At 39.4% G+C, this 144,179-nt stretch overlaps 1 protein-coding gene across 6 annotated transcripts; it reads left to right on the top strand.

Moving 5' to 3' along the window:
* Window positions 1-50,537: 50,537 nt before the first annotated feature.
* On the top strand, window positions 50,538-142,766 carry CNOT2 (CCR4-NOT transcription complex subunit 2). Of its 6 annotated transcripts, XM_054192617.1 has the most exons (18): window positions 50,538-50,687; window positions 51,490-51,665; window positions 84,150-84,222; window positions 103,530-103,652; window positions 105,004-105,051; window positions 115,174-115,240; window positions 118,568-118,715; window positions 119,346-119,528; window positions 122,390-122,469; window positions 123,590-123,715; window positions 126,329-126,453; window positions 128,015-128,135; window positions 128,247-128,403; window positions 132,296-132,357; window positions 132,455-132,504; window positions 133,353-133,453; window positions 134,012-134,156; window positions 141,621-142,766. In XM_054192617.1, the coding sequence occupies exons 4-18, from the start codon at window positions 103,542-103,544 to the stop codon at window positions 141,705-141,707; spliced, it is 1,611 nt and encodes a 536-aa protein (XP_054048592.1). In that variant the 5' UTR covers window positions 50,538-50,687; window positions 51,490-51,665; window positions 84,150-84,222; window positions 103,530-103,541; the 3' UTR covers window positions 141,708-142,766. The 6 variants fall into 6 exon arrangements, with proteins under 6 accessions (XP_054048592.1, XP_054048582.1, XP_054048602.1 ...); XM_054192607.1 differs by lacking the exon at window positions 51,490-51,665; XM_054192627.1 differs by lacking the exon at window positions 84,150-84,222.
* Window positions 142,767-144,179: the final 1,413 nt, after the last annotated feature.

Genomic DNA, 144,179 nt, shown 5'->3' with positions numbered 1-144,179 from the left:
CTGAAGTACAGGACTCAGATGGCCACGTTTTAGGTGGCTATAGTCAGTTTATGTGTGTCTTCCTAAAGGCACAGGGTGTAGATCAAAAGCATATGTCACTGAGTGCACGCATCCAAAGTCACCTCAAGGAACGCATGGAGGGAACCAAGCTGGTAACTCGCACCCAAATGCCAAGCATCTCCCATGGCTTTTTTTTCCCTGTCACCGTAACCGGCCACCCACCAGTTCGCCTGTGATTGTGGCAATTGTTCATGTGTGGGGCTCAAAATGAACCAGTCCCAACACAAAGCCTGCCTGCCTTGCAGCATCCCGACTCACTGCTCCCAGCAGCGCTGGCCCAGTGGACCAACTGTCCCGACCACTGCCTGCGTGAACACATCTCCTGAGGATAGTATGGTGTTAGGATAAGTGACTCCCTCAACTGAAAAATCCACTAATCCACTGCCCACTTTTTTCCTACTCCTCTTCTTTCCTGCTTCTCAACTCCTCTCTCTTTTTAATGCATATAGGAAGCTCTTTTCCCTAAAAGTCGTATGTTTTCCTTCTCACACATATCCTCCTATTTATACCACGGATGTATGTCAGCATTAGAGAACTAGAAATATGGAGCATACGGCACATAGCCCTTCATCACCACAGAGGTAACAACTTAGGGTCCCACGCTGAGCAGATCTTACGCTCACTGCTGTGCCTGTTGTATAAACTGAGAAACTTTGACTCTAAGCAATTCTGATTAGTAAAAGTCAAGGGAAATGATAAGAAACTTGCTTAAATAATTTAAATAGATTTATATATTGGGCAATATGTGTGTAATTGAAGTCAGAGGTTTTTATTTGATTAGATATAACAGGTGTGGATGTTAGAAAAAAAAAGTCATATATTCATATGTTGCCGGTTTCTAGGCTGGGTCTGTGGAAAACACTAAGAATTTCTGAGTGTCAGTGAAGTGTACAGCAGCGGTGAACGTCACGCATTAATGCTGACTAAATACTCATAAAACCTCATTAAATAGAGATAGAAACTACTGAAGTGAGTTGTACAAACAGAATGTGTGTGTGTATACATATAAATAATGTATCTGGAATGTTTTCTTCAATACTGTTTCTCATCTCAAGAAAGAACATAACTCAGAAAAGATCCAAGAAAGAAAAACAAAGTCAGAGATTTGGCGAGACTTACATTTAACAAGGAGAACACAAAACCAGGGAATGGTTATCTTCAGGAGAAAGACAATGTAGTGAGAATTTGGTTGATTATGATGGATATAACACAGATCAATTGGTTCTCTTGACTGATTTTTGTAATAAAGGAATAGAACAATATTTACATGCAAGGGCAGTAAAATTGTAAGCAATAAAAGGACTTACTTCCACAGTAAGTTTGTGGTGGTCAGTGCTGGAAGAGGTCATTTGAGCAGGCAGTGGGGCAGGTTTCTGTGCATCACACAGAAAGAACAGGTAATGTGTTCTCAGGCAGCACCATTGGGACCCTCATCCTGCCCAAAAGGGGTCCAGAAATAAGTCAAAGAGGAATGAAAAGCAGCCCTGGAATGGCCTTTGGTGTCTGTCATGCCCATGGTTTCGTAGATTGAAAAAAAAGGTGTTGATATATTCCAGGATGGGAGGGCAAAGGGAATGAAATGAAAGGTGGTGGTAATAGGACAAGATTCACTGACAGTGAACCCCTCCACCCCATGTCCACACAGCATTTAGCTCTCTGATGTCTCTGATTTGAAACGGTTGGAGTCAATAGCAATTCTAGCTATATCGTACACAGATCAGTTTAAGATTACTGAAAATACGTGAGGTGCACAATGATTAACATGTTGATGTGTTTTTATAGTCTGCATGTAATATTCCCTCCTTTCATACAATGTAAAGTCTCTGTCCTACCTGCTCACCAGCAGTTGCTGCTTCTCAGTTTACACCACCACTGGTTTAACCGAATATTTGTGACATAACTCCTCTAATTAATGACCTTAACAAAAAGTCAAAGATTTTTCACACAGTTATTTTTACAATGCTGTTTTGGGGTAGTTGTGTTGTTGTTATTGTAGCAAATTTCTTAATTATCAGGCAATGTGATAGCCTAATTTAAACTAGGCTCTACTTCTCTCTGGGAATAAGGTTCTTAATATAGAATTAGATAAAACAACACATTGTTTAGCTGTGATTTTCAGAGCCATATTATATTTTTAAGTATGCCTTCAGTGGAATGGTGCTATCCTTTTTTTTGTTCCCTGGCAGTGTTGGCTCCACTCAGTCCCTGCATCCAGTGACTGCCAGCCTGGCCCCCCTTTACCCTCATGGAGCTGAGGGCCCAATAAACCTCACATCCACCTGCGGCCCCAGGTTTGTCCTCACCTGGACACAGGTGGAGACAATCACTGCAGCTCTTTCTGGCTAAGTTTGAAGCCTTGTTTCTTCCTGTTTTAGCCTGACTCCTGCTTCTGACCTTGCTTTGCTCCAGCACCTGGTCCAGCGTGAGCTCTTCTCTACCTCTAATGTCTGACCATGCCACGTGTCCTGTGTGCTGGTGTGCTCTCTGTTCCTCTTGTCCAACTCCCAAGCATGCTTCTTGCCCATACCTCTACTCAGCGCAGCTTTTGCAGTGACTTTGGTTGTCCTGCTGTTGCGCGCTGTCCTAAGCCTCAAGCGTGAGCCCAGCCCTTGCTCTAAGGACTGGGACAACCTAGCAGAAACCAAAACATCCCCATCAGGCAGGGGATCTCAGCCCACATACGTAGGTTCCCCAGTAGCCCCTGGCAGCCCCAGACCGTGATCCCTCCAACCCTGAGCTCCCTCTCCCCTGGAGACGATGATGCAGACATTTTATGTTGCGGTGGAGTTTTGGGGTCTTCCCAGACCTTGCTCTCACCATCCCCTGGCACCTGCCTTCAACGAGGACTTCTGTGCTGTACGGGGAGGTGGTGCCTGCTCCCACTTTCATCTCCCAGACGGCCCCCGAAGATGAACACTGGATTAACTAATGGGATCCTGGGTTAGCTGCCGAGGCAAGGCAACCTCTTCAGAGAAGGGACATTTATACCCAGCCAGAATATGTGCTGCTATTTGTAGCAGTTTTAGCATGCCAACGTTATTCTGCCAGTGAGGAAAGAGGAGAAAGTACGCATTATGACAGTTATGCTGGCCCTATGGAAAGTACCAGTATTGCATTTGCTGTTCCATCTTTAACGAGATTAATTCTGTACATAAGATCTATCCATGAAAACCAAGATATTTAGCAATCCCTCTATCCTCAATTAACCCTTAGCTTCTGCCAGGCCTAGGAGCCCTTTGACAGCTGTAATGGTATTCTCTGAAGGTAAGGAAGACAAATGTGTGGGCTGAACGGCTTATTCCATAAAATCTCTTTGTCAGGAGGCAATTAGTTAGGCTATTTAGATGTCTTACTCTTAGATATCTTATTCCCATTGGGACTGGGGCAAGCCAAGTGCCTAGGTAGCTTATTATGCCAATCGTTTCAACAGGTTTGGGGAAAAGGAATAAAAAACTATGCCACTTTTTTCTTCTTCTTTTTTTTTTTTTTTTAACAAAACCACCCAAATCCACACTTGTTGATGAAAACATTTAATTTTCAAGTCAGAAAAACCAGAAAGTTTTCAGAAAGAGAAAAATATCTGCAAAAAGCATTGTCAAGCATTGGAACAGACTGCCCAGGGAAGTGGTTGAGTCACCATCCCTGGAGGTATTTAAAATACATGTAGATGTAGTGCTGAGGGACATGGTTTAGTGGTGGACTTGGCAGCGCTATGTTGATAGTTGGATTCGATGACCTTAAAGGTCCTTTCCAACCTAAGTGATCATATGATTCTAAAATGTATTTGTGCGAGAAACTAATTTTTTGTAAGGTAGCTCTAATGCCCTTTCCACCCTGCAAGTATGATCTTTTCTGTGCTAATTTCTGAAATACAAGAAATCCTAAACTGAGGAACGCATGCATGGGGATTTGACAAGGGAGAAGGGATATGCTAATGCAAAGTAAATAGATGTAGTTAAATTTATGCAGGTCTTCGCAGAGCCAAGGAAAGAAAGGAAAAAGTTCTCATATTGGAACAATGCTAGAATCAGTTTAGTAAAAAGCTGGCCCTTTGGAGCAATAAAGCTCAGAACAAACCCCAGAATTTGCAAAAGTGAAACAAACCCCAAGGAATACAGGTGTGTAACCTGATAAAGCTGATGAGCTCCCACCTAGAGGACCTTCCTTTGCCTGCTGCGAAAGCTGCCCCTGGATGTCCTCTTTGTGCACGCTGCATTTTTTCCTAACATCCTTTGTTCACATTTCTAAACACTCTCTGCTCTTTCCATTCCCCATCTCCAGTCATACCCGAGCTCTGTGCCAAGTAGGGCGGGAGACCCCGGGGACCCCCTCCATCCTCAAGGCAAGCACGCAGTGCCGGCTCCCCCCCAGCCTCCCCAGGCATCTCCCTGCTCGGGCAGCTGCCCCAGCGAGCCCCCCGCATCCCGCGCTCTGACCGCCTGCCTGGGAGTCATACTGAAGTGGAAAGGAGATTGGGAAGGACAGAGGATCGGGCTGAGGTCCAGGATACCCATTTGTGGAGCTGCTGCCACATTAACCTCCCTCAGAAGCCAGGAGTTTTTTGCTTCCTCTTGCTTTACCCAAAATAATTCATGAGGCTCTTAAAACGTATCCTGCATGTACTAAACAGGGAAGGACATACAGCACACCTGAAAGATGCTGTGAGAAAATAGGATATTTGAGGAGGTGCTAACAGTTTTATTGGGTCTTAATGGCCTGGGGGTGTGTGTGGAGTTTTAAAGGCTGCTAGGAGACAGAGGTTTCTTTTTTCCAAGTGTAACAACATGCTCCTCCCAGGGATGGCATGGAGGTGTGGAGCCCCTTGGCTGGCCCACGCACAAAAATGATGCTGAAAACCCACCAGTGGGGCAGCGCAGCAGAAGCTCGGGCAGCGATTCGGTGTGATCCCACTGTCCCGCTTGCACCGGCATGTGTGACAAGACCCATGCCCACATGGCTACCTGCTGCCTCAGTACAAGCGGAGCACCCCATGTATCCTCCTAATTGCCTACAGACTGGCTGCCTTCTGGGAATTCTTGTTTTACAAGTTTTAAAAAAAAACAAGCCCTCCACCAACCCGCTCTCAGGAGAGCCTGGCATGCTGTCAACCCTGAAATGTCCTCAGGCTTTTACTCCTGCCTGAGAGTCTGTGTGTGTGTGTGTGGGGGGGGTTGTTCTTCTGTGTTTCAAGTTTACAAGCACGCACACGCCTCGTTTTTGACATGTAAGTTAGTCACGGTTACATCAGCTGTCCTCCTCCCATGGAGATGCATAGGCACTTACAGATTCAACACCTCAGTCTGCAAAAACCAGGTATTATAATATTATACATGATATGCAGACACATGTATGCGTAAAGACACGGTGGACAATCTGTTCCTTTTCATCGTTCGGAGATAACCCGTATTTTCCTAGGGAGACACCTGACCCACGCACGACATAATCCTCAACGCATCCTTGGTCCAGCAGACCCAGCAGCTACGGATATCGTGAGGTCTGTTAATGAAAACCTTGAACAGCAACAGTGCTGTTGCCCTAGCAAATGAAAAATACTTTTTATAGCATATGCCTGCTTATGCCAGGGCCCCTGGTCAGAGGCCGATGCAGCTGTCGGTGCTTTACTCAGCAAAGCGAAGGAGTCTGTACCTTCCGCGTTATCAAACTGAACACAGGCCTTCCAGAATTAAAGATTCCAGAATTAAAGAGAATTCAAGAAGGATCACACTGTGAAGGAAACGCGGAGATTCCTGAGGGTAGGACAGATGAAGGCAAATAGTTCCAAGGACAGACAACACAAAGGGTGCTTTTTTTTCCCCTTCTGGTTATGGTAGCCCCTGTAAACTTGCTTGTTAAAAAGGTTATTTCTTCTAGTACGCAATTAATGGTCCTCTGCTTGGTGTGCTCTTGCACTGACTCGCAATTTATGAGCCATTTCAGCGTCAGACAATGAAATTTTGACATGTGACATGGGATGTATGGAGCTGCTCTCAGCTGCCTTTGGGGCTAATTTTAAGCCAATCAGTCAGGAACTTAGCTATTGCTGAGAGCTTCGAATGGGCGCATCCTTTTCCTTGGCAATCCCTTTTATGCTATGTGATCTTTTTATGGGCATTAGCTGCTTGGGCTGCACACAACTTCTGTTTATTATTTTCGGTAGCAACTGATATTTTCAAAGATGCTAAGAACCAGATCATTAGCTTTGAAGTAGCGGTATGTATGACTGACATGCAAATCAGCCCTTAACACAGTTCATCCGCCTCTCTGAGGATTTCTCCAGCATCGGGAAGCCCCCTGGGGACATGCAGCTTCTGCATCTGCCTGCTCCTAGCCCCATGGGCTGGGGGTGGCATTTTGGCGTTCACTTGAGGTGGCGGCTCAGCACCACTGGAACAGCCCCTGGGGCTGGCAACGTAATTAATGGCAACCACCAAGTTCCCTCTTTTACAGCTAAGATGTGGCCAGCACGGCTCTGCAGCAGCATGGGGAGCGGCACAGGAAGCCAAACCACGTTGCCCCTCACCATCTCTGTCCCTGGGGTCCGTTGTGCTGCCTGCAGGATCAGGAGAGGGTGCAGCCACTGTAAAATTTCAGAATTAGCCTCAAATGCTCTGACATACAAGGGAATGGGACAGCTCTACCCCATCCACAAAGCCACCTCCGTCCTCCTTCAGGAGGACTGACAATTCTATTACTGCCTTTTGAAGTGCAGTGGGCTCCTTGAGCACGGCTGGTGAACTCCACAGAGTCTGCGTGTCCTGTTACTTAGGTCTGTGATTTTCAAATTTGGATGCACTGATCATGAAGGCTTTACACAGCTGACCTGATTTTCCAAATTAGTGAGAAATAACATTAGTAGCCGCAGCAGTGGCAGCTTATGGACTTGAGAGCACTCGTTTACCCACTGAGATACAGAAATCGCTCTTCTCTCTGTGATCAGATGTATCTCTGAGCACCTGGAACCTACTTAGCACCTGCTAAATGATTTGCACTGTTTGCATCAGGCCTGAAGTTAGCACCAGCAGAGAGCTCTTGCCCAAGTGCTTCTGTCTCTTGGTGTACAAACCAGGTTTGGGGCCTGGTGTATTTATTGTGTGAACCCAGGCCATGTTCCCTTATAGTCTGAACTGTCAATAAACTTAATAAATGTAAGATTTTTCTCATTACATTTCTGAAACCAAATATTTCAGGAGGGCCCACAGTAAAACCAAGGAACTCAAAGAGAAAAAGCATGTTCTCCTGGGCTCCTGGTACAGATGAACCTTTGCTTGAAGACTGTCAGAAGTCACCCAGAGGGAAGACGCTTCATAAAGTGTGCAGATAAAGATTTTACATGGGAATACCAGCATAGAATAGATGATGGGTGAAATTTCCTCTCTGATGGTAGGGCCCCTTGTTCATAAGGGTTTTTTAAAAGATAATTAGAAGGTTGTTTTTGCTTTAACTTCAAAGGGCTTTATAAGCTGAGGGAGGGGCTCAGGAGGCCTGGAAACATTCATATACGTTCATTTCATGATCTATAATCAGACATATCTGCTCCATGTCAGAAGCTAGCAATTTTGTGAGTAAAACAAAACGAGTTTTGAACAACTCAGCTCTTTACCAGTAACTGAGTGTGATGCTTATTTCATGTCGAATCATTTAATAAAAGTTTCCGTCCTTATTTGCTTGTTGTTTGGGGGCCGTTGCTGGGGGAACTCTACAAGGAAAACGGGGTGGATGAATTAAGCTTCATTAAAAACAGACGATCCCCGTTATCTGTAGAAAATAATAAGACAGAGTTGTCTAGCTGATGCAGTAGGTGCTGTTTAAATCACTTCTATAAGCAGCAGGTCTTAGAAAAGTGCAAGTAGTGCAAGTTATTCTACATTTTAATAGTGTATCTTTGTGTGTAATTGGAAACTGGAAGGCAAAATGCACAGCAGAAACTCAAATTCTGCAGGGTGAGCAGTAATGAAACAGCCATTTTCTTCAGTGTTCAAGATATAAAAATTACCAGAACGAGATTTCTCAGTCTACCAGAAATAGTAAGAAATGAAGAAGTGGGGGAGGGAAACTATCCAACTTCGAAATAAAAGGAAACAAATGGAGAAATAGCCTCATGCTGTGGTAGAACCTGGTTTTGCATTGAGCAAAAGGCAAATTTCCTTTTAACTTTTACGTGAGCCAGACCTTACGTCTCATCAGAGCTGCATGCAGTGGGACCATTACCACGTGTCTTCTACCCACGTAGCTGTAGCTCATGCTCGGATTAATATTCTGCCTGGATGCAGCCAGGCTCGGGATTTCTCTTATCCGAGTGGGAGATAGCATGTGTAGCCTAACCCATGTCCCATCATTACACAAGAGGTCTCCAAGTCCACATGGAGGAGCAAAACAGTCTTGGATCTTCACAGAGCCTTGGACCTCAGCCACCATCTTGGCTTCATTGAGAGAGTATAGATGGTAGCCCTGGGAGTCTAGACTTCGAAATCATGTTAGATTTATGTTTAAGAGGCAGTAAACTCATAATTGTATAAAGAGCACATAGCGCTAGGAGAAGCTGAGAAAGATGCATCTCACTCTGAGAGCACCAGTCTGTATGGCAAGGGTGGTGTGTGTCAGTGAGTCACCTGTTGGTGCTGGGAGAATGAACCTACCCTCTGGATAAGGGCTGACAGAGAAATTGTAGAGTCTTCCCCCATGCGTTATTCATGAAGATGGATGCACAGAAAGTGCTGCAACACTGGAAAACAAGTGTAAGATATCACATGTGAAGAGAATAGCTGAAAAGGACTTGGGAAGAGTAAAGAAGGGGAAAACAAAGGCAAAAATTGATACAGTAAAGTTGTGGTAGTGAAGGTTTTGTAAATTTCTGAAATATCAATAGTGACCATTTTCATAATAGTTGTTCATATTTATCAAACAGATGAATAAAAGAAGTGACCAACAAGCATGCCAATAAAGATCGATAAAATAAACTATTAAGGAGTACATTTTAAAATATATTTTCCCATATATTTACTTGAATAACTACAGATATAGCAACCAAAACTAGTGACGAGATACAGAGATAATGTGATGTGATTACATTCTCTGTAAGGAGACAAATGCTGACAACTGCATTGTTATTTTCATTACATGATGGGATACCTGGGTGCTACCAAAGTGTCTTTCCTCTGGGAGGACTATCCTGGTGAAATACAATTATTTTACCTCTTTACAATCAACAGGTTTGAATTTTTACAGAGTATATTTTCCAAATCCCTGTTCCTACAAATTGATCAGAATAATGTAACTAAATAATATTGCAGAAGTCATGAATACAGAAACATTTGTGTATTTCTCACCACTTCTTAACTAACGCAAGTATTTTTTTCGTTGCTTATGACTAATTGTTGTTGTGTCAAAAGCAGTAGACAGGAAAATTGGTGTTTCTTCCAAACATATCATTACAGTCACTAAAGTAATGAGAAATACATCAGATATTTTTAGGTCATCATTTTTTGTCAGGGAAAATAGCAACCTTTTTGAATAAACTGGAAATCATTATTGCTTCCACTGGGATTCACGCTGAATGCACTAATTATGGTGAATTCATTTGGTACTGACAAAGTTACAACAAAGTAATTTCAAGGAAGCTCCATTATAAATTGCAATGGACTGGATTGTACCCGGGCCAGAAACTTGTCTTTTGGCTGTGCCAGACTCTCCATCCCCTGATGGGAGAACAGTCTGAGCTGAGGGGATGTAAATCCCATCCCCAGCAATGTCCTAGGATTGCCCTCCTGGCTCCTGTGCCCTCGGGCCCCATGGCAGGAGAAGGAAGGGCATCCTGGGGCTGGGGGAGAGGATGGGGGGCAGCTCCTGCCCTGCTGTGGGGCTTTGGGGCATCCTGGGGAGCAGCACTGCACGTACAAGAGCGCTCGGGGGCTGCCTTTTCAAAATAACTTCATGTAGATCCTCAGGAAATTGATCTGCAGTAACTAGAGATAAGTGTGTAAAATACCTCGTTAAACCACAGCAGACTGCGGTGCACAGATGTTCACTAGGCTTTCAATGAACCAAATTAAGGCTATTTAGCTTCCAGCAAGGAGAGTCTCAGTGCAGTCCGAGAAATGCAGGTGTCAAGCGTGGTGCTTGATTGCTCCTACATGTTCCTCAGCCGCAACATCAGCCGCAGGCTCTCCTGCCACAACACGTCCTGACAGTGTTCATGCTGCTACTGTTTGTGGGGCTGAGCAATGAGTCCTACCAGGGAACTGGTCTAGGTGGAAAACAAAGCCTTCCCCCTTTTCATGCAGGCTTACTTTTATCTTGGATCAAGTAACTGGTATAATTTTACCCTAAAAGCAGCTGGGGAGGCACAGCTGAGAAGGTGATGGGGAACAGGAGTGGGTGGCTGAAGTGTGATGGAAATGTAAAACTCTGTGGCACTTGGCCATCACTTGCCTGTTAGCATCTTCTCCCTCAGAGTGGCTTTGGGATGATCTGTGCCTTCAAGATGCCCAAATGCTCAGGTACTGTCCTACTATGGACACTGGACCTAATTTATGCAGTGAGAAACATCCACAGAAACAACAGCCTTGATGCCTTTTCATAAGGACGGCTCACAGAACCACCAAAAGACACTTCCCCCCCCTCTTTTTTTTTTCAAATGTGGAAATTCCTGGACAGGGAAGGGAAGGTCCCGTCCCTTCTTAACACCATCCTCCACTTTCCCTAGGTGTTAAGAGTATCATTTGCACAAACACACCTGATTTGCCAGGAATAGAGTTACCACTGCAATCATTTCCCTACTTGAGTCCTTCTCACCATTGTTTTTTGATTTGTGCTGAAGTCTGGGGTTTTTTTGTACAGGATTCTGTAAAGGCAGTTGTCCTCCTCACACCAGCCTGAGGTGACTCCTGTGTGAAAGATCCCAGGTGGGAGTAAGTAATATTGCCAGTCAAAAGCAGCTGAATGTTCCAAACTAGGAATATTTAATGAGATATAAACTTTCCAAAGAGTATTAGGAGAAACAACATTTCCTGTTACTCTCCATAAATGAAAATAATTTTTTTTTGCTTTTTACTGATTACATTTACATTTTCAACTAGTAACTACTTGCCTGATAGAGAGCAATAGCATTTTTTTTCTGAAGCAGAAAGCATTGGAAATATAAATCAATTGGGCTCATTATTTATTTAGAATAAATATCTTGGCATTCACTGAAAGCAATCTCTCAGATGTTTATTTAATTCAAATCACAGCCTTATACTTTATTGCTTTCAAAGCTTAATGGGCTGAGATAAGGTTAACAAGCATTGTTAGGCAAACAAAAAAAGAAAAGGCAATTCTGGAACAAAAAACTTCTAATATATGTTAAAAAGTCCTGGAAGATATGGAATGACTGCTGCTCTGGTAAAAAAAAAAAAAAAAAAAAAAAGAAAGAGGGTCATCTGAGCTGTAAAAAAGAGGAAAATGTCTCCAAAGTCAAATTATCTAAAAACCAACATGCCTATGTAAGTCATTCCACAGGTGCAAACCACTAGCATGAATATGTCACCCCATTCTTCAAATGTGTCATGGATCAAAACTCAGTTACTTTCCTGAAGGTAATGGGTTTCTAATTGAAATGGACATAACCAAAGTATTTATGTTTGCTTCCTTTTTTTAGACCAAAGATTTGCCTCACAGAATGGTTCCCATTGCAGGGCAGGAGAGTGATCAGAAAATGAGGATGGATTTCACTACAACAGCCAGAATTAAATTGAGCTACTGATTCAGCTTAATTTAGCAGAAAGAGAATTAATTTTTTAAATAATGAAATGTGTTGCAAATTGATTAATGCTCACTTCCCTGAATCTGTCTTTCTTTTATCTCAGTTCAGTATTTGGAAGCTCAAGCCTGGAGTTTTCTTTCTCTCCCATCAAAGTAAAAGGCCCATATTAAAGATTTCCTCCTGTGCTCACAACAACAGTTGTGTTGTGTAAAGCTGCCTCCTGTGCTGCATTAGCAACTATACCTCTGTGGCTGTTGTAGACTGGAGGAGCTTTCCCATCACTAGACCCAGCATAAAACCCCTAAATTCTTCAGCCAGCGTTGGGCCCTGGGATCCAGCAATGACTCCCCTCCGCGGGCACAGTGGGGTCAGCAGGGGATCCTGCAGAGTGCGGTGTCTGGGTACTGCAGAACGGTGCAAAGCTCTTTGAACGGCATCCTAGCCCCTTTTTTGTTTTCTTTTGTTCGTTTTTTATGCAAAACTGCCGGTGTTTTTGTGTTTCATAGGCTCAGACAGGACAGCTGTGTTCCCAGAAAAATAGGCCTATCTGCTTTAGCCAGCACTTGGATCCGTGAGGCGTTGCAAAAGGATCAGCGTCAACCTATGAAAGGCAGGTATCAGCCCAGACACCTTTCAATATGTGAATAATTTCGACTTCAACATTCCTTTTTGATGTACCAAATTCTGGCAACTAAGGGGGAAGAAACCTCTGTGCAATGCTTGGGGATGTTTCAAGACTTTCAAGAGTGAAACCTAAGGAGACTCACGCCCTTAAATGACACCGTGCCTTTTGAAGATGCCACAGGCATGCAGGGAAATAGTAATACCAGGAAAAGATACCTCCAGATCCCTTTGTGTGCTGTACAAAGCCTGCCCTACAGGGTTTTGCAGCTGCACACCACCAGGTCTTGCCGTTTGCTGAACCTGCCGTTCAGATACGGGTCTGTGCCATTCCAGTGGGGACCAGGCTTTCAGTCTTCTGTCCACAGGTACCTATGGGTTAAAAGGCAACCAAGAAATGCAAATCCATTGCCAGTAGGTTGAAATCCACCGCGCAAGGATTGGCACGTCAGCTGGAGGCCGCCAGCATGCTCTCCGCTACCTATAATCAAGCACCTTCATAGCTTCAGAAAGGTGCTGTATTAGAGAACATCTGGATGAAGCCTTGGTGCTGCTGAAGTCAACGAGAGGTTTAACAGTGATTTTCTGGGTCTTTATCCATAATACTTCTTCATTTATTTGAGGTCAGCCAAAAGGGCACGGCAGTTTTATGCTTACATGATAACACGAGGAGAATGACAAGGCTGAAAAGCTTAATGATAGTTAATTCTAAAGCACTTTTAAGGCTGAGTAAAAGAGGGTGTTTAGAGATATAAGTGGATGGATTAATTTCTCGAAAGAGGTTGAATTATTACAGGATCAGAATAAGTGTATTTTGAAATAGTTTTTCAGAAAATATCTGTTCTGGGACAAAAAGAACATTTCTATGTTGTTCTTAAGCTTTCATATTTTTTTTATTATAAATCCACTCTCAGCACTAATTTTCTTGCAATTACGTTTAGTGACGTCTTTTTTGTTCCACGAATGATAAACCCTCTCAATATTCTTCGTACTTTCACTGGACAGAAGGACACAGTTTAAAGCCTTTTTGCAGTCTGTGGCTGAAGACATATTCTTTTTGATGCCGCTTCCTCAGTGGCCGATGTCCCATTGTACAGCGAGGCTGTGAGCTACGATTTATGATCCCAGGCACTGAAATAACTGAGTTCCCTGACATTGATGAGAGACTGCAAAGATGTGTATGCGTGCATGGTCTCCTTTTATATGTACAACTTCCCTTTTAAAGAGAGGAGACATACATGTTGCCAGATCTGCTAAAACTACAGAAAGGGCAACTAGCACAGCCCGCGTCAGACTGGAAGTCCCAGGTCCTCAGTTTTTACTTAGCAACTAGAACATAACTTCCCCCCTGGCTATGGGGCTGTATTTCTCTGGATAGATGTAGCAACTTGAAATAATTACATAAAGAGTGTAAAGACTGTGTTCTTGTCAGGCTAAATGCAGCCAAGCGGAGGCTCACGCCAGTGGGGAACTCTGCGTCTGTGCCATCGGAGGACGCTGCCTTCGCTGCACTGCGCATTTCCCTAAAATACAGCTCCTGAATCGATTTAGCTGAGTGTTACATGTAAAAAGACATGTGATTTTGGCTTTGCTAGCTAGCTGCAAGAACAGTGCCACCAATCATAATAAACGAACTGTCTTGCTCAGCTTAAAGATGCCATTGTATTTTCTCTCCCTCACTGCTGAGAGCAGAGGGAAAACAGGAAGGCCTGAAGCCCGGAAAGACGCAGAGGCAGCAAGAAGAATACATCTCTCTCCTAGAGGTAAATGAGAAGTGTAAATTACACCTTTTCAGTTTATTAAGTACTAATTAAGGGTTGCAAGCCTGGCATTCTTCTGCCAGACGTGTGGTGCCAGGGAAGCAACCACCCGTGCGTTTAGAGGTTGATTGCTATCCTGTGATTACACAGAATCCAAGCGTGGCTTTTTCTTTTTTGGGTATTGCTGTCATTTGAATAATAGATCATCAGCATGCCTCGCTGCGGTGATCCATTATTCACAAGCGGTTATCGTCCAAGAAATATGTGTGACTGCTTCAGAGAGCTCATGTGATGCCCAGGCAGTGTGACTGTGTGCTGGGAGCCTGTGACCGACCTCGGGAGACAGAAGAAGGGGTCCCTGGCTGTCCCCCAGAAGCAGTGGGAATGAGGTGATTCCTGGTACATTTAGGCAGGATATTCCTGACTCCGAACAGAGCCATTACCAGTGGATAAACTATAAATCTTCATGTAGCTCCAGGTGAAAAACAAGCATTCCCTGAAGCCCTCCTCTGTGAGGAAGGTTTCTTCTCCAAAAGGTTTCTTCTGGTTTTCCTCTGCAGAGAAGCAGCGAGCTACAGCACATCTGCAACTTGGCTGCTGCCAGGTCTTTTACTACTATCAAAGAAAGGTTGGGGAGGGAGTTAAGGAAGGGACCATAAAAGGATGGCGAGGTAGCTCTGTAGATGGTTACAGGGAGCGTCCCCTAAGAAGGGAAGTACACGTGAAGGGCCTGGTTTGAAAATTCATTACTGAGGTTAACATCATGGGTCAAGATAAAGCAGAAATACCTAATGAGAGAGGAAGTATGGCCAGCAGGTCAAGGGAGGTGATTCTGCCCCTCTACTCTGCTCTGGTGAGACCCCACCTGGAGTACTGCATCCAGTCCTCAACACAAGAAGGACATGGACCTGTTGGAATGTGTCCAGAGGAGGGCCACGAAGATGATCAGAGGGCTGGAGCACCTATGCTATGAGGACAGGCTGAGAGAGTTGGGGTTGTTCAGCCTGGAGAAGAGAAGGCTCCAGGGAGACTTTATAGCGACCTTCCAGTACCTGAAGGGGGCCTACAGGAAGGATGGGGAGGGACTCTTTGTCAGGGAGTGTAGTGATAGGACACGGGGTAACGGTTTTGAACTGGAAGAGGGGAGATTTAGATTATTAGGAAGATTATTAGATTAGATATTAGGAAGAAATTCTCTACTGTGAGGGTGGTGAGACACTGGAACAGGTTGCCCAGAGAAGTTGTGGATGCCCCATCACTGGAAGTGTTCAAGGCCAGGCTGGATGGGGCTTTGAGCAGCCTGGTCTAGTGGGAGGTGTCCCTGCCCATGGCAGGGGGGTTGGAACTAGATGATTTTTAAGGTCCCTTCTAACCCAAACTATTCTGTGATTCTGTGATTCTCTGAAGGTTTGTCAGGGCATAGGGAGCAGTAGAGGTAGGGAAGGGAAATAACCGCTGAGGAGGTGCACCAGCGAGGACAAGCGCCCTGTGCTGGTGAAGAGGGAGGGAAGGGGAATGCCATTGAGGAGATCGGCAAGCAGAGCGCTCTCTGCAGCCTTGCTCTACCTGGGTATAAGACTGGGTTTGCGGAGGCCAAAGAAGAGCACACTATGGAGCCTGAGATTTGAGATTATGGGAACTCAAACAGGAGTTTCGTCTGAGAGTCCAGTTTAGCCATCTGGAGACAATTTAATCTTGCACTAAAATGTTTTCCTCCCACTCACCAGCCAGATGAAAACAATAGTAACGTAGCTGAAGACTTTTTAGTGACAGTGGAGCAAATCTGAGATCAAGGGTGGTGAATTGGGTCATGCACCATATGATCTGCAAGCTTCAGACGCAGAAGCTGACTTACGCTTGGCTGTTCTCACTGTGCCTTGCTTTGTGCAGTTGTTTTTGTTGCCCTACAAAGGCAGCTCAGTTTAAACAATATTTTACCCATACTTTGTGGGTGTTTGCAGCGAGCATCTCCCAGACAGGGAAAGAAGCATGAGGGAGGTTGCTTCTAAACTCCATACCAGTTAAACCCCAGCTATCTGAGCATCTTCAGCATAATTCCAAGTAATCCACTTGACTGAACTACAGATTAATAGAAGAAAGGCTAGGCTCACCGATTTTCTTTCAATGTTTTAAATATTTTGCTTTGTCTCCCTTGAGTTGCATGTTTAACAAATACTAAAATTATTCCTTCTTTTGTGACTTATGGGAATCATTGTACCACAGGTTGATTTTTCAGTTTGATTGCAAAACCACCCCCAAAAATGCAGGACACCCCTCTCCCCCCATTCATTTTTAAGATGGTTCAAACTATTTTCTGTTTCTAACAAAGCTGAAACCATTTGGGAAAAAGAAATTTGAGGACAGATGAAATGGGCTCTCAGTTTTATGCATGCATAGTAAAACAAGGAGAACACTTAGGCTAAAAAGCTTAGCATCAGTTAATTTAGGATCATTAGTTAGCCAAAGTATAAGGTAGCATTTAGAGATAAAAAAAAATGGAAGTTGTCAGAAAAGGTATATTCTGGGAGAATAAGACTAGGAAATGCAAAACCACAACGTGCGCTTCCCTTAACAGTTGAACTGCAAAAATACAGCTCACTGATATTGCAGACACCAAGGCAGCATCTGCGTACCTCTATATTAGCTTTATAATTAACCAAGTAATGGTGGTGGACATCATCATAAAGCTGTTCTTTGGGTTGACTAAATCTGAGCCGGTGTGTGCAAAACGGTATCATGTGGCACAAATAGGGGAGGGCATAATTTCAGAGAGATCTCTCCCCAGTTGGCATTCCTTAATATTACAGCCACTTTGCTTAATTATGCAAATGCTACTGAGGCTATTAAAGGAAAAGCTGGAATCTCTAATTGCGTGGACCTCCTTGTCTATATTCTGGACACATCCCACCGTTCAGCTGTAATGCTTTTAAGAATATTTGCTGTAGCAGTAACTTTGAGCTAATTGTATTCAGCTCACAGGAATTACTGAGTCTTGCTAATTTTGAAAGAAGCTACCCCATTTTTGGCAATCATAGTTTGAACTATGTACATAAATAATTAGTCCATAGATATGTATTTTATTCTAATCATACATTAGTTCTAGAATGTTTTCCACTAAAATGTGTGGAAACAAAACTTCAAATTTTGGCTTAAAAATAGTACAAATGGAATAAACCTGTGGACCAAATACAATTTTTTCATAAACTTTTTCATTTAAAAAATGTTTCCCATCTCAGTTTACAAAAAAGCAACCAAATAAATAATGTCAAGACAACAAATCGCCGATCCTAAATTATTATTATTAATACGCTGGCTGTACTAGCAATAAATATGTATGAAGAACCCCAAGCATTGTAAAAATTGTCTTGGCATGTCACGTCTGTGGGGCAGATGGCTTACCTGGAATACAAAATATAAGCAACATCAATTTGTCTGAATTATTTTAAAGTGTTTAGGTGGAGGGTTTGATCCAAACCCACCTTCCACTATTGCATGTGCCTGAATGTAAAATACATTTACTCACCTGAACGAAAACAGGGAGAAAGCCATGTACTTTGATCTCTCACTCCATGGGTTTTTTTTAAAGGCTTCTTTTGTAATGAGAGATGCCTGCACAGTTCATATTTTTGTCTGATTTATCAATATACCATGGGATACAGAAACAAATTACATCATCTCTAACAGATTTTTGCAACTGGACGATTATAAATTTACCATATCCAAGAGATGTACCTCTGGGATAGCATGTGAATTTCCACCGCCACTTTTGCACCCTGCATCAGGAGGAGAGAAGGAAGAGCGTGATGAGGAGAAAGCCCAAGCAAAGCTGCTGATAGCAGCAAAGGCAGATGGAGAAATTTGTGTTACGTCGCGGCGAACCAGCCCTTCAGCAAGAAAGAGGATTAATTACTGCGAACATGTACACAGTGACTAATGGCAGATAATCTGGAATGAAGATGAATTGTTTCCCTAATATGTCATGTTTGCTGTCCACAGGCTGCCTGCCCGGCTGCCACAGTCCTGTGGGAGCCTTGCCAAACAGCCTCTTAGGATCTCTTAGGAAAAACTGAGGTATTATCCCTTCATGTACCCCTTAGGTTTTCTTCCAAATATATTATCTTAAACTATGTGCATAGTGTCCAACAATGCCCCTTATGTTGACTTCCAAATTTCTTAGCTTAAACTATGTCCATAGTGTCCAACTATGGCCGTATGTCTACTATGCCCAACTTAGCACCTAGCTAAGACCAGCTAAGAGACAATCCCATACTATGAAGGTCTCAATTTCCCTGGGCAGAAAGCTTTCGAATTGGAGACACCTGGGAAAACGTAAAAGCTGGCAAATAAATAAGCAAGACATTTCTGAAGAGGTTCAGTATTCATTCTTTAAGGATCACTTTTCTTTGAGGAGACTGCGATTTGGTAAAGCTGTCATTCTGAAACCTCTGCCTCCACCTTGGCATGGTCCCTGCCCGAGCCTGCTGGGTGATGCGTGGCATCAGGGAGGCAACTTTCAGACTCAAATTCTTCACAATTAATGCTAAAAATGACTCACTGCAGAGCCTTGGTTTCCCCGCTGACTTGCATCAGCCCTGCACTTACAGGTTTCCTCTAGCTCCAGTAAAACTACTCACCATCTACATGGTGATCTTGAAGGAAAGGAGAATCAGGTCATGTGTCTGTCCTGTAAAAAAACCCACTCTCATCCTGGAGCCAGTGACATCTGCTACATCTTAAAGTGTCTTTACAGAACTAGGAGCTGGATTTTAGAAAAATGAGAAGTTGTCTTGAAGGAATGTTGGAGCCTAGAGTCTCAACCAGACAGATCACTAATGATAGCTTGCATCAAAAGTACAGCAGTGAGGAAGTGGAAGTATACATTCCATAAGCTTAAGCGCTTGGAAACTTTCCATTATTTTTTAAACAAAGTTCCTTGCAGTCTGGTTGTCTTGGGGGATTTTTGAGATTTACAGAATCGTTCAGCTCTCTGCAGGCAGTTCACCAAAATTCACCCAGGTCTTTATTAACTGATGCTTGTAAGTGACTTTTTGGTTCTGGCAGCATAATTCCCCAGGAACGTTTAGGTGCATCACAAAAATGATCAAGAAATGCATCCTTGCTGCTAATTCCATTTGAAAGATTAAGCAGTAAAGGGACAGGGACGTGTAGCCTGGATTATCCTGTTCCTTTTGGAGCTGGTTCTTGCAATTAAGGAATGGCTTGGTGGCAGATTGTTTGAATTCTCAGTTCAGGTGTTGCGTCTACATTTGCTCTTGCCACCTATTTGGTGTTAATAAGTGCTGCATTAGTTTTCACAGCACAAGATTCGAAATCCTGCTCTTGCACCAAAAATGTAAATACCAAAGAAAAATAAGAAGCAGCAGTGAAGATGGCAGGAACTTAGAGGGATCGATCCTCCTAAACACTGGTGCTATTTTATATGTCCTTGGTGAACGAGTAATTCCTTGTTTCACTGGGCTACGGAGATGTATGAAGAATTATGAAATTAATGCACGTGATATCCATCAAAATAGGAATTTTTATGAATGTCATATATTAATCCCTCTGATCTAATAGTACAGTTGCAGAATGTAATTGGCAGCTCTATCAGGAGGAGTCTACATTTGTCAAGCCATCATTACATCAAAATTGGCTTTACATGCACATCTTGTATAAGCCCGGAGGCCAGGTTCTTGCATACTTTGTTGTTGTTGTTCAAACAACAAATACAGCCTTCCTGTAGAGGTGATCGTACTGACTGTTTTTACGTGCTCCAAGAGTTAAGGTCATACAGAGCACCTAGTTCAGTTGACATAAGCATCTGGCCCTAAGCGCTACATAGTGTTCTCGGTTGCCTAGATAAGATGGAAGAGAATGAAAGCACATAGATGTAATACTGATGCAAATACCTCCTTAGCCCACATTACATGGGTGTCCTCACAAGAGCTATCAGAGAAAAATGTAAGGATAAGGAGCTTAGAACAAGAAAAGAGGCATGTAGCAGTGAAGAGATCAGTAATCTACAGTTCTTAGAATTTGATCAGGGCCACAAAAGATTATTTTAACTTTAAGCAAGGACTGGACAGATCGTTGATAAGGGCTGGTTGTAATTATGACTTCTTGCAAATTAAGACTTGTAAATTGAAGCTTCTCACTGTGCTACTTGCAGAGCTGTTTGATCTGTGTCCAAATGTGCTGCCGCTGCAGCAAGACATGGCCTTTCAATGCAGTGAGCGGTTTGACAGCTTCACTAAGTTTAAAGTCGCAACAAAAAGATACTGCTTTTTAGTGTCATTTGTTATGATCATTAGCGAATCCTATACATAAGGCTGTCTGTACTTACCCATCCTCACAGAACACTATTATAAATTTTTCCCTTGTAGTGGTAGAGATATGTTACTTCAACATGCAATTTAATTAGCGCTTTAAGTAATGTGAGGTTTTCTGCTGAATGAATTTGGATGCCTGTCTTATGGTTTAATACCATACACATGCAGTGCCAAACTCTGCTCTCAGGTTTATAACTTCAAGCTTGCTGGCACTTCCTGCATCTTGCTGAAATGAGGCATCTAATTAAGTGAAGCATGTATTCACCCTGATTTCCTTTCCAGTCAATGGAGAGATTTCAGTGGACTAATTAGCCAACTGGAAGATGCCTATATGCTTTATTGATGACAGAGCATGCCCAGACCCTGAAATAGGTGAGATGAATCTGAGCCATTGACCTAAGATGTCCTTATATGCCTTAGGATAGAACTCAGCCCTTAAAATTTTCAAATGTTCACTTGCAGAATATTCATATATTCAACAAATTAACTCACAGAATATTCAATAAAACTGTGAAAAATATAATATCTTTCTTGCGAAAAAAGAAAAAAAGCCACAACAATAGATCAAAGTTAGGGGTTTTTTTTTTCATGATGCTCCCCACGCTGGTGGTGTCGGTCACAGCCTTGTATACAGATAACTTCTTTCTTCTATTTACTTACTTCTTATAAGTCTAAATTAAAAGTTAAAATAATTTGTGGATTTTTTTCACTCGTGAGGGGAGAACACACACTATTTTATCTCAGAAAGCAACATCAGAAATCAGGTCTTGGTATGAAAACCTTGAGTCTGCTCCTTCAAGGCAAGATGTCGGCGTCGTGTCCAAGGTCACTTAATAGTGCATCTAAAAGTAATATTTTGGACTGACACCTGATAGACATAGAAAATCAAAACTAGCAGGAATTAAAGAAATTCAGTTTGTGTTGGAATCTTCCATGAAAAACAGGTACCACAGAAAGGATGCTATTGCAGGGAAACAAAATTAACGCTTAACTGATTGGTAAATAGGACTTATGCACTGCATGGACGTAGTACTCTAGTGCTCTCTGCTTCTTGTCCTCTCCTGTGATTGACAGGATGTCAGATGGACAGGATGATGGGACTGACAGAAGAGCTAGATTGCAGTCACCAGTAGAATCTTCCAGTCCCATTTTTCAAGTGTCTTCTGCCATTTCCTCTCTGAGGTGGGTTGTGTTTGGCAATCCAGAAGCGAACAGATCGATGCTGGTCTAGCATCTCTAGATAAACCAGTCTTAGGTTTTGAGTGAAGTTGATTCGTATGGCTGAGCCAGTTGCTTTATGAGTTTCCTGACTGGCAGAGTTTCATGGTACAGTCCTCAAAAGTTCCTGTCTGAGTATTGCATGCAATATTTCTTTCACTTAATGCTTATAGAATAGGCCACGTTCATAAAATTTAACAGGGTCATTTGCGGAGGTCAACTGCCTCTTTTTTCACCCCCAAAAGCAATATTATATAAGTGAAATTCTCCAAATATGAAAATCAGTGAAAACACCTCCAATAAAACAGATATCCCAAAAACCGATGGTAAATTCAAAGAGGAAAGGCAGAGTTTCGCTAAAATTAAATTTAAAGCTAATTTTAAAAAGCTGTTATATGATTTTCAAAAATACACCAAAGCAAGAAAGCCATTTCCGTGGGTATACAGAAAATGCATTCACCAAACTTTTTTTGTTTTTGAGAAGGTTCCTCACAGCATCGAGTTACTTGTGGGAAAAATCTTCCTCTGTGTTTTTAATTTCATATTGTTTTCTGTCTATATCTTTTTTTATCCGCATCCCAAATAACTTCGAAAGGTGTTTTATGAACAGATAATATATCAAAGTCTTGGGAAAAATCTTTTAAAAGTTGGAGAAAATATGTATATACAGATGAAACAGCTAATCATATTTTTTCTTTCCATGACCTTTGGGTATCCAGTTACATTGGAAATATTGCCATGTGTATCTACTGTCAGGAGAGAAAGAAGAGAATGAAAAATACAAGATATTGGAGATGGTAGAAAGAAATAAAAATTGACTGGTTTAAATATTAATTTCACCCTGGACCACTGTCATGTTTTTGTCTTTTAATCAAAAGTATTCTCTTTCCTTCTGATCATATTGATGGTACATGGGGATCTGTTCCATTTGCAAAAAAAGCCCTCCCCATCTATATTTTTGCATAGGTGCATACATCTTTTCAGGAATAATAATGGACCAATATGCTGTGTGGAAATGTATTCGTTGGTGTCAATAAGAGCTACGTTTGTAGGTGAAGGTGATACATTTTCACCTTACGAAATTTGAAAGTGAGGCTCATTCTTGCCAAACCGTGGGAGATCAGAGCATTCCCCTGGACAAGTGAATCAGAAACCCACAATGAAGTGACTTATGAATGGATAAGAAAAAAAAAGGTTCTCTTAGAAGGAAGAGGCATAAACCCAGCTGAGACGGAAGGACGGAGGAACACTTCTCCTAATATGGATGAACAGCATCTGGCAATATTTGCATTATTCTTGGAACTGCTCCTGAGCATGAGGTATCGGGTTACTTGCAGCAGCTGGAATCAACTAGTATATGATGGTATGCTAACCGGCATTTAAAAGGCCATATATGTCAGCCAGCGTTATGAAATAAGTTTTACAGCAGGAACTACTGCATTCTTTTCCTGTAGTATTAAATTTCTATTTCAATCACTAGCAGCATGGAGCTGATCAGATAATGTTTTTGTACTGGCTGGACTTTGATCCTGGGAACACCCTGCAACAACACAGTACTCCAAGAAGACAAACTGGTGTACATGAATAAGAGCATAGAAACTATTCCATTTATTAACGGTCCCAGGAAATTCTCAATGATTTTAATAAGTCACCATACATAAAGTTAAAAAATAATTCTGTACATAAGCTTTCTTTCCTTTTTTAGAAGGATACTTGTGAAGAGAAACTCACAGGAGCTGAGGGAGTTTCTTCCAATAGGAAAAATCAACATAGAGCAACCCAGAGGTTACAACTCTGAAAAGCAAAGCGTATCTTTGGTTTTGTTTTACTGTCTTGATGTAAAGAAGTAGAACTGTTTGACATGTGTGATCTTTGCATTGTCTGGGCCAGTCCAGGACAGGCTTTGTCTTATCCATTATGAAGTTTGCAATAGGATGCTGGAAAGCGTACCTCTTCCCTCAGCTTCCAGCTGCTCCTGTAGCTCTGCTCCCCGAGTCCCCTCCCTCTGCCCAGGCACCTGCCTCCCTACCACTGGGTCCACCCTTCTCCTGGGCAGGTCTCATAGTCCTTGTGCTAGGGACGTCTCCTTCACCATGAAGGGCATGGAGACTTCTGTCCCTCCTCTTTAAGGCAAATCTCAGCAAAATAGGCTTTGGGCAGACTGCCAGGACAGCATATTTTGCACTCTTCATGCAGGGTTTATTGCTGATCAAAGCTGGGTGTCGGTACCGCAACCTTCAAGAGAACAAAATGTCATTTGAAAAAGGAAGTGTGTGTGTTTAACTTGAACCAAAGGCTTCCAGAGGCAACCTCTCAGGGTTGGATACAACTCTTTCACCAGTGCTTAGTCCTTTAGGCTGGCCTGCAGAAGTCATCGAGCCTGGCATCCCTCATTCATTAATACCAGATTAATGTTGAAGCCTGGAGGAGAACAACTTCAGCCTGGTCCAGGCATGTCTGCAGGCTGGAGGTGGGTTAACCCAGCCACACGACAGAAAGTTCATGCTTCCAACCTGGCCGTGGGAACACAGGCATTACCTGATCTGGTAGAAACTAGAGGTAGCACAGAGAGACAACATGTGATCGGACCTGAACACGTTGGTGCAGAGTTAACTCATTAATTCTTTTTGAGCAAGGTTGAACTAGTGAGTGTGTTGTACAGGACACATGCTCATGCTCTGTGTGTTTTTGATGTGGCTCCAGGAACCTGACAAACACCCTTATTGCATGGTCTCCAGGCCATGCAACCTATAGGTTATGCATCCCACTTCCCAAAGGGCTGTTGGGCAGCTCAGAAAGGGAGAGAGGACAAAGTATAGGAACATCAAATTGTCTCAAAAATGGTTACGCTTCAGATCTGTTCCCACTGTCAGTTATAGAAATGTAGCAGCATTATCATTGTAGGGCAGGCTATTTTGAGACACACAGACTAACGGAGTTGGATTTCAACATTTATTTAGATTCTTAGTTTTGCCATTCCATATGTTAGCTCTTGTTTTTTCGTCAAAATGGCTCAACTAGAACTAATGTCTAGCACTTATTCTCTAGGGAGGGGTGCCAAGCTGAACTGTGAAACACACTTGTCATTTCACGCTCCTCTCCTGTTACTTGGGGTGAATTTGGTCATGCCAGTCCCACTCAAGCTTTTCCAAAACAAATTAATCAGATGGAGTTTGTGGTCCTCCGCAATTTTTAAAAGGCAGGCTGCAGAGATGTCAAACTGGTCAAAGAGAACTAGTGATCACCTGTTCAAAGACTTGTCTCTAACTTCTTTCAGCTCCCTCCTCAGTAAAATAGGGGAACTTAGGCTCCTTGGTAAAGCAATTTAAAGTCCATGGACAACAGTACCAGAGAAGGAGGTTTAGGTGTTATAAGACTTCGCTCTCAATTGAGAATTTCCTTCCTTCCCAGTGAGATTTCTGTGCCGTCCCACACTGATTGCCATCATTATTTTGTTCTTCAGTATTTTCTTGCATTCGACATGTTTTTCACTATAGTTGAGAGTAGAAAAGACCTTACAGCGACTTCTTTACAAGGACATTAATAATTTAAACTCTCTGAGAATGAGACTCCTTTCGTCACTTATCCTCAGCCCCACATACAGGACTTTCTTAGGATATGTCATTTGATCTCCCATCAGTCTCCTCTTCTGGCCTGAATCTTCCCTCTTTCATGTCCTCTTTTGGTTTTTAACACTGTGGAGATTGTCCGAAGCCAGCAGCAAGCTACGAAAATTGTTCACTGCTAGCATTTCTTCTTCAAAGAAGCCTTGCTATGGCCACTCCAGTCTCTGCTAGCAGAGAGCGCCTTTGAAGTGCCTGAGGCTCCACAGTATGGTCGCAGCAATGGTGAGCATATTAAAAAAAAAAAGAAAAAGAAAAAAAAGAGTTGTTTGTTTAAACTGTTGGTAGCAACCGCATAATTAAAGAGATGAGAAGGTCTGGAGTTAGTTTTTTAGGGGAAGGTTACCCACGCACTGGCTTCTGCTTTACTACGGGTTGGGACAACTATAGCCCTGCCACTCACCCCGTGACGGTGTTGCTATTGCTGCCCAGATGGATTTGGCTCTCGTGCCTTGACCCAGCCTTGGTACGTGCCTGCTAACCTGTAACCGTCCACTGCAGAGCAAATGTGAGGTTACCCAGACAGTGCGATACCTCCCGGAGCGACCGCAGGACGTCCGTGCTGGGAGGCTGCCCACTGACCGTAAAGTCCAACAGCCACAGGAGAAACCAAGAAGCAGTTTGACCTTTGCCCCAGCGGGGTTGCCATCATTCAACAAAGCAGGTAAAAGGTAAAAATACCCACCCTGGGTGCTCAGAAGCCATGGGATGAGCCCGGCATGGGGAGGGCAGGTGCCTGGTCATCTGGGCAAGTTCCTGGGCAAGTGTTTCAGCTTCTCAGGACCGCTGTCCTGCCAGCAGCCCTCCTGCTCTGCCCAGAGGCAGGCAAGTGCTGGCAACAAGGGACCGTGGCCAGACATGTTGTTAAAACACATGTTTTGCTTGAGGACAAGCCTTCATCTGATGGACCCAGTAGCAAAACCCCTCCAGGAGGTGAGAGATCACTGCAGCTTCTTGCCAATGACAGTCCAGGGATAAGTAATTTCCAACAAAGTAATGCAAATAGAGCAAATAAATGAGTCAATCTGCTTCATCCCATCTGTAAGCACACAAAATTACTCAGTTACTCTGCCAGGTAATCCTGCCCTGGATAGAATTAAGTTTGTTAGCCCCTTCAGTAAAGCAGCATTAGCTAAAATGAGAGCGCATTATATTCAATCTATCAAGCTAATCTGCTGTGCTAATGCGATAATCTTGGAAAGACAATTTGTGGGATATCTCTAGGAAGCTGGGTTTTACTTCTTCTTTTCTTTTTCCCTTTTTGGGAGAGTTCTAGGATAAAAATGTGAAACATCCAAGTACTGAGAAGTTACTGAAATAAAAAAAGGATTAGTACGCAACAATAAAGCTCCATCTGTAGAATGACAAAGAACTTCACGGTTGCAAAATGAGCATTTTGTTGCTGTTATTGAAATGGGTTTTTTTTATACTGCATTTCAGAATGTAGCCAGGGAAGATTAGATGAATGTGCTAATATGACAGAAAAATATGTGAGATAGTATGAGCGTAGGAGAAAAAAAGTGATGTGGATTCGACATCCTCTTCCTTGCTCCTGGAGGTTAGACTCTCCACAGCAACTGCTCTGCCCTCTCATACCCAAGAACCTTATTGATAGAGAAGGCAAAGCCCAGATTTGCAGGTGCCGGGTTTTTTAACTTCATAGGGCTTGGATTGGGCCTGGAGGGTCACAGGGCACAAAATGAACTGTAACAAAACACAAAGGTGTTTTGAGTTAAATGAAACCTGGAGGGAATTGCTTTCATGACAAAAGGAGGCACGGGGATGCAGATACCTTGCTGATCAGGCTTTGCCACAGGCAGGCAAACACTGTAATTCGCTTGGCAAACTCGAATGATCTGTTTGGTACTTCCTAATGCTTGTCTTATACTTTCTGAAATCTGCAGCTTTGGGTAGATTTTCTCTCACTTAAGCTTTTCAGGATGAGAAATATGTGATAGTCTACACTTGTTGCTTGGGATGACGGGGAGCTACCCAGGCCCCTGCAGGTGGTTCAGCCCCGATGCTGTAGAGCATCTCCATCTTCCTGGGCATCTCCATTTCCCCACTTGCCGTGGAGGAACCTCAGATAACCATTTGAACCTCAGAACCCAGGTTTTGGAGGGCTAGAAATGGCCTGCCTGAATCAATCATTCCATGAATAACTGAAAGTGGGATCCATCTCACCTGGCTTTAGTCACTTAAAAATGAGGCATGCAGTCTAAGGCAGCTGACTCCCTTTTCTAGCCAATGCAATGAAGTAAGTGTCTACAGAGGTTGATTCATTTGACCTGAGTAGGTAAGAAAAATTACCCTCTGGCAGTGCCTGTTCCTCTCCAGAAGAGAAAAAAGAAGTCTAGGGTGAGCAGCAGATGGTCTGTCTTATCAGCTCCCTATAGTCTGGTGGAGGCATGGGGAATTCCTCATTACGGCAGAGCTCCATACCTGCGCTGTGGCAGAGCACAACTGACCGCAGATGCAGAAAGCCACTTCAGTAATGTTGTGTTTCAGTCAGACCACTTAAGCTAATGTATTCCTATTCAGAGGAACATCTCCAATATAATATGCTGAGTACTGTACGTAATGGGTTGGAAAAGCCTGTCTGTCCTGTAATCACCTTGGACATTCAACAACAGTATAGCTGCAGGTGCTCTATACGTGTAGCCTATAGCATTCATGAATCTGAGTAGATGGATGTGTGAAAATACTTATATTTTATTCACCAGTGGTATCTGGAACTTGTTGAAATTTTTATTTTCATTAAACATGCAAGAACAGTATGTACTGTGGTGTGATTTGTATGCATAATTTAGAGGGAAAATTATTTTTTTATATTTTATGAGGGTTGTTTGCTGCCATCCCTGCCTAGAGTTTCTTAAATCAAATTTGTTTGTAAAACCAGACATATCTAAAGTGAGGATGCAACACTGCATTTACAGATATTTTTTTTCCAGAAGCAATACTAATCATGTACTTGCAAAACTTTTTAAAAGACTTTTGTCAGTCTTTTGAATGAGCTGAAATCTATGTTTTTACAAAAAGAGTCTACAAAGTATAAAATGTTGACAAGTAATTCCTTGTGCAATATATTCAGCAGGTCAGAGTAATTATAATAAATGTGACAAAATCCCTGAGTCACAGCTGCCTTTACGATTTTAAAGGCTATTTGATTGGATCCCACACTCCCACTCTCCCCACGCCTCCCAACTCCATCACTGCTCCACCGCTTCCTTCTGCAATGAAATCCAGCCGAAAACTTCCTAGGCCTGTATTAACTTCGATATCATCCCATCAGCTGCTTTAATCACATACTGCTCCAGACGGCTCAAAAAGCGAGTTCTCCTGTACAAGAGTTTTCTCAGGTCACTTATTAGTGAAGTTTACTTTAAGATGAATATGTTCACCTTAGAGAGAGCAGATTATGCATATTGATATCGCAGTATATGATTGCAGTGGTTACTGTGAAATTCAAAACCAAGATACAGATACGCACCATAAAGCTCTTGCTTCCACAAAGTCCACTGAAGTAGAAAATAATTTTGAAGCAGAGCAAGGCATGATCAAATAAAATCCCCTGAGTGATACCCTGGATTTTTAGACTTCCCTAAGTTTTATGTGACTTAGTCAAGTAATTTTCTACAGTTTACAAAATACTAACAACAACACAGCGGAAAAATGCAATCTTGTTTTGAAGATATGCATATTTAGTCTAACTCTTTCTTTGCTTTTAACAAGCTGTTGTGTTCACCAATATCCTATGATCTTGTTTATCTCGTATTTCAAAGGTCTTTTAATTTTTCGGGAAAATACATCACTATACATCATACCTGTTACAATGCGTTAACGTTTGTGACTATTTCATTTTGTTTGTGGGATGAACTACTTCATCTAAAGTAGTTAGATGTTCTTTTGCTTTGGATGTCGTAGTTGGATGTTTCTTCTGGTGAGAACCTCAAAAAATTAAGAAGAGATTGGTTAAATTTTTATTGACAAGATTCTTATTGGAAAAAAACTGGGAGTTAAAGTGAAGAGGAAGGGAGAAAACCCTCCATTTTCTTTCTTTTCCCCTTTTAAAAAAGACAGGAAAGGACAGAATAAAGCGAAAAAGCTGAGGACTGCAGGAAGGCAAAGAGCTTAGATATGTGCTTGTTGCTGGAAAAGATGTGTGTATTACTATGAAGTGTTTGTACCATTCACTTTTACACACCTTAATAGGAAAAAAAATAAAAAGTCCTGGTTGATGTGCAGAGCTAGAGAGGAGGTGGAGAGCTCAGCTTTGTCTGTGCCATACAGATGCTGAATCATGGAGGATCCGCCTCTATTTTTGGACCAGGAAGGATGTCCTGGGTCAGATGTGGATGGATATTTTGTCCCAGGACTCAGCATAGGATAGCGCCACCTCCTACTCACCACACGTACCTGGAGCCAGTGGGGTTGGGCAGCAGTGAGTGGGGAAGGCAGAGCCCATGAATTTCAGCTTGTGTCCTCCCAGGATGTCACACCGCCACTCAGTCACCCGTGCTCTGTGTTCTCACTTGGTAAATGGACCCTTAAATCCAACATGACAGATGACATTTTCCATTTTCGTACTTCTAAGCTCTGCTTCGTCTTTGCTGAACCTTCACTGATGCCCTAAACCTGGGCTTGTCAAGGGTCTTTCATGCTAGCACCGAGGTGTTGCTACCAAGCTCTGGTGCCTATAGACCGTGTCAGGGACAGCCCAATTTAGCTATGTTTATCTAGTGTGCTGCATGACGGGGTGTGCATGTTCGTCATTCCCATGCTGTAACGTGTGCTGTCACAGCATTAGCAGAGTGAGCACTTATTTTGTGGTGGTAACTTCCATGAGGAGATACTAGAAGAGATCCATGTGACGGGATGTAAAGTGCCGTCAAGAGCTGGCTGGATGCCTGAAATTATCTCACTAATGTTTCCCACTGTAATGTGGCAATCATGGGGGACTGGGGTTATTTATAGCCGACTGGGTGGGGAGTTGCAGAAATTGTTTTACATGCACAGGGACAAGTACTCAGGCTGTTTCTGGTTTTGAGACTCCCAGGGAATATGAAAAAGAACTAATAATTTGGCCACAAATGATTAAGGACTGACAAATGAGTCATTTTGAGGTAACTGATGTGATTTACCAGCTAGAGGCAGTGGCCATGTGCTCTCAGACTTAGAACCAAGCTGGGGAGCCCAAAACCACCCCATGTCTTCTCAGCTTGTACCGCCAACCTCACCTTCTGCTATCAGCAATGCATGCCCCTCTGGATTCACTCCCGGAAGGGAGAACAACACAAATGGAGGCAGCGAGGCCACCTGGATGCCTGCTCAGCACAGACACCCACCGTAATTTGAAGGAGAACATGCCCATAGCTACTGAAATGCCTGGAAGCCCGTAGGAGACAGGGGTGGCTATGATGGGCAGCGGCAACATCCCACTTCTGCGTGACCGTACATGGTCACCTGCTGTTAAGAGGGATGTGAAACGAAGGGCAGGGACACCTCACTTTCTATGCTTATGCCTTGTAACAGGAAGGAAACATAGATTTGATTCCCCTGGCTCCATAGGCTGTAAGAAGGCCATCTCACCATACGCATGGTGTCCCTGGTGGCTAGTGAAACACAGAGAGGGCCACTAGAGGGCTCAGAAACTGCTTACTGGGGAGATACCCAAATCCCATCTATTGCCATGTGCTGCAGCTCAGTGTGTGATTTACTGTGGTGGTTACTTCATTGACCACTACCAGGAGTAAATGACACCTGGAAAATATCTTCCCATAGGTTGGACACATCAGGCTATTTACTGAGCGATGCATCTCAGCATCATCGAGCTCTATTTGCAAGTGCAGGGCATTAATTGTCACTGAAACAGAGTCTCCAGAAGAAGTTGAAAGCAATTATTAACGGAGTGAATGAATTCCAAATTGCCACCTACAGGGAATTTCCCATTTTGGAAATGTTTTTACTTTCATCTTTCTTACTGAAAAAAAGAGGTAACAATATACTGAATACTTCAAAGGTAATATAATAGGGAAATATGTCACAGATTCAGGTTATAGTATGCACAGTATTCTCTAACAGTTTATCTGTGTTTCTAAATTACTGAATAAAAAGGTAAGCTGTTGCTCATATTGAAATTACTGATTCCTGCATTTTTTTTAAAGTAGTATGAGAAAACCTGGTCAGAAGCATTTTGGCTAAACTGTGTTCTGTTGGAAAATAGTGTCATTAAATATATTTTGTGGGAGCATTTCAATTTCAACAAAATATGAGATGAAATACAAGTTTGACTTAAGATTTCATCATGTCAAATATTTATTTTCGATGCTGATTACTAGCCCAGTGACTCCACAAGAACATCCTGCACTGAACAGCTAAAACTAATTGCTATAACATGTCTGCTGTTTCTAGGATAATCCCTGGTCCCTAATCTGCTGAGTTGTGACACATAATAAAGTGAAGTAATGTACCTCTAAAATGCTAAAAATCTCTCACATAAGCAGACTGCATGTTCTGCTGTGCTCCTTTTTATTTTTACTATTTCTTAAGTTGTAAGTTTAAAGTACAGAGTTCACGGCTTATTTCCTCATTGTCAGCTATCCACCTACAAAACAAAGCATTGGCTGGGTATCATCAAATCATTGCTTACTTTTGCAGACAGGGTGCTTCTGCTCATTTTGATTTTAAATATAATACCATTCATTTCGTTTTCTAAAAGTAATTTTATCATGAAGATGGTACACAGTTAAAGAATGGCAAGCAAACTAAATTTACCGGCGTAAGTAATGTGAACTGATATTGCTGCCCTTAAAACAAACAATGAGAAATGTGATGGCTTATATTTCACTTCTTTCTATAAAGTAAGTAGGTAGGCATAATACTTTTTATTAAATCAGCTGATACAGTTGAATTAAATGAACTTGCTGTCAGACAAACAGTTCTTGTCTCAGTCTAACAACATTATATCAAAAGTTAATGTTTCTAGCATCAGGTTTTTGACACTTCTTTGTCAGAGCTGATGGAGATACTGTGTGCTTAAAAGTTTCTTTAGTTTTTGCACATGGCCTAACAAAATATTATCTCTTTCTACAAGCTTTTACTACTATTTTTGCTAGAATAATGATTCTTTGTTGCTTGATGACATTTGCTTTATGTATTACTTTAAAATACATATTTTTGTGCATCATTGATTAATTTTGGTTCACTATCAGTAAAATATTAATTTTGGTGTTTATATCCTCAAAGCGTTGTGCTGTGGAATTTTATTTTCTTAGACCTGTGAAGGAATTAGTCTTGTGTATGGAAGACAGGGTTATAGGACCTTATTGTGTGCACCAGTGAATTACACTGTCCTTCCCAATATAAAATATTTCACTGAAGCGACTCAATGTAAAAATCTATAACATAATATAACTAACTGTCAGTGCTTCGATGCTGAAAAAACTCAGAGGAAAATTCAGCACATGCCAGGATTTAATCCTGGTGGAAGGTGCCTGCTGTGTAATTGCAAGTTACTGCACAACGTCAGGCGCTTGGGTCAGGATTTCTATTCAGCTGATGACTACGGGACCCTGCTGTGAGTTGCCAAGATCAGAAACCTGCAGAAACGTGAGCACGGTGCAGAGAATAAACACAGCCCATTCCAAGACAGATGCTCCTGTTAAAGAAAACTTTTGCAGTTTCTCTTTGGTTTCTCTCAGTCAGCCAGTAAGTGCTGAAGAACCTCACAGTCAACAAGTGACTTTCTTGTTGGTTTGAGGAGATGGAGACAGCCCCTAGTGATGCCTCTCGGCATCCTGACAGGGCACTGATTCAACCGTGACTCAGAAGGAAATGTGTCACATAATGAGTCACCAGCATCACTACCCCCAACACCTCTGCTCTAGTAATTTAGGTCTCCCATCTGAGAGCTGACAGTGACCTCATCTTACTTGCGGTTCCTGGGGACGGTGAAAGCAACGGATGTCACCACTATGAGGCAAAAATATAGTGGAAACATTCAGCTACTACTCTGGAGTTTGACACCTGAAACCCTTTGTATTCTTTTTTTTGTTTTGTTTTTGTTTTTTGTTTTCCAGGATGGATAACTGATCAGGTTTTCAAGAAATGAGAAACCAGGACAGCATTCACAGTACATTGGTGCTGTTATCAGGATAATGATTAATCATGTTTATGAACACTTTAGGCTATGGGTATCTAACTACGATCCACAACTGGAGAAAAATTGGAAAATAATGTAATTTTCGTTTCTCTTGTTTTTTAATCTATTAGAAATATTACTACTGGGAAGAACCACTTATAAAGACACCTGGAAATTAAGAAGGTTGGGACACCAAAATAAATAGAAAGTGCCTGAAGGGAGCTGCTCCTAGATAACGACACCTCCTTTGGGGGTGGACCTAAAGCAGTAAAAAATTCCTCACTTTGTTTCCATTTCCTAAATAAGTGTTTCTCATCTGGACAGAGGTTTTGAGTTTTAAAGAAGCCAGATGTCTGTCTCTGTGGGTCTGGGACAACAGATGGGTTGTTCTGTATTAATATTGTCTTAATTTTAAGTCCAAAAAAGAAACAAAGGTAGCTGGGCAGTTTGGGGGAGGGAGAGAAGTGTGATCGTGGTGCAACCTTTGTCATACTCTGATTAATTTAGAATAGGAAAAGAGGAACAGAAATGGGGGGAAAAGGAAGGGGAACTTTTACTTGTACAAGTGCCTTTCCAATAGGAAAGGTAATTTATCTGCAAAACCCATTTCCTTCCTTACCTGCCCACTGTTTGAACTATTCTCTACAGGGTTGGGTGGGATTGACATTGGTCCTCTCCCCACTTCTCCCATAATCTCATTGACTTCTCTGTTAGTAGGATACTAGCAATACAACACCACAGCAGATATTAAGGCTGTATGTCTACTGGTAGATCAAAGGCAGGTAGGGGCTTGAGCCCTGGGTCAGCCACCACACCACTCAATTATTGGTGCAGCCCCTGGCCCATGACACCTGGTACTCTCTGAGAAATGCCTGGGCTTGCTCTGGGGGTGGCATGTCCCCAGCACACACCCTGAGCGTGCCCGCTCTGCAGCTTTGTAGGGAAAGAAAAGTCAGGCTGGTAAAGGCGAGCTCTGGGATGCCGGTCAGCCTCAGAGGCAGGGAAAGTCTCCCTGGCCTGTCTTACTGAGCAGCGTAGTTGCAGCTGGAGATGGTGCAAACAGGCCAAATGGAAAGCAGCAGGAGTGAAGAGGTGGACCTCAGAGGGCTGGGTGCTGCCCAACCCTTCTCAACTTCCTAGTCTTCAAGACTCCCTAACGGATCCGTTGTGACCTCGTGTACTCTGTTGTATATACCCTCATGTATCTTTCCAGGGTGGTTTCTTCAGTACAAGGACACACTTTTAAATAGTCCATTTCAATATGTCTTATGTTTTCATACTGATTTAGTTAGAATTTCTGGAGCAACCACACAACTCCCTGTCTTGCTTTTTTACGACCTGAGAGCCAGGACTCCTTTTTCCTTCCTGTGCTAATATTTTTAACAATCACCCCACCTTCTCTTGTCTGGCTACTCAGAAAACACAAGAAAATACAGTATCACACTGTCAAGGGGAATATTCTTCTGTAAAAGCTGGTATTTCTGGTAGTAAAATATCATAAACCCTTTTTTCTTTCGCATCTTTTACCAGAAGTGGATAATATTCTCCTGAGCATCTTAAATCTCTGTCTGAAAAGGCACCAAGGCCGTTAACGGCGCCTGAAAAATGAGAACCTGCCATGAGGTGCCATGCGACCTTTGCCTTGTCACTTCAAAGCACATCCTGGGTGCCACAGAGCGATGACCGCTGATGTCTAAAAGACAGCTGGGGTCAAAGAGCACGATCAGAAGTGCTGCTGGGCTGGCATCAGGCATCCTCGCAGAGTTTAATCTCATGATTAAAAACAGCTCGTGTAATCAAGGAGTTGCATTGTGTAAGACAGCCATTTCTGAAACATCAGCAGTTCGGTGACGTGCTTTTATGAGACTTGTCATCAACCAACAGGCATATAAAGGCTTTTGATTTTCTAATTAAAAGGGTGAATTTATCTTGATTCCCCATATGCTAAGTGAGGTTGATTAGTGAAAGATATAAGGGATTAAAACTTTAGCTGATTATAATTAAGACTAAATTATTCATTGCAAATAAATTATCTGGCAAGTTGGCTTTTATCCTGCTCCTGAGCCAATCAAAAAACAATCTAATGTTTTCAATCCCATAACTATTTTGCAAGTTGTTTCCAAGTATTGACTACACAGGACAAAAACATTTCAGAAGACAAACATAGACACTTATGTTGATTGTCCATCAATGTTGTCCTGGTTTCAGCTGGGAACAAGTTAATTTTGCTTTCTAGTGATTGCTGTGATTCCTTTCACAGGAATTATGTCAATAATACCTATTGTTTTTAGTTGCTAAGTGATGTTTACATTATTCAAGGACTTTTTTTCAGCTTCCTATTGAAGAATAGACACAACGATGGAATGGCCAATGAAATATTCCATACCATAGAGGTCATGCTCAGTATACAAACAGGGGTTAGCCAGGGGGTGTGAATCTGCGATTAGGGTTCAGGATGGTCCCAATTCACTGGATAGTGGGAGTGTCTTGTGTCATTATCATTGTTGTTATTGTTATTATTAGTGTTATTTTCCTTTTCTGATACTGTTTTATTAAACTGTCTTTATCTTAACCCATGAGGTTTTTTTTTTCCTTTCCCCTCCTTTTCTCTCTCTTCTCCCTTGTGGGGAGAAGCAGGGTGCACTAGCAGCTATGCGGTGGAGGTTAAACCATGACAAATGTAAAATGGACAAGTCTGGAGAAGTTGGACAATCTTAAAAGTTTTACTGTATGTCTGAAAATATATATAGATACATCTTACCCGCCATCCAGTACAACACTCCTACGTATGCATTTTGTGTATCTTGCTAAAAGGCGTTTAGTTGTAACGGAACTTATTTTCAATGAGAAGAGGGGCACGGTGAGGCATTTACTACTTTATTTTTATGCTTCTGCAGAGGTTGGACCTGAGCAGCTGCAGGTTGCAAACCGGTGGTCAAGACCTTACGGCCTTTTTCAGGTGTTTCCTGCAGTGCAAGGCTACCACAACCGCTTTTCCTTCTATGAAATCAGCTTTACACCCAGTAATAGCGCTTTCTCCGCCTGTGCCACCTCCAAGCTTTCTGCTGGTTTCAAAGGATCAGTCTAGCAAAGGCTTTTGGTATTTCCCACCAGCAGGTACCTAGGAAAGCAGTGTGACACACCAGCTTGCCGTGGCACACCGTGGTGGCAATGGATCTCGGCATACTGGTGGGGTGTGGCCCTGGATCCACCAGCTGTCACCTGCAGAGCTGGGACCGGCGCCCTCCCGAGCACTGCCCCGCTGCCCCAGGCTCCCTTCGAGCCTTAGTAGCCGCTCGCCAGGTAATATTGCAGGAAAGAAACCCATGAGAGTGAATGAAGGCTTTCGCAACCCCCAAAACTTGTATTTGTGGTGGGATAACAGCTATCCTGCGAATGCCTGTGTGCTCAAACAACCCCTGCCCCAGCCGCCCGAATACAGCGGTGGCTGTGACAGGGACAGAGCTATCTACATGCATGTCACGGGATGCTCACCAAAACCCTTCTGAGTTTGGCACTGATGAGTCACTAAGCCTAGCACAAGCCCTCACCAGCGGGCAGGGTGCCATGTGAACAGATGAAAAGCAGCACAGGGATCTGTCCGACTTCATTCCAGGAGCAACGGCACTGGGGTCGGCGGCATCGCACCTGCGAGCTCCTAGTGCCAACGCGCTCGGCTAAAGGTTTTAGACTGAGGTTAGCATCTGCTGAGACAAATGGGCAGAGGAGCATGTTCGTGTCACTGCAGGCCAGAACTGGATAGATTGTCCTGAAAATTTTGAATAAGAGTTTAGCGGTTGCACGTGAGGAACTGTTGGATTGAATTTTCAAAAGAGCAAAGAGGAAACAATTATTTGCAAGGCTCGCTGCTTCTGTCTGCTTGGGGGTTCTGTCTTCTGGGGGGTTTTCAGGCTGCTGGGTTTTTTGCATTTCAGAGTCGTCAGATTAGAAATCCTGTTTGAATTCTTCATACCAAAGGATGACTTGCATGACTGGTGGACTGGTGTCTGAATTTTGATCAGGTTCTTGAACATTTTTCCGCTTTCAAACCAAAACATCTAGATAAATGCAGCTTTCAAGGAAAAATGTCATCCAGTTTGTTCATAATTAGAAGAACGTTTCAGGAAAGCAAAAGCTTTTATCTATCTTTTAAACACGAACGCTGTATTTCTAGCTGGCTAGGAGGGTTATTAGTGTTTGAAGCTGAGGCACATAAAATGCATTTCCAGGAATGAAAGCGCTGTGTTATTGAGCAAGGCTGCACCGAATCCTCCTGTCACAGTTCTTTCAGACAGAGGAAGGAGTAAGAAGCAAAATGTAAAAGAGCCGACTACGGTAGACTCTGTCTTTATTCTTTCCTCTTTTTCCAGTCTCCTTTGGCAAAAGGGTGGGAATAAGAGTGGCTACAGAGGGGCATCGTTTGCAGAGAATCGCACTCCTGTAGGTGCTGTGCGTCCTGGGTTGCCAGAGTTGTGTGTGTGTGTAGCTTCAAACATCAATCCCAGACTTTTGTCTATTCCAAGCACTTTTTCAGTTACTGTCTTTCTCACTTCCAGGATGCAACTTCATGTGCGATGGTGAAGCATGACTGTAAGCACGGCCAAGGCTGAGGAGAGCCAGAGCCAGACCGTATGACAGGCAGCTTGCTGGTGAGCCTGCGGCTGTGCTCCAGCCATCGTTACCTCCCACAGTGAGAGATTTCATGATGAATAGTCATGTATGCCACATCCTTGGCCTTGGAGGTGATCATCCGTGATGTGTCGATGTTGGAAAGAAGCAGTAGCAGCCCAGGCGGGGTTCCCAGATGCAAAAGCTTGTTTTGGCACAGTCGGGAATCGGTACAATCCCTGATGTATCAGTGTGCTCTGATGGCGCTGAAGAAATCAGTGTACAATTCCTTCCCTCCGAGAGCAGCAAAATAGCTAAAGGCTTGTAAGAATCCTGTCATGCAAAAGAGTAAAGAGGAGAAAACGAAGTCATTAAGACTTCACACTGAGAAGACAGAGGGGATGCCTAAGAGTGTGCACTACCTGGAAGGATCCTTTTTGTCCCAGAGATCAGGATGGAGGCAAATGTAGAGTGCAGAGCTATACCAAGTAGAGAACACAAAAGAACTAAAAAAGCCCAAACAAGTATCCAGGCTATCAAAGTGCTTGCCAAAAGCTGAGACATTGAGAACGGTCTAAAAGACAGAGGTTTTATGGGCAAGAACGCCCTTTCCCACTGATGGACCAAAGGTAGCTGAAGAGATTGTGCTTCAAAGGTCAGAGGGGAAGACAGAGAAAGAGTCCCTGATTAGAGGAAGAGAGTAACCTAGAAGGGAATCCCAGAAGAGAAGTAAGTAGATAGGAGAAGGAATGTCATGAACAATAAAAATTTACTGACCTAAATCCCAAAAAATGTCAAAATGTGGCAGGGAAATCAAGCAGAGATGTGCATGCTAAATTTCTTATGCTGCTTAAAATAAAGTTCAGTTGAAGGAGTTTAATTCAGAAGGAGGGTTTCCACAGGATTTGTATTCTGGGACAACACAAGCTAAACTAATACCGTATATTCGGTGGTTATCACTGGTCTAGAGACATTCACCACAGCTGTACTGGAGCATCCTACATATAGGTAGCGGATCACGACATACAGACCTACAGATCTATAGATCTATACTATCTATACTGATATGGATTGAGGGAGTGAGCCGGAGGGACCGATGACAGAGGCAGTGTTGAAGGTTACCAAGGCCAAGAGAGGCTTACAACCACGCAGGGCAGCACTGGCATCCTGCACACAGCCATGCAGCAAACGTCTGGCAGGGACTTTTGGCTTAGGTTATGACACTCCCATGGCATTTCATGCAAGATCAGAATTTCATTTCAGAAGGCAGACCTAAAATAATTAAATGCTGAATATATGATTTAGAAAGTATTGATGGATGAAAGATGTCCCTTTTATAAGAGGCGAAGAGAAAGCCACTTCAGATAGCTCCTTTTCCTAAAATGCCAGCTATATGCAAAGTAGCAATATCCCTACAATAGACATGAAGTAAGAAGGTGAATAGCTGTGATATTTGCATTCCTTCTGTGTGTGAAGTGAATTTCATTTCTCTGGCAATTTTGGCTTGGTGTAGAAGTAGCGTTTCAATACATCCACCACTGATATACAATAATTAGGGTATATTCCCTCTGGAAAAGTTCCCAGTCTAAATAAATAAGTATTAGGACTTGAGAAGTAATTCTGTTGGCAGATGAGTGCCAATGCCAGCTATATCTGACAGACAAGAGAAATCAAAATGTATTAAAAAAATATTTTGTTTCTAACTAATATTTCTACTTATTTTTTATACAAGAATTTCAGGGAAGGAATGGTTGTGTGAAAATTGTAACTGGGCACCTCTTACTCTCAAGAAACCCCAAAGAAAAAGAAAGTCATGCGATACATAGCAGCAAGGATGACTAGAGAGCTTTTATTTTCATCCCAGGAGACGGGCTTAGAAAGTAGGATCCACAACTGCTCTGTTTCTCTCCAGAGAACTGTAACAGTACAGTATTCACACACACGATGCACATGCATGTGACACAGCCCTTAAAACACAATTGTTAGTTATTTTCCTTGTTGTGGGTGGGTGAAGCCCCAGTGCTCATAAAATGTCTCTTATAGAGGAGAAGTGAAAGACCATTTGCCCAGTTTAGAGAATACAAATGAGGAATTATTCTAAACTAGTTCAATAGCTTTTCTTTTCCCCAAACTGCCATAAAATGTAAAATATTTGATAACACTGTAAACAAAAAAAATTATTGCTTGCACTTTTCCAGATGAATTTGTGCAAGTTTCTGCTATATTATACCACGGGGATTTTAACTATATGTTACAAAGGATAAATTCTTTAATGCAATAGATATGATTAAACTTATGAAAATGCTCAACGGTGAGCTTAGAAACAGATGTTTTAGCATTAGAATTACTCCCTTCACTCCAACAAAATTTTTATATATAGCATCAGGACGGTCTTCTACTGAAACTACCATGAGGCCAAAACACAGAAGTCACTTCACAATACATATGAATTAAAATACTTATTTCCTGTTAACTAGTGCAAATTTGGTGGACATCCCGCATTTCTTTATTTACAGTGCCAGCAGCTAGTGGAATGAATAGCTGAGGCTGGACATTTGCGGCAGAGCAACCATCTGCAGAAACACAGAGAAAACAGGCTGCTTCTGGGTGTCCGATCTGCCTGGGAAAAGGGCTCAAGCAATCTGCCCAGGCTGCGCTGGAAACCAATCCTTGCTCCACAGCAGCTGGCTGTCGCGCTGAGAACCTTCCAGGGCAGGTCCTGACCTTACATGGTGCAACCTGGGCTCAGTTAAACACGACTCTTCTACAGGTCTCTTCTAGCAACTATAAGAATGATAATAGCAATAACATTGAAACTTGTCTCCCCAAATCCTGCTTATGAACGCCTATGGGAATCGCAAGGGAGTATATAAAACTACTTGTGTGAACGTGAATTCACTCTTTAAGAGTGAATTGCTGTTTCAGTTTCATCTCAGACACTGTTGATTTTGGCAACGAGTGTCCTACACTGTACTCCCTTTTATTGCATTAGTTTGACAACCAGAACTGACGGCTACGGATACCGTTTTAATGGTTGGTATGACAGTAAAACCCCCATCTGCACCAAAGCAGAGATCAACATCATCTCAGGTATCCCAAGGGCAATGAATGACAACAGACTCACGCACTTCACCCAAGAGGAGGGGGAAGAAGCGCAATGTCCAGGCTTTCTAGTGCTTCACCACGCAGGGGAGCAATGCACGGGCTGTGCTCACAGGATAGGTCCATCTGATGTTTTGCAGGCAGATGCGAAGCCTCTCCCACAGCTCATCCTCCCTGAAAACAACATAACTTTGTTAGCCGAGCACAGAGACCTAATTATTAGGGCCTTCTTGGGCTAAGAAGCGTTTTGTCAGTTTGCAATGTGACTAGCTGTAAAAGAAAAAACAAACCCAAAGTGCAGCTATCTACCCTCAGGCCGTGATGCCATGATGGCTCATGCCAGGTCTGCACACTGCTGGGTCACTGCACACTCTTGTCCACCCCAGGATGGGCTTGTTGATACAGTCAGAGACAGTTCATAGCTTTTCCTCATTTTATGTTGACTGCCAAAGGAAGGACAGTACATGGTCTGGCATGAATCTAGGCTCTTGATTCAGCATAAAGCCTGCTGTTACAAAATTAATGCATTTACTTTTTTTTTTTTTTTTAAAGATATATCAACCAACAGAAGAGGGGACACAATATTTTAGAGTCAATATTGGGAACTCTGAAGTCAGATTTATTTTCTGACCAAACCTCAAGTGTTTTCAGCGCTCAGAGCACTGGCTTTCTTTTCACTGGATTAGCATGAGAAATCTCCATGAATGTTCTCAATAAAGAAACACTCAAGGCCGAGTGGGGAAGTTGGCACAGGGCCAGCGTATACCTGGGCCACTGAAGAAAATGTCTCAGATTATCTCATATTTGTACACTTTTTTTTAAAAAAAAGATCATACGCAGCAGCATTCAGCTACTATTTTACTTGGGTGCTAGTACGGATTGCTAACAAGGATGTGGCAACCACAACTATTCTTCACAAAATCTTTTGCCATGCTAACAAAGCTAAAAATCCTAACATTCTTGCTTAGGATATTCCATGTTTGAATATAAACTGTGATTTGTCATGTTGTTTTTCTCCCTAGGGAACACTTTTCTTGAACTGGAAAAGCCAAGCTAGCTGTAGGATAAGTAGTCCACCTGCAGTCCCAGTCAGCAGCTTTACCCCTGCACTGGAGCTTGGGAGAGGAGACTATTACGTGACTTTTAGCAAGTCACTTCAGTTCTTTTTTGTCATCTCCTCCATTTCTGTCTTGTCTGTTTTGACAGTAAGTGCTCAGGAAAGGACTGTCTCCAGCTATGTATTTACAACACTAGAACCTTGATCTCTGGAGCTCACAACAGCACTTTATGCTGGTGAATTTGAAATAAATATGCCTTCATACTAAAAAAACAGACATAACTTAATCAGTATGAAAACAGAGGATGTTAGAACAGCTACTTACATTTAAAGCAGTTAATAACAATTTTACATTAAAAAATTGTTCTGCAGATGATTTTTCCAGCCCTGAACAATACAGAGTCCTTCTGAAATTGTTTCTAGGAATACACAGTTTTATATCTAGGATCTTCCTATTAAATTAAATTTTGAAATCGAGAGAAAACGTCCATTCTTTTATGCCAACATAATATTTCACAGGCAGATTTATCATATAGCGCATAAAAGAAAGACCTTCTTGCATATTTTCCAAACGCAGACCCTGAGCAGAAAATCTGTATATTTGTGCACAAACTTACTTTTAGTAAACACCTGCTAAAGACGCAGAACAAGCAATATTCAGGCTTCCCATTTGAGTAAACAGGCTGTATAAGGCAGAATTTCTCCCAGCTAGCATTAGCCACCTGAGTGCCACGCATCCCATTGACGCCAGTCACCTGCAGCCAGCAGGGACGCCCGCTCTCGGGAATGGTGGAAGGAGTAAAAATTCCCTTCTCTCCCCATTGACTTGCAGGAAGACTGAATAAATAGCTTAGACTAGGTGCATCCTTTTCAGACAGATAAAGGTGGTGGGATGAATCCTATCCTTAGCTTTCAAATCCATCTGACTTAATATCAAAGGAATAATGTAAAAAGTAAAATATATTTGCGTATGTAAGATACATGACTCCTGCGGGTACCTGATACTGTATCATTTCAGTTACCGCTGGGAATGAGTGTTACACCGTTGCTTGGTTGTAAGGGGAAGTGCATATACTGCATGGACTTGCTGCGAATATAAGCTTGCTGGGACTCTATCTAGAAAAAAAAAAAAGGAATTTAAAATGTGCAGGGTTGTCTTGGTGGGTCTGCCCCTGTGCCCAGCCCAGTCACCACCTGCCACAGCTTCTGTCTGAGAAAGTGCTGCAGAACTGGGGCTTTAACGCTTTCATTTGTAGCTATCATACGGTGCGTAATGAAATAGGAAACTTCCTGGATGTAGAAATCGTAATTGTAAGTTTTGCACAATATGACCTGCAGTTTTCAGGCCCTCGCCAAAATCTGTGGGGCTCCCCAACAGGAGCATCAGTTTGTACAGGAGCCACAGCAGAAGTGGGGTCAGGCTCCTGTACTAAAAAGATTTGGCTGCTTATTGTAAGAACATTTAAATCACCATGCGTGTGATTTCAAAAAGACAGCAAGAAGAGGGAAAGAGATAAATCAAAAGAGAGAGAGAGAGGGAGAGATAGAAAAAACAATATTACTTTTTTCCTCTCCGAAGATGCTGCCATGTTTCTCAGTGCCAACCCAGGCAAGAAGAGAGCTAGATGAGGAGTGGAGCTGCAATAGGAACCTCAGGATCTGCTGGAGGTGGTGGGAGCAAGGCAGGCCACTGAATTTAAAATTCAGCTTATTTCTGCTGAGGCACACATATAATAGGGGAAGAAGCAGACTGCCTCGGTCAGTTGGTCTCCCCGTGCAGCCTAGCTCTGTTGCTCCCAGATGTGGGCAGCTTCTCCACTAAGAGCATTGAACACGGTGAGCAGGATTGTTATGGGAAGAGGTGGGAGAGGTTCAAGTGTTGGAGGATGCAGTATTTACAGTTGAAATTCTGCATCATGAGGTTTCATAAATAGCTTGGCTGCATGGTAAACAACAGTCTGAATTCATGGTCCCAAATGGGACAGGAGTAGGGAACCTTCGGTGGTATCCAAGGCTGTGGGGGAAGTTTTGTAACAAACCAGCATCCCATGAGCTGCAGCAAAACTTAGACCCAGAAACCTTCTGGAGGTCTTGAGCTGGCAAGTGCATGTAGTTATACCTCTTGCTGGTCAAGAGGTGAAGAAGAGCTCAGAAGTAGCTGCTATTACTCTTTTACAGAGCGTTATAGTCCATGATACAGCGGGGTTATGGCTTAGCTGGGAAAGTTGTCTCAGCCCTGCGATGTTAATGGCTCTTGGAGTTTCCTAGGCACACCAGGGGTTGGTTTCATGCAAGTCAGAATGAAAAGCAATTCAATTCAGCATACTGTCTGCAACAACAGATTGGCTTTGATGCAGTAGGTTTCCCCCCTCGTCAGCCTAACAGGTTGAACTGCTCAATGGTAAGCAATTGCAAACAACCTGCTTGAATTGGCTAAGATGGTAAGCAGAAGCTTTGGACTTACGATCTGGGTTTCATCCTTCATTGGGATGAAAAGGCAGGTACACCAAGCCTGGCAATAGCAAAAGGATGTGCTTTTTGGTTTTTCTAACTAAGTCTGTAGTAAACAAGTCTCAATTGAAAACATGAGCTGACGATGGCTTTGGACTGAGCTCTTGTAAGCTTCATTCTGTCCTGGATCTGCAACCCAGTAACAGAACTGGTGCCGTGGCTGGCAGCTGGACTTTGGCCTTATCATGGGAAAAATGTAACAGACCTTCTGCTGATGTTCAGAGTCATCCAACGTGATGATCAGGACCCCAGCAAAACTTCCAAAGCAGCTTAACAGCTGACTTCCCTCTTCAAACAAACACAAAGCCCAGACAATTGCGTCTGCAGTCAGCGAGCACCCCCAGAGCTTGCCCACACATGAAACCATCCGCAGGCTGCAAGGCTGGCATGAAGCATGGGTAGCTAACAGCACCACTGGGGAGCTCAGGGACCCTTCTCCAGGCACCACCAAACTCCTGCCAAGAGGCACGAGTTGGCCTAACTTCTGTAGCTGCACACTGGCAACTTGCTTGAATGGGGCTGGGGCCATGCCCAGTGGGACAGTGATACAGGAGACCTCTGGCTTCTGGTGGGATGGAAGACTATCATCAGCTGCTGTAGCCAGAGTTCATTTGCTGCGCTTATTAATACTTATTTAGTGGAGAGTACCCCTTTGGAAATAGGCCTGATCATCAACCTTGAAAAACTGTCAGAAAGCAAGAACGAGAACGCAGCATTTTCCAGACGTCCCCCTTCCCCCCCAGCTCTGTTCCCTTGCCAAGCTGAGACCTATTGTAGTGAAAACTAATCCTTCTTTTACCTTAGATATTGGGATTGCTCTTCCCAGGCTGCTGGTTATATATTTGCTGATCATTTTTTACAAAGCCATTGTAATAGCTCTTACTTCCCAAAGTAACTTTTAATTATGACCATCTGAAACACTTAAGTTTATGTTTTTATCAATAGGGACTGCAGCTTAATGCAGAGACTGACCTACATAGCGCATATTCATAATAACTACATCAGTCAGTCACATGGAAAAATCATGCCAAAAAGCCCACAATACCCAAAATAAAACATTGTCGGTCTTTTGACATGATTTAATAGTTTCAAATGAGAAACCGCACTTCTGACCAGGGAGCTCTTCAATGACCACCACCGGCAAGAGCACTGCTGACTGCAATCTTGAGAACCGAGATAGGAAGGGTTCCCCTGTCACCACCACTCTAACTCCCATCTCTTCGGGGATAATGATGCTTGGGAATGTCAGTCAGCACCTACTCCAGCACCGGCTTGTGTTTATGTAATAATTTCTCTCCTCTGGAAAACATATTTCTGTCTGTAACTTTATTCTTCTCTTTGTCTTAAGAAACACTTGAAACTGCTGCTACCTCCAATTCTTGATTTAGCCTCTCATTTGCTAGCACTCTGGCAGATCTCTTAGTTGCTGTACAGCAGCATGAAGCATCTTATTTTTGGAAAATTTTACATTTTATCTCCTGTTTGGGGTCATATTATTTTCCAGAGTTGGCAAATTTCTTTTTAAACTTGGTATTTTTTTTCCCCTGATGCTCTGGTATAATTAGCACTAAATCAGACACTGAAGGCACTACAGCAGAAGGCTGAGATAGGGTTTCCTGATAGTAAAAATGTACAAGAGACTGAGATAAAGATACTTCCGCTCCCAATATTCCCTCCTGGAAGCCACAAATCCAGCAGATGAGAGGCCATCTGTGTGGATACCTTGTGATGCATTTTAACACTCAAACAGTAATGGAGCTGCACTTCTAGGGCTTCCCTTGCCAGCAGCCATCCCTGGAAATCCCCTGTAGGAGTGAAAGGATAGATAAGGACAGTGCCATGGAAACAGCTGATCCTTCCCTTACCTTTTCTAAATTAACTAGAAATTTGAGACTAACTTGCAGAAGTCACCCTAACTAACAAATCCTCCCAGATCTAAGTATTTTGTGCTCCATTTTAGTGTAATAATTAAGAATTATGAGAAAATACCGTAAAAGAATGGGAGGCCTTAGTGTTTTTACTCTTGAAAAAAGGTTTTAACACCTCTTTGTGATGAAATCTTTAATACCAGATTTGTTGTACATGTTGACACACCTTTATCCTTGTGTTTAAGAAATACTAAAAAATGAAACAGGCTATATTTATGAAAATAAATCTGCTGTGTTCTTCTAGGGAAAAGATTAATGCAGAGTGGTGCTGTAACCCTACAACATTCTCCCAAAGAAAGCAACGGAGAGACTTCCGAATATCATGCGTGAAAGACACCCGTGAGAAGCTGCCACTCCCAATTCATGAGTCTCACACAGTTGTGAGGTCAGCAGAAATCAGAAACCTCTGCCTCCTTCAGAAGAGGTATTTCACTGGTTTAGCTAATAAAACACACCTTGCAATCAAGGGGCGCTATCTTCTGGTTCAAGTTGTTTCTTCTGATGGATTTAAACCCTAATTTGTGCAAGAAAAACCCACCCTATTTCACCACTGCTGAAAAGCTGCTGACCCTTAACGTAGGTGATCGCACTTGATTTGTTTTTCCAGAGAAGTACTGGTACTGTCTGTAGGTGGGAGAAGGAAAGACCCTTGCTGCGCTCCAATGCACTTTTTATTCTATTTAAAAATTATTTACAAGGTTGGCTATTCACCATGTTCTGCCTCCAGTCATCATTGAGGAAGGTGGTCTTACTATGACTAATTTAATTTTATGTTCTGGCAAAGTGGGACACGCTGACTCTGACCGGCACATACTGTCGGCAATTCACCTTCCTCCCACTTCTGTGACTGCATTGCCAACATCTACCAGTAATGCTTTGCATGGAGCCAAGGAGCATCCACAAACTCTCTGGAGCAAAGGTTCAGAAAAACTGCAGAGAATTTCTAGTCAACACCCAGAGCCATGGCAATAAAGCATTCGGGGATTCTCAGCACGTCCGTCTCTCTTGATGACCTCTTCCCAAATTTTCCAGCCAGCTGCTGTAGGCTTTTAGACCTCTGTGGGCATTAGCAGAAGCAATGGCCAGCTGGGAATCCAAATGGCTACTAGATGAGCCTCATGACTGCTTCACAACATGCACGTTAAGTCCCAGGCTTTCACGAAGATTAGGTAGAAGACTGTGCTGATGGACTTTCACAGCACCACATGAATTGTTGACATGCAATCACCTGTGGGACAGGTTCTCTGTAATTGCTGCCACCACGTATTACAGTTCCTTCACCTGTGCTGTTACAGACAAAAGTTTGCAGGTTGACCCCTAAAGACATTCTTATATTGATTAAAAAATAATGTGTATCAGCCTAGCCTGTGAAAAAAGTCAAGAAAAAAAAGAGACCATTGATTACATGAGGTTAAAAATAACAAATGCGTATCTGTTTGTAGACCAAGACTTACACAAGGAGGTCAAACCGTACCATATAAGGTTCAAAACGGATGACGAGTGTCTGACCATGACTAGCAGCCATTGCACTAAAGGAGGTCAGGGCACCTCTTTAATTGAGCATGTGCAACCATGTGAAACAGGCCTCACATTGTAGCAAAATGTATTGAGCCAAGTCTAAAAGTAGCAAATGTACGAACACATATATGACACTGCATCCTTTTTATCGGCTTCGAAGGTTATTTTTAAGCATTAACATGCTAACAGCTTTCACTTTCTTTAAGAAAACAAACGAGGAAGTTGAATACACACCCAGTACAGCCTCAGTGACGAGGTTCCTCAACTAAACACACAGTTTTAGGCAGAAAGGCAGGTTAGGCTTTTTTAAATGGACAGAATTTAAATCACAGTTTACACACATTGTGATTGCTAGTTAAGTTGTTGCACTAAGCTAACCAGCCTAAGACAAGAAAAACTACTTACTTAGGTTCCCTAGCTCTATTGAACTATAAAGGCTTCTTGTTGTATAAATGTTAATTGATTTGCATGTAAATTGTAATTTTGTAATGGACAGAGAGATCAGTCCACACAGGTGTAATGACAATGTCAGGTGCTCAGTTTACTTGAATCATATCATTGGGCACGGTATGTCTTAAATGACTTCTCTTTGGGGAAATATAACAAAAAATTACCTTTTGAAAAAGAACTCAGACCATTAAAGGATAAAATGAAACATAATGAAGCAAAATGTTTATAAATGCATGTAAAAGGGTCAATCAGGCTATAGAAAAGCTAAAGGTTAATGAAATTTATGAGTGTTTTCAGTCTAAAAGAACTGCCTTTACACCTGTCATGTGGTGTAAAGAAATCTTTGATTTTTTGGATTGAACAACAGAAGAGTGCTCCAGAAGTTCAGATACTCTACTTAAAACAGGATGTGACTTATGGTGTTTTATAATGATTTGTTTATAGCAAATGAATATTTGAATGACAAAGGAAAGGTTAAAATATGAGAAGAAAATGCAGTATTTTCCTGGACAAAGTGTATAGACATTCATTTCAATGACATGGCACCCATCCTCAGCACGCAATTGTGCTGCACAAAAAGGTGGTGGCATTAAGAAACTGGTCTCCTACTTTAGATGAAAGACAGTGCTCTTTCATCTTCAAAACATCTTTATGTTGACAGACGTGTTGCTGTAGGTACTAACGTTTCTATAAAATATTATTGTTGTGTAACCTATGGAATACCTATTTTTTAAATTCAGTTTGGTGCTCCAAAATCAAACCTGAGAAGAAAGTACACGTGTGAAGTTATTGACAGAAACCTGCTATTTCTGGCAAAGTATTATACCTTTTTGATTGAATGTTTAAGCTTTATGATGATTTCATAACAAAATTAAGGCGGAAGCACCATTGTTTTTCTTGATGAAGCAGAGAAGCCAGTTCATAAACAATGTTGGCCTTGATCCTGTGAAGATTTGTGTACAGGCTTAGCTTTTGTACCGTTGATAGTCTCATTGAATTCAAGGGCATTATTTGGATTATGAGTGTTTTGTGCACCTGTATTTGCTACACTGGAGCCATTGTTATACATGTTTTCAGGGCCGATAAATTTAAAAAAAAAAAAAAAAAAAGTCCGGTTCTCTCATCCTCGTAATGCTTTTCCATTTTAATAACAAAGTGGATGGCAAGGCCTGCCTGCCCAACGCTACCTCACTGACAGAGAAAATACGAACTTTCACACAATTTATCTCATGGGGACGGTGGTATCTGACCGAGATCCTCCGCAGGCTTCCGCACAGCCGACAACAAGGCCCGGCCGTGCCTTCCGCACCCGGTAACCCAGGGAGAGCAGACAGGCCCGGGACACGGGGAATGGGACTCCCCCTCTGGACGCTCCCCAGGGAAGCACATCCACCCGGGGTAGGTCTCCAGAGTCCCCGGGGTCTCCTGCCTCCCCAGGGTGAGAAGAGGACCGGGGACCCCCGCTGTCTCGGACCCTACTCGCCCCCACACCCCCTGGCTGGCTCGGGCTGGCTGCGCCGGCCCAGACCGCCCTCTCCCCTCACAAAATGGGGGCCGGGCCGGGCTGGGCGCCGCCGCCCCGCTTGCCTGGCCAGCAGTGCCTCTGTCAGCGCCGGCGCCTCCGGCCGCCGTAGGCCAGTGGAGCGCGGCAGGTCCCGGCAGCCCCGCGGCCTACGTGCACCGCCGCGGCCCCGGCGACGTGCGCGGCCCCAAGCGCTGGGCCGCGTCTCCCGCGGGAGGCGGAGGGAGCGCAGCCGAGCGAGCTTCACTGCTCCTTCTTCCTCCTCCTTCTCCCCGTCCCCCTCAGGCCCGCTCCCCGCGGGGTGGCTCCGGTCGGCGGCGGGCCGGGCCGGGCCGGGCGGCGTCGCTTGCCCCCGCCCCTCGGCGCTGGCTGCCGGGCCGAGCGGCGGCGGGGTCACGGCGGCGGCGGCCGGCGGGTCAGAGGGTAAAGGTTGCTCCCCCAGCATCCTCCGTGCTGGATACTCAGCCATCTTGGATCCGCGGGACAAGAAAATTCATGCGGTGAGTCCGGCCCCGGCCGCCCCCTCCCCGGCCCCCGCTGTCGCCCCGGGCCCCGCCGCCGTCCCGGCCGCGGGCCGATGAGGGAGGGCCGGGCGGCGGCGCGGCCCCCGGCGGGGCTCTGCGGGCCCGGGGCCGTCCCGCCGGGTTTCCGTTTGCTTTTGTCTCCGAGGGGGAGCGGGGGGGACGCGCGGCGCCCGAGCCGGGAGCGCAGCCGCAGGCCCGACCCGGCCCGCCGCCCCCCGCCTTCCTCCGCGGCCGCGGGCTGCGGCGGCCGCCGGGCGCCGCTCCGGGGCCGGCCGAGGCCGCGGCCCAGCGGTGTCTGGGCCCCGCATCCTCCGCGGCCGCCGTTGGCAGCTCGCCCCGCGGCCCGCTCGGCCCGCCCGGGACGGCTACTTCCCGCCGCCGCCGCCTCGCCGCCGGCCCCGGGCCTAGCGGCAGCCGCCTTCGCCGCCCGTCCCCCGCCACTAGCCTCCCCCCGCCGAGCCCGTCTCCGCGCTGCGGCGGCGGTGCGCGGCTGCTCGGCCCCCGCCCTCCGCCTTCCCCCGGACCCGGCGCCGGTGCAGCGAAACCTGCCACCCACGGCCGGGGCTGCTGCTGCTGCCGCCGGCCCGGCTGCCGGGCGGCGCCGGGCTGCGCGCCTCAACGGAGTGGCCTTGCGGCCTGCTCCGGCGGCCCCCCGGGAAGGCCCGGGGTGAAGACAGGGGTGCTGCCGCCTGGTTTTCTTTAGAAAAATATATATTTTATTTAATTTTTTTTTTTTTTTCGCCTGCACCTTTTCCACTCTCCTCCTGGCGGCCGTTAGGGTGGTGTGTAAACAGGTTCTGGTGTTCCCTGGGACGTGTTTGTAAAACAAACTTGGAACGGACCGAGCCGCTCTGCCGAGCGCAGCCCCCGGAGGAGGGAGCCGACCTTCCCCTGCCCACCGGGGCGGCGGTTTGAGGCTTTGGCCTGAACCTGTCCCGGGGGGCGAGCCACCAGGTGCGGGTTGTGAGTGTGGGGGGGGAGAGGTGGGACAGGGTGACAGGTTAGGGATGAGAGGGGGACACTGGGGGACTGGGGAAGGGTGCAGGAGGCAGTGTTTGCACTGTAGTTAGTGTGTGCTTGCTCCTGACAGAAGCAAGGATTTGCTTACAGGTATCCTAGGTTTGGCTTTTCTGTTCTGGGGTGGTATTTTTATTTTCTTTTTTTTGTGAAGCTACAGGTAGCTTTGTTCTGGAGGTTTTGTAATATGAGAAAATGAAAATATGCTTGTGTTAGATGCGGATCAGCAGCTGAAGCTGCTGATCCGCATCTAACACAAGCATGTTTTCATTTCTGCTTTAAGTCTGAGGGAAAAACTTGTTTCCAACTTTGCGCCGTTTCATCCCCAGGGGGAAGATAAGAACTTTTTGCACCTCCTTCTTGTATATGTACATGTGCGCGTGCGACTTGAGTGTGTGAGGGAGACATTCCTGTGTGCCTGCACGGTAGTAACATCTGGTGCTGGTGACTGGCTGCTAGCCTTAACTCTTCAGCTGGGGGAAGGGAGTTTAAGGTGATCAAACCTGCTGTCACATCAGTTAGTGGCAACCTTTATGTTTCTGGAAACTTGGATATGTTTCAGGCTGTTAAGACATGTAAAGACCTGCAAAGGCAAAATAATTCTTTAGGTTTATATTGCAAAGGCATCTTTTCTTGGGCCCGGAAGAATTGGTGTATGCGTGTGTTGATGCACTTTGAGTTCTCTTAGCGTGGTGGTATGCTGATAGAACACAACTTGCAAGATCCGATTTTATTATCTTGAAGACTGTGTACGTATCCAATGGCTTTTTTCCCGCCCCCCCCCCAGTTTCCACTATTGTTTATGTTGAGAATTCAGCCGGCATGCTAAACTTTAAGGTGTCGACTGCTTCTGATTTTAGGAAGGGATTTGAATACTTGCTATCATGAGCTGACTGACTTGACTTGCAAGTGTATTTCCGTTTCACTTTCAGGAAGCTGTTGATAAAGCTAAGAGTGTAGTAGTAGATAAACCTTGTCTACAAGTCTCTTTTAGAAACTTAATATTGCTGTCAAAGTAGTCATTGTTATTGTAACCCATTTGTGTGTCAGTTCTACTGACAAATGAAAGCAAAAGCCCCTGGCTAGGAACTGAAGATAAAAAAAATTTTCTTTAAAAGAATCTAATTTTAGAGAATTGGTATTCAGTGGAAAAAATAGGGCAGTTAACATGTCCTCAAGTTTGATGCAAAAACTGCCTGTTTGCACCTGAAAGTCTCGATCTGTACCTCATCCCCTTCGTATGAAAGTTGTGTGCGCCTGCAGTGCAATGGTAGCTCTCAGAAGGTATTTCTGCTTTATTTACTATACTAAATGTATTTCTGTCTAGATAGGAATTAGCTCTGAAATTGGAAACACTGTTGCATTTTTACCCTCTGCTGTGTATTTTTAAAAAAATTTACTTATTTTTGTATTGGTGCAAGGGTCTTTCTGTTGTGTAGTAATTGCAAAGTTGTAACCTCATTATAGCTTTAAAGCAGTCTTGTATCATAACTTTGCTTATTAAAAATACCTTGTACCTCCTTGGTGTTATTGACTCAAGAAGTGAATAGAACTTAAAAATACACCATAGTTGAATTAAAATAGAGGTTTCTGGTACCTGGCTTTCTGACTTGATCTGGAAGCTGAAGAGAAACATTGAATTGCTTGTTTTGTTATGAGGTAGTATAGAGAGTGCGTGTAAGCTTCCAAGTACAGAATTTTGTTCTAAAGTAAGTAGATCCTTGTATTTAAACTCTTAACTTTTTTAAATTATGTCTTCCCTTAAAACTCTGATGTGCTTGAATATAGATTTTTAAAAGGCACCTTAAAAAATGTGTTCTTAAAAAAAATAAATATATAACTTAAATTCTTGGCAGAATGCTTGCTATATTTATTGTGTGTGTTTCTAAATGTTAGTTTAGATAGAAAGCTCTGTGCCAGTTTATATAAAAGTATGGTACCGTAGTAAGTCAAAACAGTGTTGTTTTTTTTGGCCACAGATTTAAATGATTGCTCTTTAAGTGATAAAATATTCTTTTTTTTTTTTTTTTTAGTTATTATTAATACAGTGTATAGATGAATTACAGTGCTTGTTGTCAAGTTAAGTTAACCTTGCCCCATCTGGACTTTTGAGATATAGATAAATAAAAATTCTATGTAGATGTTTTACACAGAGATCTGCTAGTATTTTTGCTTGAAATGTATCCTGATGTCTCAGATACGCTGTATTGAGCAATTCAAAACAACCTGTTTCAGTTGTGTTTCCTGGATAGAGTTGACCTTTTTTCCTTTTTTTAATTTTTTTTTATTTTTATTTCCAAGTCTGCTTTAGCACATACATTCTGTGTTTGTGTGTGTTGCATTGGTCTCCTGACCCAGGTTCCTGTAAAAACATAGGAACAACTGAAAGTTTGTGGGTAGTCTCATTGACTTAAAAGCACCTACTCGCATGTTGACAGTTCGCTAAGTGCATGAGAGTTTTCAGGATGGATGCTGTATGTTGGCAGCTAAGTATGCTTTTATTGAGCATTATAACAGCGTAGGAAGAATTGTGTCAAATGAAATTATGGCACAGTAGGATGTTTACAATTGTTCTTAAGGAATTATTTTGTTTTTAGTGGAAGTGTTTGCATACCAAGCATGGTCTGTGCTAATCAGTAAGAGACTTCTACATAGGATTTAAAATCTTTTTGTGCTTGTATCAGCAAAAATAAAATTAAAAAAAAAAACAAACATAAAATGTTCAGATTGCTTTTAATTTATGTTTTATCTTTCGTTTATAATACTTTGCTAAAAATTGAATGTTTGTATCGTGGTAGTGCGTACTAGCTCAGCTTCTGGTCTGGTTGTGTAATAGGCCCCAAACTAAGGTGTAAATGATCCTCGCCCAAAGAGGTTACTGAACCCCACTGATTTGTCTTGAGCTAGTGTTGGTTATCAGTAGTGTTACAGAAAAGCATGCATTATTTTTTCCCCTTGACTTGCTTGCTCTGCCATCGGACTGCTCTTTACACTGCTAATATGCTTAATTTCACAACTCTCTACATTTCCTAGGAGGATTCTTTTCAGATTATGCTGGTAGGTTAAAACTTGATTATAATTGAGACTTTTTTTCAGACACATACTTCTCTTATTGAATTGCAGTGCAAGAGCTGTTGATCAGAAATTCATTAGTAAGTAAGCCATTGTTTCCTCCTGTTTTCCTTTTGATTTGGTAGAATTTTTTAGGGGTATTCTTAAGTATAATCTTGTACCCCATGTCGCTCGTGATTCTTTTTGGCTGCAGTGACAAGCTTAATGAACTTCTGAAGGATTTTAAAAGTTCTGCCTTCAAATTTTTTATGTATTTGAGTTCAATGATGGCTGGATATAGTTGGCTGAGGTCAAGTTATCTGTTAGAAGTATAGTTTATTTAAAATGAAAGCTAGTATAAAATGCCAGTGTATTTGCAGGAAGTAAAATGGAAACTCCTACTCTGTATTACTCTTGCTGAGCAGAAAGTAATCCAATGGATTGAGCATGAGCGTAAGAGCTGGAGCATGCTTTCTGTCTTTCTGAGTTACCTACTGCAGTGATGGGTGACTCTGGGTAAGTCATTTAACCAATTTATAGCCACGTTCTAGTCTGTAGTAAGAGGATAATGCTTTCCTGTGTTTTACTTGCATGGTTCAAGGCTTCTGTGGAACTAGATACCAGTAGCAGTTAACATATCTAGTTAGAGAAAGCAGTATTAAAAACCCCAAAATGGTCCTGTCCCAGATTCAGTAGGTGGCAGTTGTATTGTTCATCCTTGCATGTTTCAGAATTGCATGTCCACAACATTTTCGTTACAATCTAAATATGTGTGTATTTGAAAACAATAGCAAGGAGTTACCAGGCACCAAAAAGAAGCAGTATGACTATTTACATTAAAAAAACCGCCAACTATTTTAAATTATAAACTTTTAATGTTTAGATTTGTAGGCAACGTCTTGGCAAACAAGTTTTTCTTAGGCTACCTTCGTAACACAGACAATGATAATGTAATATCATATATTATCTTTTCGGTCTAAGAATTATAGGAAAGTGCCCGTCCTAGTGCAAAATAAGTAACTAATGCTTAGTGCCAGTGGACTGTGTATTTGTCATACACTCTATATGACTGCGTGAGTTTTTTCTTTGGGCTTCCCCAGAATAGTATTTTTCCCCTTCCAGCCTACTAAAACCTTGCATTGTTTGAGGTAGACTGGCTATTTTTTGTAACTATTTTTGATGTGTTTTCTTGTTCTAATTGTGAAAACTGTTCTTGCAAAGGAAGTGCTGCCAGAGAATTATAATGATGGAAAAAAGGTCTGCCAGCCTTCCTTCTGTTGCTCTGCTGTGTAGGGGACTTGTTCAGGTATATGCTTGGAGTCTTTCACCATTCAGTAGTAATGCAATTTGTGAGAAATTACTTGTTGCATATAAATATATTTAAAAAGAAGGTATAAAGTATGAAAATAGCTGTGAAACAGGTATTTTACATAATAACTCAGTTGGCTAAAAAAACATATAGAAGGTGGTGGTCTCTCTTCTTGAGAGTATGTACCAAGCTTGTGATATGGAGAAGTGGGTATCTGAAAGGATTTCAAAACAAAGTCTAAGCTTTATGCAGTGCCGATTTTTTGAAAGACTGAAGAGGTGATGAGCAATTCTGAGCGTTAGAAGTACCTTGTAATATTGTGTCCACTTGTAAAACAGTTTGCAGTAAAAAAATCATTTTATATGAGGTATTTGATTAATCTGTTGCAATGTTGGTACTGTTCTTGATACTTTGCTGTGTGATGTACCCCTTTCAACATGTCAAAAGCATCATCATAAGGTAGAAAGGTACCTCATGTTGAAATCTTAATTTTTTGGCTTATTTACTGGATGTGGGTGGACATTTCTAATAATTTGATTCTTCAAGATCAAATTAAGGTCAGCATTATACATGAGAATTAAGTATCTCTATTTCATAGTGGAAGCTGAAGTAAATTCAGGTTCCTGTGCTATTGCGATATGGAGTTAATATTATTTGTATTTGTTTAGGAAAGTTGTTGGCACTTTCAAGATGCTATGTTTGGGGCAATAAATATGTGAATTGTTTTCCCCCTAATTCATGGAAGTTCCATTTTATAAGAACATATATGTTGTGGGACATCCATGATGAAACAGGAAGTATTCCAAATTTCTTGGAAGTCTAAAATGTAGTTAGGTGCTTTTCTGAGCTCTCCTTATCTCAGGTAGGTGTGTATTGTGACTACCAGTATTTTCATAGCAGTTTAATTAGGAATTTGCAAACTGTTGATATTAGTTGTGATCCTAGTCTTTTATTTGTCTCCAAAATACACATAACTTTAGTTTAAATTACGTTGGTTTTTTTTTTTATTAAAAAAATTAAAAAAGCACCTGGCAGTTCTTTCAGGGTCTTAACTGCAGGTTCAATTTCATGCCTCCCATTCTAAAATATGCTACTAGATTGAATTGTTTTTTGTAGGAACAGCTCAACAAGTCTTGAAAACTGGGATGGCCAAGTGTAGGTCTGGTTGGCCTCGTGAGAGCAGGCATCTTTAACTGTGCCTTTATAACAGCAGGTGTGTGTTCCAGCATGCAGCTGCTGGACTCTTCTGTACTAGTGAATACCTGCATCTGCAGAGTCCACTTTTTAAAACAAAAACATTCCATGAGGTGTGTGTTAAAACTCAATAGACTAAGCCTAGTCTGCGGGCCATACTGTTAATATACTTAGCAAAGAGCCTGAAAAGGAATAGCGTAGGCTGCAAATGAATAAACAGTGCTAGTAAAGTGTGTTCATAGTGGGATGTGCTTAGTGGATTGTTTTATGTCTGTATCTGCAAGAAATAGGGGAAGCAATATTGATAAATTCAGGTGGGGTTGTTTTGAAGAGCAGTGTGATGCATGACTATGAAGTTAGCTGTAATTTTTTTTTTAAATCGGTAAGAATGAGAGGAACAGTAAAAATCAGAGATGGTGAGGGAAGAGCGGACTTTTATCTAGGAAAATACATGCTGAGTTCATTCTGCAGTATCTAGTGCTGTTTAAAGAAAGCAAACGCCTAGGAAGCTTTGATTCCGTTTTTTTCAGGAAATTGGATTTATAAGATTTTAGTTTGTCTGTCTCTCCTCCTCAGTGTATGTATATATAAAAATTTAAAAGAAGATAGAAGTTGTGTTTCCTATATATACTTTATATATGAGTTAATTCAAAAGTTAAGCATTTAATTTATACTTATAAATATATTTATACATGGAAACTTCAATCAGAAAGAGGAATTAAGACTCAAATTATGGTCCTACAAGCCTCATAAAAAATGTGACTAGGTAGAGGAAGGAAGTCCGAATTAGTGCACCCTCTTGTAAAAGAGATAGTCTGACCTGATGTAGTATGTATCCTGTAGGACTGCAGCTGGTCAGGCAGCCTATGAGCACATGCAGACTTCCAGAGTGTCTGTACCACCACTCTTTTCCCTGGGGCAAGGGGGAGAGAGAGTCGGGAAGAGATGTGGAAAAGAGGAAATTTGAGGGTTATCATGCTGTGGGAGAAGTATTAGGAAACAAAAGAACAAATCTGTAAGAAACTAGTTTTTAGTAGTTCTGCTGCTTATGGAAAAGAATATATCTGTATTTGTGATTAGTAGTGTGTGTGTTTGTTTGTTTTTTTTTTAATGAACCCAAGTTGACTTCTTAGTCTCAGATGGTTCAGTATTTTTGGGGATTAGCAGGCGAGAACTCTAAACCGAATCGAATCTAATATTCTGCTCCAACTGAGCAATTGTTCTTTGTGCACGTTGATGTAACTGTCCGTGTCTCTGCAACAGATTCCAGTGCAGTACTTAATTTTGTAATGTGCTTCTAAAAATAAGTGCATAGTCTTATGTAACACTTCTTGTATTGTTAGCACCTAGAGGCTTCATCCCCACTGGTATGAAGCGGAACACTTCCTACATCATTTTTGATTGTGGCTGTTTACATTTGAAATATTTTCCCTGTCAGTGTCTGTGGCCAAACAGTAACTTTGCTTGTGTTTTTAGGAATATCAAATATCTCATTTGCACTGTTAGGTATGTTACTCCTCTGCATTTGTGGAGTTTTACAGTATTATTTTGGCATATCTGAGTGAAACAACAGTTAGAAAGTGCTGTATAGTACAGTAGACATTTGTTTTTCTAATTTAAAGAAGCCCAGTGGATTTCTGCTCACAGGTATGTACACTTCATATGTTGCACTTTCTCAGAGACCTCTCACATAATCTGGCTCTGCACCGTAACTGTAATAGTTCTGAAAGTCTGTGGATGTTGCAGACGTGAAAAGGAGATGTTAGTCGTATTAATGCAACTTTGAGGGCAAACTTGAAATATGCTTGAACATAAACCACTTTTTTCAGTATTTTAGGTGACATTTATGATCAAATTATACTGTTCTCTTAGCTGCTGTACACCTCTTGCTGTAGTCTTAGCAATGTTTTGATCTCTTTAATGTGACTTGTCTCATGCTTTTTGAATTCAGGCTGCAAATACCATGTTAAATTAAATGATAGAATGCATCGTGTCTTGGTGATAGGATGACACCTGTGCAGAACAAACTTGTCATAGGTAAATAATTTAAGGAACAGAAATTGGATTTATCAAGAATTATAGCTTTATTAGAGAGTAACTTGGTTCTCATTTTTCACCACTTTTTGAAGTAGGTGCTGTATTTTTATATTAAGAGCACAGCTGAAATTTCAGAGTAGAGGATCGAAAATTGAGAGCCTCAAAATTCAAGGCCAAAACAGAGACATCCATTGTTGGTTCTATTACTGTCCTTATAAAAGTTCATTTTCTATAGTGTTGTTTACTGATATGCCAACTGCTTCATTTTACAAGGTCCTTTTCTTTCCCTGAGGGATCCTGTAGTTCAGCAAAGAGTGAATTCAAAGGGATCTAAGGTCTGAAGGAATAGATACTTGTAAAACTAAACAAACGGGTAGTCTCTTCAGTAGGTCACAACTTTAAGAATAAAGGAGATTTTGTAGATGCTTTTAATGATTGTTTTAGCTGAACAATTCAAATTCTTTAATTTCCTGGCAGTGTGTAGGTCAGGTATCCAGAACTTTGGGGCCAGGGAAGTACTGTCAGCCCTCAGACTTCCTTGTCAACTGTGGAGTTAATCCTGAAAGACTGAAAAATTTGTAAAGCTTGATATTTATGACACTAGTAGACCATGCTTCAGTAAGAGGGTTACCCTTGCAAAGTATGGGTTACCTTTTTCCTTCCTGAGGCCAAACAGCATATATGCATGTTCAGGTAGGTAGATATGCGCCGTTTCTACATGGGTAAGTCTTGTTTCTAGGTTGGACTTGGGTTGTTGAGTGGATGAATGGGCAAAGACAGTAGGTGTCAGCCTGCTGTAAGGCCTGTCATCCTGTGCCTTCTCCCTTGGCCGTGGGTCTTAAGAAACCCTCCTGACCCAGCTTATGCTTTAGGAGGAGGAACCCCAAAGCACTCCACCACCCTTCCTGGAGGCCTGTGGGCACCATCCTCTTATCCTGGTGATGGGGAGGCAATCCCTCCTGTTCTTGGGGAACCGATGAGTGTGCTTGTGAGGGGAAGGAGCAGGATGTCCAACATGAAATTGTTGTTACTCAGCTTTGCCCTGTGAATAGCAAAGTTTCGTGGGGTTTTTTTTTCAGTCCTGGGCTCTCCAAAGAGCCCTGGGACACAGCTAGAGCACTGTGGCTCTCAGGGAAGGAAGGACACTGATCTGCTGGCACTTACGGACTCCCGAGTGCCATGTTCTCTGTGTAGAAAGCCAGGGAGTGTGCCCTAGCCAAGGTGGAGCAGGCACAGGCCTCTGGTAGGCAAGGCGAGGAGCAGGAGGGCAAGGGCAGGGGAAAAGATCCCAGAGAGGAAGAGCCTGTGCAGGCCAGGCCATGGTGTTCTGTGCCTGGTGGCCAGCTCGGGCCTAGCCTGACAGCTAATACTGCGTGTGTAGAGGAGAACTGCAGTGTTTTTATAGTAAATACGTTCCTCTGTTCCATTTGGTATTGTTTGCTCTTTTTCTACAGTAGTAATCCAGGGAGCCAAACACAAGAATAATACGTTGGTTGTGTGTTTCAGCATTTATGTACCCAGTCATTTTATAAGAGTGTACCCCGGCGTTTCCTCACCACAGCTGTCTGTCCGTCCATCTGTCCACTGGTAAGAGAAAACTGCTAATGTTGAGAAGGCCCTGGCAGTTGTTGGCGTTTTATCACCAAGTCTTCTTGGCCTGCTTTGGGCAGGGCTGTGTCAGGAAACTGTTGGTATCAGTAGGTTGACTGGGGGGTTGTTAGGAGAGGGGAATTTTGTGAAAAGAATTTCCTATTTATTTTTGCCTAAAGAGTCAGTATGTGCTTTTTACTTTAAATGCTTAATTGTCCTGTTAATATAATTTAATTTTGTGAAGTTAGCGTGTTTATCTTACATTCAGCATATAACTTGCTATTTATGAAAAGTCTTAGGTTTTTGTGGAAGATGGTGTAAGCCACCTTCCCTCTCTAATTAGTTAAAACTTTGAAATTTTATGTCAGGTTTATTTAGTGTCTGCCTTTTTGACTTGCAACATATAGAATGAATGGATAGTCTTTTCATTGACTAACACAGGGTCAGAATGAGCTCACAGCCGTCTAATGTTGCCCTTGCCATGGCACTCTATAAAACTGTGTGGATATGTTTTGATTTTTCTTAGGTATGGATATTTTGGTTGTGAACGTGTTTTCTGTGAAAACTCTTAGTCACTAATAATTGTAGCGACACTTTAAAATATCTGTTACTGTTTTTACTGGAAAGTAAAAAAGCATATAAAACCACAAGAGAATGACAGATTTTGCTGAGAAGGTAAGCTTGTGAAATTGTTATGCCTGAAGAGCATTTGAAATAATCCAGTTGTCAGTGTTAAAGTCTAATACTGAAACAGGGAGGGGAAAAAAAAAAGTGAAAATGGTCTTCCTAATCAGTTGCCTTCATGCTTTGTAGTGTCAAACCCAGAAGACATACCAACTTTTGCCTTGGTTAACAAAAGAAAATTGCCTTTGGTATTGTTTCTTCTCTCTGAGTGCTGCTACCACAGTTCTGCCCACAATATCCTTTTTTCTTTTTTTTTCTTTTTTTTTTTTTTTTTTTTTTTTCTCCTCTCTCCTCCGAAGAACCACTCAATATTTTTCTCTTGGAGGTGACAGTCCTGTGGTGGCAGGGTAAGGGTGCTATCTTGAAACAAGATGGACAGCTGCTGATAGAGCAGGTTCGGTTTGGGTTCCACAGCAAGGTCTTGGCATTTGCTGGAAACCTCACCAGGTCCTGCTCCTGTCAGCAGTCTGACCTCTATGACACTGTAAAACTGGCAAAAATAAAATCGGCAAAAAATCAGAATTACAAATGGCTAGATTACTAATGGAAATATATCCCTTGAGTAAGAATGAGACCCCTAATGATACCTTGTAATTGTACATCTCTTATGAGGAGCTAATTTAAATTTGGGGTTGATGTATGAAGTGATAGTGATTAAAATCTATGCAATACTGCTGAGGTGGTCATATCCCTCACATTCATTTTGTAATATTTCCTTTATGTATTTTTATAATATCAAATATACTTTGAAATTCTAGCTATTAAAAGTTTCAATTTTTTTCACCTAGCGTGAGAAGCTTTGAATTGGGTTACTATTTAAATCTAGAGAGGAGCAGCTATGCTCCATGAAGTGATGAAGGTGTTCCCAGTGTTAGTAAAGGCACATGCTGTAAACTTAATTTCTATCTGAAGACGGGGTTTTAGATAAATGCGGAACACTTCAGCTAGCCTTTTCTGTCTTGTGTGCTCCCAGAATGCCGCCTTTTCTACCTTATGTATTCTTCTAGCTTGGTTTTTTTTGTCCCTGTACTTTTCTTTCTCTTTTTCATCTATTCTTTTCGCCCTCTTTCTTCCCCAGCAATTTAAGATTGAAAAGCGAAGTTTTGGATTACCTCATTGTTCTTCCTGATGCCTAGTCTTTGTATTGCCATGTCATAAACTTGTCTCATTTTCCGCTCATAAACTGAGAGGGATGTAGGTCACTGCTTATATGAGCATTTGAAGTTTTGTTACAGAGAAACCCCTCCCTCAGTCAGTACATAAAACCCTGCTTCAATGAATATTAAAATTGCGAAGTCAAGGCAATCTGAATTTAAGAAAAGCTGGAATAAAGGTTTTCTTTCCTATTTTAAGTCGGGTTCAATCTGCATATCACCATTGTATAGTTTTTTGATCAAATGCGGTTTTTCCTGGAGGACTCTGGCATCATTTGCTGAACAGGATGCATGGTGTTTGCACATTGAGGTTCTTCTTTTTTAGTCCCATTGTTCAGATCATGCAATCCAAAATTATAAGTAAATTCTGGATTAATGTTTTCTCCCCAATTTTTTCATTACAGTTTCATGGAAGTGCTTTGTAATATGTTTTTGAAACAGTTATATTTTTATATTGCCTCCCTGAGGTGACAGCCATGCGTTACAAAGAGAAACTGAGGCATTGGATTAATATTTTGTAACAGAAATACCTTTCCTTTAATTTGCAGCTGTGAATCATTAATGCTTCTGCATAGACTCTTGGTATACTTCAAGCAGAAAGCACTGGTGAAAATCTTTGTGTGGCTCCCCATGATTATTAAAATAAAATTAAAAGAAAATAAAATACTCAAACCGTAAGAGACAGGCATAAAATCAGTTTACATACGTGACATTTAAACATCTTAGCTAGACACATTGTTTTCTTTCTATAGTCTCTGCCTCATTAATTAGAAGAGGATAGAGGTACATCTTGACAGTGGTCCCTGGTCCATTGACTGTACACTAAAAGAATGAGGAAATCCAGAAATGGTGGGTATGACTCCAGGATCTGAAGCTCCACATGCTGTAGTGGCTGGGTTTTGGGAACTCTCTACTTTTGCGTTAGCATCTTGCACATCTGTCTCTTTCTCTCTGCAGTTTCTTTTTCTGTTCCTGTTCTGAACTCTAATTCTTGTTCTGGTTTCCTCCTCCCCTGTGTCCTAGCTGTACTCCTGATGGCACCTAACTGATTTTTAAGAGAATTAAGGTATTTCTCAGTTCTAGAACAAAATGTCCTTAGCTATCCTGTGGCTAGGCTTACATCCACACCATTGCACAGAGGTCTCATGCAAGAAGGTGAAATATGCATTGTAGATCAGCAGAGAGAAGTTGCAAAATTCTGTACGATCTCAGTGTAGTGTGTGAGTGGGGTGGTGTTGCAGAGCCTTACAGCTGAAGCAAACTTGAGTAGTTCTTCCTTGTGATGGTACACAGTGCCTTCCTAAGACAAGAACATGCCCTGCTTGTCAGTGTTGCACAGTGTTCAAGTGCCAGAGCATCCAAACAGACTAGATCTTAAAATGTTTTCAGCTGGAGGGGGAATATTTTCCTATTTGAAAACATTCAGAAATGGTTGAACTATCTTAGTTACTTTAAAAAAGAAAAAAAAAGTAAATCTGATCACTTTGTCCTGAAAGATGGTTAAAGGAGGTATTTGGGCATAAAAGGCTTGTGCATTCTGTAATTTGACCAAGTGAATGAATATGGGGTCTTAAAAGCAATGACTAAGATTATCCAAGACAGTATTACTGCCTATGCTGTCTGTAACAATGTAAGTTGCTCTTAAAAGTAAAACCAAATCTGTGTGTTTTCATAGCTTTTTCTTCTTCCGAAGTAGTGCATTTGAAGGCAATTTTAAACAAGGTCCAGATTAAAATGCATTTCATGTGCATCCAATTTATTGTGCACTACTCTGAATATGGAGTATAAGAAGAGCTACAGAAAATTTCTGGAAGATCATTGGTCTAGAAGTGTTGGATAAACCTCAAATTACAGGATTGTTTTCAGAATTCCTAACTTTAAAACATGATATGGTTTTCAAAGTGAATTATCTGCTGAAGATTTCTTTTGAAAATGGTGCTGGATTTAAATGCTTAGAAAAAGTATTTTTGCTATCTTGATTTTGTTGTTGTTTTGTTTTCTGAAAACAAGCTTCACTTGAGAAGTTGTACTTTAAGAAAAAAATGTGGCCTGTAAATCCATAGGAAGATTACTGGCATTTATGAAAATGCATTGGAAAGCGGGGGTTAGCTGTAACCTCATAGTTAAGGAAAGACTATCAGTGCTACATTAAAAAAAATTTTGTGTTGTAAATGCAGATACTTCAGTTGTAAGGGTATAGGAGGGTTATGTAATGAGGAAAAGGGTGAAGCAATTAAAAGAGAAAGTGTTTGTTACAAGAGGAGTGAATGTTCTCAGGTGAGGTGAAGGCTTTAGTTTTATTCGGTGTGTTCACCTACATTAAAACTATCGTGAAAATAGTAAAGATGTCTATTCAAGTAATATATGACTCATTTTCTCCTCTTTGTATTTTACAAGTGAGGCAGTTAATACCCAGACTCAGCTGTAAATCTTTGGGTGTCAATTTAATATCCAGATTTATCCCACATATCTTCCTCCACTTAATTTTAATGCTTCAGGTGAAATTTTTCTCTTCTGGCTTTAGCCGTCTAAAAGGTAGGCATCTAGGCCTCTGGAAATCCAGGGAAAGAACTGGGAGAACTTCTTATATGTCCTTGAAAACACGTGCATGTACCAGAAATGAGCATTTGCTCTCTGAATGAATACGCGTAACTGAACAGAGTATGTGTGTTACGGTAATGTGTGTAACAGATCACATAGTCTAAGTGCTGCTGTACCCTCTTCCTTCTTTTCAGACTGTAATTGTGGCAATACACATACAGCAAATCTATATGTTAAGCAAATATGCTGCAGATAATATTCAGTAATTTTCACAAGGATGGACTTAAAATATGTAACTGTGATATTGTGAGTTGCTGGAGTGAAACTTTCCCCCTTTATGCTTCAACTTCCAGGTAGAGGAACTTTTTTCTTATTATGTGGGTCTCTCGTTTTCTGCCTGTAACCCAGGGTTTTGGTAAAAATCTTCCTATATAAATAGGCAGTAGCAATACCAGACTTGTACTAAAGCATAAAAACCCAAGTAAGTCTTGTATCGCTATAGCAGTTACAATATAATGTATTAACAACTGTGAAACCTTGTAATAATCTTTAAAAAACAAAACAAAAACAAACAAACAAACAAAAAAAAAAACCCAAAAAACCCACTAACAAAAAAAACCCCCAAACAAAACCCACCACATTCAACAATGTATAGTCACTACTACGGGATTATGCATTTTTTGAAGACTGCCTCTGTCTGCCTGGGTGAATACTGTGTATTGAGATCACAAACGAGAATGCGGATAGCATATTTTCCTGTGAGGGGTCAGTTCTGGACTCTTACTTTCTTCTCCCTGCTCTGTCAGGCCTGTGTTGTGGCGCTCGTCCTTCTTAGTGAAGGGCCTGTATTGAATTATGGTTTGTTTACTGGCTTTTCCAACCTCAGGCACAGCGCCTCTGGGATCTTTCCTCTTAAACCTTCTTTGTCTGGGAAAACCAGACTCTGTAGTTTAGAAAATTTATTTAGATTCTTTGGGCTGAAAAGTGTGATAATTTTTTAATGTATAATTTTATAAAGATGTGTAGTGTTAGTGCATAGTTATGTTAATTTTGCAAACTCTTAATTCTGTGCTTCCCCCTTCAGATGCATATACAAATGATTGCCAGTTTTGACTAAAAGTATGTTTGAGTTACAGTTTTGTGCTTATTTTTAGAGAACCAGAACAGTATAAATTGAATTAGGTGTAAAATATGCAGAATAAAAAGTTTGCAAGCTGTGTAATTTTTGCTCCGTAAATGACTCGGTGACCTCTAATTTTGTGCTTCTGTTTAGATCTATTGTGAGAAAGCCCTTACTGGGCCACCACGCTAGCACTATGAAGTTAGCCCAACCTCCTTAAAATATGAGGTAGAGTTCTTGTCACCAATTTCTGTGTCCCAACAAAGTTCTAAATCAGGCTGTGTTGCCTCTCAGCGTTTTTTTTTTTTTTTTTAGTTTGGTTTTTTCTTTTTAATTGAAGTTTTGTTTGTCTATGTCAAGTCAAGTATGTAATGCACTCAAGAATCACTAAGTTTCGTTAGTGTTAAAATTGATCTTTATGATGTGTTTGTTCTTTAAATTGGCTATTAGACTTTACAGCTGTAGAAGTGTGCTTAATACTGATGGACTTACTATAAACATTTACTGTGAGATATTTATTATTTTTTTTTAAAAGAAAGAGTTTTGGATCAGTAAGTAATGTAATGGTAAAAATCTAATTTTCTGAAAAGAGGTAGATGTGGAAGTGGTTAAAGGAGCCTCCATTAGGGCAGCAGAAGTATATTATTCCCATATACATCATGTAACTGACACATGTTAATCATGATGCACTTCAAAGGGGTAAACTACTGAAACAGTTTCTTTCATTTAGGCTTTTATCTTGGGATGTTTGGTTATAATTTAGGATCGCTTTACTCTGAAAGAAAAGTATGAGTGGGTTAATTGTATTTAATTGAAAACTTTTTCTTAAAGGATTTTTTTTACACTGGAGCCATATTAAATGACATTAAACAGTAACTATGCCAGTTAGAAAATATGATGATCTTTCATACTTTAGTTAGAACTTTTAACTTCAGTTTCATGTGGTTTTGAAGATTCTTGAAGGGTCAATTCTTTTAAAAAGTGAAATTTCTTTTGTGTTAAACATCAGCCTCACTAGATTTAATTTTAGTATTAAAGCCTATAGGTTCTCGATATTGCACATAATAGATTTAATAGTGAAGGTGAATTCTTTTTTATTTTTTTTCTTCATCCTGTTACAGAGAAGCCTAGAGATTTCTGGAATTTTTCTATTTTTTTGTTTTTAATTCTGTAGTGAAAAGTATATGTTTACTCTGGATTTGCAAATATGAGTCGCAATCTCCAGATTGATAGGAAGCCATCAGGTATATATTACAAAACTGGGCAATTGTTTTCTTGCATATGGGTTTGTTTTCAGGGATAATACAACCTGAGACTGTGTCTTTGCTACCTTTTGCAGTCTTGTAGAATTTAGTAAGTGGTTCTCAAGTGAACTTCTTCCTTGTCGTGGGAAAAGTAAAATTTAGGATTGCATATTGAAAAGTGCCTTAAAACATCTCAATCCCGCAGTGTCACTTTCATTAAACCAAGTTAATAGTTCAAGTTTTTGTCTTTCTGAGAAATAGCAAATCACACCACCCCATTCTATTACAGTGCAGAGAAATGCCTGTGATATCACTAGCTATCGCAGGTGATTCTGGTCCTGACCTCAAGATCAGAATGGTGAGTAAAGGAGATAGTGAAATTAAAAGCGTGATGTCCACTTACACGTATCTTCAGCTTGTGTTCAGACAGGAGACTGACAGTACTGTCTTTAACTTGTTTCAAAGCACATCTTGATTAAGCAAACGCTTTGGATTATTTATTGCTTAAAACTACCTGATGGCCTAAGTAAGGTCTCTGACCCTTTAGGTAAATAACGTCTCTGTTAAAGCGTTAGCAGAGACATTACATAGGCATTAAGTCTAGCTATCCTTAGGTAGTTCAAAGGGCCTTCCCAGAGGGTTGTTACAGAAAGTAAATGTCCAGATCCAGGGATTCCCCTGCTGCAGCCAAGTTAGGTGAGGCACAGCAGATTCTGGATCTTCTGTCTAGGACATCAGTATCCTGAAAGGTACTGCTATTTGTTAAACAGGTATCATACAAGGAGAGTGTTCCCTGAAATGCTGTTCAAGAGTTTATGAAGCGAAAGTCATTAAACTGTTCTTCATTTATATGATTTCTCTGATTCCTTGCAGCTCGCTGTTCCAAGGGCATAGAGGAATAAGCTTTGTCTCTCAAAATTATTTTTCCTTCTCTGCCTTTCTTGAAAATGCCAGTGTTACCATTCATAGCCTGCAAAAGGTGTTTTGTATAGGAAATTAAAAGCCTTAGATGGAGACGTTTTAGAAAAAGTGTGAGGTAAAAAGCAATGAAGGTCTTGGACAGCATGGGCTGTTCAGGACAGCATCATGTTTTTCTTTCTTGGAAGCGAGAGACAGAACCTGTTTGTGCAAGGTGATAGTTTCCCCTAGACAGCGGTGAGGGAAGAACCATCTAAACCTATTTTGCGTTATTTCTGTGGTGTTAGCCTTCCAAGTGAAATGTCAACTGCAAAGCAATGGCTTTGATACAGCTGTGTCTGAGCAGACTATTTATGATCATCACCGCCGCAAAGCGCTTTGCTCTCCTTTTTTTCTTCCTTCATTCATAAAAGCTTCCTGGCAAACAACAGTCTGCCAGCACAGGTACCTGTATGGCAGGCAAATGAGCAAATAAGCATAAGCCAGGGAAATCCTGCCAGTCCGTAAACTGGCTACAAAGTTGCTGTGAGAACCAGTGGAGAAGTTGGTTGGCAGAGCCTGCTCTGATAAATCTGGAAGTCGTTTTTTCACTGTTCATTGCTAGACAGGCTTGCAAGCACTGCCTTAGGCTCTAACAATTATCTCTGATTTCCAGCAAGGCAGCTGAATTAGAGAACTGCTCCATCAGGGAAAGACAGGAACAAGTTTCTAAAGAGATATTTCAGGTAGTTTGCTGGGCTTTTCTCCAGTTTAAACGTCATCTAGGAAGCTATTGCTGTGCTTGGTCCTTCTCACAAAATTAGATTTTGGAGGTCATAGATGGAATATTTCATAGATGGAGCAAGATCCTGGCTTGACAACTAATTTCAACATGTCATTGAAGTAAGATGTTGTGCATCTGTTCATGATGTGACTAATATGATACTTCACGGAATATCCATTTGAAATTGTGCAAGTCGAGGTGAAGTCTGAGGTCCTTTTCTGCATGGGATGCCTTTTTCTGTAACTGTCTATAGTGAGTATACTACTTGTTTTGCACAACATTCCTAGAATAATTTCTGCTTTTTTTTTTTCCTGCTTTGAGTACTTAAAGGTGAGTATCATGCCAGTAAGCAAATGGGTAGAAAGGTCCTGTTGCTTTCTGTGTTTACCTTTTTACAAAAGTCACTTGGTAAGTTCCTAACCCAAAATAGAAAAGGTCTGTTGGGACCAATCTGCAAAAGGAGTTATGGTAAAACAAACTTTATGGGGGAGATAATTCAAATCTGTTGTCTTGCATTGCTCTAGGCTCCTCTGTTTTCTTCATTTAGTTTTTGTTCTGTTTTTGTCTATATGCCTGTCTTATCCAAAGATAGCTTTTTGATATTTTCCGAACAGTCAAATTACTTATGGGCTTCTTGAAGTGTGTCTGTTTCCAGGAGCCAAACCTTCTGTCTTTCTAGTAGTAAGTCCTAAGTCTGGCTCTTAGCTGCTGCAGGCTGAGTATCCGTTATAATAGGCTTATAGAATTTATTTCTCTAGGAATAAGTTTTTATAGTAAGTTCTGTTGGTCTCACTTTTCAAACTTCAGATAGAGAAACAGAAGCTGCATTCCTTGCATTCTGTCCATAGGGAGGGAATGAAGGAGGGAACCCGTGCCTTTCAGTAAAGAGTATAAACCTGGGATTTGCTCTTCTGTGTAGTAGCAAAATATGCTAACAATTCCCCATAACTTTTGTTTGCATTACTACTCTCAACTAGTTACGGTCTATCCAGTACTAGCAAATATTCAGTGCAAAATTTTAGATTTAGAGACTCATTGATATGCAAAGAGAGGAAAAGTAGAATAACTTGTATCTTATTAGTTCTCACTGTCAATATTTGATAATACTGTCAGCCCCGTTTCTCCTATCTGTTGCTTTTGGTGTTTAAATCATACTGTCTGAGACCTTTGGATTTTTTTTTCCCTTGTCTCACTGGTTTTTTATGCTCTTGTCAGAAATGAGTGAAAGTGGATATAGGGTATGTCCAATTCAACTCAAAGCAAACTCTAAAAGAAACCTGATATTTAGTTTTCTCTTTATCTAAACAGAAACTGTTCTAGTATGCTTTTTTCAAATCATTTATTATGAGAATGTATTGAACTTTCAAAAAAATTGTTTTGCATATTGATACTTTAACTTAAAACATATTTGGAAGTCCAGATATGTACAAGAGCAGAGATTATACCAGCATTATTTTTTTAATTGATTTGTCATGGAAAGTTGTCAAATATTTTTGTTTTGTTTTTTTTTGTTGTTGTGGTATTGTTACAGGAGCTATTTTAAGGGATGAAAGGCCAGCAAATATATAGCAAGAAAAATTTGAATGTGAGGCAGCCTGTGGATGATACTATTGGGAAAACTTATTAAAAATATTATATATTTTTGTATTTAAATCTATGTAAATATCATTATCTCTAGCATTGACTTTGGAGCATTTTTGAATGTTTTATTATGCATGCATATCTTTTAATCTTAATTACATATAGTCAGTCAAGAAGATCTCTGGGTGCTCGTTCCTGGAAGCTTAATTAATTTTAAATACTGCAGGAGATGGGTCTAGCATACATAGTAACATTTGTAATACTGAAATTCGGTGTAAAGCCTTGAGTGTTCTAATATACCTTCCCTTAAAAGAATGCTTCTAATATATTGTAAAATAGTCAAAGCAGTGCTCTGTATAGCTGTATTTATGAAAGAGCCTGTGTAATGGCACATTTAATTACAAGATCCTTGTCCTTTCAGATATATCTGTGCTAACTTTAGAAAGTGAGCTTTTTGTCTTTAGCTGTCATTTAAATATTACTAGTGTCTCTTGAGAACTGATGAGTGGAACTACTGTTCTGGTCCATCAACAAATTAAGAGTGTGGAGTGACACAGAAAATACTAAAACAATAATTTGACCTAACGAGTTCTTACATTGTCATCTGTAATACATCAAAAGAAAAGACATTTAGCTCTTCTTTAGCTTAAAGAGCAAAAGGCTGAATAGTTTTCTGACTTGAGAACTGAGCACGTTTATAAGAGAAGAGATGAATAAGCTTCATGTTGTTCTTAGGTACTTGGATTTACTATACAGGAATAAAGAAAAGTTTTCTAATCAATGGCAAAATAACCTGGACACTGAGCAGCTGGAAGAAACAGGCAAATTGGTTAATTGACAGTGTTACCTTGCTCTTTCTTTTAAAGGGAATGTAAAATCTGGATGACTCTTAGAAGGAGTAGCTGTAGCCATACTTCTACATGTTAAATGCAATTAGATTTTTGTAATTTTGCTTGATAATTATATGTACTCTGCAAAGATTGAAATGTTTGAAGAATTTTAAGTTGTTACCTATTTCCCAGTCTTGAAACTTAAGCAGTGAAGTCCAAATTTTTAGTGTGGACAGAAAGACCACACCAAAGTCTGTGGCCAAAGACAGTTATGCAGGTGAACCTTCAGTTATGAGAGAATATGCTATATTTAATGTGAAAACCAGCTTTTCTTGAAATTCCTGTATGAGAGATATGTTACTAGGGGGGAGTTGTAGATCATGTTTTTCTTGGATTTTCTCCTTGAATTTTTCATCCTTGCTGCCTATTTAAAACAAGAGGAGGGAAAAATGAAGGGAAAGGGAAAAAGCTCTTCTATATCCCTCTTTCCCTCCTCAACATAAAGAGGGAGGGGGTGACTTAGTCACATCTTAATTTAGAATAGATTGGGCCATGTTGGTAATGGTAGGATTCCCTGTGTGTAAAAGTACCTGCATTCGAGGAGAGAGTAGCCCCAATTCCACACTAAACATAGCTTAAGACACATGAGTTTCTGATTTGACTTCAGTGAGGCTAATTGTGTGTGTAGTGTTTCGAGTTGAGAATTAGGATGTATAAAAAGAAAATAGAACAGTGATTGAAGGGACATTGATGATTGCTTTGACTTTTTCTAATAACACACTTTGAGTAATGTACCATGAGGCCTTTTTATTTATTCAAATATTCTTTTTGCCCTGCATCTCTGTTGCTGATCTACAGTTTGCTGCAGAAACTCTTTTGTATGTCAGCAAAGGTATCTTTGCCAGTCTGTTCTCGTTCTCCTCCTCTGCTGCCGGTTGGCTCTTCAGGAGCAGGGTTGTTTCTGGTGTTTGTTGCTGTTGGAGGCCGTGGTCAGTCTGGAGTGCAGAAGCAGCACACAGCATCAATGGACAAACCAGGAAGTGCCAGTAAGAGTGAAACCAGTGATCTGCAAAGTGCTCTCAAACCAAATGAGCAAAAAATACTTAGAATATTTTCAGTAACTTTCGCTGATGATTAGGCATTTGTTTGTAAGCAGAGCTGACAAGTGCATAAACCACTGTTTCATGGCTTTAACAAAGTCCGCAAGAGGTATTTATTGAACTCATGTGCTGTTTTCTCTCTAAGGAGTATGTGTATATTAAGGGTGAAGGCATGTCTCCTTATCCTTGTAGTAGTAGGTCCTACTTAGGAGATATGTAGCTGTTTATCATGAATTGCACTTTTATTTTCCTCATTTGTTGCTGCATTACTGTAAAATTGCTGTACTGGCAACCTAAAAATAAGAGCATTTTGAGATTATCTAATATCCATTTAAATAGCAGTGGATAAAATGCTTGAAACATTCATTGGATATTGTACTGTGATGTTGGGTTAAATGTAAAGATTGGAGGAGAGCAATACACCTGTGTCTGGACTATGTTGTTTGAGTAAATTAAACAAAATAGCTCTGCATCAGTGCTTCACTGTGCTAGACTTGCACAGGTGTGTGTTAAACATAAGATGCTTGAAGAATTATGGAGAATGAAACTTGGAGAAATATAATCCATTAGATAAAATCGAATGAAATGCAGTTTCAGTGTAAAATTTGATTTAACTGCAGTGATGTATACTTCAACCCAACTTCAAACAAGAAAGCAGGAATAGTGCAGGTGTGCTGAGATGAGCAGTGTCAATTCATGCTGATCTCCCAGCATGCAGAAGCCGAGTTGTTGTGTCAGGACAGTCTCAGGTCCATTTCCACAGACACTGCTGCTTGTGCTGTAAAGCAGGGGCTCAGATACTGCTTCCAACAGCTTGAGAAGTAGTTAGTTAACTTGTTAATGTCTTTGCCCAAACTTCTTATTGAATGTAATACTACTTTAACTATACTAAAAAAAAAAAGTTACTTTTGCAGGTTTCTGACAGATGTGAGGATTGTTTCACCTTTGAGGCATGACCCCCATGTGTGTTTGCCCAGAAATCCTTGTATGCCCATAGCTACTTGAACCAGAGACCTCTTCTCCTTTGAAATTGGTGTTTAGCTGGAGTATTTTTGGTGTCCTCCCCTGTTTGCTGACAGCACTTTGCTATTTTTGTTTTTCCCTGAGCTGCGCAGTTTTTCACTCAGAGTTTCTAGCCTTTAAATCTACTCACCCGATTTGTCCTTGGTATCTGTGGTAGTGGCTTGATAGTCTCTTCAAGTTGTGTGTGGTGTAGGGCCGAAAGATGGTGGCTAGGTGCAAGAGCTGTTTACCTCTTTTTTTTTTTTTTTTTTTTTTTTTTTTTTTTTTTAAACAGCAGATGAGATGGATGCCTATTAACTTAACCTGTCTGGGCATGTGCTCCGGGCTGTTGGATTTATACAGTATGTTAGTGGATCTCTGTCTTGCCCACATCATCTGGGAATAAAACAGATTCTCTTTAAAATACAGGTCTTCTGCCATCTTTGTCTTTCAGAGTGACCACCACTCCCAGGTGCTGGTGGGACAATGGTTGTGCTTCTAGAATTTAACTGCAGGCCCTGCAATGTCCTGTGTATTAGAAACAGAAGAGGGAAGGGAAGGATCCCACAGCATCATGGATGTTCTGCAGCAGCTGGCAGTAGCTAGGCTGTTCTTACCTGCTGGTGTGGCCAAAGCACAACTCTGCTTTCCTGCAAACTTCTGCTTTCTTGGATATTGGAAAGAAAGGTCAGATGTTCCAGGCTTCTAGGAGGATATTTTTGGTATTGATTTCATGTCTGTCTGTCTTGACGCAATCGAAGAAGCTTTAATAGTCAGAGTTTAGGGATAGGTGTTCTAAAAAAGCCAAGGATATGCAAGAATATACCTATGTTTTGCCAAAATGCTTGTATCCATTGTAGAGGATCTGCCTTTTCATAAACCTGTGCTGTTTGTCCTGAAAACAGACGATCTTTAATTTTGTCAAGGTTTCTAACTGACAGTGACATCCATTGAGCATCTCTTCTTCTGCCTCTTTATTTTCACTTGTTTTTCCAAGTAAGGTGGCTTTTACACTGTGTGAAGACATCAGCTTCATCTCCTCCTTACTCTCTGTTCAGACTTGCAGAAAAATACTGTTGGAGTTGAAGACTTCACAAGCGTTACCTCCAGTACCTGTGACCCATCTACATTCCCTCTGTTGCTGTCACTCTAGGTGTCCCAGCAGGTTCACATCACCTGCTTTGTCCCCCCCGCTGCCTACAGTTCCCTTTCTCTAAATAAATACACACACTCCACCCATACCCCCATCCCCAACAAACTCTTTCCTGTTCTTGGTATGCTAGCCACAAGTTTTACCAGTCATGCCACTACTGTCCTACAGTTCATCACTGCCTTTCTCTTTCTGGAGTCGGAGTGTGGACTTTCACTGTATACTAGAGAAAATTTCATGGTGCTGCATGGAAAGGATTTTGCAGCCTGTTTTTGTAGTATCAAAAAAGGAGGAGAAAGATGGAGTCATTTTAGACTTAAGCATTCCTTTTTCCTTCGGGCTTCAGGACTGGCTGCTCTCTTGGCCGGTGAGGGAAGAAATCGGTGTATCTCTTGATTTCAAGGTACTGGAATGGAAATACGGAAGTGAGTGTCACAGAGGCAGTATATGTATTTTTTAGTGACGCAAATCTGCTAACAGTAAAATGTCTGGTTGATTGGCTTCTTTATGGTGCTAAGGTATGGTGACGTCATCTCCTTTCATTTCATAATAATGAAATGTGGGTCTCTTAATTAAGAGACTCAAACTGTGTTGTTGGCTTCGAACATTCCACCCCCCCAAATGGAAGGCTAAACTTCAAGGCCAGTGCCAAGAAATTTTGCTCATGTCCTATCAGTTGGAAGCAGCTGACTGGGGTGATTCTGGACACAGTATTTGCGAAGGCTTTTCTGCCTTGGTGAATTTAGAATAGTTAAGTCTTGGTCTAGATGCCTAGCCTACCGCCTAGAGTAAGGCCCTTAGGATTACCTTCATAATGGGTTCCTCCTTCCAATTTAAAGTTTTGAATTTGAGAAATTTGAACTAGTTTTACTTAATCTTGGATGGGCTGTGCAGGTCTTGCAGTTTAGAGTCGCTCATGCCAGCGAAGCAGAAGCATCACGTCAGTTTTCTGGAGGTCTTCAGTGAAGCAGAGTGGCTGACGGGTCACTGTCTTTGGGTGACAGTGATGGTGTGTATCGCTACAGTATAGCAATATTGAAGAAAATATTGTGAAGTTACATGGTGTTTACCATGATCAAATAAATTAACATGTCAGGGGTTGAGTTTACGTTTAGTTTGTTTTCTGGGTGTTTGAGTACCTTAGTAAGAGTCTGAGTCACTTCATGGCTTTGAGCCTGAATGGGAAACTTGGACCAGTATGTTAGAGGTGGACATCTACAGATGGTTCTCTGTCAGCTCTGTTAGGCATTCAGAGAAAAATGGTTGAATTATCAATTCTGTTAATTTTAGTGCTGCAGTGATGTGTGTTGGGATTTGCACACCTTAGAGAGCACAGCAGGGTCAAAATTTGTCTCTAACCAGTGAGGAAGTTGGTTGCTCTCTTAAGTATGATCCATGCTCCTGTTTGGACCTGCTTCTGCGTCTTGTTGGGAACCTGAAGGTACTTTTCAGTTTCCTTTTTCCACTGCTGATGTCTTCCAATTTTTAGGGTAATATTAATTTATTGAATTAAAATTTGGGATTAAAATAATGATTGCCTACAATGGATATTTTGAAGTGTCCTTTATTAATAGAAGAACCACTGAAAAACAGCTTGAATGGTTTGGGCGGCTGTAACATCCAGGTAATGGAACAAATACATGAGACCGTAAAAGCACGTAATATCAACAGGAAATTGTGTAATTTCATTGACCTTGTAAACACTTACCTATACTGGCCCAAACCAGATAGTTACTTTTTTTTTTAATTCCTTTTTGACTGTATACCCATTTGTAGTTCCTTTTCTCTGCATGTTTATTCGTAGGGAGCCTGTGTTACGTGTGTGCGACGTGGACCGAGTCAGTGTCTTTGGAATGCTGCAATTTTATGCATTTTTGTGGTGACATTTACTTGCCCTTTTTAATCTGTTTAGATCTTTGACAATCTGAAATCTAACTCAATGAACGCTTCATCATTTTTAGTCATCTTTGTTAAAAGTAAGTAGTCTTCCCATAGGAAATTCACTCAGATGAAGTCTTCAGTGTATATACCCATCCCAGATACTGAGGAAGACATCAGGTAAGAGATGTGGATTTCAGAGTTAGCTTGTCAGAAGTGCTGTATGAGGAGGAATTAAAAGCAAAAGATGAAAAGGAGTTGTCAAATCATACAGGCTAATGAAGAAATTTGAAAGGAGCAAGTTGAAAAATATTATTGAAAGTGAATATTGTTAGCCAGAAGCTGAATATCTGCTTGGGTTTTATGACTTTGAATACACTTCCATTACTCTTTTGTGCACTCTTCAGGGCGAGGGGGATAAAAGGAAGCTTCTGTTATAGGAGTCATATTATCAAATTAAAAATAAAAACCACCAAAACCAAATGTAAGTGCTACCAGTTGATAAAGCTTTTGAAATCTGTAGTCTGCAGGGAGACCTTTTTATTGAGATATGTGTGTATACACATATATTTGTCTGTGTGTGTATCTTGATATATGGATTGTTACACCCCTGCCCCCTAACTTCGGTGAAATGAAAATCTTTGTTCTGCTAGGGTTGTTGCAAGTGATGCAAGTGAACAAGAATGTGGTTATAAGGTGCCAAGTGGAAAAGTGCGTTGTTTGGTTTTTTTTGTGTAAGTAAACTGGACAGAAAAGTATGCAGAAATGTGAATACTTTAGGATGATCTCTCCATTAATATGTTAAAGCTATTAATTAAAACTGTCCTGCATGGTTTTTCTTCATAATAGTTAGATAGTGAATTTTTCTGAATGGAAACTGTTATTGGGTTTTGGACTTTTATATGGAAAGAGAGGTAATCTTTTTATTTTTAATTCCTGAAGTGGTTAAAGGGAAAATTGAGACTAGAACAAGCTTCAAGTATTTCCTTTTCCCTACTTCATTTTACCTGCACAGTAGGAAGTTTCAGAAACCTTACTTGGATGTTTCTGTGTGTCTGTACTTATCAAGGCCTACTTAGGGGGTGCCTACAAGAAAGGCCCTTAAGGAGCCTACCAGAAAGCTGTGGAGGGGCAGTTTGCAAGGGCATGTAGCGATAGGACGAAGGTCAGTGGTTTTAAACTAGAGCAGGGTAGGTTTAGATTAGACATTAGAAAGAAATTCTTTACAATGAGGGTGGTGAGACACTGGAACAGGTTGCCCAGAGAGGTGGTGGAGGCCCCATCCCTGGAGACATTCAAGGCCAGGCTTGACGGGGCTCTGAGCAACCTAATCTAGTTGAAGATGTCCCTGCTCACTGCAGGGGGGTTGGACTAGGTGACCTTTAAAGGTCCCTTCCAACCCAACACATCTATGATTCTAAGTGTGACACTTGGGTCACATAGGTGAACTTGTCCGCAAAGTAGCGGTGGTTCTGCTTTCATAGCTGTCTCCCCCTCAGGTTAATAGTGGTAGTCTCTATGGTAAAAGATAATTCAAGATTACGGGTCCTTTGTGTTTAATGTTTGTTTTCTGTTAACTACCTTTCGTGTAGTTGTTTTGTGCTCCTGCCAAAGTTCTGCAGGTTTGAGCAGTTTGTAAATAATTTTTGATTGTTTTAAGTGTGGATCATTGGTGCCTGTTCTACTTCAGGCTTCAAGTGCTGCATCCTGAGATACTAATGGCAATTTAGAGATGTGTTAGATGAGTGTAAGATGCAGTTGAAATAAAGTATGTGAGTGCATAAGTAAATGAGCTGCAGATAAATACAGTAAGTGGTAAAGTTTATTTTAGTTTATTGTACGTGGTTAATTAATCATTCATTTTAGATGGTGGTTGCATTTCTGTGTGACAAATAAAATGATGATATTCCCTTTAGCATGAGTCATTAGAACTCTGGCGTGACCAATTTAGGATTATTGGCTTTGTTCCAATCAGTAAGATGAGAGGAAATGTAAAATATGCTTAGCTAAGTGCAGTGAGTAGGTCTGCCGTGCTTATATTTAATTACTAACAAGTTTGAAATCTGGTTCACCTACCTCTTCAGGCTCCCTTTATAGTCAGTGGATAGAGGTCACTCCAGGCCTCCCCTGATACTTCTCTTGACTGACTATAAAGCAAACTGAAGTGTAGCTTTTGAAAGCAGGATTCTTCATGCAGCTGTCTGTTTTTGATCTCTTCCCTTACTGACAAAGACCTCATGCTGCAGATTTGCTTGGTTTGGTGGAGCATGCAAAAGGGCCTCACTACCTAGAGAAATCTTTTCTTTCAATTTATGCATTAGTACAAACAGGAGGAGGGAGCTATTTCTCTGTTCTTAAAAAAAAAAAAAAAAAAAAAAAAAAATTCTCTCAACAGTTTGTTCCTGAAGCTGACCTGAAGTGGTTGGAATTAGGATCACTGATCAGCTGAAGGGTTTGCAAGTATGTAAGGTCAAAGCAGTATAGGAGTATCTGAATTTGAAAGAAGATGCTGAAATAAATTTAATTTTCAACTATAACAACAGCAAATCAGGGTTGGAAATAATGAAACTGTTCATCAGTCAAGACTGATGAGTGTGAGACTACAGAGAAAATATCTTTCAAATTAATTCTTCTATGGGGAAAATACAGGCAACCTTTTCCAGTATTAAAAATGCAAATATTAAATTAATTTATTGCAAGTAGAAGCACACTATATTATCTGAACTTTGTAGAGAGGAAATGTTATGCAAAATGACATGCGTGTTGTAATGTGTTTTAGAATAAACACTGTTTTGACGTTTTTACTGGGATTTGTAAGTTAAATAATGAAACTTTTCGAATAGTGAAATACTTCCTGTTGTCCTTACTGGACAGGTCTGAGGTCTTACCATCAGAGGCGTTGTTGTTTTAGCTTTGCATTAATCCATGTTAAAGTTTGGAATGCTTGAAGAAGTATTTTCTCTTTTAGAAAAATGAGTAACAATATATTTCTTTTTTATGTCCTTTACTCCTCTGTGTCTGACTTTCTTTTAAAATAAGATAGTTCATGGAGTGTGTCATCTTTGTGGTTTTTTGGTTGGGTTTTTTTTTGTTAACACTTCTCAGTTTGTTAGAATGGAGGGTCAGTCACTTGGTTGAGGTTTTGGAAAACCTAAACCTATGCTATAGATTGAATTTGACTTGGGTATTGCTCTAGAAGCTCAATCTGAAAGAGATTTAGTACAAAACCGAACTGTACTAAGGCAATCCAGCATCCTCTTTTGGTGGAGCAGAAGATCTGAGTAAAGGAGAAGCAGTAGTTACTGTGTATTTTAAGAGCTTTTGGTACATGCTGGTGTGGTCTGTGTAACTAAGCTAAGGAGGTATGTCCTAGATTGAAGGTACTACAAGTTGTCTGGAAAACTGTAGTAAAAGTACACTGAGAAACTGTAGGTTTCATATGCATTTTCTTGAGTTTAGTACTTGTCAATATTTTCCTGAATTATTGGATGATAGAAGAGGAAGTAAATATACCCATTTTGCATTAAAATGCAAATACAGAGATGACAAATAGTAAAATATATAATGAGGAGTAGTGGTTAATTATCAGAGAAGTATGTAGTGCTTGTAGTGTGTAATAAGCCACCGAGGCCGGCAGTACGTTGTTGAGGGAGAGAGGGAAGCAGATGCAGTTCCAGGATGTATACATAGGAGTGCCTGCATCCAAATCGTAGTGAAATACTGTTGCTGTGTTTGAAGATGTTAGGACCTCGCGTGGAGTACTGTACTTACAGAAGTACATTGACCATTAAAAGGACTAAAAAGGAACACGGGTCTCGCAAAGATGGCCCAGAAGATCAGGGTGGAAGAACTGGAGCTGCTCTCCTCTGGGAACAAGTACAATGTTGTGCCTTGTGAGTGCGAAAGGAGGGGGAGAGGAAGAGCTGTTCTTGGCCCTCTGGGAAAGGGATAAGGTCTTCATGAGGTTTGTACAAAGGGGTTTTTCAAAGATTGGAGGGGCTTTTGGTATGGTCAGACGCTAGCATAAGTTCCTCAGGGGGGCTGTGTAGGGTAGGTCTGTCATGGGTCCAAGAGGCAGTAATGGTGTTACTGAGTAGATGATGGTTCCTGCCTTCTGCAGAAGTGAAAGCTCAGCAGGAGCCAGGGACTACCATCTAGGAGATGGTAGCAGCTGCTAGCCTCTCTTGAATATGAGGTGTCTCTTTGCTAGGGAGAATTTCCCATTTCCTGCAAAATTCTTAATCAACAAATTAACATCTAATTTGGAAAAGAAGAATACAGCTTGATGCACAGCCTTTGGACCGAAGAATTCTCATTTCTCATAAAACACGGAGAACAAAAACCCTGTAATGAGGTGGAATTACAGTGATTTTTAATCAGTATAGAATTTGTGTGTATATATGAAATAGGCTAATATTTGTATTCGCATGTTGTTTTCTTAATATAACATTATATACATATGTAACAAAATGATGAAGATTGGCATTTTCTCATACAAAATGTATGTATTTTCAGTTTGTTTTAACTGTGGCGCTCTCAAGTCGTATTTTGGTACTCGACTAAGGTCCTGCTCTTGCTTTCTTAATCCTTGTCCCAGGGATGACAAGGCTGGAGTGTTGCAGAATTTCATTAGGGCTGTTTGAATTGGCCTGATAAAGATTGTGTTATTATGTCATGACATTTTTCTTCTGCTGGAACTGAACACAGAGCTGCTTTGTTGTACTTGAGCCTATAAAGAGATGAGAGGGAGGAGCTGAAACCCAGTTACTTTGGTGGCACTGCCTAGAGAGGCTTTGCAACCCAAGTCCTTTCCTTTCTTGCAAGGGAAAGGGAAAGTCTAGTTTTGTGTGAAATTATGATACTTAGTGATTATACCCTAAACCCAGTTGCTTATGCTGAGTTTAACTTTATAATACCTATTCAGGAAAAGACTAGAACCCTTTCGCTCTAATTTCTGTTATGATTTTATTGTATTTGCGTGTCAAGTATGGTGCATGTTTCCACCAATAGATTTATAGGACTGGATAAAAGTCCTGTATTTATTCCATTCCATATGTAGCAAGTCTGAATTTAATGAGATAAAAGAAACTCAATACAGTCTGAATTATTACCGTGTTAGAAGAAATACTTAATATTGTCAAGTTGTACGGGTGCTAAACTGAAATCATGACATTTTAAGGCAAGTAAAGAAAGCGGCATTACTGAGTGTGGGGTGATGCATTCTGAGAAGGGAGTTTTGGAAACATAAAACTTTAGTGTCTTACGGTGTTGAAGCTCTAAGTATCCAGTCCCTTGTCAGGCAGCAAGGATCAGTCTGCCTCTAAGACTTCAGTGATATAATTCTGTATTTTTGTAGCAAACGTAGTTCTTATTTAAAAAAAAAAAAAATTAAAAAAAAATCCCTTCCTCAAAAAATGTGTTTTCCATGGTATTTGGTACTGCTTCTGTTTTGTCAGGTGAGGAACCAGCTGTCAGACACATCCTTGTACCCAGCAGTGCCGAGTCCTCGCATCGGGCAGTGCTATTGCTCTTGCTCCTGCAGGTGAAGGGAGAGTGTCTCTGGATTCTCTGGCGTAGGCACTTGACACGTGAGGCCTGGTCTCTTTACAGAACCAGGGGAACGATAAAGTCTGCTGACTTTATTGGTGGTGCGTATTGCCTTCGCAACCTTTGGAAGTGGAAGGAGGAGGACAGCAGCTTGCCTGGTGTCCTATGCTTTCTTTATGGGATGTGACAATGCTGGGTGTGCACCAGAGTGGTGTAGCCATGTCGGGAGATGGCAGCCTCCCTGGCTTTGCTTCCTCCCATCACCCCACCATTGGCAAACTGTGGTTTTGATTGTGTGGTGCACCCCTGGCACTGGGGTCACATTCTAATCACTCGGGGACCACAGGGGTGACTGCTGTGGGCCTGGGGAATTTGCTTTCTTCAGATGCTGAAGTCCATGTTCAGTGGTAATCACTTTGAATAGGTTCCCTAGCGTATCAGAGTTTTGGTGATATTTTCAGTGAAGTTTTTTTGTTGAATTGCTTAAAGCTGAAGAAAAAGTTTTGCGGAATAAGTGTACACAAATTATTTAGCAAATCCACTTTGAAATTTTAACGTTCTTCTGAGGTGAAGAACATTAGGAAAGTATTGTGAGAAGGGGTGCTGCAAAATGCTTGGTGATGTTTTATCCTGTAGCTGCAGTACCCACAACTGGTTGTGCTGTGCCTCTTCTGGGCATCTCTCCTAACACTGTGAATGTGCCTTTTGGTTTTTTGGTGAGAAAAAATTTACAGCTTTATCGCATGCAACAGCTGGTTCCTTCACTAGCTTAGGGTCCTAGCTTTGTGTTCAAGGCTCGGGTGAGGTGGTTTTTCACCAATGTAGTTGTTCATTTCCTGTACCAGTTACAGCCAGAACATACTGATTCTGGAGATCCCGAGAAGTCTGAGCTTCTGCTTTCCCAGTTGTTTTTTGGTGTTTTTTTGGGGTTTTTTGTTTGCTTTTTTTCCCCTTCGCATTATTTCTTCAGTAAACCAAAATTTCTGTTGGGAATGTTTTTTTGTTTCCTTCCTTCGCCTTTGGACTTGGAAACGTGGATTCTGTGCTCCCAGCTTCTGGTTGTGTTTTTCCAGTCGTCTCTGAAAACTGTTAGGGTGTGAGTTTGTGCTTGTTGTCCTTCCTGTCCCAAGGGTTGTTTGGAAGCATTTCTGTATTTCTTGTAAGGAGGAGGCAAAGTTCCCTTTAAGGTGTACAATAGAAAGTATCGGCCTGTTTTCGAGTTTTATTTTGTTTAGCAGAGAATAAAATACACACAGCTAAAAATAATTTTGGGAGCATTTGTGATTTCTTATGTGGCTTTGTTATGAGGCTACTTCTGTATTATTTTTAGAATAACTTGTCTTTACAGAATCAAGACATCTGTGCCTTTCTGTTTGGACAAAAGATTTGCGGATACATTAGATCTCTGTAGCCTTTTAGTTCATGTTGTGAACACCTTTCTTTTTCTGGGGCGGGGGAAAAAATCTTACTACTGATTCATTTTTTTCTTAAGTCTACAAAAGAGTACTAATTTTGTTTTTAAAATGAAATTTTGACAGTTAACAACTCCTGCTTTAGTTTGTGTGTGATTATTGCTTTTTATTGCATTTGCATTTTGCTTTAAAACTACTCAGTATGTGAAATGTTCAGAAATGGATTATTTTTTTTTTCCATTTACGGAACAGTAAGAATTATAACATAACAATATATTTTTACTAATAATGTTTTATTAATCTACTTCATTTACAGGAAGTGGTCATCGGTCAAAACTTGCTTACCTCAGCAGAGACAAAAAATTAATGGGCAAAAGTACAGTGTCTAGGTAGGTAGCTATTTTCAGTGCACTTAAGGTTCTTCAAGGAGAACCTTATTCTAAGGGAGTGGGATAGCTATCAAAATGTAAGTTTTTGCTCTTTCAAATATTCAGGCAGTAGATTCAACTGTGAGATGTTGAAGGAAGTGGCTTTGAAGTTTACCGATGTGCTCCCTAATTTGAGAGTTTACTCCAAGGCACTTTTTAATGATGCATATGTGCATTTGTGTGGTAGCGAAAAATTGAAAGAAGTATATTTACTTTTAATGTGCTTTAAGATTTTTTCCAAATATTTTTCTTGAAGGTTTGTAAACAAAGTGTTCTTTCTGATAGTTTTCCCAAATTTGAACATACCTTACCTAGTATAAGTTATAAAGGAGGTGGGGTGCAGGCATCCTTATTTTGTTGACTGTTGGTTTACTACGTTCAATGCATTGAAATGTAGTGCAATAAATGTTACACTTCAGTATATTCTTTTCTTTTACAGTATTCTGTAATCATAACAAAAGTTAGTCAAAGTTTCATGATCATAATTTTGCAGCAGTAGTACTATACACTGGGTGGGTGAGTTCTGCATTTTGGCACGTGAATAACATCACATTTTATTTATCACCTTAAAGAAATAAACAAAATAAATCCTTGATTAAAATTTTCATGTTAACATAGTCTGCTCTGCAAATAAATGTTCTTTGTAATCCCTAGTGTTACTTCAGCTCAAGTGGCAAAGCCTAAAAAAAAAAACTACCTGAAAACAATTTGGTTTTGTTCATACAGAAATGTATGTTGTTAATAATTATATAGGATATTTCAGGATAGCATTGCATTTAATTCAATAAACTAATCTTTGAAGATGGAAGCTTCAATTTCAGGACTGTTTTATTTTTATCTCTACATCACTAAAGTAAAAATTCAGTGGCTTTGTTTTTTATTGCAAGTCTCAAACTGTGGTGCTATGTAATGTAGCCAGTTTTTATATTTATGGTCTAAAACTAGAGCAGGAAGGAGGTGATATTTCTGAGTGGGGTATTATGCCATTTTAAAAGTAAAATTTGTTAAATTCCTATGAGTTAGAAAGGAATTTCAGTGGACTGCAGACTGTGGGTTAATTAGAGTCTACAAATTATTTGGGGTGGAGGGAGTGAAAGTGATAAGAAGACATGAAGTTAAAAACATACGAGTTAACTCTGGGGTTTTGCCAAATAGCATGTTAAAGTAGCATAGACATGTTCCCAGGAACATGTCATGACAGGCTTAAGATTCATTAAAATAAGATGAGCAGAAGAGTCAGTAAACCTCAAGAATAGCTTGCTTTTGTGATTACTCTGTTTTACATTTTGGCAATATGTGTTTGAATTTAATAGTAAGCTGTGGAAAGTCCCAGAAATAATTTTGAAGAGTTTTTCCTTTCATTTGTCATGTATTGTTTGTTCTGCTCAGTTAGGCTTCAGTTTGAGGATTTAAATGCGAATATGAACTTTTCTCCTGTGCGCTCCTAGGTCTTGTCCCAGAATCCCAAATTGGTTGGGAAAAAGTTATGCTTGGCACAGGTTGGTTTCTTGTTCCTCAGAATAATTTATCAGTGTGTTGCTTTTGCTTCCAAGGCAGTCTCCAGACTGTTTTGGCTTTCCCAGAGCAAAGCTGGGTAAGTAGTTTACCATTAGAGAGCATGCCTCTTCACTAATAGTTTCTGAGAATTATTTTTGTGGCAAATCGTGTTTCTCTTCAGTTTCCCATGTAGTGCTTGAAAGAAGCTGAGATCTGAGTGTGGAATTACAGTTCCTCACACAGGTGAAGGCTCGGCTTTGAGAGCCAATGTCTAAAGTGCAGCACTGGAGCACGCAGACTGGTAACTGTGAGTTTCAGAAGTTGCAGTTCCAGATATCCTTGGTATCGGGAAGACAAAAGCTGTCCTGACTTAATTGCTGTGATAAGGAAGGCAGGTGACTGTTCTTGTTTATTAACTTATTTATTCTGAACCAGGCAATAGGATCACTTCTTAAAGCCAGAAATCATTGAGACAGATGCAGACACTGGGGTAGGGGGAGTTAAGGACTGGTATAGCTTGGGTGCTCCTAGGCATGTGATTCAGGAGTGGCAGTGCAGCCCTGCTTATTTAAATTTGGACTAGATCTGATACTTTATGAAGCAGTACCAGACAGACCTGTTTTGGAACACTGGATTCATAGATGAAAAGTCATTCATTTATTGAGAGTAATCTTCTGCTCTGTTCTTTTTGAAGTATTAAGATGGGTTTGTCTTGTGAAAGAAAGCTACTTTGGTTGTGCGCTCTTCTGTCTCTCTTTTCTAGTCTCTAGCACTTTTGATATGAAGAAATTTTACAGAAACCTCTCACTATACCTAATGTATATTTTGCTTCCCTTAGTAGTAGGAATTTTAGAAAATAACTTAGAACAGAGGGATGCTTTCGTGAGAATGTTTTCGGATGTGGATTTTTGTTTGTATTAAATCCTTGAGAAGAGGTTTGTTGCTTTGAACAAGAATGAGAGAGTTTTATTTCAGAGACCCTGATTCAGAGAATATGTTAGTCCCTATGAACACACATAAGGGGGGGAACAAACTGTAAAATTTACTTTTAATATAAAGTGCAAGAACAATTATAAAAGTCATTAGTTTTTACAGAAAGAAACTTCAGAATCGGAGAACGGCACACATTTCCCTCTTGATGAGAAGAAATTAGGAAGCATCAATTCAGAGCAAAAGATCAGATAAGAAGAGTTGGAAGTCACTAAGTTCCCAAAGGGACTCATATTTTTCTCCTTATTAGGCTAAGCACCAGCTTTTCTTTCGTAGAAATTTGTTGGATCACTGTAAGTAATCGAGATTTGAAATATTTTTTCCTTTGAAATTAGTCAGAATGGTGGTAAGAAAGAAAGCTGTTAAACTGGAAAACAATAATATAAAGAGGAAAATAGAACTGACAAAGGATGCACTTTCTACCTAGAAAATAAAAAGCCTAAACTAGTTTCATTTCAATTAGTTGGACTGTAGACTTCACAGGAAACCCAGAAAGGTGAATATATAGAGGGTGCAGAGAATACTTTCAAAGTTCACACAGCCACGATATGCTGAAAATCGTTGCAGAATTATTTGATTCCTAAATAACCTGAAACATAGAAACTTTTTAGTCCTTTTTTAAAGTTTGTCTTTCAAAAGAAAACTTACAGCTCCTCTGTTTTATCAGCTTAACTAGGGCTATGTGTGCCCACGCTGGCTACCTATGCATTTAATCTAAAGTTCAGCAAATTTATCTTTATTTAAAAAAAGAAATAGCACTTCAAATCATGCATCTCTTCTCTGTATGTTCTTTGTGGCTTTCTGACAGATTCCTTTCCTTTAGCGTTATTTTCTTATAGCTTACTTATTGTAGTACCTGAATCATAAATTAACAGGCATTGGTCAATATTTTGGTTTGGTTTTTTTTAATTGAAATTTTAGGCTGAGGACTAACACTTGATGTGACATGAGAAGGATGAAGGTAACAGTACTTAAGACTTTTAGGACCTGTGGGTTTATTGGTTTGTTGTTGTTTTTTTTTTTTTTTTTTTTTTGTCCCAATGAAAAGGCAATTGAGCAGATAAAGGGAAAACAGCGCAGGCAGGTGCTGGGTGGCAGTTGCACCCTGTGGATGAATGTGATGTGCTTTATGTGGTTACCAGCCTCAGCTGTGTTCTTCCTCCTGTCCCAGAGGTGGTTGTACCTGCTGTAGCGATGGTTGGACAGGGCAGGTAGCAAATCCCGTGTGAATTTCAGTGTAACCTACCAGGTGTAAATAGGTGGTACCTCAGTTGCTACTTGTGTTCTGCAGCTTGTCAAGCAGCCCCTGGGGAAGGGGCACGATGGAAAAACTTAGGATGGCAGCTGTATCGGCCACCCTGCTTCAATCCACCACTGCATGTGATCAGTTACATATTATACTTACTTAATAGTGTTGTCCATCATACAGGGATTCATCCTTCCGATAAAGTGAATTTGGACAACAGGGAGCTTGTCTTCCTCTGTTTCCTAGTTCCTCGATCTTCAGATACAGTTTCTTGGCTGTTAAGATACTGTAAACTGGGGCTCTGGCTGTTACCTTGTCCTACCCCTGTGGTGTGGTGTAACCATGGCTGTAACCATGTAGCAAAGCTGCACCAAGCAGCCAACTGGCTGAAAATTTAACAAGCCAGCCAGGAGCAGGACAGGGACAGTAGACTTTGCTGCTGTGAAACCTTATGCTTTGTGAAAATCCTCCTCAGTGATGATTCACACTGTAGTGAATCTTTGATTAATAATTAAATAAATAATAAAATCTTCCTATGCAGCCCCTCAATGGAAAAATTGTCCAGTGAAGGCTTCTCTCTGTCACTTCAGAATCCAAAAAACTTGTTTACCATCACATTTTTGTAACTGTAGTGGATCATAGTTATGTGTTTGTATTCCTCCCTCCCTGTAAATGATTTGCTGTCACTTTTAAACTAATTTTAGAGTATCCTAAACTCTCAAAGAACACTTTGAGTCTTAAACTGCTTTCTACTGACTATCGGTATTATATCTGATTTGCCTTATTCTGCTTGCAAAGCTTTCATCGGGTATTTATTTTGAGTCATCTAGACATTTCTTTGCAGCTGCTTAACAAAATTCTGGTCAGTACTTTAGAAGCAGCGAGTGCTAATGGATCCTTCCTTCCAGGAATCTCCAGTTTTGGAGGCAGATGGTTTGTCTGCAGCAGAACTTGCTTGATAACTGCTTAAGTTCAGATTCCTTTAAAAAAAAAAAAAAAAAAAGGCACCTCTGACTGAATTTTTTTTTGCATTTCACTTAGATGTGGGTGATCCAGCAATCTCATCAAGTTTTTTTCTGTTAATAAGTAGAAGGCTTTTGATGTATGATGTATATGCCGTCACTATAAGGAATTTGTAGGTCTTGATAACTAGTTATTGTACACTTCCTGTCATTGAAAAAGAGCTGTACTATATGGGTGATGTTTTGTTTAATTTAAGAATGGTTATGAATTTATGTAACAGGTAACTGCCTCCAGTTATCCAGTATATACGTTCATGATGAAGTGTATCACCATTCATATTCTTACCAGCCTGATGGTCAGAGAAAGACATCTATGCCTTTAAAGCATTTGTGTGGATTTTGAGTGCGAATCTTTTTTTTTTTTTATTTAATATATAGATAAATATAGTTCTCTGAAATGTATTTTACATTTTGAAAATGTGGTAAAGAAATTAGTCTTTCTCTGTCTTTCCTGAACAAGATTTAATGCTGGAACAATGTGTCTTTTTAAAAGCAAAACTTTTAAGAGCCCTGCTTCAAGATTGCGTAGGGTGGGTGGAGAGTGGGGAAGGGATTGTATCACTCAAGAAGCAAGAACTTCTTCCAGGACTTGGCTGACCCTGAGAAGACTTGAAAGAATTTGGCCTCAGACTGTGGTGTAATGATTTAAATCCCTGTATTTTCCCCATCTGCAATACTGGTAAAATGGGTTTAGATTAAAATTGATTTGAATGTTTTGCTATTGCAACTCTAGATGAAAGCGTAGTAATGCTGCTGGTAGTATAATTTTTGTATCTTATGAAATCAGCTGTAGGAAAAGAAAAACACAAAGTTGAGGTCTTACATTTGCAAGCACTTCACCAGCTACAAAACTTTCATTGTGAGCAAGACTATATACATTAGCTGAAGACTGAGCTGTCCCATTTTCAGTAAAAATACTCTTTTATTTTCTAATGAGAATAGAATAAGGGAAAGTAATGCTGTGTTGCTTGTTTTACCAGGCTGTTGGGGCACTAAGCATTGCTGTCCTGTCTTAGAGCTCTAAATACATGTGGCTGTTTTCTGAGAAACTGTGGGGAAGGTATGAGATGGAGGGGACCATCCCATGTCTGGGACTCGGGCCAGGTCTAAGCAACACTTGCAGTCTGACCTTAGACTGCCAATTTGAGGTAGCTCTATTTTAAAATGTTGTGGCATAAAGTCTGTCACTTCAAAGGGGAGTTTCTTTAAAATGAAAAATGACATGTTATTTCAGTTCCTGATATTTGAACAAAGTTTATAGTATGTATTGAGCCAAAGTTTTACAGTGTAGGAGTCTGACTGAAGTCCACCTGCTAAATGAGAGAGCGCATAGCTAGATTAATTCATTTTCTGATGACCTTAATGGAAAACAGAATTATTTGAAGAGGTTTAAATTAAATGTGTGGAAGATTAGTACAGTGGAAAGCTACGATAGGTGCATTTACTGCTTTCTTAATTTTACTTGGTGATTGTATTTGTGATAGCATGGTAGAGATTTTGAAGTCTGTAATTTATCTCTTCCAGGGTGGAATAGCATCTAACTGAAAATTCTTTACTAACATCAATTAACAGTAAAAAAATCAATGAATACTTGCAGTTCAGCAGTTTAAAGTCTTAAATAATTCTATTCTGGTACTTTTTTCATTATCTTTAAAATAAATCCAGTCATTCTTTTTTTCTCCTTTTTTTTTTTTTGACACTGTTAGTATCCTTGTTCTTTATATATGATGTAAAAACATCAAAGTTGTTTTGTCATACTTTCTTTTATGGCTGAACCCAGTACAGCTGTAATCACAGTATAGCCTGGCTGCGTAGTCAGAAGGTTACAAGAAACAGGCCCTGGAATATTTTGAGAAACATGCTTCCTAAAGTGTCTCAAGGCTTTCATTTAAAAAAATAATAAATAAATAACCAAAGAATAGAAGTCTTTAATTTTAACTTTGCATTTTTGCACTGCCCTGAAGAGTCACAGACTCTCTTAAGTAAGTTTTAGGAGGACATGCTAAAAAGCCATACATGAATTTAACTTTAACCTGTCTGTGCTCTCGGGAGATGTTTCTGCTTTTGCAGAACGTACTGTTAGTCTGGAGAAGGAGAGTCACTGAGAAGCAAGTATGCTGCCAGGAAGTTGTGGCAGCTCGTAAATATTTCTTTCTCTTCAAGGATTCAATATATTAAACTTACTTAATGTTTTGAATTTTCCAGTTGTATTTTAATGTAAGACAAGATGTTTGATGTGCTGTGTGTGCAGAATGACTTTTCTGGCCAGAATATTCTCAGCTATTTCTGTTTTTAGAATACCTCTGGAAAAAAAAAAAAAACCCAAACCAAAAGGAGGCCTGTATTTCTTAAAATTGAACATAAAGTAAAAATAGTGTTATTACATCTTCCTTGAAGATACTTCAGACAAATAGTCAGCAGTTTACATTGAATACTGTATGTGTGAATGTACTGCTAGATAAATCTTTAAAAAACAGTTGTGCTCTATCTTGTGATCCCTAAACACAAAATAACCCCAAATAACATACTTTTTTTTTTTTTTTCCCTCCTGTGGCAAAAGCTGGAGTAGAAATGGGTCTAGTACTGGTTTACTTAATGTCAACAAACTCCATCTGACTAATGAAAGAGAGAAAAAAATAATTCCTGTTGCTACTCCATTAATCGTGATCTACATCTGACTGTATAGTGCTTAACTTCAGGAAATGCTTGGGAAACCAGTGCTTATTTAAAATACAGTGTTTTAGATTAGCCAAACATGAGAGTTTTGGCTGTGTCCAGAAGGGAATAGGTATGCAGTGCTGCTGTCTTATAAAGTTAGTGGTATCAGTTGTTATGCAAAAAAAAAAAAAAAAAAAAAGAGGGGGGAAAAAAGATAACTGCAGTATTCCTGGAAAGAGGAGTGAGTTCAATGTCAATGTGAAAACATCCCAGGTGGAGCAATGGTTACCCTTCTTTTAGCTGAAGCACAGATGCAGAAATCTGGTCTCCTGACCGAGAGTCTCAGCTGTAAGCAAAGAAAAAGTCATAGTAGTCCTATTCTTTAGTTGTTAATCTTTTATTCTTCTCCCACAGTAGAAGAGATTTGTTGTGATGAAAACATCTAAATCCTGAGATCATGAACCATATATGAATTACTGAGTTTGGGTTTTTTCCTCTTGATTGGTAAGCTTTATCTCCATCTGATATATAGTGCAGAAGTTTCTAAATGGCAAATGAACTAATAAAAGATAGTGTCCAGTGAACAGATGCAGACCACCTAATAGTTATTGCAACATACATAATTTAATAAGTCTTAATATTTTACAGAAGTACAGATCTAGAAAGCTTATCAATGGGCATTTTTGGCTTCAACTGAATCGGCCGTGTAGGAACTGTTAAGGAATACTGCTTGGAGGGTACTTAAGGTAATGACTCTACAGACAAAGCTGGAGGACACTTAGCAGATGAAATGATACCAGCTTGGCTTAGATATGATATAAGGGACCACATCAAGGTTAGGAGAAAGGGGAAAAAACACTCTCCCAGCGATAGCGTGCACGTAGTCTTCTTACTTGTTCACTGACGAGCGCATTGACACCATCCTCCCAACGCTGCTTGAGAGTTGCTTCTCAGCAGTGCTGTCAGCAACCATCTTCCCTTCCCTTGCCTGTGAGGCCCAGCTGACCTTCATGTTTCTGACTCATCCATTCCCATCCCCATGCTACCACCCCTGGCCTGCCATTGCTGCTGGCCGTCTTCAATTTTATGTCCCCTGGAGGGATGAAGCCTCCCTAAGACCTTTGGGGGCATTGTTTTCTCTTTTCTCACCACCACCTCTCCTTATATAGGTTCCTGATTTGGCAAATGCAAGAAACTCAGCGAAGGTTTTGAAGCAGTGGGATGCAGTTTACGTGTGAATTAAAAGGCTTTAAATTGTACAAAATGAGTAAGATGTTTGTCTGTCTGTACAGAAGCTGTTGTTCTAGTGTGCCACTTTATTTAAGGCTATTTTATTTTAACTGTGTCTTACCATTTAGGAGGCTTAAGTATATACATTTTTTTTTTAAGGACAATGTCACACTAGGCTGGTGTGCAACTAAATGCGTAGATGTTTTAAAAAGGGGGAGCATAGTGAAGCTTACAGATGAATTTGCAGAGTAACACATGGTTGTCTGTTGTGAAGTACCAAAAAGTAGACCCTTTGTTTGCAGTGAGGTTGGCAGTCAAATACATATCTGTCCTCCACATGGGCAAATGGCTTTTCTTGCTTTCAGTAAGTGGTAGCAGGGAGTTGGCTTGAAGAACAGTTGAGGACTCTTTCTTGGGAGGAGTATCAGCTATTAACGTACTAGTTACAATGGGTGTAATTCAGAAAAATGGTTATCGCCTTATTTCGGTGTAAAATAAGGTCTGCATGTTACTCTGCCAAGGGTTTTCTTCTGTTTGTATAACTTCTTAGGGGACTCATCAACATATCAGGTTTCTGAGATGCTCCTTGTTAATGAAACACTTATATCATTTCTGTAATACTGGGAACAATTATCTCTGCTTCACAAGTGGGACCTTAGTGAGAGCAAAATTGTCTGGCTTTGGCTGGATTAAGACCTGGTTTGCTTTCCAGGTTAAGCTCTGTTGGTCCATCATCTGATTTTTCTGTTGTTTGTAGAAAAAAGGTGTTGACTGGGTAGGAGTGATACCAAGCATCGGTGGTGACAAAGTATGTCATGTTGATATTGAAGCTATAACACTTGACAGAGAAGAAGTATTTTAGTATAGCAGATCTTTTCATTGTGAAGCTGATGTCCGACCTGCTTAATCTTACTTAAATTCCTGTTCCAATTACTATTAAAAAATGTGTTTTGTGAATTTGTGGTGACTATTGAATACCAATGAAGAATGAAAAACTTAAAATTTATATATTTTTTTCTCTTAAACTGTTCTGAGCTTTTAATCAAAAATAATACTGAAGTTCTTTGCATTTTTTAAAATATTTGTCCTGTCGGGGAATTCTATGAATTAAGATGCTAGAATTACAAACCTGGTTTACTGCCTGTCTGATTATCACTTAACCAGCTTAATTCCCTTTGTAGGAGTTGCATTAATGTCCCTTGAGGATCTTCTCTCTGCTGTATGCCCACACAAGTATTGTGGAACATACGCCAGTAAAACAACTGTCCTGTTTTCGTGTGTTCTAGCAGAGGGGGAGTACAGTAAAGAGAGTTGATAGTACCAGTACTCTGACAGTAAACTGCCATTTCCCTGTTGAAATCCCCTGTTTTCTGTTGCTTATACAAATGGCAACAGATTTTTTTTTTCAGAAACTTCTTGTTCCCTGTATCTGTTTCACTTTATTGTCTTGGCACCCCTCCTTGAGTTTTCAGCTGAAGTTACTTAAGTTATAACTAGTTCTACAACTTATTTCATACAGAAATGAGTTTTTAGAGTAGGAAGTGCAAATTTCTTTAATTCTTGGCTTTTTTGTCGCTATTTTCTTTTTTGCCTCCATGAGAAATGCATAGAATCTGTCAGTTCTAAGTCTTTAAGAACCAATTGCATATGCTTAGTATGATGTTATTTTATGGATTCATTTCTCCAATTACTTGATTCAGCTTTCAGACCGCACATACATCGTGTGAGTTTGCCCATACGCACAATTTGCTGCAGCAGAACTCTGCTGAACACAGAAATTGCATTTTTACCAATTTGCTCGGAGTATTTCAACATTTAAGAGAACTACGAATTCTGACTACTTTCTCTGGAGACCGGAGGGAATGATAAGATTTTGTTACTTCTGAAGAACTTAGTGCAGTAGCTGATTTTTTTAATCTTTTAAAGCTGGGCTTTACCATTGTATATGCCCTAGTAAGGAACTCTCTAGAGTGTCTAGAATTAGTCTAGAATTTCTAACTGGGTAAAGTGCCTTTTTTATTTATTTAGTTGAAAAAAACATACCACAAAGCAACAAAAAAGGCAAGCTTAGGCATGGAACAAGATAAAATTCAAATAGACTAACTTGCTGAATTACAGGATATCTTATTCTAATTTGTTATGAAAGGGTAATTTCTGAAATACAATGAAACTTGTTTTGTCTACAGCAAAATACTCAAAAGCACTAATGCAGGCCAGACGGCAAACTGCAAGTAGTTTTCAATCAGTGCATTCCTGTATTACCTAATGGGATGAGTCAAAGGTTATCAAGCAAAAGAAAGCAGGAAGTTGTTGTTCTGATATCTTCCAATGGCAATCTTTCTTATGGTTGAGGTGCAAAGTAGCAGTTGAGAGAAACTCACAGAATAAACTTCTGAGGAGCCAGGAGAAGTGCCACTGTACTAATGAGTTTATTATGAGAATATTTGAAGCAAATTCCGTTATATTCGTGGAATGGAATTTCGTATTTTGCTTATTTATTTACAAACTTGGCAGCTGAATTTCTCCTTTCTAAGACTGACCTCTTTCCGTATGAACCAAATACCGGTTTTCATAGACAGGTTTACTCTAATAGTTTCAAGCAATGCAGGTTTGCCTATCTGTTATTTTATGTGCTTCTTTGCTTGTTTGTTGAGTTTTATTTTTTGTTCCCATGACAACATAGGTACTTCAGAAGCTTGTTTGATTTCTGAACTTAATTTTGGTCAAGTCTGGCTTCTTAGCATAACTGATTTCTTCTTGGATGGTATTCCCAAAAGACAATCAGTAAATAAATGCGATACCTAAGCAGTGTATATTTAGCTGATAATTGTCGTGATGGATCTTCAACTGAGAACATACTTTAAAAGTTACTTTTGTTTACAAAATTGAACTAGTTCCTTTTTTAAAAAAATATTATTACTGAGGAATGTCTTAAGTAGGTAACAGGAGTATGCCAGTACATCATTTACTTTCAAGATTCTTGCTGTTGTTCACTGCGTGCTTACTTAAAATAGCATTGAATTTAAAAGCATGAGCCAACATACTGCCCCTGAAAATTACTGGCGTGATTGCCACTTCTTTCTGAAATGCAGTTATCTTTTGTGGTGAAACCTTAGAACTGAAGAACATTGCACGGTCAAACCTGCAATAGTTTACAATTGTAAGTCAGAAATGCTATGTTAAATTAAATCTAGAACCCCTCTTAGTCTTGAATTGTCTGTAAATACTACAAATGACTGGCAGCATCAAGAAGAGAGGAAGTGGGTAAATATACTCACGTTTTGGATAGTCTGTTCAAGGTGGTATATTGGTTTTGGGTTTTTTCTTATTATTGAGTAAATAATATTATTTACAATACTGTCAGACAAGCAGTGGTTTTTCCTGATTAATAAAATTCTTAAACCATGTCTTTGACAGATAATCTAGCTGTGTCTTTTACAGTATGTGTGTGGGTATGTATATGTGTACGGTTGGTCAGGACTTGGGACTTCATTACCTTGTCTACAAAGGACACGCTCCTGCTTTTCCTCAGGTCACATCACCCAATAAGGTGGAATGCATCTGACATTTTCTTGGTTTCTCCCCACAACTGCTCTAGATGGAGTGCTAGTTTGTTTGCTCTTCTGGTCACTTCTGCAGATCCTTTGAAACGTCTTTCTTGCATGTGTTTGGATTTTGCTGAATGGCGTGTCCAAAGATTATTTCCTGCCTGAACATCTCATTGATCAGACCCATAAAAGGCACCCACACAGCTTCGTGCAAAGTCACATGCCCACCCCCTGTCGGTTTCTCAAATCTTCCAAATCTTGTGCCAGTGATGAATAGGAGTAGAACCTGCGGGAATCTGCCCCAGGATGGGCATGGTGGCAACCATATTACGAAACCAAGCAGAGCTTCTTGTAATCTAAATTTTCAAGTTTAGCTTTAGTAATTTCAACATTGTTTTATTTTTATTTTAATGTAGGGTAGTTTTTCTTACTCCTCCTGTGCTGTTTTACTTCAGGAGTGTTCGAAAACATTCGTTTCATAATAGTTAAGGATGGTTAGAGGTTTAAAACAGTTAGCGTGTAGGTCTTGGCCAGGAGAATTTCTGTGGCTTGTTTGACGTTAGGGACTGCACTTTCCTGACATAGTTTGCATGCAGCAGAGATTCACGGTTTTAGTGTAACTTTTGGAAGCTTTATAGAACACTTGAAAAATTTTACTTTGTTAGATGGCTGTTCTTGAGAATATGAGTGGAGGGTAGTCTAAAATCTTAACTGTATGTTCTTATTTCCTTCATGCTCAGAATTTTTATCTGAAGTTCCTGTGTAGAAGTTGCTATATCACATATGTTATATTATTTCCTTTTTGAAAGGAAAGACCATGCAGTGTTTTAAGGAGACCAGTTATATCTTGAACTACTCTGAGACATGACCTAAGTAAGTCTGTGAATCAGATAGTGCTTTATGCCTGTTATTTTCTAAAGTGCTCTGTGAATTTGGAAAATAATCAATTTATGAACCATATGACACAAGTACTATGAGATTATTCTAAAGGCTATCCAACCTTCAAGATTTTTGGCAGATTTGTGTCTCATATCATGGTCCTCTTCAGTCTTCCATATTTCTGAGACTTAAACTTAAAAATACTTACATAAATTAAAAGAATATATAGCCAGTTGTTAAAGATGGACAAAACACCTGTTTTACTATTGTATTCTTACAGTGAGTACAAACCTATGCCAGTGTTAAGCTCATCACGGAGAAAGACTTTTTAACAAAAAAGAAATATAGTGAAATGTTCCATTTTCCATGATTATATATTGTTGATACTACAAAGTTGTTTGAAGGGCTGCTGTAGCATAAGCATACAGTATTTTGTTAGAGGTTATCTGTCACCTTGGAGAAATGGAGTGACTGTGATTATGAAATGAAATGAGGGAACAAAGGATCTCCACTTATAGTTTTGTTTTGTCTTTCATCCTGAAAATAAAATGTATCTATTTGTACCGGTGTACTTTTCATGGTGTTTTTCGATAGCTGTAACTTATCACTAAATGGTTGGGATTTGAGAGGTCTTTTGCATCTAGCAAGTTGGTAGTAGACGTTCTATTGTATATCAGTTCCATTAGGGCCAAGTGGGAATTATCTTCGACACTGAGAAATAAGATCATAAGTGGTAGCAGACACTTATTTTTTGAGACACTTACTTCTCACTGAAAGGCTCATTAAGGGTCACTTTTGTACATACTTTGGATATGCAAGTACGTTACCTTAAGTGAAGACATTTATTTGTAACAGAAGAAAAAAAAATAGAGTTAATTATTAGCTTTGCTTGGAAAGGCCTAAACAGCAACATCAGGAGCCTTAGTGTGTGTACATGTGTAACATCAGTCTGAGATTACAACTTCTAATTGCTCTCACATAATGATAGTGTGCGTGTTTACAAATACTATAGTCATTGGGGGAGCAGGGATGGGAAGATATTACTAAAATTCCTAGAGTGTTTGTTGTTTTTTTTTAACTTGTATTACTGTATATAGTTTTCATCTCTCATGAAGATGATGAATTTAATCAGTTGTAATGCAATGATTGATTTTTCTGCTCTATGCAAAATTAAAAATATTCATTCTCAAAGGAGATTTTATAGTATCCTCTTAGTTTAGAGTTGTCTATCTTAATGTCACGAGTGAGCTCTCCCTGGGCACTACCTATAATAATATTGCAAAACAGAAATATAATTAGTTTTCATATTTTAATACTATAATTTGCTTCAGGCTGTTAAAGTAATTTAATATACAATCATAGTATCACTTTATAAGTGATTACAGAGAAGATCGTTTTGCATTTTAAGATGACAAAATTTTTAATAGTTTTTCCTTACAAATTCCGTGTCAATAACATATTTTCAGTTACTGTTAACAAACAGGTTTTTGTGTGATAAAGTATGCTATACCGCAGTGTTTCTTGCAATGAAAAGGATTTTTCTTGAAATTTGGGTGGGGTTTTTTGTTTTGTTTTTAATTTTTTAAAAAATAAGTATTGTTGGTTGTTGTGTGTTATGTACTCAGTTGAAGGGTAAAGGTCAGTGACCACCACAAACTGCTTATTAGATGTTTCAAGCTCTGAACACTTGTATGGTGCTTTTAGTTCCCCTGTAGCAGTTGCTGTTAGGAAATGTTCCACAGAAGAATTTAAAGGTCTTGTCAGACTTGTGACTGCATTTTCCTTGGTTACCATTAGCTTGAAGTTGTGGGCAAATCTGATTTTTAAATGTGATGTGCTTGTGCTTTGAAAGAAGCGCTTGTGTTCATCTGATCAGAATTTGGCATGGTTTGTGGCAGCGTGGCTGGTTAGTTCTTTGAACTCCATCCAAACATGTAGCTCCTTCACTTTCTTTTCTCTGTTACCACGAGTATTTTCTAATAATAGTTGTACATGGGTCTACCAGTGGGAGTTGTAAGTACTTTTGCAATATTATGCTAAAGGATGAATCGACAGAAGTGCACCATTTTTGCATTTTTAATGAATGGTTACACTGCCAGTGTGTCTTGTGCAACAGAGAACTGAGTTCCCCCAGTAGAACAGGAAAAGTAGTTACAGGACTGGGAGAGGGATCTGTATGAAATTAGGCTGAGTAGACAGAAATTATTTACTTAGTAAAATTGCCATGCAACTGGAGTACCACTTCTGTGAGATTGTTTTGGCATAAATATGTGCGTGTGTGTATATATGTGTGTATATATATATGAATGAGGGACTGAAATACAAGAGCTGATTTCTACCTTTCACCTCATCAGTCTAGACTCTGAAGGTACAAAACCTCAGGTTGCTCTTAGTTTCCAAAGGGTTTAAAATGTGTTTGTAAGTGCTGCATGAACTTCGCTGTGTTTACTTTTGTAGTTGATTGGATGCTGATCTGTCAGCCTGTGAAAAAGGAGCTGCAGTCTTTGTGTATGAGGTTTCCTGGTGGCTTCTTGTCCGAAGAAATAAGCAACAAAGTTCCATCTGCACATCTGCCTGTGTTTGGCACAGCCCCAGTTATTCTCACACCTTCTTGCAAATAGTACTGCAACAGTGTTTTTTCAATATCCGTGCATATGCTTGTAGCATGACTGACTAATGAGTGCGTTGGTGAATACTGGAATAAGTTAGTGTGGATAGGAAGCGCCTACTGCTAACGTGGGAACCATCTGACACTGTCTTTGCATAAACCTGCTGTAGTATTATACAAGTCCGCGTGGGGATAGGTGCTCTGATTCAGAAGTTTGCCAGCTGTTTACTGTCACTGATGACTACTGGGGAGTAGATAAACTGGCTGCTAGTGTTAGCCTAAGAACAAGCAAGAAGTAAGCAGCCTGGCCACGGCAGCTGCAGCTTCACTCTCTAATCCCAGTTCCTGCCCTTTCAGTTACTGGTCTTTAGTGGCTGCCTCATTTTATCGTGCTGTTAGTTTTGTAACAGGGCTGGATAGCAGCGTGAATTGCAGTGCCACGTTTCGCTGTTGTGATCTGTGCTGCGGCTCACCCTGAGAACAAGTGGCGGTTCTTTCTGGTGAAGTGAAATCCTGTTAGGGGTGCAGGCAGCTGCCAGAATGCCCTCCAGCGCCTGTACCGCTTCCCTCGGTGGGAGTGTGGACAGCTTGAGCACTGCACGCGGCTGCTTCACTTGGCAGCATTGAACTGCACAGAATCGCTTACAAAACTGCTGCTGTGAAGAAGTGTCGGTCTCTGGAGGGGAAAAAAAAAAAGAAAGTTTTTGAAGGTCTTCAAAGCAGTCGGGCACAGCGATGCAGCTGGGTTGCAGGCAGGGCTCCTCCGGCCTTCCCCTCTTCCCCTGCAGCTGCAGCCTGCAACGCACTGCTCTGCTCTCTGGAGTTCATCAGCACAGTCCTGTTAGGTATCGTGTAGAAATACGGGTTACCAATAAAAATATCAATATGTAATCTATCTAATTATTGAAAGTTTTCTTCATCTCTTTTTTTAATAGCCATGCTCTTGTAAGACTCTGTATTAATATCAGTGCATTTCATCAGTCTTCAAGGCGTAATCCTGATTAGTTTTTGGGCCAATGCTTTATACAATTATCAGTATAGAAGGTAATGTTTTAGACAATTTAAATTTAATGGAGAGTGTTTAAAACATCTCCCAGCTTTTCACTATTTAGGGTTCGTATTTGGACATACTAGCTTTCTTGCAGCAGCTTTAAACATATATTTTGAGACTGAAAGCTCTGACCTTACCCCACTGACTCAGAAATCTTTATGGTGTGTGTATAGCCAGTCATGTGTAAACCTCTGAGGAAATAAGATCAAAAGCTACGGGGTCAAAGACAGAATCGTTTTTCCCCGTTATATAGTTCCTGTACTGTAGCTCAGGGTTAAGTATTGCATTAGTTACAGTATGGTGTATGCTTCAGTGACTTGCTTTCTATCACAATTAAATTTTGTTATTCTGATGATGTATCACAAGAGAAGGTTATGTGGCAAAAAAAATTATTCTCTTATCCCAGGTATTGTCAAAGGAGCACCAAAAAAATTCTTCGGGATTTGTGAGAAGCTGCCTTTTATCTTCTCAAGAGCAGTAGTTGGTTGAGACACTCAGCTTCTCCTTGTTGCTCAGGATAGCTTCACCGAAGCATTTCACTATCCTTTTTACAGTGGTTAAAGGCAACTGCTCGTCTCTCCGTACTTTACTCAGGCAGAGCAAAGGACTAGATAATCCCCTTAGCCTGTTAAATGCTCCATCCCATCTGGTAGGTGATAATTGCATTGTAAGGGGATTAGCACAGTGGGATATGCTTATAGTGTAATGAAAGCTTCACTACAAGTGTGAAAGTCAGCTGAATGTATTCGAGCAGTTTGAGACCTTATATTTGCACATTTTTGTAAATACCATAAAACACAAGTTTCATCTGGAGAAGGTGTGCTTTATCTTTACATGCCTTCACATGTGTGTAACAAAATAGAAATTTGTTTTGAGATATTAGTAGTCTAAATATCTGAAACATTTGTAGGAAGTAGTGGAATAGACATTTTTTAGCTGAAGATTTTAGGGCAATTCTGTGATCATAGCTGTATTAAATGCATCCCAAGTGTTGACTTTAGTTTTACTCAAAACTCCTATGACTTTGAAATCATGGTGTTAAGTTGTTCCTAGTATAGGAGCACCCATGTTATCAAACACTGATGAGAAATCTTCATCAGTAAAGGTGAAATTTGAATAAGCAACACTGTGAGGAATATCAGAGTAATTTTGTATCAGTGAGGGTAAGAGGATTTCAAGCTGAAGGTAACTCTCCTTGCAACCAACCAGAATAAATGTTTTGATACTTAAAATTCAAGCATGAGTCTAAGATAGTGCAAAATAACTCCTGAAAAATAAAATTTAAAAATTGTCCTATGTTTTTGGTCTTTTTTTTTTTAAGTTTAGCTAATGCTGTCAGTAGTGAAGACAGTCAATCTTAGGGCTCAGGGCCTTTCATAAGCTAACTGCAACTGAGCTTTCTTACCTTTCAAGATGTTAAAGATCCGTTTGAAGGTATGTTCCGTAGGGCGGTAGCTCAGGGTTGGTTACCATCCTGCTGGTTGCGCTCTCTCCAGTCTCTCTGTATGGTACAAGAAACTGGGCGAGTTGCTCAGCGCTGACCAGTGTGTGCCGTTTTGCTGGTTTGAACATTAACCTGTTAGGTTAAAACAGGGCTTGGTTGGCCCACACTGCACTGTGATGCTGTTTCATAGCCAGATAGATTAGGAACTTAACAGAGGTGTGTGTATTTTTACATAAGTAAGATAGTAAGGTGTATAAACGTGCACTGCATGCGGTAGATGCTTCAGCAATGTTGTATGACCTTGCTGCGGGATTAAATTTTCTAAAGAATTAAGGTTCTGTGACCAGCTGTGTGGTTGCTGTTTCGTCAGTTTCCATTTTTTGACTTAGCAGCTCGCTCTGTGTGTGTGTGTGTGTGTGTGTGTGCGTGCACGCGTGCCTCTGGGAGTATGGGCAAATACTCCCATCTGGCCATCTTCAGCAACTTTGCCAGTCTGTGATGAGGTGGTTGAGTGTTGTTAAGCTCAACCTTCTCTTAATCATGGCTCTGAGTGCACAGGGTTAATTAGAAAGCTGCTTTTCCAAAGTTGTGGTGATGAGACATGGGAGTGATTTTTTTTTTTTTTCTTCCTTTCTTTATGATTGTTATTTCTTTTAAGGTGGCTGAGCTCTAAAGAAAATTCCTTAATTTTCTTATTTTAGATGGAAAGTGTTTACCTGAGGAGAGGAAAATCTGAGAAATTTGCTGTTTTGTTGTCTGACATTCTGTAATTTTAAATAAACCTGAGTGAAAGGTCATGAGACTCAAAACCACCAATGAACAAATGAACAGCCCTCCAAAAAATGAAGCGTGTCCCCTCTCCCCACCCCGATCCTTTCTGAAATACAAGTTTCTGTCAGATGAAAATCCCCCTTGGAAGAACCATTAGATTGGCAATATACAAAAAATATTTTTAAAGAGGAATTTTCAAATGTTTAGGAACAGGTTGTTGGTTTTTTCTTTTTTTAACAATCCTTACATAAATATAAAATATATACTCTTGTATGTAGCAAACCAAATCATATGTGGTATATAATCATTTTTCTTCTTACTTAGGTGACAAACAGCATGTTTGGTGCTTCAAGGAAGAAGTTTGTAGAGGGGGTTGATGGTGACTACCATGATGAAAACATGTACTACAGCCAATCATCGATGTTCCCACATCGGTCGGAAAAAGATGTAAGTTGAATAAGCTTATTTTTCCCCTTTCAATAGTAGGATAGTTTCAATCATGTGAAATATATGTGAGGCAGGGCTTCGCTTAGTTTTAAGCTGTGAATCACAGTGTTTTCAGTGGCAAATGCTTTTTATTTTAGTGAGTTTATACATGTAAGCTTCAGCCATATGCATGCCAGGGTTTTATTTTTTTGTCTTTAAGAATTGTATTTATAACTTAGGTTATTGATTATATCTTGTGTTTACATGTTGTATCTACAGTGGTTTTGTTGTGGTTTTGCATTTTACATCTTCAACGGTTTTTCCGTTTCTGAAAATGCCTTGTGCAGCTTGTTTGTCTGCTCAAGTATTCCAATTTAGGTATTTCTCCCATTTGTAATGATGCAAAGTTACAAAACCAACCATTCCTAAATATTTGTTTTCCCTTGGTAATGCATTATCGTATGTTAGAATTGCATTGGCATTACCGAAGCTCCACTTATTATTAAAATAAATAAATTAGCTGGTAAAATATTTCACTCCTATATGGAGTGGCATGTAGAAATACATGGAAAACTGAAAGCATGACTTGAAATACGTGTCACCTGGAAGTCAGTAATACCATCTTATGACAGACTTGCATTTAATATGTGTAAGCAACATATATGCTAGATTCTCTTTTTTTTCTAATTAAAAAAAAAAGTAAAAATTCCTTAAAAATTTCAAAAAGATGTCATTGCTTCAAGTCTGCCTCCATGACTGTCCAGAAATATAATTGTTTAATAGCAGATGTTAACATAGCCTTGACAGACCTTGATCTATGTAAACATAAACATTTCCTATACACTCTTAGTGGAATTTTAATCCAGATTTTCAAAGGTATAAGGAAATACGTTTAGAGTAGAAGGCATTTTAAAACAAAAGAAAAAAAAATGCTTAAATGCAGCTTTCCATTTCAGTTTCATAATTTGATAAGAAATTTCAGGTGAGCCAGCAAAGGATTAAAATGTACTACAGTGTGAGAAAATTCAATAGGCTGCTCTTTTCTGTTTATGCCCATTACATATGTGCGTGTACCACAGATGCACACAGGCACAATGGAATATTTATAATGTTGAACATACTTTCCTTTCTCTGAGCACCGAGAGGTGCAGCCAGCACTCTCAGAAGCAGTAGATGCTATTTCTCCAAAATGATTCTTAAATATTAAATGCCCACTTTTAGATTTGATGCAGTGAGGGAGAAATCATTACAGTGTAGTAAGAAAGGTAAAGTGAGACAAACGCTATGCTGTACAGTGTACACAGTGAAAGCTGATGCTTGGCATGTTGTTGACACAGTGAATGAGTGTTTTAGTTGCCTACTTTTTCTGTAGGCAATGTTGCAGAAGTGGATCTTAGAATGGGACTTCAAGAGAAGGAAGGTGGGTGTTCCAGACACCGTGAATGACAAATGAGAAATCCTGAAAGCTTGTGGGAGAAGTGGCCAAAATGGGGCATAGAAGCTGCTGTAGTTGGCAGAAGAGTGATGTCGTTCCAACAGGAAATGGAAGAGTCATTTTTGCAAAAGCTTTTAAGTTTTATTTCCAAATCCTTGTTAAGGGATTTTTTTTTTTTTCCCCTGTAGCTTCACTATTAACCATTACAACTTTTTGAGTTTATGCTTATGAAATCTTAAATGATTATGTGCTATTGTAATATTTATTTTTTTTAAAAAAGTTGATCAAAATAAATATATGGTGGTGATATTGACATTGTCTGTACACCTTTGGTCACTCATCTGTGGCTAAATGTATATTCTGTATTATGTTCCGTATGATATCTCATTTGGCTCGTGGTAGATGAGAAAGGTTGCAAAGGTGGTTGTATTCTTTTCGTTTCCAACCAGTTTTGTGGTTTTGAAAACCTTTTCCAATTGAAAATAACCATGTTTTCAAATAGTCTTTCAACTGGAATTCTATTAAAGATGTTGTTCTGTATATGAGAACACAATAAATATATTGACTGTGTTGTTATTTGGATAACACTTAGTATTGACAGACTAAAATAAATTTGCTCAGAATTTTCTCTGAGTAAGCTAATAAAAACTAATGTTCAAAACCTGGATCTAGTTTTATGAACACCTGGGGGGGGGAAACTTCCAGCATTCTAGATCTTGAAACACTTTGAATCTTTCTGTCTTCATATTTGTATTGAAATGGAGAAGGTAAATGTAGGGGTGGGGGGAAAAGATAGAGGGAACTTTGGGGAAAGGAGTGAATCACTTTTATATTCAGAAAATCCAACTGGTAATAAAAAGATTAAAACTAAGCATATACAATCTCTTTTTTAAGCTTACTGAAAAATGGCAATTTATGCTGGTTTTTTTATAGTATAATTGTCTAAACAAGGTGCAGTTTTACTGCAATTTAATTTATTCCTCCTTTTTTTCATTTTCAGTTTCTTGTGTGTCTTTGCTGAGAGCAGATAAAATTAATGTATTGCAGGTTTTAGCTATGAACCTGTAGAAAATGTTAAATGTTTGTTGCATCAGATACACATATGAATCCTGAGTCCTTAATTTATGCTTCATTTATCATCTAGAGTTCTTCAACCTTAGAGTGGTTCTGAGGGAAGCCCTCTGTGAATGGCTTCCTTAAATACTGCTTTTTGGGAAGGTCTTAAAGCTTGTTTAGTGTTTAGCCTCATAGTGGACATGACTAGGTGTTTTTCTGTTTTTTCACTTTGTCAAAGTCTTACTGATTCTGACCTTAAAAGTTGCTGCTTTCCAGGGAGTTGTTACTGCACATGTGTATGTGTACTCCAAGCAGAGGAATATACAGAAGAATGGTGAAACCTTTCTAAAATTTAGATTAAGGACTATTACTGCAAGCCCATTATTTTGTATAAACTTTGCTTCCGAAATCATGTGGATGCTGTTTGTGTCTCTTGTTTTCAGCACAAAATTATGATTCCTTAGATGAGATTAGATCTTACTCAAGCCATGTAATGCTTCCTTTTTGCTAAATGAGTGGCTTTGCCTTGAGTCATCGCAAACCTTGCTGTGCTAAGTACGGAAGTGCAACAGAGTAAATCCATGAATGCTCTTTCTATGTATTCTGCTGCGCATCAGGTCAGTGTGTGATAACTGGGTCAATAATTCTTTGGCAAAGAAATTAGATGTGTTATAGAACTTGCAGAAAATAGAACTGGTTAAGAAAATAGTTTAAGATTTGGCCTGAAACAAATATGGTCCTGTAACTTAAATTGACAACAAGATGCACGATGTGCCCACAAAATAATTGCAGAGCTTATTTGTGGCCAGTTTCACCTACCTAATTGAGCTGTCTGTGCACTCAGCAAAATCACTGTGAGGAAAAGGGTACATGTATTTTTATTTGGATAGAGTGACAATGGTAGAAAACGGTAACTCAAAGCCTTAATATGCTGTTGAACCTACTGTCTTCAAATGAGCAAAAAAAAAATGAGCGTGCTTTGAGGAAAAGGTGGGACCTGTTCAGTCTGAACTTTGATTTCTCATGTATAAGAATGTAAGAAGTGCTCCACAAGGTTTGATCCAGTCTATCCTGATCCACTGAAGATGCCCACATGAGAATATAAGATCAGGGCATCTTCTGTTATGAACTGCAGGTACATATCTGACAGTAGACAGACATGCGTTTTAATGAAGATCTGCCCAAATTATGAGGAAAGTTAGGAGAATTTTTTCAGTGAATGCTTTTGCCATTTCTTGGCCCAGTGCTCTGCTGTTCATTTTCTCTCCCACTTGCTCAACAGATATGGCATTAATTCTCTGATTTGCACTTCTGATGAGTTAGGTTGCTGAGCTTATTCTTGTCTCTGAAAAAATCGTAATGTTTTATCTAATTCTGGACTTTCTCAGTTGAGACCTGATGTTCTTTTGCAGCTCGGTTCTTTCAAAATGTGGCTTCTTGTGAAATCAAATATATTTTAACAATTGGGGCAAGTAAGATCTAGCCTGCAGATTAGATTTGGCTCATTGCAACTATTGATCTAGCTCCCTGGCGCTACCTTTCCTGAAGTAGGAGGCCCTCAGATTTGGGCATTAAGCACAGTGGAATGGGTTATTAATTCTGGGAGCCTTCTTCGCAGGGGTTTCTTCCATCCTGGTGTAGTAGAAGCATGTCTATGAAGGATCAAATTCAGGTGTTCTTCTCTCATCAGACAGTTGCATGAACGCAAATGTCAGTGGGTTTGTCCTGTAATGGTCACGATGGTGACGATACAACAAAGGGGTGGTCCGAAGCTGTTATCAAAGTCTTCTGCAAACTTCCATTAAAGCAATTTATGGAACCTTTACTGAACTCTTACTGTGTTTTCAAATATATGGTCTTATAAAGAGGTGGTACTTTTACAGGAGATAAAACCCTGAAACAAGACTTAGCTTACCATGGAGACAGAGATCCAGAATCTTGCTAAGTTTGAGAAACTACATGTGGAAGGGTTTAATCAGTCTTCTGGAGACAGCTTTGACTTTGGGGTTGCTGAACACCATGTTGTAACTGGATTGTTGACTTTTTAATGCTATTTTTTATGATTCTAAGGAAACCTATGGTATCTTGTTTCCCAAGGCATCTTGCTTGGCTTTTGTCTTAGTCATTGCATGAGAATTTGTTAGCTTAGTCATAATTTAACTTCAGATGCTACATACGGAGTTTTGTTAAGTATTTAAGAATTCCCATGGAATCTTCTTGTATAAGAAGCATTCACACTAATGCTGGCTGGTTGAATAGAGCTACTTAACATTAATGTAACTTTTCATAGTCTGAATAGTTTTGATCCATTTGTGGAGGGGAAAAAAAAGTAAAGCTTGTTTTGGGGAGAAAATAGATTCATGTCTTTAATTATAAATGGCAAATGAATATTTTCATGTGCATTACTTTGCATGTAAACATACTTGTAGATTTGACTGAATAGTGGGTTAGTTTGCCCTGCTTGCTTTCTGTAACACATGGCTTAAGCTTTTTTCTTTGATGTTTGAGTTGCAAAGCAACAGAGTTGTTTTTTTTACCTTCCCAGAGAGTGATTAAACAGTCTTTACATCTTTTAGTGAATACATAATATGTTTTATTAAAAAAAAAAAAAAACAAAACCAAAACACCAACAAAAAACAACAAACCACAAAAAAACCCAAACAAACTTTAAATGAATGAAAATTTCAATGCCATTAATTGAAAACAGTTGGATGGACTTGCAGGGGATAAGATTAGAAACAAATTGAGGGAGGTTTTGTGTTTTAATGCAGTATACCCTTTCAGAGCCTATTGGCATTCTACCTGTAGCTTCTGATTTCATAATAAAGAAAGAACCAGAAGTTTAGAATGCAAAATGCAGCCTTTTACTGTGTCACTTATGTACCTGGATGGGTTTATCAAATAAAACAATACATGATAAACTCATTTTACTTAGAGAGAAAAATGTTTTTTTTATACTCTGTCATACAGTTTGCGAGAAGTATATATCTGAATTAAAGTTATTTCACATCGCTTACTTTACAATTTGAAATTACATCACAAGGAAATCAATTTCACTATTGATGACTGTAGTATACAGTTTTCACTATGGTTGAGTTTGTATTTAGATTCTTTTTTTTAAATAGAAGAACTAAGTGACTGTGGAAAGTATTGTTTCTGTACTTTATCTAAAAGCTATATTTTACTGCATCTCCACTTAAATCAACAATATATAGTAGTTTTTGAGTCCGCTTTACCATATGAAGTTGTTCCTTGGACGAGATAATTCCGTGCATAGAATCATCTGTCTTTTGTAGAAAGGGGAGGTTGTGGTTTCTTACACAGTAATTCAGTTCACTGAACATATTGTATTGTAATATTGGTGGTTTACGTGCTCAGTATGTGGGTGGGTTTTGTTTTGTTTTTGTTTTTTTTTAGTTTTTCATATGCAACTGGTTATTTAATTGAAATAAAATATTTGCTTTGTTGTCCTAGTTCTTAATTGCTTATGGCGGTTTTTGTAGCAGCTTTCAACAAGTTTTCAGTAATCTTTTGGTTTGTTAGTACACTATACCATCAAACTAAATGTCTCTAAACAGGGAGAATTTGTTTTTAGAGTTTTACATTAATATCCCTGTTAACCTTGTGTTAATAACATCATTGTCATTCAAAGGCAACATCTTGCCTTTAAGATCTTGAGATACTGCTGCCAACAACAGTGTGGTCTCCTACCTCCTTCTGCTTCCCAAGTGCCATGGGAAGCAGGGGACCTCAACCTTAAATGCTGAAATCTGGAAGACTGAATAAAATTTCATTTATTTTTCAGTATTGTATTTGGTTTTATATTTCACAAGTAATTTTGATTGGTAAAAATTTTCACTTGCAGATAATACCCTGCAGTTATAAGGCTTTCAAGATTTCTTTGTTGATCTCCGATTTTGAGTTTTGGAAATATTTTCTTGTGATGGAATTTTGTGAGCACTGTATTACAAGTGGTTCGTAATCTAGAGGAGAACTAATAATACTACTAAAAAACTGTCAGAGTATAGAAAAATCTGTATTTTTTTCATCTGTTGTCTGTTGGCCTGATTTATTGTTATTTTTTAAAGCAGTATAACACTTCCTTCTTTTGAGGCTGTGGGTCAGCTGTTTTATTATTAAATAGTGTAGCACAGATGGCAGATACCAGAAATAAAGTAGTGCAAATATAAAATTATGCTGATACTTGCACCTGTGAGAAGCCCATCATTTATCAGGCCAGATATTACTTACAGACTTACTTGCTTATTCTAACATGTTTTGCTTTTTCTTTCCAACTTCCTAGCATTGGAGTGATGTGTTTTAACTTCAGCTTGCTTTGTGTTTAAGAAAGTAGCTTTAGGCTATAACTGCATAATATAGAAGCCTTCGCAGAAGTCTTGCTTTACTGAGTTTTCTTGGTGCCGCTGTGCCGAAGTGTGCTATGGCAGCAGTTAGGGTGACAGGCAGCTGTCCCCATGGTAGGTTGGGGGCTTGCTTGGAAGATGCAGGATGCTGCAGTGCAGGGGGGTGGTGGGAACCCCATCAGCCGGCTCTGCTGCTGGGCCTCCCCCGCCGCCTCCCTCTGCTTTCAGGGAGGCTGCAGCCTGTGTTCACCAGTCTCCCGAGACGGTTGTAAAATGCAGCAGTTTTTTCATGGTTCTGGCAAGTTTAAGCAACTGCTGGTGTTGTTTTTTCGAGGTTTTTGATGCTCTTAAATGAATTTACTGCAGTAAACCAATCGTGAGTTGACAAAAGCATTTATGGTAAAATCTGGTTCATCACTAGGGCTAGGAAATTGACTGTAGCATGTTTCAGCTTACTGATTTTTTGGTGTGGGCCAGTCTAGAAAAATTGGGCCATCTGCTTGAATCGTCAGTTAGTTTGAGTTTAGAAACAGAATCTTCCTTGATCAGAACTGCACTGTGACTGTTTGAGACTTGCGAGTAAAATGATGCTCGCATTTTAGTTGACTATCATCAACTCAGTCCTTCAACCTGAGCGTCGGTCCTTCTGTACGCCAGCAGAATAAAGTGCACCCTTCATGTTACACAAGGTCTTGCTTGGTTGTCTCCTTGCCTTGTGGGAGAGGCAAGTCTTAGGCCTCCTCTGTCTCCTAACGTGTACAGGGAAAGCAAACTGAAACAGTCTGTCTAGTTCAGTCATATAAGGTTGGAATAGATGCAGAAATCCCATGCTATTTCACTGTTGGATTTTGTAGCTGTTAACCACTGGCAAATTGAATTAAATCTAAATGCCAAAGTTTGAAGAGTGGATTATTTTTTTTCATACATGTGCAGCAAAAGCTATAAGTGTCAGAAGCTTGTTTACAATTTCCTTGACTCGATCAAAGATTATTAGTCACTTGTTTTAAAAAGCTGGTATTGTATACGTACTGCTAGAATACATAGTTCATCAATGTGATCTCAATAATTTGTTATGGGTTTTTTTTTTCCATATGTTGTTACAGGTATAAATGTAAGCATTTTTTCCTAAAATATACATAATTGGGTAAAGCTTAAAAGATCTTATGGACTGGAAGCAGCTTTAGTGACCATAAGAGTTAGACTGCTTTAGATCTTATTAGATTATCATTACCTTTGGCTGTTGTAGACTAAAAGAAATTCAAGAGTAACTTCCGGCCATTGTTGCAAGTACACTCGTGGAGAGTTGTTTTACTTTGTGTGTTGTGTGGCTAGTAGTCCAGTCAGATAAAATGATGATTGCCGAATGCCAGAAGGAATGTTTTTAATACTACTAATAGTGTTCATCTTGAGTCTCTGTTATTTTTGATAGACCAAGTTTGAATAGACTATAATAGTGACTCAGAGGTGATGAATGCAAATAAAGATCCTGGTAGTATAAATTAAGGTTTTTGCTAATTTAGTGGTTTTGTTGTTGACCTAAATTATATGGAAATAATAGAAAAAGAAGACAAAATTTTAAACTGCTCCTTACTTACCTATGACAGAAAAAACTGTTTCATACTGGGGATTTTTTTTTTTATTTTGCATATTGCAAATAAACTAGAGAGAGAAGAAGTGAGATTTGAGAAATGCTGCAGTTAATCAGCCTGGAACAGATCCACAGAAATATTTATTAATTTCTTCTTCAGGCTTATTATCTTTGATGTTCTAAGTGTGTTATGACTTTAAGAGTAGTTGTTAGACTTATTGAATTTAGTACTTGGCCTTTATTATGGTTTTCTATAAATGTTTCTCTACAAGTCATTTTGCAATTAACTTTTCATGTAAAAGCAAATGGCACGATAAGTGTGACCCACTTTGCAGTGTTTCAAAAGAAAATCCAATTTCTAATAAGCAGTGTTCATTAAATACTATTTGCCGTTCCTTTTCTTCTAAACTGAAGTACTCAATGTAGAAGAGGTGAGATTCTTTTTCCCCTCTTTCAAGTAATCTAGTACATCTTAGGTCTGTGATTTTTTTATTATTTTTTTTATCCAAGTTAATGTAAATAAAAGGTTTTTATGCTGAGGTTTGTACCATCTTTTGCTTATTGTATCACATGCCATCACAGCAATTTTTGAATGCCCTGGGCAGCTGTTCTTACGGGATCTTCTTTTTAGCTTAACTGTTTTGCTTACCTGTCCCAAAGCTAGTAGTACTTTTTGGCTGCTGTTTCTGTCTCAATATCTGGTTGGTTTGGTTTGGGGTTTTCTTTGCTTCTGTGCCCTTGTCATTCTCTCTGAAGGTGTTTCGTAACTCTTTCTCATTATTTTTTCCATGGAATTACGATTTGCCACACCTTGCAACATATTCTCGGATTTTTCAACTTGTCAAACTTTAATGTTTGGGTGGTTTTAACTCAACATTTTACTTTGTCCTTCCTTTCTTAAAACTACTCTGCTTGTTTTATCAATGTTTAGCAAACATCAGTTTGTTAGTTTGGATGGGGAGTGTGCTTTTGAAGTCTGTCTCCCACGTGTCCCCACTTCTTCATGCTTTTGCAGAGAAGTCTTGGTGTGAGTGAATTTTATTCCTTCGGGATCAAAATAGGCTGGAAGTGCTGCTCCAGGAGTGCACCAAACATGTTCTGCTCACTAATAGGCAACCAGTCCATGGCATCAGGTGTTTTAGTCGTGGCTAACTCTAGTTAGAAATGCATACAGTATATACGATAGGCCCTCAGGATAAACTTTTGTGTTTTACAAATGCATTTCCCTCTGGTGGCATTACTTGCTAATGCAGATGTGGCCTTTTCTGCCTGAGTGCTGACCTGAAGCCACTGGTAGTTATTTAAAATGTTCTTTTGTTCACAGCCAGTTCTTCACTAAGAAAGGAGAACTTTGGTCCAGTTTGGCATATATTGTAGTTATACTTTTTTCTACAGAAAGTTTTTGTCTTAGTATTTTAAACCTCTTGCATGTGTAAGTGTGGATGTTTATTGCTGTAGTTGCTTACTGTCAAATATGTACAGTTTGTTCAAAATATGTGTGAGTATATAGCATTTTGGGGTGATATTTCTGATACATCTTCTGGTGGTCTACACTAATTGCCTGCTGTAATTTCTTTTCTCATGCCTTCTGTATGTATTCAAAAATTATAGATACTTTATGATTGAAAGACATGAATGCTGCTTTTGATATTTAGTGTCTACCCTGCATGTCTTCTTTCTCATTTCTACCATCTGGATTTCGCCCCAGTATAGACAACTAGCAGATTCAGTTTATAAGGTTTGTTTGAATTTTACATCTGTCTAGATTAAGTCAACAAAGCAATTTGCACTTTATCACAGTGAAAGTTATTTTGATTTGAATTCTGTACTCTGAAGTTGAAAAAGCTTGAAATCCCCTTATGTGTAAGAATCCAGATGTTTATTTCCTTAAAACCATCCTAAAATTCAATCCAAGTCCAGACTACTGCACCAAACAAGCCAAATGTCTTTTGCCCATGAGTTAGTAAGTACGAGTAGCATATTCTGTTGAGAGCTGGATGGTCAACTAATACGTTGCCTTACTCCAAGGGATGATTTGCTATACCTAATGTTGATGAACATCTAATCTGTTCTTCAAAAACATCCAGGGATGGATGTTCCAGTGCTTAACCATCCTTAAGATTGCGAAGGGCTTTTTTTGCCCCAGATATTTAGTCTAGATCTCCTGTTTCTCAAATTTATTAATACTTCCCATTTCTGCAGCAGCATGGAGAGTAATTTGCTCTTTTCCTCTTAGAACAACGACTGGAAGTCTGGTGTCATGTCCCTACCTTAGTTGCCTTCTTTTTTGACTGTGCAAACCCAGATCTCAATCTTTCTTCATGGATCATGATCTTTTTCAGATCTTATTCTTCTCAAGAATCTCTTTAGTTTGGCACATTTCTTGCGTGGTGTCTGAAAGTTGACGAGATTTTAATGGAAATATTTGGTAATATGCGATGTCTCTAAAGTGGGTGTAGCAGAGCAGGAAAGATTACTTCTGACATTTGTACATCTTGCCTATCCATATGGTATATATAAGCAAGGATCTAGCTCTTAGGGAGGTACATTACACTTCTAACATTGGAACCTTGTCTGAAGTTCATATCTGTTTCTATATACCTGCTGCTACCTAGCCACTCATTTCCCACCTTTTGCTATTGTAACTGATAATATGAAACTTTGCACTTGCTGCTGTTACATTCAACAGGGATTGATCTGCTTGTATGATGCATGTTTTACAGGGGAAAAAAAACCCCTATATCCGATTTAAATAACTGTGTTCCTTCTTCTGTAAAGACTGGTCTCTTAGCTACAAGGGTAGAAAAACTGAAAGCTTTTGGATCTTCTTCCTCTATGTTATTTGTCGCAAGTAGAAGAAATTTAGTAGAAGAGATTTTATACATGTAAAGTCATAATTTTTAATTGACATGTAAAATACTGTTACAGTTGTAATGTGCAGATATTTTGGGGAGTTTCTAAAACTTTTGATGACTTCAGAGGACTTTTCAGTTGCTGTTTTGGCTTTTTTGGCAAAACAATATACTTTGTCAACTTTCAGAGCAAGATAGCACAATATCTTTGTGTCTTTAATAACCTTTTCTTCTTCTTACATTTTAGATGCTGGCATCACCATCAACATCAGGTCAGCTGTCTCAGTTTGGGGCAAGTTTATACGGGCAACAAAGTAAGAATTCTTTTTATTGATATGTTTATTTTATGCTACATATGCCCTAGTTTTATGCTCTTTGGATAGAGAACATGCATATGGCTTTGTTTTCTGGTGATTGTAAAAAAGACAGTATGTCTCCTTATTTGTGTGACTTTTATATTTTTTTTTTTTAAGATATATTTTTGCTTTGCTTAGTATGCATTTTTGCAGTGTTTAATATGCAAGGTGTCATATATATGGATGCTGTGTAGCTGTTAAATATCCAAATATGATCTTCCTATAAAGAATGTCTGTGTTTTAGCTGTGGCTTTCTGAAGGAAAAAGTAAGGAAAGTGAGTTAGGCCAAAATGAGCCTAGTTCAGAAAAATATGTAAGGAATAGAAGGAAATTATACCTTAAATTATAACTGATATTTCATGCTCTACATGAGCGAATTGAATATTGTGTACATGTTTGGCAACTAGCATTTGGCAAAGAACTATGCCAGTAAGATTATTACATTCTGCATCACCTTTTTTTCTTTTTCATACCTTGAAGATTTTTTCTGTGTCTGCCAGTCTTGTGTATACTGTTGCAGTAGAAGACCTATAGAGCAGCAGTCACAGTGTGTAACGCTGGCCACCTCACTTAAGGGCCAGCCTTGAGAACTGAACCTCCTCGTAGTTGAGAGGTGCATCCAGAAAGTGACTTAGAGTATCTGAATTAGATAGAGTTACACAAGTAAAACAGGTTTGTGAACATCTCTGTTTTATCACTGTAGGCTTTTGAACGTTTGCAACTTTCTTGCCAAATGCATCTGACTCAGATTCTAAGAAAAGCTGTCTTTAGAATACTTCAGAGAGTGTGAGCTTTAACTGGACAAACTAAAAGCTTTGTCTGCTAGATGCATGGCCTTCACGACTTCTATCGGCTTTCTTCAAACAGTTTAAAATATATAGTGAGGTTCTTACTATCTCAGGGGCTGTTGATGAGTGACCCTGTAATATAAACTGGCATTTGATTATGCTACTGAGACTTCTATGAGCAGTTTCTCGCCAGTCTCACAGTCATGTTTGGCTTTTGTCTTTTTGGGTCCTGAATCTGGCACTATTGAACCTTTCAGACTTAACTGTATAAAGATACTGAAGTAGTTTATTCATTCTGTTTATCACAGTTATTTGTTGTTTATTTTTAAGGTTAACTTTTTTCATCAACTTTCTTACTCATTCAGTTGGTTGTGGTGCCTAGGACATAATCTCCCTAACATAGAGACGTGCATGGCTTAAAAGCTTGAAAGTAAATATTATCAGGGTTCAGTTCCTACCAAATTTTGAGAAAAAGGGGCAAGAAACTTCTGTGCTGAAGTCAATGCTTATGATTAAAATACTTGGAGGAAAACCAAAGCTGATAATGCCTGTGCGCTTGTAGATTGGTAGCTGTCAGTCATTTAGCAAGATGTCACGTTATAGAGTTAACATAACTTAAACTTAACTATTAGGCAGGAAATTGGCCACTTCATTATCAGCCTCCAATATAGCCCATGCAGATCTCTTGTCTCTATTAAAAAAGTGGAAAAAGGAAGCATAAGAAAAAAGATGATTTTTATTTTTTCTTATGGTGAATATTTTAACTGGCCCTACTTGCCAGCCCCAGGAATATAGTTCTACTTCACTGTAACAGCCCTACTCGTTAAAAATTCTAGTTAAAGAAAGCCAACAACGAGAAATAACCATCAGTGTAAAACTGGCTTTGCTGAAATAAATGCTTGCATAAAATTAACCTGAATATTGTAATCATGTTTTTCAGTGTACTGTATCTAGTTTGGAAGTGTATGTATTTTTTCTTTACCATTTTATTTTTAAAATCCCACTTAATTGTTAATCAGCATGAAATATTATTTATAATGTATATTTATGCTCATTGAAATTATTCTGATGCAGCAAATTGCCAAAATATTTACAGTGAACACCTTAATATAATCAGTATTTAATGAAGTCTTAGGAGGCTTGTTATAGCAAGTCACACTACCTCTGAATCTGAATGTACAGGGATAAATTTGAGTGTTATCAAAACTTTTGAGTGTTATTGCAAACTTCTTGGCTTGCAAATTGTCGGGTAGGATACGGACAGACAGCAGCTCTTAAAGTGTGAGAGCTGAACAACTGGGAGGTTTCTTCAGACCTTGCCCATGATAATAACCTGAGCATATGCAGTGTCCTTTCTTTGCATTCTTAGTATTTAATCATGTTATACGCTGGCATATTCAGCTCTTCTGCAGGGATGATTTACCATGGGAGAGTGCTGATTGATCATCATTTTTCTTTTGTTCGGTGTGTGACATCAGGTTTTGAGTTCTGTGAGTCTACCTCAGCAGCCTTATGCAGAAGCAATAGAGACTGTTACTTACAGCTATCACATTTTATGTGCTAAGTTTGTTTCTATTGATACGTTGTACTAAATGACTTTTTCGTGTCTTCGAACATAATTCCAAAACTGCATAAACACAGAAAAGCCATGTGAGAATGATGAGAAACCTCATAAAGTTTTTGGACATTTTGAGATGATCAGCAACTAATCTTTTGCTGTTCTGAGTTAAAGCGATTTCTTTTCTTACCTCACTGAAGTGCTTACTTCTGTCACGCCCAATTGTTTGTGTAGAAAATACTTTTGATCACAATGTTAAAAATCTTCTGTATATTTTTAAATGCTGATAGAAGGCAGTTAAAATTCTCCTTGCTTTCTTTTCTCAAAAGATTGAACTTGACTTGATTGTGGACACTGAAATTCTGTTATCAAAAAGAAGCAACTTAAACTTTGCAGAGAACTGGACTAAAAAGTTGCTTTTGTTGTCCTAAAAGCAATGTTATTGTTAATTAAATATTATTAACTTTTTTTATTAAAGATGTGCTTAATGTTTAACAAGACAGATCAGTGTTCTAAATACTGGACAAATATATATCAGTTTATTCAAAAGTAATTAACATATTTCTTGAGTGCAGTTATTAATTTTCTCAAAATGCTGCTTTTTTGAGATAATTTGTAGATTTCCACTTCGTCATCAAAAAATCAAAACTAAAACCTTTCTCCGCAGTATGTGTCTCAAAGGAAACAAGATTTTGTTAGTGACTCAAGTTCAGAAATTCCTTAAAGAGCCTTTCTAAAGTTTAACAGAAATGGGGCTAAATTTGAAATAATTGGGCTTCTGTTATGCAAACAAGGACTTAGTTTTTACACTGCACTTTCCTTCAGTCTTTACACTTTTTTGTAGGTTTTTAGCATAAATTGTTTCCATCTACACCTGATGGAGAAGACTTTGTTCCTGATTGCTCTGTATCTCCACCCCTCTGAATTTTTTTTCAATAGGTGCACTAGGCCTTCCAATGAGGGGAATGAGCAACAATACCCCTCAGTTAAATCGCAGCTTATCACAAGGCACTCAGTTACCGAGCCACGTAACGCCAACAACAGGGGTACCAACAATGTCACTTCACACGCCTCCATCTCCGAGCAGGTATTTATTGATAGCCAATATTTCTGCAATTGTGTCTTTCTGCAGAGCACTTGTTAAATGATCTGCATATTTTGCCTTGACTACTTTACAGTCTGATTAATGGGAAAAAAAAAAGTAGTTTCTATTGACCACTGCCTATGTTAGGGAAATAATACTGTAAAACAGTAAGATAGGACTTACTGTAAGACGGTATTTGATTTTTGTATGTAAAGGACAAATTGCTGGCAAATTCTGCTTCAGAATGTAAGAGGCTGGTTTTTGGTTGTTCTGGTAAATGTACAGTTAAAATTTTTATATGGATGTCATATGCTATTTAAGAACATTGAGGTAGTAGGTCATTAAAAGGAAGCGGTCATTGAAAAAAGAGCTGTAACACCTTTCCAAATGCATAGTATTTAAGTATTTATCTAAACCTTACCAAGGACTTGATCAGTATGTAATGGGTCATCTGGTGTTTCTGAAGAAATCCAAAACTACGTTAATTATAGAGAGTAATCCAAACATGCTGTGTTGACGCTAAGCACAAATTAAGTTGCAACAGCTCAGAGTCCATCCTACGTTAGTAATCTAAATGAGTAACCAAATACTATTGTACAGATTCATCTCTGTGGATGGTTTTTTCTCTTTCAGGGGGATATTGCCTATGAATCCTAGGAATATGATGAACCACTCCCAGGTTGGTCAGGGCATTGGAATTCCCAGCAGGACAAACAGCATGAGCAGTTCAGGGTTAGGCAGCCCCAACAGAAGCTCTCCAAGCATAATATGTATGCCAAAGCAGCAACCCTCTCGACAACCTTTTACTGTGAACAGGTAAGGCTGTTTAGTGAGACTATCCCTCTGCAGCCATGGACGTGCTTAAATGCTGCTCTGGAAATCTAATTTTTATCCATTAGAATAAAGCTCAAAAGCGCTGCTTCGTGTGTTCTTGTCTCCTGGCAATAAACTTTGAAGCTGCTTTTAATATTCACACAAGCTTTTTGAGGCCTTTAAGCTAAATTCTGTTTCTGACTACTGCATTTTCGCTGCTGCTTCTTTAAGATATGTGAAGTTTCTCATGTGTTCCTGACTTTGTTCTTGAAACATGCGTTGATTTTTGGGTATATGCCTCCATTTTAAGACTCTTCATCTGTGAGTTTGGAAAGAAGAAAGGCAATATTTAAAAACACAATAGTTATTCTGGAAGAATAGTTAACTGATTCAGATGCGGTAGGGACCTAGCGTTTTACTTCTTTAAATTCTGGAATAATATAGAGAACAGTGGTTTGCCTTTCGGTTAAGGATGTGGTGCTCATTCTGATGCCAAAAGCTTCTCAGTCACTTCTGCTCTTTTTCTAACGGGGCAAGATCATAAGATCATAAATCATTAGGCTTTAACTGTGTTTTGGTGCTATGTTTATCCTTAGTTCATACTGATAAACTGGTAGTAAAAAGTGTGTCGATTTTAATTATTTAATGTGTGTGGTCACATCTTCGCACACCTGATTGCTTTCCAGGCTTCATTCCACAACCTCATGATCTCTGTGCTCCCAGTTTCATCCTTTTTCTCCCTTCAGGCCGTTCCTTAGGGGACTGGCTCTCCCACAGAGCACAAGCGAGCTCATGGCAGTCAGATGCCTCCTCTAACCCCACCTAGTATTTTACAGAATGGATAAAGGAAGGTGAAAACTAATGTCATGGTTATCTGAAGCTTGGTCAGGCTATTTAGTTCTGTAGTTTCACACTATGATATAAGCATAAAAGTGCTTTTCTCAGTCATGGCAATAGAGATTTGGTAGTAGCAGTTTATGTTCTTGGAGTGTGAGAAGACTTTGTATCTTGCCTCTGATTACATAGAATTTGCCTTTTCTTTCCTGTGATGTATAGCTGCAAGTAAAGGAGATGATAATTTAAGATGATAACTTTACATTTTAAAGTATTTTTGGAACCTGAGCATCACAAAGGATTGAAGTAGTAGTATAATTATAAACTCTACATGCGGGAGACAGTGATTTTTGATATTGATGTATGTGTAAAAAATAAGTGTTTAAATATCGTTTACTTGTAGGGTAGATAATGAAATCCCTGTCTGTAGGAGCATTTGAATTAAATCCTCATCTTTCACTGTTTGCATTGTATATCTCATTTTCAAGAAGCTACAATTTTTTACAAGTTGAGAAGGAAATATCACTACAACAGTGACAAGTTCTTATTCCACAGTTTATTAGCCTACAGAAGTATAGTAGTAGTACATATCCGATTTTTAATTGACATATTTAACAAAATTTTGAAATGATACTTGGAAAAAAAGTTATGGTGTTTCCTTGACAGGTGTATGAATTACGTGACTTCCGAGAAGTGTTTTCTGAATGTTTGCCTTAGTTGGAGCAATGCAACTTTTTAGGTTTTTGAACATAAAAAATACTTTACTTCCCCTTCATTAGTTCCATTGGTAAAACAGGTTACAAGTAATTGTAGGGAAATATGCATTTTATGGCCTAATCCTTTTCTTATCCCTGAAATTCTTAACATGGTTATTTCTGATTACTTTAAAAGCAAACAAAAAGCCCCTCGCATGGGAAATACCGTCTGTCATCAAGCTAGATTGTATGTCCTCAAGATCAAGTTGTCTCCTCTTGGTGCTCTCACCAGGTCTAGAATTCACAGATGATACTTGGAATGTGTTTCTTCAGGTGCGTGAGGTGTCCAAGATCTGGATGTCTTTCAGATACACCACCTTGGAGAAGCAAAGCAGGATAGGACTAGTCTTGGCTAACTGTTCCCTTTCTTGATGTCTCAATCCAAAATGAAGCATTTAAGGTTATTTCAAATTGGAATGAAATGCTTCAGATTTGTAGCTGTGGAAGAAGTCTGTGTAGGTAAAATTTCCACTAGGAAAACGTTTGATATTTTTAGTTACATAAACTTCTAAAAGATCAACTTTCATCCTGTTACAGAGGAAAAACGAATGTTGTGATTTCCCACAGGGCAGAAATTCAGAATTTCACTCAGCTGGGGCCTGCCTTTGGGCTTCTCGACATCTACAGCTTGCATAGAATGAAGCGGATCCTTCGTGAGGGTGTCTTTGCAACCACAGTAGTCCTGTATGGTAGTTAGATATCTTCAAACATTTTTGCCTGACTATATAAAACTTCAATTTAGCTGATGTCTTTGTGTGGCAGAGCCCATCCTTATGCTCATGCTATTACCATATGTACATGGTGATGATTGCACACCTTAGCTGTTCAGTTTATAACTGAGTCATGACAAACCTGATCACTTTCATGATCCAGCTTCCCACCTGCAAATGAATGGATTGCAGTCTAACTCTTCACTACCGCATTTACTGCTACTTTGTTTTCCTGGATGGAATTATTGAGTAATGATCATGTTTGTCATAACTTGTTCGTTGACAGATGTCTTAAGGCACAGTTTACAAACAATAAACAAACAAATAAACTAAGTTATTTTGAAGTCATTCCAGTTGTCTTGATTGAGCGGTGCCCGCTGCTGCGGCTCAGAGTTTTTAGAAATACAGAGGAAAAGAATTAAAAACTGAGTATAGGCTAATGTGGGTTGCCTAAGCTTGAAATAATTTAAGTGTCATAGGGGGTTTTTTCCCCTTAATGCTCCTTCCACTGGAAATTACAAAGTATGTATACCCTTTTGTCTGACTTCCTGGATTTTTTTCACAGTATGTCTGGATTTGGGATGAACAGAAATCAGGCATTTGGAATGAATAACTCCTTATCAAGTAACATTTTTAATGGAACAGGTGAGTTTAGTCTGATTAATGCTGATCTTAAAGTACAATAGAGAGATTTTTAGACTAAATAAGTCTAACTGAAAATACTGTGTTCTGTTGGAGTGCAACTTTGTTGTAATTTTCCTGTTTCATAGAAATGCTGCTGTAAGAGCAGTGCTATGAAACTGTTAGTACTTTGTAACATTGGATTTTAATACTTTTGAAGACAAAATGAAAGTATTCTGTAGAATACTCAGTGTACATCATATGACTATAGATTATACTTAGTTGGTTAGAAATACAGAATAGCTTATGGAATTGAAAAAGGGATCAGAGAAGAAGAAGATAGGGTAAAAACAGTGGGAAAGCATTTTTGAAATCTCAGACTCCTTTTGAACAGCTGGTTTATAATGTGATCCTTTCAATCGGTTATTTAAGTTGGGGTTGTTCTCTGGGAATTACTTCTTCACCTGAATTTAATGACCTAAAGAGGGGATAATACCCTTGTGCATAAATGTCTTAGGTTTGTCCATGCTGATGTTTCTGTAGGTGACTGTGTATGTGAAGCAACATGAGGTGCTGGTGATATCACAGAGTGGAAGGGTTTGGGCATCCCATAGGACCTTATGGCATCTTTATAGAGCTGCAGCTCTGGTCTTGCCTTTGTAGTATTTTCTGCTGCAAATCAAAAAATGTTCCCATGTCACTTGCACTGCATTGGCTCTACAGTTGCTTCAGTTTTATCTTACCTTATCTAAGGACAAAAGAGCTCCTCGATGCTGCTGTTAATATGGGTCATTATCTTCTCTTGAATTTCTTCTTGATAGCTCCTTAAATTTATACAGTTTACCTATTCTAGTACTGGAATTTTGACAGTCTGCCTGTATTTTATGTGTGCAGCCTTTAATTCAAAATGAATAAACCTTGTTACTAAATACTGTTGACTAGCTATTGTTTGAAAACAAACCACAAACATCTTGATGCTTGTTAGGCTAGTCTCATGACACTCAGGCTGTAGTTATTTGTAATAATTATAGTAAGAGTAAAAAGGTCAATTTGAAGAGAGAAAATATATCCTATATTTATTTTGCACATAATGAAGTCTGAGTAAAAAACGTAAGGGAATTAAAATATCTGGTTTTTATTGTAGATGGAAGTGAAAATGTGACAGGACTGGACCTCTCAGATTTTCCAGCACTAGCAGACAGAAACAGAAGGGAAGGAAGTGGCAATCCAACTCCATTAATAAACCCTTTAGCTGGAAGGGCACCCTATGGTAAGACTATACTTTTGAAAGCTGTTTGAATGAAATCGGTATTTGCTTGATTCACCTTTTGCTGTTCATAAGACAATAGGTAGTGTTTTCAAAAATGCCAGACACTTGAGCTCCTAAGTCTGTTTTTTTTAAAAATAAATAATCCATATCTCTGTGGTTGGAGATTGTCCTCAGGCTTTTGTAAGTATTAGAACTCACATCTGCATTACTTTCACCATCGATAGAGGTTGTTGGGGTTTTCAGTCTGTATATTGTGAATACTCGGAAACTGCTCGCTCTAGACCTGTCTTAGGCAATAGGTTATTTTCTAAACGCATGTATACAAGAACCGTCGAGGTCTGGAGGAGTAAATTTTAGGAATAATATTTGGTTGCTAGAGGTGTTACTGTGTAAAAAGTCAGCAGCTGTAAACATACTGTATAGTTTCTCTGTTAATTGGTAGTGCTTGCTGTAGTGCTGTTCACTGTCACTCTTACGATGAACATCAGACTTCAAAAAATAACCTATAAGCATCAACTATTATCAGTCAGATTCCAAGTACTGAACAGCTTAAAAATTAATAAAGGAAAAACTTTAAGGCGGATACAAATCTTATTATTTGGGTCTGGAAAAAATTCGGGTAAGCTTAGGCACAATGCTTTTTTTTTGTTACTGCTTTAGTAGATTTTGTTATGCATGTTGCATCAGCTACCCTGAAAAGTTGCTTTTATAATCTAAAGTTATTTCTGCGAGACTTGTCAAATTTCCAACCAAAAATAACCCAGTATTTTCTAACTATAACAACCTAGTGTTTTTCAGAGATATCGCCAACTTTATTGAAGAGAAATAATAGATACCGCATTATCAGGAGAAAGTAGCCTCACGAATGGGGCGTAACCAGGGCCCTCTGCTTAAGATAGCTGTGAGAAAAAGCTAAATGAGTTAAACTGAGATGCTTCTAAACACAGGGGAGAGTCACTTCCCCAAATGAAGACACTGAAAAGTCACGCTGAGAGTGGGGAGCTAATACGGCTTGTGGTTTACATGAGTTTTCGTCTGTCTCTGAAAGAGAAGCCATTACATGGAAAATTGATAGAAAGTGGGAAGGAGACCCACACAGGTGTACTTCCAGCATGGAGCTGGAGTTCACCATTCAGCAGCATTGCTGCATAAAAAAAAATATCTGCAATTGCTCCCGTGCTCACACCATTTCCCCTTTTTGGTGCTAGCACAGCTGTTTGCACGTCTGTGTGGTGAATCAGGAAAGAAATTTCTCTATCTGAAGAGTTATGTTGAGCCATCTGCTTGATGCAGGGGATAGGTATCATGGTAGAAACAATCAAGAAGTAGGAATATGAGATGCACTGGATACTGTCTCCAGCAATAAAAAGTGGAGAGCGCTTTTGGCTGTGATCAAGGCAAAGAAAAAGGCTTGAAGCTGAGCAGAGACATGCTTTCTTCATGCTTAGCTTATTTAGGAAAATGAGACTTCAAACAGCTTTTTAGATAGAATGAGAATAAGCAATACAGCTCACTGTCAGTTTTATTGGTACAGTGGAAGAAATCATAACAACTCTGGATGAAAAAGGTGAACGGCAGAAACAAGATTAACTCAGTGATTGTTGGGTTTTTTTTAAAGTGGTTCCACTCAGTGGTTCCTTAAAATAAAGGACCTTTGATCTCTAACTTCAGAATAGTAGAGCAAGTCATATATATTGTCAGCTACTGAACTAATTTAGATCCTATACATCTATTAAGAGTCTTTGAAAATTAGGCCCTAGACTACTTCTGTCGTCTTTTTCTGTAGTGCAGTGTTGTTTGCAACCAAATCACTGAATTACTTCTCTGTCTCTCGGCAAAGAATATTTATCCTTGGGTGTGTGGTGTGGGGGCTTTTCTTTGATTGTTTTTTTGGTTTGTTTGTTTTGGGTTTTGGTTTTTTTTAACTGGCATAAAAAAAAAAAAAAAGAAAAAAAGAATGTTGCTTTTCAGTAGTCGGAATCCATGTTCCAATGTGACTGGCCTACTTTTTTTAAATTAGGGTCAGAGCACTGAGAGTTGCAGGCTAAATGCTTTCAGTTTTCATACTGAAAGTAGGAGTCGTTCTTATGTCACAGGCAAGTATTTCATTGGTGATATGTTCTGTTGCAAGTTAGCTGGGCATCCTTTAAGAATACGTGCTTCTAAAAGAGATCATGCTAAGAAATTCTTCATGCAATTAGGGGATGGAGGAAAAATGTATTATAAACTTAAAAGCAGTACATCCTTCCTTCATCAGTGGATTCCCTTAAATACCGCTTTAACAATGCCTGTAAAGATTATTTGATTATTTGAATGTGCAAAACCGGTGCTTGTCCTGGTAAAAGTACTGGGCTTCATTCTTAAAGCAGTAGATGTGTCTATGAATTTAACACGGAGTGTTTCTCAGCTCACACTTAAATAAGAGGCTTTAGTCTAATATGTGTGGATGTTTTAAATGAATATGCTTTGTTTTGGTTTACCTGGTTTTTTTTGAAAGTCATTTCTGCTGTACAGCTTGCACATAATGAAAACGGACAGTAAGCAAGATCAACAGCAGAAAATTCTTTACTTAGCAGTCATTTAATGTTATTCCTGCTTTCATTTTGGTGATAGTTGGAATGGTAACAAAACCAGCAAGTGAGCAGTCCCAGGACTTTTCAATACACAATGAAGATTTTCCAGCATTACCAGGCTCCAGCTACAAAGACCCAACATCGAGTAATGATGACAATAAATCTGTAAGTAAACCTTAAATCTTCTTTTGAGTGTTCATACTTCTTTTCATAATTATATTTTAAAATGGGCAGTGACGATATTTGTAATATAAGATTTTCAAATTTGCCCCTCTAAACTAACAAGAAATTTTGCATAAGCAGCATTTCATATATAACTATGTAAATGGAATTTCTTAGGAAGTTTTTTGGTCCCAATAGTCACTGTGACCTCACTTTCTTAATTTCATTTGACTTCTATGTATCCTTTTGTATTTTGGGGACGAACCAGGGAGGAACTTGTAAGAACATCTCAGAAGTTATTTTTGAGAATTCATATATATTTTTCAAGTTTTTCAATTCATAATTTCTTTTTCTACCAATTCCAGCTCAGTTTTTGCTGTTGGTGCCTCTCATCAGTAGTAGTAATTTACACAGTATAAGAGCTTTCTTCAAAGCTGTCAAATCATTTAAAAGTTAGGTGGTACAATACCACTTCAAGGTAAAATTCTTAGTGGGGAAATGAAATCACAGGGAATAAACTCTATTAGAGACCATTGCATTCACGGGTATGTTGTAGACTAGTGGTATACGCTGTATCTTAAGTATTTTTGTATTTATCAGGCATTAGCTATATAGCTTAGATCATAAGGTCATGGGGTTTTTTCACTGTTTACTCTGAAAGATTTGTGATAAAAATTGCTTTTTTTATTACAAATGAAAGGTGAATAAAATTTTGATGGAAGAGAACAGTCTCTTACATTTGACAAAATGTTCTGGTTTTGGCTTGTTTTATTACTTATAATTGCAAAATATATGTTAATCAGGGTGGCATAAATACTGATGAGTAGGTATTAGATGTGGCTACAAACTCATGTGAAAACTGAAAAATGCAGCTGTTCAAAAAAGGGACGCAGGGAAGCCTAGCTCCCAAATGTTGTGGCCAGGTTTATCGTGTGGAAAATGTTCTAATAAAGTTAGTGTTCAATACAGTAAGGAAGGAGGGAGTAAATGTGATTATATTGTGTTACTGCAGACTTGTTTTAAAGAATAATAAAGAGTAAGAAATAATAGTTATGGATGATATCTTTTGTCAGTATATGGGCTCCTGGAGCGCAATCACCATTTTCTTGCCAGACATAGTATTTACATCTCTTTCCTGATAGTTGCAAATGTGCCAACCGTATGTTGCTTGGACCTGGAATTGGCTTGAGTTACTATCTGTTGCGGCATCACGGAGTGTTATGCGGGAGCAAGACTGTATGGGGAAAAATATATGATGTGACGAGTCCAAAATATCCTCTAGTCACAGGAAGTTGGGATATCTGTTATGTATTCAAACTCAGGTGTAAAATATTATCTTATCCTTTTAGACTGCAAGTTTTAGGCTCATAGGCTCATTAATAGCTCTTATTTGGAAGTGGTAAGTAAGGAACTCAACAGCTTCAGCTTGGTTCCGTTTTAGTGCCTAATTGATCAGAATGACTTGATGTACTGGTTTAGAGCGCGTGACTGAAAGATATGGTCAACAAGTTTTTCCATTTTGGTTTGTTTCCATCATACCAACCCTGCAAATTATTTTTAATAGAATTTGAGTACATCAGGCAAAACATCATCCAGCACAGATGGGCCCAAGTTTCCTGGAGATAAAAGTTCAACTACGCAAAACAACAACCAGCAGAAAAAAGGGATCCAGGTGTTACCTGATGGTATGTGTCACCCCATTTTTTCTTCTTTAAAAGTTTCGACAGGTATTTGGATCACCTTGTTGATTCCTTCACTTCTTGAAAGGAGAAAATTAATTTGTTCTTCTTGCCCAGGTCGGGTTACCAACATTCCTCAAGGGATGGTGACGGACCAGTTTGGAATGATTGGCTTGTTAACATTCATCAGGGCAGCAGAGACAGATCCAGGAATGGTACATCTTGCATTAGGAAGTGATTTAACAACACTAGGTCTCAATCTCAACTCTCCTGAGTAAGTTTCTGGTTTCCACTACTGTTTTCAGTTTTGCTTTTATTATGCTGTTATTCAGAATATGCGCACTTAGCTCACACAACTATCAAACCCACAAGATATTTTCAAATTTTATTTGGTAAAATATAATGACAGTAAAACAAAATTTTCATAAACAAGAGAATTGTGGTTCAAGGCATACCAAGATCTTGTTATGCAAGCTTTCAATTAACCTAGTGGCTTTGCTTATTCTCCTACCTTCCTTAGGACTTTCTTCAAGGAATTGACAGTGTATTGTTAATAAATTTCACGTATACGTTATTTTTCAAATAATAATATTCCTTGAGGATATCTACACTTAACTCTCAGCAATTTGGGGGGTAAATTCAATTTATATTAATGTAATAATGAACAGAGCATCTGCAGTGTTACCCTGCACCAAATATTATTGTATTATTATTATATTTAAATGAAAACGTAGTTTTGCAGTTAACTTCTAGTCATTCAGTTCACCTAAGTTTAGTCATCTAGGCTTCCTGTAGAGACAGGAGGGATAAAAGCAGTTAGCAACTGCACTAATGGTAAGATAACTGCTTAAGATAGACTAGGTGAATCATCAGCCCAGGCTGTCTCTCCTTCTCCGCTAGTTATTAAGGAACCCAGATCAGTTTGGACAAAAAGGCTTATCTTCTAGGTGAAATTGAGAGAGCAATTTAATTTCTGGTACTCTTGATGTTCAGCTGAGAATCTCCCATCATTCGGTTTCAGCAGAGGTTTACATACTGTTAGCCTTAATGACAGAGTGGTATATACATTTTAAAGTTTGCATGTAATATATTAATGAAACAAAGGCCAAACAGCATACACTCACAGAGTTTCCACATTTCACAAATTTATATGGAGCTGCACTCTGAATGCATGACTTCAGGGAAGACTGATGAACGTAGATATCAAGGTGAGAGGGAAAGCGTAGGAAAAATGGCTCCTGATTTTTTTTCTGTCTTGAAATAGTTGTCATTAATTTACGTATTCCTTTCTAGAGATGTAACTTCTTAGAAATTATCACTTCAAGAAATTCTTTCTGTAGAACTTGCATCAAAACTTAGTCAAATTGTTATGCCATTGACACTTTTAAAAATACTTCAATGTGATCATCCAAAGTCAGCCTTCTAATCCAATTGTCTGTACTTATTTGCAGAACGTATTACTTTAATGTAGTATCTTCTTCACTTGTAGTGTTAGTCTCACAGGTCATTCCTCCATTGAATCCAATAGTTTCCTATTCCCGTCCCCTTCTCCCACAACACAAAGAGAATGCACAAAGAACAGTTAAGCTGACCGTGGATTGCTATTTTTCCTTGGTAGTCCCAGAGTTTACAGATGGGACTGAGAGATGGGTCTCCTGCATCTATGTGATACTGAAGTAATTTGCCATTCTCAGTACAGATTGCTTAAACGTAATTTGAGGATGATCAGCTGAAAGTAGAATGCTATTGCTCATTAAAATAATTTCAGGTACATCGGTACCTGAATTCTGGAGCTGTTCCTAGACACAAGTGGAATCTAGTTATGCCATTTGGTTATATAGCTATTTTCTCTAGATGTTGGCATGCAGAGCAGAAGTAGTGATCCTACTTTTGGTGATACTATTTGATGTTTTATTCAGTGTTATTCATTAGTTTTAATGACTGCCATAAAGCCTAAGCTTAACAGACCTATTGGAAAGTCTACGTAAAACTAGTACCTCATTGTAGAGGAACGCTAAACATGCTTTGACGGTGTTAAGACTTGTAGCTGTGTTATGCAGCTTCTGAATAGAGCATCCATATTATTAGTGTGTCTTGCACATAAGCAGTATATATAGCTGGCATGCTGCTGCTTTTCCCTGGCAGGTGTGCTAGGGAATTCTTTGATTTTTAAAATGCTAGGAAATAGTTGGATTTTTAAAAGCCTTTATCACTTAATTTCTGTGTATAGGGTATTAAGGGTCTCGGAGGGGGTAGGGTTAGTATTTTATCTATGCAGTTCTGTATCAGAAAGCTGGTTTTATTTTATACTACAGAAAAGATTTGCAGACAGCCTCTGCAGTCCTCAGTGTCTGGCCTGCCATCCTGCCTTAAGTTAAACATCCTTTGCTTCCTTTATGAATTGTCATTTGAAAAACTAAAACCATTTCACATGTGGAAGGCCAAAATTGTCTGCCTTGTGAGGTACTTCTGATGGTAAAAGATACCTGTCTTAAATACTTAGCGCGATAAATGTGCTGTTAGAAACAAAATTTTAGAATTTTGTATATATCTCTAATGGTTTGAATTAACCCTTCTAACTCCTAGTTTTATATAGATTTTCTATGCAGGTAGGTTAAGATTTATTTCAGTTGTTGAAGGAATGATTATGTATTGCCTGTACAGTCCTATACTTCTTTAAGAAATACACTTCTAATTCCTTAGGATAACTTAAAATTCTACATAAACAAAGATTAAAAAATACGGCATTACTACATTTAATTCTTTAGAGATTATGTAGCTGTTTGTTTGTGTTCTGAAGCTTTCTGAAATATCCATCGAATAGACTGTAGGCTGTCCAATACCTCCTTGAAAAATATGAAATTAATAGACTTTTATTTGTATCATAGAGGGAACACTGTGCACAAACTCTTCAGTTTTTATTGCACACAGAGATGCAGTCCCGAGTCTGTAAAATCCTGGATTCTTTGCCCTAGGAAACCAAACTTGTAGGGCAGGCATGAGGTGATGGAGTTGCAGGATGCTCCTCTTCTTGGGGCAATGCCTATCCATGCTTCCGGTACAAGGAATGGTTTAGTTATTTCCCATGTCTCCAGATTTTGCCACTGAAATCTTCTTCCAGGCTCTAAAGCATAAGTTTTTGCTAACGGTAAGATTAATTAGCCTAGAGTAAGATTGACACCACTTGATCAGTGTAGGTTTTGGCCCATATAGCTCAGATGGGAATTGGTTGTGTTCAGGGAATTCAGTAGGCTGCTGATAGTTTGGTTTTTGTTTTTTTTTTTTTTTAATAATAATTATTAGGCCCTTGACAAGAAGGAAGCAACGATTTGATAGGGTGTGCCATGCTCAAGTTTCCTTTACAAAACTTGCCATAATAGGACGCTATCATGGATAGTTAACAGCAAACTGTAGCTACCTGCCAAAAGTACATTTTGCTCAGTCCTTTTTTTCCCACTTCTTTACCTGTTAATTAGAAAACTCATTCCTCAGTACATCAGTCATTGTAGTAGAGTTAGAAGCTTCATCATTTTCTTTTTATTAAACTAATGGCTCCATTTTTTCTTTTTAATTTATGTTAGCAAAATCTATATGAAAGAAAAATATTAAATCGTAATAAACTGATGTTCCTGTTGTGCTGGGATTCAATTTATTTGTCGTCACTGAGATTTAGAAGAGGAGTAAGATCTTTACTGGTTAGTTTAAAAAAAAAAAAAAGCAACCACAAAATCTGCCAGTATAAGCTTTTCCTCCCCTTTTAAATCATAAGCTAATAAATCATAACCCACCAGTCTTGTGGCAACTGTTCCTATGCAAATTGAAGCCATGTTTAAAATTGGGTCCCTGAAAAGGGTTGGGATCCCTGGCACTTAAGTTGAAGGAATGATAGATTAAAAAGGAAATCTTGACCCTGTGGATTCCCATGTCAGTTTTAATGCAATCTTAGTCCTCATATTGAAAAGAAAATGAATAAATGTAACTGGTTTAGGAAAGTGGGCTGGAAATTTCTTTTTTTTTTTTTTTTCCTTCCTTCTCACCCCAGCTAGTGATTTTGGTTGTGTGGTATGGCTTTTGGGTTTGTGAGGTTGGTTATGGAGTTGTTTTTGGTTGGTTGGTTTGCGGTTTGTTTTCAGTTTTGATAAATTTGTGCTTTTCTTTTCCTTCAGAAATCTTTATCCCAAATTTGCATCACCCTGGGCATCATCACCTTGTCGACCTCAAGACATAGGTAAGAGAGAAATAGCTATTTAATTCAATATTAATATTTGCAAATTATATTCATTTACATGTCTTAATAGTTGCATCAATTCCGATTCTTTTTTTAGACTTCCATGTTCCATCTGAATACTTAACTAACATTCACATTAGGGATAAGGTGAGTACGTGTGTGTGCCTATTTTTTGTTAATTTACTATCAGTAATTTTCTAAATTTTCTTTCAGATAAGTGATATTCAAAATCAATACTTTTTATGGATGTCCTCAAACTTTTTAGGAACAGTGGTGCGTTAACCAGCTAATGGGACACATCGTGCACCCATTCCACCTTAGAAAAAGAAAGGGAAGACAAAACCGAGAACGGGCATGGTTAGCAAAAGAGCACATTAGGCTTTTAAGAGTTTGCCCTTCACGCAAAGCAGAAGTTTCTTATAGTCCGTATATTGTAATACTCAAATGCCATATTAAATTGAGATATTTCTTCTTGAGATAAGCTCAGAATTGTGGTTCAAGACATTCTCACATTTATCTGTTGCATTTCATAACTACTTGAATAGGGATTTTTTTTTTGTTAGATATATTTTCTTTTAACTATTATAGTTCTGTAAGAGGGATCATTAAGAAATACTGTAAGAAATTTTAGTAATGTTATTTAATAGAGTGTGGAGTGAGCAAATAAATGTAAATGTTTGGGTTTGGGTTTTTTTAATAAAAAAAGTAACTGATGAGGATACAGACAGGTACAGGGAGAAAATTCTGTCTTGCTGATTTGTTACTTCTGCTCATTTTTTCTATTATATCCTTTACGTTGGAAAGGTTAACTGCAAGTGAAGAAAAATTGATTGTTTTAATAATTATTACTCTTGTTATACTAGAGTATCATTTGCAACACACTTAGGATGGAAGCACATTCTGGATGTATCCTTGTGTTATTTAAGTGGGATAGTATGTCTTAAAACATTTATCTATTGTGAATTTTCATCCTCATTTTCTTCAATCTTTTGCAGCTGGCTGCAATAAAACTTGGCCGATATGGAGAAGATCTCCTGTTTTATCTCTATTACATGAATGGAGGAGATGTATTACAGCTATTAGCAGCAGTAGAGCTGTACGTTCAAACTGTTTTGTCAGTCTTATATGATTAAATCTATTGCAGGAATGAAGTAGTAGATGTTTAAAAAAAACAAACAACAAGTTAGACACTGAAAACAGAAGTTTAGTAAATCTGAAGCTGGAAACCTTTTTTTAAATACCTCCTCCAACCTTGGTTCCATTTTGTACTTTTTTTTCATTCGTGTAGTGGAAATCAAAAGCCTGTCTCGTGAATTTTGCATTACTACGAAGGACTGTGAAAAAGTGGCAGGTGCCAATTGTTACTAAATGTCTAACTTGCCGATCGTCAACAAAATGAAAAAAAGTAAATAATCATAGTAAGAGTTTGTTGTTTGAACCTACCAGACTTCAAGTTTCATGTGTGATTAATTTGAAGTGTAAGAATTGTATGGAAGAGGTATGAGATCACAGGTATAATGATGTCGTAGAAATTTTGTTTTGGTTTTGAATGCGTTGTACAGTTTTGATAGAAACCCTTAAAATTATAGTTTATTAAGTCAAATTCAGATAAATAACACTAAAAATTATTTTTCCTTCTTATTAAAAATGAAAGATTTAACCGGGATTGGAGATACCACAAAGAAGAACGAGTATGGATCACCAGGGCACCCGGCATGGAGCCAACGATGAAAACCAATACGTACGAGAGGGGAACATATTACTTCTTTGACTGTCTTAACTGGAGGAAAGTAGCTAAGGTATCTCTTTTCCCTTGTACAGATTTTTTAAGTTTGTTAAGCACGTATTTTTAGAAGGACAAAAGTAAAACCCACCCTCCTCCCTAAAACTCTCAAACTTTTTAACCTCTTGTTGTTTAAGTTCATTATCTTAATTTCTGGTGTGTGAGGGAATAAAGATTGCCTAAAACAGTGGCTTGTTTGTGGAAAGGGAGCAGTTGTCTCTCTATTTCCAGTTTCCTTTGCGCGGTACAAGGGATGTAGAACTTCTGTTATAAGTTTTGTTAAAATCGAAAGCTTTTTTCAAGTACAGAATTACAGAATTCAAGTATAGTATATTATAGTATTCAAGAATTCAAGTGTAGAATTATAGAATTATTTGGCACTTAAAATATTTGCAAGCACAATTTCTAATTATTTTTCTTCAGAAAATTAAATAGGGCGCTATTGGAATTAAAAATGGGAGTTGGATGGGTGGGGGGATTGTTTTTTGTTTTTCAGGTACTGTCTCTCCTTGAGCATATTGAAGGACTTTTCATGCTTTGTTGTTTTGAACATCAGAGTACTGAAATAAATCACTTCTTGTAGGGAAGAGGCATATTTTCACGATGCTTGTTCTCTGTATTGTAGGCCAAGAAGCATTAAAAAAAATCAGAAAGCTACAGTCTTATCCCTTCCCACTTCTCATAATCTATTTGTTCCTTTCTGTCCATGAATACTGTCAGTAATGTTCACCCTTTACGTGTTAGCTGAAGAAATTTACAGAATTGTGCTTCATTTTCCCCATCCGCCCCCCAACATAATTAGTTTTCAGTATCTTCCAACTTTTAAGACCATCCAACTTCCAATTCCAGCTTCCAGCTTTTAAAAACATATCGTACAATGTCTTTTGCTGGCTGGATTGTGATTTCTGTGATTTTCTTCCCCACTAAAGCGAAGATTTTTCCTAGTGTAGATATGCGCCAAAACAGTATTTGAGTTATCAGGAGCACTAACGTTCATTAACCTGGCAAGAGATGTGCTCTTTTGGAAATAGCCTGCCCTACAAAGTGATGCATTCAGCTTCAGCTGGAGCTGAAAAAAGATGTATTCACAATGTGCATACAACCATTACACCTACCTAGAGTCTATTTGAGCTAAATAGTTTGTCAAGAACCTCATTCCCCACTGAAGTTTGGTTATATGAGATTTTATGGATGTGGCATGAGTTTTGCTTCAAGTTTTAACCCACTTGTTGGATTAATTGGTGAAAGAGCAAACATAGAACTTCCATGACAGACCTTCTGTAGACACGGTGTCACGCTCTTGCTTTTCTCTAAAAAAACACTTAACAGATCAGACCAGGTAATTCTTGAAGCCTTGAACTCAACGGATGTGATTCCAGCATGTTGGAACTCTGTTTTGTGGTTCCACATGCTTAGGTATTTTGTTTTATCAGAAATCTTTTCACTTGGAGCCTAACTTATTAATTGTTTGCTGAAAAGGCATTTCATTTCTGTGAGCAATTTGCATCTATACACTTGGAGATTATGAAATATTACATTAAATTGTTACATGTCTGTTGATGTGTTTTTAAACATCAGCTTTAAATTAAAGGGAATAAAGTTTCAATGTTCTCCCCTCTGTTAAGTGCATTCATTACATTTATTCCAGCCAGTATATTGAAGTTTGTCATCATCTAAAAATTAACTAGATGTAATGCTCTTTTTTTTTTTTTTTTTTTTTGCCTTCCCTCTTTCCCCCAGTAAATTTGCTTGATCTGTGCAAGTTCCCCTTAGAAACTAACGTATTAGTTCCCCCAAATGATACGGGAGGGTCTTCAGTCTATTTGTTTGTGTGACTTACTGCCTCTTCTGCTTTTCTTGTCACCATAAGAAAACCAAGATTTTGTAACTAATGACAAGCCCTACTTGTATGTTTTTTTCCTAAGTACGGGGTAATTCCAAAACTTTTAAGCAAAAGCCTCACTACCCTCAAAAGAAAACCCAAACAAAAGAAAAGCTTTAATTTCTCCTTGAATTATTTATTTGGTGCTCGGTATGCTTGCATAGGTTTCCCAAGATGCTGTTTAAAGCTGTCTTATTATTACGTAAGATCATCAGAGGGAAAGTAATTACCTTTTGAAAGGATAGGTTTCTTCTTTGGAGTCAACTGAATATGTTCCATTTATTTAGAAGCAATAAGAGCCTCACGTAGGTTTGTATATTAATAGAATTCAGTTTTTACTCTATGTGGAAAGACAACATTTCTTTTGCTAGGAGGAAGTGGTTCCCATGTATGAGGATAGTAACCTCTTTAGTGTCTCTTCTTTTTCTACCTATAGTAAATGTATGAAGCTGCTACTTGATGCTTAAGCATTACTCTTGAAATAGTATTTTCACTGTTTGGAGTCCTGAGTCCTGTCCAAAAACTCGGCATGCAGTGCTTGAGTTGTTAACTAGCAAACTACATCCTTCCTCTTTTAAAGAGTAGGTCTGGCTTCATCTATTAGGCATTCCTGGAGATAACAGCAGTGAGAGAGAGAGATGAATCACTGCTGTTCTCCGAATGATTTTGCCCAAGATCTACACAGATTCTCTTCTCTTTACTTTGAACTCTGAAAATAATTCCCCCAACATTAAGAAGCAATTGATAGCTAGTAAGGAGAGGGGGTAGTATTTTTCTAAAGTTTTGCAGCTGCAGCGGTAAGTTAACAAGGAATGTGACTTTTTTTTTCTTTCCCGCCAGTGTCCATAGGAAGAGATAATATCTGTTCTTTTAGGCTTGTATATTTCTTAATGTAAAAATTTGAACTGCAATATTATTTTGAATTTTTTATTTAATTTAGTTACAGCAGGCAAGTTGAAGTATTGATCACAGGAAGCTAGAGAAGGATTTGGGGAAAAATTGCTCTTTTGTTAAGTGAGAAAGGAACCACTTGCTAGAATTGATTCTGTGATGTTTCCATCTATGATAAATAAATAAGAACTTAGATGTATGTCAGGTGGGATCTTGGAATTGTATTAATTCTGATATTAATTTCTGGACTTGTCATGTCCTTGGAGGAAGACTAGCATAGACTTAACCATAACAAGGATGGCAGTATTTGATAACTCCACGTTGCTTTGAATGCAAAGAAAAGTATGGCCAAGTAATTTTTTTCTAACAAATGCAGAAGTATTAATTAATGTTTCGGGAAATTAAAAATACAAGAAGCTGGAAAAAAAAAAAAGAGAATTCTGATAAATTGCAGTCTCTTACTATAACTGCTACATTATTATTGAATACAGGGGCTATCAGTTCCTTAGAAGGCTGCAATAGTAACTGCTGCCTAATGATTTCATTAGTCCTTTTTTGAAGCGGTCAGACAAGAATTATTTTTGGCAAATGACTATCTCTTATATGTGCAAATTAAATTGTTTTTCAAGGTGGTTTATAAATTTGTCTGTTGTTCTACTGTGAATGCTCAAATATAGGGCAGCGCTTATTTTAATGTGTTGTGCTTTGCAGACATGGTGCGTTATGAGCTTATGTATTTATTGTACCGTATTACAATAGAGACAGTGAAGTAGAACTGTTTACTTTGGATAATATTACTAAATCTTAAGACTAAGTTTGTAAACACATAACTCATATGTGGTTTAACTGATTTTTAATAGCATCCTAGATTGGTTTTAACAAAGCCCAGTAAACTGAATAACTTCTTTCAAGAAAACATCAAGTAATATATTTATCTTTTTTTATTAAGCTGTAAGTTCTATTTTTATATTCCTAATACATAATAGATTGAAGAAGGAATGCAGCAAAATAGCTGACTAATGAGACAATTAGGAATAAAATGTTAGGAATAGAATCAAATTAATTCTATGTTGATACGTGATATTAAACAGTGAAAAAATTTGAATGACAATAAGCTTGAAATTCACCTTAAATGCAAACCAAAACGCAGGAAAATGCTTATTTACAGATATGTTCTGTATATATGGTTTTTCATCCTAGGGCATGTGGAAGGTACAGTATGGTTAAAGACTCTTTGACTTTTCACTGAGGATTTGGCTGTATAGTTTGCGGCTGTCAAGGAGACATGAGAGAGGAAGGGAAGTGGATATGAGACCAAAAATGCCTTCTACAATTGCACATGTACTGAAATCCTGATTTAAATAGTCTGAAGTAAACTGTCTGGAATTTCTCCTTTGAAAAGTAAGGAGAATTAATCCCGTTTAAGGAACAAGATTATAAAACCCTTTGATTTTTGTAGTTATAAAACCAGGAATTCTTTATGGGAGAGAAGGTTATATTTCCAAGTGTTTATTTGCTTGTAAGGGTTGCTGCCTGTATTAAATTACTTCCTATCCTTTCAAGATCAATATTAATTGAAATACTTTTATAATTGCTAGAAAGTTAAATTTGGGCCTTTGCATCCATCTTTAAGCCAGTAAAAATGCTGCTTTTTCAGTCCCATTTGGAGTTTTTGAGCTAGCCATGGGATTTCTGACATCTCCTTTGATGGACTTACACAGTCCAGAATATTTTGTCCTCAGGACAGTTCCTGTTCAGCTAACTTTTTGTTTTGTTTTACTCGTATTAATGCTATGGATCACCTCAAGCAATTCTCTTATCTTTAGTATTCTCGTCTATTGTTTGTACATGTGCAGGCTGATGTAACTTTTTACCATCAAAACAAGTTTTCAGGATGACATGAGAAGTGATTGATTCCTTTGCATAGAACAACTTATTTAGTGTCACACATGTGCTGTAAGTTTCCACACACATTTAGTATGCATTATTCTTGATTGATAAAAGGTATTTAATTTCTAATAATTTCTTCCATGTGGAAAATAAAATAACTTAACAGTTGTTTGCCAATAGATAAATGGCATGTTTTTGCATTTTATTTGTATCTGTTTATATTAAAAAATATCAGTGCTACTGTTCACATCCTAAACCACAGTGGCCCCTGGAATCAAAAGCAAAACCATAAAGTATACCTGTAATACAAGCATTTTTCTATATGTAATAAATAATTGCAGTTTAGTTTTCAAAAATACTTGGTCAATGAGTTCTTTTTTTGGTATTGTCAGATACAACTTTAGGTGTTCCTATACACGACTGGATATTGGACTTGAGCATTGCTGACACTGGGATGCAACTCAAAAAGGCTGTTTTAAGCCTGTTTATTTTAAAAAGCGATGACAGATTCAAGTATGAACTTGGTAGGGAATCATATGCCTCTTAAATGAGGGGCTTCCAATTTGTGGCACTCAAAGGACCGCACAAGCTGCGGAGCGTTTCCCAGATACATGCCTTGCTCACAGCTACTATTGCCAATAGAGGCACAAAACCGTCTTAAGCTTGGAAAGCCCTTTTTAGGCTACTGATACTGTCTTTACCGGTTTAAGTAGCCATTTTACATGGGTAATTTTGAAGGCATTTCAGAGCGTGTGGAGGTTCAGGTGCCTGATTGAAGCTGGCCATAGATTGATAGTAATCTGCAGACCCTTCCCTGATTATGTGCAAAATGGAAACTTCAAAAGCCATAAATGGAAGAGGTGTTTGAGTGGTATTTTTTCTATTATAAAATGACTTCAGAGTTACTGAAGACCCACCCAACTTAAATTAGCCTTTGACACCAAAATACCTACGTAGATTTGTACACCTTGATCTCGCTTCTGACAAAAGGAGGGAGCAGGCATCTCTTCAGTATCGGCACCCGTGTACGTATCTGCACAAAAAGAGAACATACACCAACTAGCATGCAGTGTTCAGAATTCCAAAAGCAATTGACTTGTGTATATAACCTAAAAAAGTCCAAACAAACAAACCTGCCACCAAAATAAAATAAAACCCCCATCAACTGAAAAAGCCCTTGGTTGGAGTAGAGAGCGGGGAACCAGAAATGCAGCAGATGTGCAGCACTTCGGCGCAGATGGCTGTAACCTCACACAGGTTTTGCTAGGATTTTCCAGGTTTAGGGACAGTATTCTCTGGGGAATACAGAATTGCTGAATGCTTAGCATTTTCCCCTACTTTGTTTCCTTACCATGCTGAATGTTCTTTCTTTCTATGCTAGATGGGCTTTGTTTTGCCTTAAAGACAAGAAATCTGAGAGTTGGATTTCCTAGGTTTTATTTTTGGTCTTACATTGACTTGGTCTTTAATTTAATTTGTCAACCTGTAAAATCTGAAATCTTATACTATTTAGTCACTTCAGGGAGTGTTCTAAAATAATCTATTCACTACTCCTAGTGTTTTCATCTGTATGTAACAACAGTGGGGTAGGTTTGCTTTTCAGGTATAGGTGAGTTCTGCTGAGGTTCTCCACTGAGTTAGGCAAAATGAGTTACTGTGTGTGTCCAGGGTAGCTGCTGTTAAATTACTAAGAAATACCCTTAAAGAACAATTCTGAATCTTCCACTTACTCTGTTTCTTGAATGAAGATAAAATGGGGATGAGACACAGTTAAACTGCTGAAAGGATCTGAAAAATACAAGATTTAAGTAAGTCCTTGTACGTTTTTTCATCAGTGAAGTAACAAGCAGCAAACATCAAAGTGCAGTAATTAGGGTTGTGTGTGCAAATTAATGTCACAGGGAAGGAAGCTGCTTTTTTCACTGTAATAATCAGGATGCATTTAGTCATCAAGGAGGGTTACAGTCTGTTTTGTAGTAGCTGCTGTAGTCAGAATAAGAATTCCTGCTGGATCGATGAAATGTTTTACAATTACGCAAACCAGACGCCCTCAAACAAAAGTCAGGTGATTGAGACAATAAAGCTGCTTCTTTATGAACCAGTAGCTTGTGTGGCATCCAAGTACACGGGCAAAGATTTTTATTCTGAGAGAATTTCTCATGAAAGATGTTGGCAAAGTGGGATACAGGAGCAAGGAGCTCAGGAGGTACCAGGAGGGTTTGGTGAGCCTGAAGCTGTGAGTGAGGAGTCTGAAGAAGTGAATATGAAATGTGGTGGAATATTTTGTTAAATTCTGTCTTAAGCAGGTCTCGGTACTTTGTCTCTAACATTTTAGACAGTGTTCCTCAAGAAGAAACCTAGCTAGTTTAACTTACCGTTGGGCCTGGTAGTATGCCACAAGATATCCCCAAACTTCAGGCCATCCGAAGTAAGTCTCTGTACATCTGACGTGTTCAGAGAGAAGCTTTTATTCGTAGTTCAACTCATGCCATGATTGTGTATTTGTGTTCAGTGTGTGTGCGTATATAAAATTGACATCATAAGTAGGGTTCTGAGACTAATGTAGCGTTAAAAGAATAGGGGAGCCTACGTGTTGCAGGTATAATGGCTTAGGATATTGTCTTTTTTCTACTTAAAATATAAAATCTAAGATACTGAAATCATGTGTTTCTGCCTTAAAATTAGGACTTGATCTCTTCTGTATTTGTGCTTTTCAAATACGGCTGATAGAAAGACCAGGTCTCAACCGGTAAATGATGTGTTGTTTTATTTGGTTTTGTCTCTTTTTTTTTTTTTTATTTTTTATTTTAATTGTAGGAGTTCCATCTGGAATATGACAAATTAGAAGAAAGGCCTCATCTGCCATCAACCTTCAACTACAACCCTGCTCAGCAAGCCTTCTAAAGACTTCCCTTTTCTTGGGGTATGGCTGTCTCAGCACAATACTCAACATAACTGCAGAACTGATGTGGCTCAGGCATCCTGGTTTTAATTCCTTGAGGATCTGGCAATTGGCTCATGCGAAGGGTCACCATTTGAGGTCCTGCCTTACTAATTATGTGCTGCCCAACAACTAAATTTGTAATTGTTTTTCTTTAGTTTGAGCAGGGTCTGAATTTTTGTTTTCGTTTTATTTTTTGCCAGCAGACAAGCTTGGGTCTGTAAAGACAAGCGAGTACACTGACAAAAGTTTACCACTTAGTTTTCCAAAATGTAAAAACAAAAAAAAAGAAAAAAGACAAAAAATTAGACAACAAAATTTGCATTGTTCATTGTAGCACTATTGGTAATAAAAAATGTTTGTGCATTTTTATGTGAAGATCCTTCTCGTATTTCATTTGGAAAGATGAGCAAGGTTTGCTTCCTTCATTTTACTTCCCCTTCTGTTTTTGAACGGCAGTTTTCGCCAAGCTTAATGCAAGAATATCTGACTGTTTAGAAGAAAGATATTGCCACAGTCTCTGGTTAGTTTCCAGAGTTGTGTATTACTGAGCTTCATCTTTCCAGAATGAGCAAAACACTGTCCAGTCTTTGTTACGATTTTGTAATAAATGTGTACATTTTTTTTAAATTTTTGGACATCACATGAATAAAGGTATGTATGTACGAATGTGTATATATTATATATATGACATCTATTTTGGAAAATGTTTGCCCTGCTGTACCTCATTTTTAGGAGGTGTGCATGGATGCAATATATGAAAACGGGACATTCTGGAACTGCTGGTCAGGGGACTACTTTGTCGCCCTGTGCACTAAAGGGCCAGATTTTCAGCAGCCAAGGACATCCATACCCAAGTGAATGTGATGGGACTTAAAGAAGTGAACTGAGACAATTCACTCTGGCTGTTTGAACAGCAGCGTTTCATAGGAAGAGAAAAAAAAAAAAAAAAGATCAATCTTGTATTTTCTGACCACATAAAGGCTTCTTCTCTTTGTAATAAAGTAGAAAAGCTCTCCTCACTGCAGTGTTGACTTTGATTTGAGATTGTGAAATTATTTCTTCAACAATGAAAAATGGAAAAAAAAAAAAGTTGAAGTATTAAAACTATTGAGCTGTACAGTGGTTAAGACACTTGAAGAGTCTTTTTGCTGCTGACAAGTAAATTTATCAGAGTTTTATATTCTTTTCCACAGTAAAGCTTCCACAGCCAAAAGGTTTGGTTAACCTTGGTTTCAGATCCCCTCTGTATAATAGCAAATAGCAAATCACTTTTAGAAAGGCAGGTGGGCAGCATTTCAAATGACAGAAGGACGCTTCAAGAATTCATCACAGAAGGAACGCTTGGGAGAAGCTTGGTTTAGAGCTGATCAGAGGTCCAGGTTGGTATTTTCCCACTCGAAGCAGAAATACGTTTCATTTGATAATCGCTATCACTTGAACTTCCAAATGCAAACACACACGAATATACACTGGTTCTGAAAGCTATGGCTGTGCTCTAGAGCAGAGGAAGAAAAACCTGAACCGTTTGGATAGTTTCCTTTTTCGTGATGTGACTGCCACTTCTCACTGGGTTGCCTCTGGTGATGCAAACCATTTCAAAATACCCAAAATTAGCAAAGCAAGAAGACAGCAAAACACATGTCAGTGGATGGGGTGGTGTAGGGCTTTATTTTTAGGTTTTCACCTGTTTTCCTATGTTGTGCAAAAAGAGCGTGTTGGCATATATTGAATTATGCTGGGAAACTGGACCATTAACGGCATTCCTGTGGTTCTGTATCAGGTGTATAGTAATTTTAAATTCTACACTTTTTTACATCTATTTTAAGATGATAGACATAAAAATGTAAGACTTGATTATTATATTTTTTAATTATTAAAGCAAACTGCTTTCTCAGCCTGAAAGGGGGATGGTTATAATCCAGATGATGGCTAATGCAGCTGAAAAAAATGGATTTTTTTCCTTTTTCAAAAATTTTTTCTTTTATTTTTTCTGGTTTTGCTTTTTGCGCTTTCTCTCGCTTTCTCTTGCTCTCGCACTCTTCTCTCAAATTAGAGCAGACACAAGTGTATATTTGACTATTCAAACATAAATTTATAAGTTTTAAAAAGGATAGTTTTTCCAGAAGCATCTTGCTCACCCTACAATTAATGGTAAATTTTTTTACTGTCAGAGGTCCGCTGTGATCTGTGCATTTTTTAACTTTATTTTTTTTTAAGGATTCCTGAAATGATGTTTACATCTTCAAATCAAATGTGATTATTTCTTCTTATATGGGCTTGGGTTTTTTAATGTCATTTTTCATCTGCACAGCCACTCTCATGGAAATGAACAACGGACACGGTAAAGGGAGCAAAAGAAGTTACGTTAAAAATGGTATCTTATACTGGTAAATACCTGTGGTACTTCAAAAACAGTTAAGCTGAAATTGGGA

Source organism: Rissa tridactyla, chromosome 1, assembly GCF_028500815.1.
Source record: "Rissa tridactyla isolate bRisTri1 chromosome 1, bRisTri1.patW.cur.20221130, whole genome shotgun sequence".
Taxonomy (NCBI): Eukaryota; Metazoa; Chordata; class Aves; order Charadriiformes; family Laridae; genus Rissa; species Rissa tridactyla.
Note: the sequence above shows the minus strand (reverse complement) of the source record. Positions and strands in the feature narration are given on the sequence as shown.

Bases quoted from the DNA above. Each gene is read 5' to 3' on its own strand.
- CNOT2 (XM_054192607.1), top strand. From the start codon at position 103,542: ATGTTTGGTGCTTCAAGGAAGAAGTTTGTAGAGGGGGTTGATGGTGAC. The intron at 122,470-123,589 runs GTGAGTTTAGTC...TTTTTATTGTAG, and splicing joins TAACATTTTTAATGGAACAG to ATGGAAGTGAAAATGTGACA. The intron at 123,716-126,328 runs GTAAGACTATAC...TTTTGGTGATAG, and splicing joins AGCTGGAAGGGCACCCTATG to TTGGAATGGTAACAAAACCA.